Source organism: Trichomycterus rosablanca, chromosome 14 (assembly GCF_030014385.1).
Source record: "Trichomycterus rosablanca isolate fTriRos1 chromosome 14, fTriRos1.hap1, whole genome shotgun sequence".
Lineage (NCBI taxonomy): Eukaryota > Metazoa > Chordata > Actinopteri > Siluriformes > Trichomycteridae > Trichomycterus > Trichomycterus rosablanca.
In genome coordinates, this window is record NC_086001.1 from 21145103 (window position 1) to 21273373 (window position 128271).

At 39.8% G+C, this 128271-nt stretch overlaps 3 protein-coding genes, 10 non-coding genes and 1 pseudogene across 13 annotated transcripts; 2 read left to right on the plus strand and 12 right to left on the minus strand.

The window, feature by feature from the left end:
* Positions 1-12909: 12909 nt before the first annotated feature.
* LOC134326913 (zinc finger protein 850-like) lies at positions 12910-67452 on the minus strand (the record flags this gene model as incomplete). Its single annotated transcript, XM_063009021.1, has 2 exons — positions 12910-14027; positions 65946-67452. Coding segments are annotated over 2 exons (2553 nt in total), but the record flags the coding sequence as incomplete, so codon positions are not given.
* Positions 26126-31382, plus strand: LOC134327005 (zinc finger protein 271-like). The gene is made up of 2 exons (XM_063009095.1): positions 26126-26211; positions 29951-31382. Exons 1-2 carry the CDS (start codon positions 26126-26128, stop codon positions 31380-31382), a joined length of 1518 nt encoding a protein of 505 aa, XP_062865165.1.
* Positions 49332-49403, minus strand: trnat-ugu (transfer RNA threonine (anticodon UGU)). The gene has a single exon. It is a non-coding gene; the product is annotated as a tRNA-Thr (tRNA).
* On the minus strand, positions 50421-50492 carry trnaa-ugc (transfer RNA alanine (anticodon UGC)). The gene has a single exon. It is a non-coding gene; the product is annotated as a tRNA-Ala (tRNA).
* trnaa-ugc (transfer RNA alanine (anticodon UGC)) lies at positions 50588-50659 on the minus strand. The gene has a single exon. It is a non-coding gene; the product is annotated as a tRNA-Ala (tRNA).
* trnat-cgu (transfer RNA threonine (anticodon CGU)) lies at positions 52874-52945 on the minus strand. The gene has a single exon. It is a non-coding gene; the product is annotated as a tRNA-Thr (tRNA).
* Positions 53129-53200, minus strand: trnaa-ugc (transfer RNA alanine (anticodon UGC)). The gene has a single exon. It is a non-coding gene; the product is annotated as a tRNA-Ala (tRNA).
* trnaa-cgc (transfer RNA alanine (anticodon CGC)) lies at positions 53463-53534 on the minus strand. The gene has a single exon. It is a non-coding gene; the product is annotated as a tRNA-Ala (tRNA).
* trnat-cgu (transfer RNA threonine (anticodon CGU)) lies at positions 56091-56162 on the minus strand. Its single transcript has one exon. It is a non-coding gene; the product is annotated as a tRNA-Thr (tRNA).
* trnak-cuu (transfer RNA lysine (anticodon CUU)) lies at positions 60910-60982 on the minus strand. Its single transcript has one exon. It is a non-coding gene; the product is annotated as a tRNA-Lys (tRNA).
* LOC134327225 (5S ribosomal RNA) lies at positions 64179-64287 on the minus strand (annotated as a pseudogene).
* A 10584-nt stretch (positions 67453-78036) lies between the features above and the next one.
* Positions 78037-84178, plus strand: LOC134326193 (uncharacterized). Its single transcript, XM_063008385.1, has 3 exons — positions 78037-78321; positions 83138-83414; positions 83969-84178. Exons 1-3 carry the CDS (start codon positions 78053-78055, stop codon positions 84176-84178), a joined length of 756 nt encoding a protein of 251 aa, XP_062864455.1. The 5' UTR covers positions 78037-78052.
* A 24486-nt stretch (positions 84179-108664) lies between these two features.
* trnaq-cug (transfer RNA glutamine (anticodon CUG)) lies at positions 108665-108736 on the minus strand. Its single transcript has one exon. It is a non-coding gene; the product is annotated as a tRNA-Gln (tRNA).
* Positions 108737-109528: 792 nt separating this feature from the next.
* trnak-cuu (transfer RNA lysine (anticodon CUU)) lies at positions 109529-109601 on the minus strand. The gene has a single exon. It is a non-coding gene; the product is annotated as a tRNA-Lys (tRNA).
* Positions 109602-128271: the final 18670 nt, after the last annotated feature.

Here is a 128271-nt window from a genome sequence, read left to right on the forward strand (position 1 = left end):
AAAAAACTGAAAAATCGCCTTGATCCTAATGAATATTTGGAATGCCTCTTTTTACTGCAATTGCAAAACACTTCAAAACCTCCTGCAATTACCAAACACAGCAGTTTGCAATATGTAAGTGTTTCTCCTTTCATAATACATATTTTTACTGATGCTCAACTCCATCTATTGAGAGACCTGCAAAAATCAAAAGCATGCCTACTTTACTTGGATTCCACAGGAACAGTTGTGTCAAAGCCAAGTTACTGACCGAATAAAATTCTGTATTATGCCTTGTGTATATCAACACAATCTACAACACAAACCACTCTTCCAGTTGCAGAGATGCTTAGTTCTGATCAGAGCACTCCCACAATACAGAATTGGTTAGCTTGCCTGAGCAGAGATTTTTTCAACGGATTTAGGATTCAGCTGCAACCACAAAAGGTTGAAACTGATTTTAGCTGGGCCATGATACATGCAGTTACACAGGTTTTTAACAAGTGCAACATTCAGGATTACTTAACAAGATGCTTATTGGTTTTGCAAGAAAAAGAGCAGTGCAAATTCACAGTTATCCATGTATGCTCAGCTCATATCATGAAACTCCTGTCTGTGAAGACCTCAAAGATAAAGGCCAAGAAATCAACTAAGGACCTGTTTCTCTACTCCTTTGGTCTTCTGCTAAATACAGTATCACTAACCAAAGTTAAGATCCTTATCAGAAGAATTGCTTGTGTTTTTACAGCAAAAAAGCAGACAAATGCTTACAAGCAGTGTTTAAGTTCCCTGAAGAAAGCTATTGAAAACCAGTCAACAGATTTGCTGACACCTAATGAGGTGACTTGCACTGATGCAGAACCACAAGATGACTTGGGTTTCACAAAAGGCTCACCTTTCACAACAATATTGGCCCACATCTTTTAAGATGCACGTGAAGGAAGAAGTAAGTATGAGGAAGACGATGATGACGAAGGTGATGAGACATGCACAGAAAATCCAAACTTCTGCACTGTGTTAGTGGACGTGTTGAAACGTTACACAGGCACCATACCCCTTTGGTCAGGACTGATGTTAAAAAACAAAACTCGGGATACGAATGCTTCTGTAGAGAACTGGTTCAGAACAACAAAACGAGTTATTCTAAGAAACCAGCTACACCGCCGACCTGGGGACTTCCTACAGACAATGAATGAATTTGTAGCAGGTAGAGTACGGGGGGTGACACTGAAATTGCCCCTTTGAATCAATTTTCATGTGCACCATTGCTGAGTGTGCCATGTTGGCTATAGATTTTAGGTATAAAATGAACTTGGGCCAGTCTAAAATCAACTTTTTCTTACAGAGAGGGACCAGTTCTGTATAATGGATTTGTTATTTGTCTGGCCCGACTTGAATTATGCCACCAGTATGCTTCTGAAATTGCCCCTTTGAATCAATTTTCATGTACACCATTGCTGAGTGTGCCATGTTGGCAGTTAGATTTTAGGTATAAAATGAACTTGGGCCAGTCTAAAATCAACTTTTTCTTACAAAGAGGGACCAGTTCTGTATGATGGATTTGTTATTTGTCTGGCCCGACATGAATTATGCCACCAGTATGCTTCTGAATAAAAATAGGTTTTCCTTACAGTGGAAATGCAGCCTGAAAGAATGAATTGAAAAAATATTAGTAAAGTAAATGTAAACCTGGTGGGGTAAGAATGATTCTGTGAAAGGTGAGGTCAGTCCAGAATTACACGGGAGGAGCTTGTCAATGATCTCAAGGGAGCTGGGAGCACAGTCACCAAGAAAACCATTAGTAACACACTTCGCCATAATAGATTGAGATCCTGCAGTGCCCGCAAAGTCCCTTTGCTCAAGAAGGCTCATGTACAGGCCCGTCTGAAGTTTGCCAATGAACACCTGAATGATTCAGAGAAAGCTTGGGAGAATGTGATATGGTCAGATGAGACCAAAATTGAGCTCTTTGGCATCAACTCCACTCGCCGTGTTTGGAGGCAGAGAAATGCCCGGTGGGGATGGTGTTCTTGGGGTTATATCCAGCATTTCTCTGCTCCCAGCTCCCTTTAGATCATTGACAAGCTCCTCCCATGTAATTCTGGACTGACCTCACCTTTCTCAGAATCATTCTTACCCCACCAGGTGAGATCTTGCATGGAGCTCCAGAGTGAGGGTGATTGACTGTGATCTTGTATTTCTTCCATTTTCAAATTATCGCACCAACAGTGGTCTCTTTCTCACCAAGCTTCTTGCTGATGGTCTTGTAGCCCATTGTGCAGGTCTACAATCTTGTCCCTGACGTCCTTTGATAGCTCTTTGGTCTTGCCCATGGTGGTCGAGAGATTTGAACGGAAGAAACTGATTCTGTGACAGGTGTCTTTTATACAGGGACAGGACTAATTTGTGTGCCTCATGGGCACATAACCGGTCTGTGGGGGTCAGAATTCTTGCTGGTTGGTAGGGGATCAAATACTTATTTCTCTTAATTAAATACAAATTAATTTATAACTTTTATTTAATGTTTTTTTCTGGATTTTTTGTTGATATTCTGCCTCTCTCTGTTAAAATAAACCTTCCATAAAAATTATAGACTGTTCAAGTCTTTGTAAGGGGGTAAACTTACAAAATCAGCAGGGGATCAAATACTTATTTCCCCCACTGTATATATATATATATATATATATATATATACATATATATATACAGTGTATCACAAAAGTGAGTACACCCCTCACATTTCTGCAGATATTTAAGTATATCTTTTCATGGGACAACACTGACAAAATGACACTTTGACACAATGAAAAGTAGTCTGTGTGCAGCTTATATAACAGTGTAAATTTATTCTTCCCTCAAAATAACTCAATATACAGCCATTAATGTCTAAACCACCGGCAACAAAAGTGAGTACACCCCTTAGTAAAAGTTCCTGAAGTGTCAATATTTTGTGTGGCCACCATTATTTCCCAGAACTGCCTTAACTCTCCTGGGCATGGAGTTTACCAGAGCTTCACAGGTTGCCACTGGAATGCTTTTCCACTCCTCCATGACGACATCACGGAGCTGGCGGATATTCGAGACTTTGCGCTCCTCCACCTTCCGCTTGAGGATGCCCCAAAGATGTTCTATTGGGTTTAGGTCTGGAGACATGCTTGGCCAGTCCATCACCTTTACCCTCAGCCTCTTCAATAAAGCAGTGGTCGTCTTAGAGGTGTGTTTGGAGTCATTATCATGCTGGAACACTGCCCTGCGACCCAGTTTCCGGAGGGAGGGGATCATGCTCTGCTTCAGTGTTTCACAGTACATATTGGAGTTCATGTGTCCCTCAATGAAATGTAACTCCCCAACACCTGCTGCACTCATGCAGCCCCAGACCATGGCATTCCCACCACCATGCTTGACTGTAGGCATGACACACTTATCTTTGTACTCCTCACCTGATTGCCGCCACACATGCTTGAGACCATCTGAACCAAACAAATTAATCTTGGTCTCATCAGACCATAGGACATGGTTCCAGTAATCCATGTCCTTTGTTGACATGTCTTCAGCAAACTGTTTGCGGGCTTTCTTGTGTAGAGACTTCAGAAGAAGCTTCCTTCTGGGGTGACAGCCATGCAGACCAATTTGATGTAGTGTGCGGCGTATGGTCTGAGCACTGACAGGCTGACCCCCCACCTTTTCAATCTGTGCAGCAATGCTGACAGCACTCCTGCGCCTATCTTTCAAAGACAGCAGTTGGATGTGACGCTGAGCACGTGCACTCAGCTTCTTTGGACGACCAACGCGAGGTCTGTTCTGAGTGGACCCTGCTCTTTTAAAACGCTGTATAATCTTGGCCACTGTGCTGCAGCTCAGTTTCAGGGTGTTGGCAATCTTCTTGTAGCCTTGGCCATCTTCATGTAGCGCAACAATTCGTCTTTTAAGATCCTCAGAGAGTTCTTTGCCATGAGGTGCCATGTTGGAACTTTCAGTGACCAGTATCAGAGAGTGTGAGAGCTGTACTACTAAATTGAACACACCTGCTCCCTATGCACACCTGAGACCTAGTAACACTAACAAATCACATGACATTTTGGAGGGAAAATGACAAGCAGTGCTCAATTTGGACATTTAGGGGTGTAGTCTCTTAGGGGTGTACTCACTTTTGTTGCCGATGGTTTAGACATTAATGGCTGTATTTTGAGTTATTTTGAGGGAAGAATAAATTTACACTGTTATATAAGCTGCACACAGACTACTTTTCATTGTGTCAAAGTGTCATTTTGTCAGTGTTGTCCCATGAAAAGATATACTTAAATATCTGCAGAAATGTGAGGGGTGTACTCACTTTTGTGATACACTGTATATATATATATATATATATATATATATACAGTGTATCACAAAAGTGAGTACACCCCTCACATTTCTGCAGATATTTAAGTATATCTTTTCATGGGACAACACTGACAAAATGACACTTTGACACAATGAAAAGTAGTCTGTGTGCAGCTTATATAACAGTGTAAATTTATTCTTCCCTCAAAATAACTCAATATACAGCCATTAATGTCTAAACCACCGGCAACAAAAGTGAGTACACCCCTTAGTGAAAGTTCCTGAAGTGTCAATATTTTGTGTGGCCACCATTATTTCCCAGAACTGCCTTAACTCTGCTGGGCATGGAGTTTACCAGAGCTTCACAGGTTGCCACTGGAATGCTTTTCCACTCCTCCATGACGACATCACGGAGCCGGCGGATATTCGAGACTTTGCGTTCCTCTACCTTCCGCTTGAGGATGCCCCAAAGATGTTCTATTGGGTTTAGGTCTGGAAACATGCTTGGCCAGTCCATCACCTTTACCCTCAGCCTCTTCAATAAAGCAGTGGTCGTCTTAGAGGTGTGTTTGGGGTCATTATCATGCTGGAACACTGCCCTGCGACCCAGTTTCCGGAGGGAGGGGATCATGCTCTGCTTCAGTATTTCACAGTACATATTGGAGTTCATGTATCCCTCAATGAAATGTAACTCCCCAACACCTGCTGCACTCATGCAGCCCCAGATCATGGCATTCCCACCACCATGCTTGACTGTAGGCATGACACACTTATCTTTGTACTCCTCACCTGATTGCCGCCACACATGCTTGAGACCATCTGAACCAAACAAATTAATCTTGGTCTCATCAAACCATAGGACATGGTTCCAGTAATCCATGTCCTTTGTTTACATGTCTTCAGCAAACTGTTTGCGGGCTTTCTTGTGTAGAGACTTCAGAAGAGGCTTCCTTCTGGGGTGACAGCCATGCAGACCAATTTGATGTAGTGTGCGGCGTATGGTCTGAGCACTGACAGGCTGACCCCCCACCTTTTCAATCTCTGCAGCAATGCTGACAGCACTCCTGCACCTATCTTTCAAAGACAGCAGCTGGATGTGACGCTGAGCACGTGCACTCAGCTTCTTTGGACGACCAACGTGATGTCTGTTCTGAGTGGACCCTGCTCTTTTAAAACGCTGTATAATCTTGGCCACTGTGCTGCAGCTCAGTTTCAGGGTGTTGGCAATCTTCTTGTAGCCTTGGCCATCTTCATGTAGCGCAACAATTCGTCTTTTAAGATCCTCAGAGAGTTCTTTGCCATGAGGTGCCATGTTGGAACTTTCAGTGACCAGTATCAGAGAGTGTGAGAGCTGTACTACTAAATTGAACACACCTGCTCCCTATGCACACCTGAGACCTAGTAACACTAACAAATCACATGACATTTTGGAGGGAAAATGACAAGCAGTGCTCAATTTGGACATTTAGGGGTGTAGTCTCTTAGGGGTGTACTCACTTTTGTTGCCGATGGTTTAGACATTAATGGCTGTATTTTGAGTTATTTTGAGGGAAGAATAAATTTACACTGTTATATAAGCTGCACACAGACTACTTTTCATTGTGTCAAAGTGTCATTTTGTCAGTGTTGTCCCATGAAAAGATATACTTAAATATCTGCAGAAATGTGAGGGGTGTACTCACTTTTGTGATACACTGTATATATATATATATTTAATTATAAGATATTGTAAGTATGTGAAACTTACCTGAACATACTGGACTTGGCTGTTCCTGAACAGTTTGCTGGTGAATGACTGGAGATATTAAAACTGAAGTGACAGGCCTATTCATGTCTGGTGGAGTCACCTGTGGTGCCTCTGCAAAGTGAGGCCTGGCTCTTTTGGCAGGAGGTTTATATGCTTTCTTTTCACCTTCACTTTCACTGTCAGATTCGAGAAATCTTCTATTTATCCTACAAATTAAGGTTTATTATTTATTAAGTACATATTTTCAGTATTCACGTATAATTGAACTTACATAGTAGACAGAAACATTTGCATATATACATACATACACATTGCTTGGAAAAGCAAAATGTCATACAGTAACTCCAAATACAACCTGTACACTACAGCAAATACAGTGTGGCCATTGAACCATATATCTTGTAATGCATCTTTATATATTCCCCTGAAACGTTAATCATTAGAAGATTACCTTTTGATTCTTTTTTTTACAGCAGGTACATTATCTTCTTCTGCTGTCTGTAGATCTGACACAATTTCTGCTCTTGGCAGCTTGCTTCTAGCAGCTTGAAAAGACTCTAATAAAATAGAAAAATATATGTAAATTATGTGGAAAAAGATCCACTATATATACCTTATAAAGTAACATTTTATTGATTGATTTATAAAAATGCCAGATCATATGCTGCCATAGGCTGTCATGTCAGATTATGCTCATTAAGCCATAAGAACCCATACACAGTTTTGAATATTGTCCATTGTCACATGACTTTTTCTGTAAATATTTTAAAATCCAGATATATAACATATATGTCACAACAATGATTTCATAACTTGTGTTTAATCATTTAGTTCTAGAAATGGGGTCAGAACTGAATAATGTATACAGTAATAAATTGTTAAATGTGTTGGAACAGACCTTCAGAAACAAAAAAATACACTTTTAAACCGAGCAGGTTTTGTCTAAAGAACAGAGAATCCATTTTGTAAATGAAGTCTCATGACCACACATTCATTCACTGTCCTGTGATGCATCCAACATGTTCAGTGTGTTTAACTTAGGGACTTGAGTTAAAGTAAAGGACAATGTGCTGTAAAGAACTTTATTGTCAAATTTCCATTATTTTAAATGTAGACTGTTATTAAAAAGAATTCTCTAGTTTCCACAAAACAATTCCACTTCATAATGATAGTACACCATCTGTAGACGTCACTCAGTTAATATCAAGCATTTCTGATGTATCATTTTTAAATAAAGGCCTTTTATATTGTAATAATTCTATTAATTTCAATCTAGACTGTTAATAAAAGGAATGCTCGTTTCCACAAAACAATTCCAGTTCATAATGATAGTACACCATCTGTAGATGTCACTCAGTTAATATCAAGTAATTCTGATGTATCATTTCTAAATAAAGGCCTTTAGTTATTCAATGGATAGTTAACATTATCTCCCATTTATTATTAAATACATGTGTAAAAATGATCAAACCTACATTTAAATATATTTACCTTCACTAAATTTGAGCAGTCGAAAAAGTGCACAAAATCAGGAACTTTGCAAACATTTCAACACACCACAGGGTCAGTGTTCCCAGATAGTGATTAAGATTAATCCAGGATTACTTTTTTCCTTATGGAAAACTGTCAAAGGGTTCTCTGAGTGATGCCACAGAAGATCCACGTTTGTTACCATAAAATACAAAGTTTGCACACGGGACATGAGAGTGTGAAGAACCTTTAAATTTTCCAAATTAAGATTCTTTAAGACTTCTTCACACTCACACATCCCTTCTACAAACATAGTATTTTATGGAACCAAAAGTAGTTCTTCTGTGGCATGACTCAGAGAACCCTTTGACAAAACAATGATTTTTTCAAGGGTTCTTTAGTTAAGGAAGTAGTTCTACTTAGAACTATGACTTCTATATGGAACCATTTCATGCTTAAAAGGTTCTTTGCTCAGTGAAATGGTTCTTTAGATTGATGGAGATTGTGTTGTGCATGGTTCTATATAGCACCAAAAGAGTTCTTCTATTGTTACAAGCTTGACATTGTAACACTACAAGCACCCTCTTGGTGCTAAATAGAAACATGTACAATGAATTCTCCATCCTATATAGGTCCTTAATGCTCATGGTCATTCACTTTACTAAAGAACCCTTGAAGAACCATTTTTTTTTAAGTGTGTACATTTATCAAAGGAGTATGGATTATTTACCATATTAACCTTTTTTCATACAATTACTAACAGTTGTCTTCTTACACTCAGGTTCACTGGCAAGACAGGTGTGCAAAAGACAAAGGTATGTAATGAACAAGCAATAGATCATTTAATAACTTTAATAACATACATTGAATGTGACAACGATTCTGTTTTGTATCTTTTGTCTAACTGTACAGAATGTCTTGCAGAAAACCATCATATTGGACACTTAGGCGAAAAGCAAAAGCATGGGTTGATCGAGACTTAGAGTCAATTCAGGCGCAGGGGGGGGCAGAGCATTGATTCAGAAACAGAAAACAATGCTCTACTTGAAGACAAAGATGACGATGATGATGATTTGGAGTTGATGGATTGCCAATCTGCTGTGTGTAATAATGACCTCAGTTGCATTACTAATGATGTATTTTTTGACTGTGAGGACTTTGATTCTGGATCAGAGTCAGAACTGGAGTTTGATTCTTTGCGTGATGAACTAGCAAAATGGGCAATTCAACACCACATCACGCGCAGTGCAATAAATGCACTGCTAGATTTCCTTGGCAAGTATCACTCAATCTTGCCAAAAGATGCCAGGACACTCTTGAGTACAGCAAGATCAAATGATCTGGCAATTCATGATAAAGCCAGTGGTCAGTACTACTACTTTGGTGTGCTCCAATCAATTACACACATTCTGCAAAAAAACAAGGGTTTAGTGACCAATACAAAACACCTGAAACTTCAAGTCAATATTGATGGGCTACCACTTTACAAAAGCTCACCAACACAGCTGTGGCCCATCCTTGGCACTGTTATTAACTTGCCACATCATGAGCCATGTGTCACAGAACCCTGACCTAAACTTTACTTAAAAAAAAAAAACCTGGGATAAATTCGACTGTTGGACGCGAGGCATTTTTGTCACATCCGGACGTGCACAAATTCCCACATATACACTAAAGAATCTTAATAGTTGTAGCCAAGTGGAGCTTAATGATCCAGTGACACTGACACACTGATAAGCCCCGGTTCTGGCTGTGTTGCTTAGGCGGGCAGTGAGAAAATCCAGGGGGAGCAATGCCCACCCCAGTTGCTTTAGTTTCGCCCTAAGCTGAACTCAAATCTAGAGCAGAAAAATACGCGCTCTACCCACTGCGCTACTCAAACAGCGGAGTAATAAACAGGTTGTTATGCTGATAAACCTGCGCACACATGGCGTCACCAAGATTAAAAGTGAACACTACTTAAAATAAAAACTAAACACTTTCTAATTCCCACGGTAGCAGCAGTTTCCTTCTGTTTCATACACATCACCCTGTCTCAGTCTAATCTGCAGCATTTCTCTCCCACTGTTAAAAATACGGAACAAAACGCGTCCTGTAACCACTGATGGTCTGTAACGCGTTACTTAGTAACGCGTTACTCTAATCTGACCACATTTTTCAGTAAAGAGTAATCTAACGCGTTACTATTTCCAATCCAGTAATCAGATTAAAGTTACTTATCCAAGTTACTGTGCGTTACTATTTTTGTCATTTTCCTTAGTGAAAAGATATTTTTGCTTTCCTCTTGGCAGGGGCGGAGCCAGGGGGTGGCCAGTGGTTGCCATGGCCACCATAAAGTAATCTTCGGCCACCCCTCTGGCCCCCCCACCACCGCTTTGCCGGCAATTTTTTTGCGGAAGCATTTCTGCACACAGGAGCAGCGCACCTCAGATGAGTAGTTCTTCACCAAAACAGTGCAGTAATACACTCAACATAAATGTCAACCACCAACACCATTACAGAAGTAGTACTATTTAGTAGTATTCGTGGCGCGCTACGAGTAAAAGCGCCAGCTTTTCTGCGCATTCCAGTGTTGCCAGATTGGGCGATTATCCGCCAAATTGGGCGGATTTTGTTGGAAAACAATTTAATAGCAGGTAAATAACACTTCTATTTAAAAGAAAATCTTCCGTTTTAAGAAGCTCCAGCATTGTAGAAGGCTATTAAAAGTAAAGTCAATTTTCAATGCTGATTTAGCGTAATAGTGTTGGTCAGTCTGTATCATATTCTTGAAAGAAAATTAAAATTTGTTTTCCATGCATTCACACTAGAATGTTCTGGGATTCAATTGAGTCTCATCAGTACACACAAGTTGGCAGCCAAATGATAAAGTATTGCAAAGGAATATCTTTGAAATATTCCGCATTATATAACTAATAAAGTAACTTGTAATCTAACTTAGTTACTTTTAAAATCAAGTAATCCATAAAGTAACTAAGTTACTTTTTAAAGGAATAATCAGTAATCAGTAGTCAGATTACTTTTTCAAGGTAACTATGCCATCACTGCCTGTAACAGTTAAATTGCAACAGTACAAGTACAAGTAGGTTTGATGTAGATTTTTATTTATTTTTTTTTTTTTTTACTCAGTACCAAAAGTTATTTAAAATGTAGCGAATTACAAATCTTAATACAAAACATACTAAAGTAAAAGTAAAATTACAGGTTGTAAAATCTACTTTAAAATGTACAAGTACACAAAAAAACTACTCAAATACAGTAACATGATTAAATGTAATTTGTTACTTTCCACCTCTGTATAAGCCAAACTATAAAAATGTGTGAAAAACAAGTATAAGTAACATCTGTGCCAACATATAATAATAATAATAATAAAACATTTTATTCATGTCACGTGGGAAGAAAGGACGCAAATGCAGAAGTAAATAAAAATAATAATATTTTATTTAATTATAAAGGACAACAGAAAGATAAACAGCAAACGAAAAACAGAACACAAAAAACCCGATCGGAAACTCCGACGGAGCTGCTGACGCAACTAAATGAAAAATAAACAAAGTGAAACCAAAACAGAAGGAAGCGGGACGCGAACCCCGGTCAGCCGCGTGGCAGCCGGGAGCGTTACCACCGCACTGTAGTGGTGCTGGGAAACGGGAGCGCGAGAACCTCTAATACGCTTAGGAGCGAAGGGAGAGGAGGGGAACTCCGAGGAGCGCTAGACCCAACACCGCGACTAACTATCGCAGTGACCGGTCGGCGCGCTCTGGATCGCGGAGCTGACACACCAATCTGAAACCAGAAAGAAACAAATAAACAAAGTTAGGCAGGCCTAGACTGCGGATTCGAACCGGGGTCTTTGGCACGACAACCGCTTGCTCAGCGGAGTCGCCACCCAGCGGTTGGAGAATCCAATATTCAGAATAACTGAAGGCACTGGTGCCAGAATACCTTCAGCGCTTTAACACAGCGCTGAGTGAAACCGCTAACGCTAAATGCTAGCGCAAAATGAACTGCAGTTCGAGGACTGCACCGCGTCGCACCACACTATATCTACGAGACCAACAGAACATACCAGTTACCTCAAACCTTGCGGTTTTACTTGCCCGAATGGCATACGCCACCAGGGCTACCAGCTAAGGCTACGAACGTGTGGACGAGCTGCCACCACGGACCGGAAAACAAACAAAGGTGCGACACCCGCTGCTGTGTGGAGCTGGCTTAAGTAGTCAGCCCCACAGCTGCGGGTGATCAGCACTAATTAGGAGGCCTGGTATAAGAGGCCTTTGTTTTCTGAGCTCTGTAATGTCTGCTTCGCTGGGAACCCGGGGCACGTTCACCAGCTACCACAGACCTCGTTATAATTCACAAGCGCCTTTCAAAACACTCAAGGACACCTAACAATACAAAACATCAGTACATAATTAATGACACAGATTAAGGGTAGGCGAGTTTAAAGGAATAAGTTTTAATATGTTTTGAAACTAGGGATTGAATCAATGGTGCGAAAGTCAGGAGGGAGAGAGTTCCAGAGATGTGGGGCAGAGTAGCTAAAAGCTCTAGCTCCCATATGAGGTACACTAAAAAGTTACAATAATCAATTCGAGATGTGACCAGGGCATGAACAAGAACATCAGCACTTCTAGGAGAAAAGAATGGATGTAGACGATTTATGTTACGTAAATGGAAATAAGCAGATCGTGTGAAATTGTTAATATGTGCATGAAATGAAAGATTGTGAGTGGAAGGAGAGACGACTGAGTTCTTCATCATCACTGAGAATTTGTTTTTAGAGAGAGGAGATTTTCTACCTATAAGAAGAATTTCAGTTTTATCAGCATTTAATTTGAGAAAATTGTAAGAGAACCATGTTCTTAATTCTATTAGACAATCAGAGAGAGATGGAGGAGGAAGAGTAGCAGTGGGCACAGTGGACAGGTATAGCTCGGTGTCGTCCGCATAACAATAAAATTGAATGTTGTATTTCCTAAAGATACGTCCAATGGGAAGCAGGTAAATGATAAATAGTAGAGGCCCCAGGACAGAGCCCTTAGGGACATCACTAGTAACAGGAGTTACTGTGAACATACTGTACACGTCTAGAAATGTATGAAGAAAACCAATCAAGCACAGTAGCACTAAGACCAATATATGCTAGCCGATCCAATACCTTTTATTTTCAATTCACTTCCACTATTAACTGATAACATTCACTTACATCAGGCTCTAAACCTCCTGGTTCTACCCACCATTCACTCCACTATAGATAATCACATTATTTTCCAGTAATAGTTTAACCTAAAGATTTATTCTTTTATTATTACTGTTTACTTATTAATGTTTACTGTGTAATTAATGACCTATTAATTACACAGTATAATTAATTCATTGCTAACCATTTCTCCCCAACACTGTGAGCATCATTTCTGTAAAATGTGAATGCGCTGGTGTTTTTTGAGATTACTCTAAATATTAAAACTCTTTCCACACTGTGAGCAGTGATATGGTTTCTCTCCAGTGTGAATGCGCTGGTGTATTTTCAGATCACTCTGTCCATTAAAACTCTTTCCACACTGTGAGCACTGATATGGTTTCTCTCCAATGTGAATGCGCTGGTGTATTTTGAGATGACTCTGTCTATTAAAACTCTTTCCACACTGTGAGCACTGATACGGTTTCTCTCCAGTGTGAATGCGCTGGTGTATTTTGAGATTACTCTGTCCATTAAAACTCTTCCCACACTGTGAGCACTGATATGGTTTCTCTCCAGTGTGAATGCGCTGGTGTTTTTTGAGATTACTCTGTCCATTAAAACTCTTTCCACACTGTGAGCACTGATACGGTTTCTCTCCAGTGTGAATGCGCTGGTGTATTTTGAGAGCACTCTGTTGATTAAAACTCTTTCCACACTGTGAGCACTGATACGGTTTCTCTTCAGTGTGAATGCGCTGGTGTTTTTTAAGATTAGTCTGTACATTAAAACTCTTTCCACACTGTGAGCACTGATACGGTTTCTCCCCAGTGTGAATGCGCTGGTGTATTTTGAGATCACTCTGTCCATTAAAACTCTTTCCACACTGTGAGCACTGATACGGTTTCTCTCCAGTGTGAATGCGCTTGTGTGTTTTGAGAGCACTCTGTCTATTAAAACTCTTTCCACACTGTGAGCACTGATACGGTTTCTCTCCAGTGTGAATGTGCTGGTGTCTTTTCAGAGCACTCTGTCCATTAAAACTCTTTCCACACTGTGAGCACTGATATGGTTTCTCTCCAGTGTGAATGCGCTGGTGTATTTTGAGATGGCTCTGTCCATTAAAACTCTTTCCACACTGTGAGCACTGATACGGTTTCTCTCCAGTGTGAATGCGCTGGTGTTTTTTGAGATTACTCTGTGTAATAAAACTCTTCCCACACTGTGAGCACTGATATGGTTTCTCTCTAGTGTGAATGCGCTGGTGTATTTTGAGAGCACCCCGGGTACTGAAGCTCTTCCCACACTGTGAGCAGACGTGTCCTTCTTCCTGTGTGGGACTGAGAGAGGTGTTAATGCTGACAGTACCAGAGGACGTTTGCTGATTACTGGAGCTTCTGGTGGGCATCAGATCCTCATGTTCAGTCTTAATCTTCACCAGAGTCTCATATTTATCATGGTTGCAGCTCTTGATGTGATTGTGGAGCTGATTTTGGGTTGTAGAGAAACGTGGACACGAGGAGCAGCAGAAATCCTTGTTCAGTTCTGAAGCAGAAAATAATCAATACATTTATAACATCATAAATAATCATTTTACCAAGATAAAAAATATCTTACTGAGTTCATCTTCATCTTCAGGTTCTTCCTTCTTCACAGGCTTCATCTGGAAACCTCCACACTGTTGGTCCTCTGGGGTGAGGTGTTCCTCAGAGGTGACGTGTTCCACAGGGATTAAAGATCCTTCACCTGAAATTCATCAATATGTGAAGAAGAAACTCAACAACTGGAGGAAACTGAAGGTTGTGGGTTTAGTTACCACAAATAAATACTACTTAGATTTAATCCAGACTGGAAGTATCAGCACTTCTCCACAGGACAGTACGGTACAGTACAGGTTCTAATCCCACTATCCACATTTTCTTATTATTTCTACTATACTAACCAAACTGTACTGTACTAACATGGCAAATTGCTCCACATTTACTTACAGAAGTAACTTCCATCTTCTTCCTCCTCCTTCTTTATTAGTTTCTCTTGGAATCCTTCATTTTGTAGATCTATGGGGGTGACGTGTCCCTCTTCTGCTGACTGCATTATTAAAAGATCTGACAGGCAGACGGACAGATAGACAAATGTACTTTATTCCCTATTAAAGAGAAATCCAGGAAAATTCTTTTACACTGTTTTAACTGTTTATTTTTAATGCTGTGAGGCTGTAAACAGAGTAAAAATGTTGAAACTATTGTGGGACTGAGCAGCATCAGACAGAAAAGACTTCTAATAGAACTTTTTGGGTTGGTTTCACACACAGGGATTAAGCCTAGTCCTAGACTACACAGCATTTTGAATGGAGATTCTCTATTTAAAGCTAAATGTAGTCCTGGACTATAAGCCTTAATCCCTGTCTGGGAAACAACCCTTTGAGTTTGGTGGAAGTGGTTTTGTGGCCCAAAGTGAAATGATGAAGTCTGATGTTCTTTACATCTAGTTTCTCATCCACTCCCAATAACAGTGCTGTACTAATACTTTTAACTTTTACTACAAACCTGTAAAACAAGCTGTAAACAAAGCTACAAGAACTCGCTGTTTCTATCAAACATTAAAAACTGTAAACAAAGCTGAAAATGTGACGCGTTTATATCAAAATGTTAGATTTAATAATGAATAAACTCTGAATCCGTTACAATCGACTGATTCATCGGTTCAATGAATCGGTTCATCAGTACTGAATCATGTGTGATGCTAACAGTTAGCGGAGCAGCTAATAGTTTGTGTGTTTAAATAAAACTGGAGTTAAAGCTCCTCAAATCCTCACAGTGATGTTTTATTATGAACTCTAGTTTTATTATTAATTAGAATGTGGTTATAATTAAATATAAGGGTTATAATTAAATACATATTTTACTTACAGATGAGGCTCTACAGCACAAACACAGCAGCTTCTTGTTCTTCTTATGATGTTTAATGGCGGTTGGCAGAACAACTTAAGACGCACCAGCGCCACCAACTGGACTGGAGTTGAACAGCAGCTTAGCAGTAAAACATCTCCATTAGCCCTGTATCTCTCAGCTACAGTGTTGGGGGAACGAACCGATTCTATTGAACGATTCTTTGAAATGAACTAAAGGAACCGAGTCGCTCTTCTAGTATAAGGACAAATAATTAAGGAATAAACTCGTTTAATGATGTTAAATCTGATTGGTTCATGGCGTTTGTGTTTTAAAGCAGAAACAAACACAGGCACATCTCTGCACAAGAGAGGATTTTTCTGAAACTAAATAAATAAAGTAAATAAATGGAATTTGTTTGTAGATGTGATTCCAGTGTACAGTATTTGTTTGGGTTTAGAATGTAACGTGAAAGTAAAGTAATGAGGAACGAGATTATATTTTCAGGATGTAATGAGTAAAGTAATCCCATTACAATTTTAGTTAAGTAATGAGTAATGAGTAATAAGTAATGAGTAATAACCCAGCTAGCACAATCATCTGGCCCAGTTCCCACTTTTCTATCGGCACAGTCGGCCGAGTGTCAGAATCGGCCAGAATCAATGTAGCCAGATCCGGCCCAGTTGTTACAACAGCTGGGTTTGTCTGGTGCTCGTAGAAACGCGTGCTCGTAGAAACGCGTGCGCGCCGACGCTGGTTGTCCAGCTGTGGCCCAGCGTCCAGTCTCTGATTCAGCGCCGGCAGAACAGCATCACCATGGCAACAGTGCGACGCGAGCCGTTGAAAAAGAGGACTCGTTCGTTCGTGTGAGGTAAATAAACGTTTAATCTTAACAATTTTTTACTTAGCGAAAAGTAAGCAGAAAGTCTATTAATGAGTTTTGGATTAAGATAGAGAGCAATTTGGAAATGGAAACTGTTAGGTAATGTTGTCTAGTGAGTTTCAGGTTAACTGGTAGTCTGAACTGAAACATTTCAGGTAACGTTAGCTAAAAGGCTAACAGTTTCTAGCATTAGACAACAGCTGCTAAAATAATTGAAGCTCATTGAATACTGTGGATAACGTAAAAGCTACAATAAGCAACAAGAATAATAATAACAACAACAACAACAATAATAACAATAATAATAATAACAATAATAATCAAAACAACAACAACAATAATAATAATAATAATACAATATTAAGCAACAGACGAACTACCATCTCTGACTGTACATCCACAAGGTGGACCAACAAAGCAGGTGTGTACAATTATAGAGTGGACAGTAAGTGGACTCATTGTTTAAAAAGTCCAGCAGCACTGCTGTGTGTGATCCTTTTAAACCAGCACAACACACACTAACACACCACCACCACGTCCGTGTCACTGCAGTGCTGAGAATGATCCACCACCCATAATACTTGCTCTGAGGTGGTCCTGTGGAGGTCCTGACCATTGAAGAATAAGATAAAAGGGGGCTAACAAAGTATGCAGAGGAACTGATGGACGACAGTGGAACTGTAGAGCTACAAAGTGCTTCTATATGGTTAGTGGAGCTGATAGAATAAGAGTATACATACAAGGAGGTGGTTTTAATGTTGTGGCTGATTGGTGTATTATTTGGTATTGTATTTAGTTACATCCGTAAAAGACCGTGGCAGTCTTTTCAGTGACTTTTGCAACTGTTCTCTTTGTGTGACTGAATAACGAACAAAAAACTTCTTTTTATAGAAAGTTATTTTAAAAGTTAATTGTAGATGACAGTTAACTTAACTGAAGTCTGTCTGTACTTCTTTATATTATTTTTATTATGGGAAACTTCTTCTTTCTCACTACTAAAAATACTTGTTTTACTAAAATACTTGTTAGTATACTTGTTATACTTGAGTTTTCTCTCTGACATTGCAGTAAACATGGACAGCAAGTAGAACTTTGCTAATTCATTGGCCTGTAAAAGATCAGCACCATGCAACATGTTAATAAACTCAGACATGAATGTGAATTACACAGACACTGAGCTAAAATAAATGGTAGACTTCCATATGGTAGATGGGGTTATTAGATGTACAGAACAACATAAACAGAATGTCCTGTCTCTAAATAGCTAAATGTATAAACAAAAAATACAGAACCTAAATTGCACAGATTTTCTATTTCAGGTTATTTACTGCAATAAACTAGCAGATTTACTAAAACTTAATAACAGGCTTTCAGTCTGTTAATCCCTATCCGAACCCCTATACTTCTGCAGGTGCAGTGAGACAGAATTCATTCTGCAGCAAAGCAGTCAATGTATGTATAGGATAGTTTTAATATTTGCCATATATGTATATGTGATATATGTGTGTGATAAATATTTATGGTATGTATATAGGATGTATTAGTAGATGTAGTAGTAGTAGTATGTTTAGTAGTATTGTGTATGCGTAGTATAGTATTTATATTTACAATATTGTTCACTTTTATAATTATTATTCTTGTATGCAATTACACTGCCTGTCAAATAAAAGGTCACCACCTGGATTTAACTAAGCAAATAGGTAAGAGCCTCCCATTGGAAGCTGAAACTACTAAAATCGGGTTAAGAACTGTCCAACGCATTATTAAAAAGTGGAAGGACAGTGGGGAAACATCATCTTCGAGGAAAATCTTGAATCTTGTCATCAATACAAGATCTTGGGGAAAAATTAATGCAACTCTGGACAGAAATAAATGTTGTGACATTGCAGAAGCTTGTGGAAACGATGCCACAGCGAATGTGTGCCGTAATCAAAGCTACAGGCGGTCCAACCAAATATTAGAGTGTGTGACCTTTTTTTTGGCCGGGCAGTGTATATGTTATTTTCTATATATAATATTCATATAGTTGTCATTTTGGTTCACTTTTATAATATTCTGATTATTATTATTATTATACTACTTGCTGCAATTATCTTAATAAAATACTTTCTGCTGCACAATCTGTAGTATAAATCTACTATTTTATCTATAAGGATGTGAAAGGAGAAGAAAACGGGAAATAAATAGTATCGCAGTGGTTTGGGGGCTATTCTGGTCCAGTTATGGGAGAGTCGGCGGAGATCTGGCATCCGGATTTGGGCCAGCGTATTTGGCCCGATTCTGGGCAGTCATTCAAAAAGAGTCAGAGCCGACACGGGCTGCCCGCACTGAACCAGATGCGGCAGGCTCGGCTGGCAGGAGTTGCGCCGGAAGTGGGCCACAATTACAAGGCTAGCTGGGATATTACAAACTAATCAAGCTCGTCAAATTTCAGACATTGTTCACGTAAACAAAAATCTCAATGGGAAGCACAAGATTCATTTATTTATAGACGGTGCTGTTTATGGTTTTACATTTAAAAACATGAACAGTTAAAAAATAACAACAAACACAACAACAACAATTTAATAATAATGTCACAAATCTGTACCCAAGCAACAAGCTGTAATTTATCTAGCACCACTAGATGGGAACGATCTCTGTACAACATTTTGAACTTCACTTTAAAAGTCAGTTCAGTGTGTTTTACTGTAGTAAGAATAGCTCCACATGTTTTGTATGTAGTGTTTATGGTATTTAAGCTGGATGGATAGATGGAAGTTAACATGTAATCTAAGGTGACTCTTAAGTTTATTCGCTGCTGTTGGCTTATAAAGTTTTACTGAACAAACTGGCTCGTATTTTGGCACTGATATACCTTCCTGAATGGTGATCTGCTTGGTTGACACAACTAGCACAAGTAATCGTGGTCTACACCCCACAAGCGCTCTGTTGTACTGCACATGCGCTGAATGCTACCATCCTGAAACTGCTAATGTTTCTCAATCTTGGACCTCACACCGGGTCCCCAAATTAAAGCAATAAGCTTCCACCGAGATTTGAACTCCGATCGCTGGATTCAGAGTCCATAGTTCTTACCATTACACCATGGAACCACAAAACAAATGTTTTGTAATGAAGAATTGAGCACGAAGGTTAATAATTACACCATTAACTCCACATGTTTTTTATGTAGTGTTTATGGTACTTAAGCTGGATGGATAGATGGAACATGTCAGACATCCCAAGTTGCAAAAACTCATTTCAGGGAGCTAAAAAAAAAAAGCTAAAATCCTCTCGCACACAGCAAAGGATATGGGTGATAACAGAACTTTTAGGAGCTGCTTACTGAGCTACTAAACTAACTGTTCAAGTCACAAACACATTAATGTGTACTACATAGTGCACCAGCTAGTGTGCAAGATAATAGATTTATGTTCCCTACATAGTGAACTAGATTGTATATTAATAAAATAATTTATGTTTTTTACTTAGTGTACTAGATAATAGACTTATGTTTCTTACATAATGCTTTAGGTAGCGTATTAGTTAACGGATTTAGGTTCCCTACATAGTGCACTAAACTGAATATCAGATAACGAATTTATGTTCCTTACATAGTGCACTAGATAGCATCTTAGATATGAATTTATGTTCCCTACGTAGTGCACTAGATAGTGAATTAGACAATTTTTAAATTTTCCCTACACAGTGCACTAGAAAGTATAACTAGATGATGATTTGTGTTCCTTACATAGTGCACTAGATAGTGTATTACATAATTATGTACCCTACATAGTGCACTAGATTGTATATTTGATCATAGATTTATGTTTCCTACTTAGTGCACTAGACAGTATATTAGACAATTGATTTATGTTTCCTACACAGTGCGCTAGATTGTATATCAGATAATGGATTTAATACGCGATCGTATTAATAAAGTCTGTGTCGCCTTCGTGCGCGTGTGTGTGTGTGTGTGTGTGTGTGTGTGTCGTTCTTGGCCGCTCGTTCTAGATTTTGGGAGATTTTATCTGACTTGTGGGAATCAGGAAGCCGCTATGTATATGCGTGAGACTCTTTTTCTGTACTTTATTTTACAAAAAGCCAGAGTGTACAATGAGAGGGGGAATTATGTTTCTTATTATATAATTGTTTCTCAACAAAAACCCCAGACTTCATTAGTTTATTACATTAATAAAATTACTTTTTATTCGCCTACAAACTGTAGTGGGTTTTCACATTCACATGATGAACTAATAAATACAAAATCATTTATTAGTCAAAGCAAATTGATGATACATTCACCTCATACATCATGATACACTGCTCTTCCCTACATGAAAGTACAGGGGTTGGACAAAATTACTGAAACACCTGTCATTTTAGTGTGGGAGGTTTCATGGCTAAATTGGACCAGTCTGGTGGCCAATATTCATTAATTGCACATTGCACCAGTAAGAGCAGAGTGTGAAGGTTCAATTAGCAGGGTAAGAGCACAGTTTTGCTCAAAATATTGCAATGCACACAACATTATGGGTGACATACCAGAGTTCAAAAGATGACAAATTGTTGGTGCACGTCTTGCTGGCGCATCTGTGACCAAGACAGCAAGTCTTTGTGATGTATCAAGAGCCACGGTATCCAGGGTAATGTCAGCATACCACCAAGAAGGACAAACCACATCCAACAGGATTAACTGTGGACGCAAGAGGAAGCTGTCTGAAAGGGATGTTCGGGTGCTAACCCGGATTGTATCCAAAAAACATAAAACCACGGCTGCCCAAATCACGGCAGAATTAAATGTGCACCTCAACTCTCCTGTTTCCACCAGAACTGTCCGTCGGGAGCTCCACAGGGTCAATATACACGGCCGGGCTGCTATAGCCAAACCTTTGGTCACTCGTGCCAATGCCAAACGTCGGTTTCAATGGTGCAAGGAGCGCAAATCTTGGGCTGTGGACAATGTGAAACATGTATTGTTCTCTGATGAGTCCACCTTTACTGTTTTCCCCACATCCGGGAGAGTTACGGTGTGGAGAAGCCCCAAAGAAGCGTACCACCCAGACTGTTGCATGCCCAGAGTGAAGCATGGGGGTGGATCAGTGATGGTTTGGGCTGCCATATCATGGCATTCCCTTGGCCCAATACTTGTGCTAGATGGGCGCGTCACTGCCAAGGACTACCGAACCATTCTGGAGGACCATGTGCATCCAATGGCGGTGCCGTGTATCAGGATGACAATGCACCAATACACACAGCAAGACTGGTGAAAGATTGGTTTGATGAACATGAAAGTGAAGTTGAACATCTCCCATGGCCTGCACAGTCACCAGATCTAAATATTATTGAGCCACTTTGGGGTGTTTTGGAGAAGCGAGTCAGGAAACGTTTTCCTCCACCAGCATCACGTAGTGACCTGGCCACTATCCTGCAAGAAGAATGGCTTAAAATCCCTCTGACCACTGTGCAGGACTTGTATATGTCATTTCCAAGACGAATTGAAGCTGTATTGGCCGCAAAAGGAGGCCCTACACCATACTAATAAATTATTGTGGTCTAAAACCAGGTGTTTCAGTTATTTTGTCCAACCCCTGTAAGTACAAAGTATCGGTATCGGATCGATAACAAATTTTGCAGTATCGCACACCACTAATACAGATGTGCTAATGGAGATGTTTTACTGCTAAGCTGCTGTTCAACTCCAGTCCAGTTGGTGGCGCTGGTGCGTCTTAAGTTGTTCTGCCAACCGCCATTAAACATCATAAGAAGAACAAGAAGCTGCTGTGTTTGTGCTGTAGAGCCTCATCTGTAAGTAAAATATGTATTTAATTATAACCCTTATATTTAATTATAACCATATTCTAATTAATAATAAAACTAGAGTTCATAATAAAACATCACTGTGAGGATTTGAGGAGCTTTAACTCCAGTTTTATTTAAACACACAAACTATTAGCTGCTCCGCTAACTGTTAGCATCACACATGATTCAGTACTGATGAACCGATTCATTTGAACCGATCCAGCAAAATGAATCAATTGAGCGGAACTGATTGAGTTTCTTCATGATTAAATCTCACAGTTTTATATAAACACGTCATATTTTTGAACTTTTTTTATAGTTGAACTTTGTTTACAGGTGAACTTTGTTTACAGTTGAACTTTGTTTACAGTTGAACTTTGTTTACAGTTGAACTTTGTTTATAGTTGAACTTTGTTTACAGTTGAACTTTGTTTATAGTTTAACTTTGTTTATAGTTGAACTTTGTTTACAGTTGAACTTTGTTTATAGTTGAACTTTGTTTACAGGTGAACTTTGTTTACAGGTGAACTTTGTTTATAGTTGATCTTTAATTATAGTTAAACTTTGTTTATAGTTGAACTTTGTTTACAGTTGAACTTTGTTTATAGTTGAACTTTGTTTACAGTTGAACTTTGTTTATAGTTGAACTTTGTTTACAGTTGAACTTTGTTTATAGTTGAACTTTGTTTACAGTTGAACTTTGTTTATAGTTGAACTTTGTTTATAGTTGAACTTTGTTTACAGTTGAACTTTGTTCATAGTTGAACTTTGTTTACAGTTGAACTTTGTTTATAGTTGAACTTTGTTTATAGTTAAACTTTGTTTATAGTTGAACTTTGTTTACAGTTGAACTTTGTTTATAGTTGAACTTTGTTTACAGTTGAACTTTGTTTATAGTTGAACTTTGTTTACAGTTGAACTTTGTTTACAGTTGAACTTTGTTTACAGTTGAACTTTGTTTACAGTTGAACTTTGTTTATAGTTGAACTTTGTTTACAGGTGAACTTTGTTTACAGGTAAACTTTGTTTATAGTTGAACTTTGTTTATAGTTAAACTTTGTTTATAGTTGAACTTTGTTTACAGTTGAACTTTGTTTATAGTTGAACTTTGTTTACAGTTGAACTTTGTTTATAGTTGAACTTTGTTTACAGTTGAACTTTGTTTACAGTTGAACTTTGTTTACAGTTGAACTTTGTTTACAGGTGAACTTTGTTTACAGTTGAACTTTGTTTATAGTTGAACTTTGTTTATAGTTAAACTTTGTTTATAGTTGAACTTTGTTTACAGTTGAACTTTGTTTATAGTTGAACTTTGTTTATAGTTGAACTTTGTTTACAATTGAACTTTGTTTATAGTTGAACTTTGTTTACAGTTGAACTTTGTTTACAGTTGAACTTTGTTTATAGTTGAACCTTGTTTACAGTTGAACTTTGTTTACAGTTGAACGTTGTTTACAGTTACACTTTGTTTACAGTTGAACTTTGTTTATAGTTGAACTTTGTTTACAGGTGAACTTTGTTTACAGGTGAACTTTGTTTATAGTTGAACTTTGTTTACAGATGAACTTTGTTTATTGTTGATATTTGTTTACAGTTGAACTTTGCTTATTGTTGATATTTGTTTACAGTTGAACTTTGTTTATAGTTGAACTTTGTTTACAGGTGAACTTTGTTTATAGTTGAACTTTGTTTACAGGTGAACTTTGTTTACAGGTGAACTTTGTTTATAGTTGAACTTTGTTTACAGGTGAACTTTGTTTATTGTTGATATTTGTTTACAGTTGAACTTTGTTTATTGTTGATATTTGTTTACAGTTGAACTTTGTTTATAGTTGAACTTTGTTTACAGGTGAACTTTGTTTATTGTTGATATTTGTTTATAGTTTAACTTTGTTTTTAGTTGAATAGTCCAGGGCTCCAGAGTGCGACCAATTTGGTCGCACATGCAACCTAATTTCTCAATGGTGCGACTAAAAAAAATCTTAGGTCGCACCGGTGCGACCAGCTGTTCGAGGGGAAAAAAAGTCTCAGCGACTCTGAAAGTCTCCCTGTGGTTCAACAACAAACACACAATCAGAGATAGTGAAGGGCGGGACAATATTGTAGCGGCGGTATGTGACATTCAGCTCAGCCAATCAGAATGCAGCACCTGGTTTGTGTGTGTGCGTTCGGACGCTCTGCAGTTTGTTTAGTTTTGTATATGAGACTCGCCGTATAGCCCCAGGATTGAAGTTCGGGTGCTGGAACTAGGCGGTATAAAGTGTTGTAACGCTCTTTGAAGTCCTGACTAAACAGTTAAAGTGACTCGACCCTGTCGTGTGTTTTTATTCCCACACCTCCACCACCGCGCAGCAAAAGACCCGTCCCCACCGGACAGCGGCTAGGTGAGCCGACCCTCTACAGTAGCAAGTGGCTAATGCTAGCGGTAAAGTGCGGCAATAGTGAAAGTAAAAACACAACAATGTTTACGTTAAGTAAAATATAAAAATAACTAAAAGAAAATGAAATATCAGTATACATGTAATCACAGTACACAGTGAGTGCACCGCAAGCAATTTTGGGAATCTGTGTAAAGCCGATAATATAATGCACTGCAATTAAGATTACACTCTAGAGCCCCATACACACACACACACACAAACCTACACAAATATACACACATACATACACAAGTATACATACACAAAAAGACCATGGCCGGCAATAGTGCATTTGTGACTGATTGTAATACATTTCGAATTAAAAAGCTGAAAAAGCACAATGCATCTATAAAACACATTACATGCCAGGATAAATGCACTGCCCAAGTGTCCCCTCTCCTTGCTGCCTTTCAGCGGCAGGCAGCAGCAAATAGATCATCAGACGAGGCCATGTTGACCAAATTGTTACTTAATCATTTACAAGTCAATATTGCCTATATGGACAACGATTAAAAAAAAAGTGAACCTGTAAAACTGCGGTGTTAAATGCGATCCGGTCGAAAATTTGGGTGCACCTAACTTTTGTGCTGGTGCACCTAAGAAAAAAAGTTAGGCGCACCAGTGCAACCAGTGCAAAAAGTTAGTCTAGAGCCCTGATAGTCTGTCTGTCTGTCTGTTAGATCTTTAATAATGCAGTCAGCAGAAGAGGGAGACGTCACCCCTGTGGATCTACAACATGAAGAATTTCAGAAGAAAATAATACAAAAGGAGGAAGATGATGATGATTTCTTCTGTAAGTAAATATAGAGCATGATGCCACTTTCCCACCAGACAGTGTGGTACAGTACAGTGTCTGGATTTAAGTTTGAATCTAACTAGGATTTATTTATGATCAGAAAACCAAACCCACAACCTTCAGTTTCCTCCAGTTGTTGAGATTCTTCTTCTCATATTGATGAATTTCAGGTGAAGTCACTTTAATCCCTGCAGAACTTGTGGCTTCTGTGGAACTGCTCTTCTCAGAGGACCAACAGTGTGGAGGTTTCCAGATGAAGCCTGTGAAGAAAGAAGAACCTGAAGATAAAGATGAACTCAGTAAGACTTGAGCAAAATCATTTCTCCTAATTTGGTCGTGTCTGAATTTCTTGTAATATTTTTGTATATTTAGTGCAGAAGTGAGCAGGTGAGTGAAATGAGGAGACAGAAGATAAAGAAGATTAAACAGATCATGCTGACTGTACCGTGTATAGACTAGTATATAATTACAGAGTAATGCCAGGTGAATACAAGTGGCTGAATGATTGGGTAATGAATGAGAAGAAATAAAGTCGAGTATATAAGCTGATATATTCAATATATACGTGACTGTTTGTGCTGATGGTCCTGGAGAGATGAGTCTGCACCTTCCATCCAGATCTTAACTGTCCTCATTGTGGGTCTCAGATGTCTGATGACTGGGGTGTACTTGGGGAGCAGGAACAAAGACTGGTGATCAGACTGACCCAGGTGGGGGAGGGGTGGAGCTTTGTGTAAACAATAAAGACTCCATCTGGGTTCACAAAGGTCTTGTATAGCTGCGTTAGCATTAGCATCTTTAGGGATATAAACTGCTGCAGTAACAATGCAGGAAAACTCTGGTGGTTATAATACCTAGTTATAAAGGGTCTACACGTTATAACCAGGTATTCCAGGTCAGCAGAGCAGTAGGTATTAACAGTGCAGAGTCCATGCACCATGTGTTGTTTACATAAAGGCAAACACTACCACAGAAGCTCTTCATCACCTTCATCAGCTCTTCATCAGTTCCATCAGCGTTGAATTGTCCAATTTGCATCGTGCTTCCTCTCTGTCTATGCCGAACCCTGCCATGATCGAGGAGATCGAAGCTAACCCACATCCTGTCCCCCATAGAGAACGGTCCCAACTTATTCTGATTTGGGGTTGTATTGTTATTATTATTATTAAATCTGCTGAAACCCTGTTTGAACAAAGGTTTATAGGTCGTGTTTTTTGACAGATAGTATAGAAGTACGTGTCTGTTAGTTCTAACTTAAGTGCTTAATAAAGAAGTTGGTCGTTACTACCAACAATAACAAACTTTTTTTTTTTTTTTTTTTCACAAAACAAAGAGATTTCAGGTGAAGGAACCTCGATCCCTGTGGACCACTTCACCTCTGAGGAACACCTCACCCCAGAGGACCAACAGTGTGGAGGTTTCCAGATGAAGCCTGTGAAGAAGGAAGAACCTGAAGATAAAGATGAACTCAGTAAGATATTTTTTATCTTGAGTAAAATAAGATTTGGATTGAATAGAATCAGAGGAACCTGGGATGAAGCATCATACAGTGAAAGCTTGTATTGTGCTCATGCAGATCAGTGTGACCAGGAAATGATGAATGCAGGATGAATCACGTTACAGGACTTTAGCATCAGATCTCAGTTTAACAATTACTAACAGTATTTATTATTTATAATGTTATAAATGTATTTGATTATTTATAATGTTATAAATGTATTTATTATTTATATTGTTATAAATGTATTTGATTATTTATAATGTTATAAATGTATTTATTATTTATAATGTTATAAATGTATTTATTATTTATGTTATAAATGTATTTGATTATTTATAATGTTATAAATGTATTTGATTATTTATAATGTTATAAATGTATTTGATTATTTATAATGTTATAAATGTATTTATTATTTATAATGTTATAAATGTATTTGATTATTTATAATGTTATAAATGTATTTGATTATTTATAATGTTATAAATGTATTTGATTATTTATAATGTTATAAATGTATTTTATTTATAATGTTATGAATGTATTTGATTATTTATAATGTTATAAATGTATTTGATTATTTATAATGTTATAAATGTATATTATTATTTATAATGTTATAGATGTATTTGATTATTTATAATGTTATAAATGTATTTGATTATTTATAATGTTATAAATGTATTTGATTATTTATAATGTTATAAATGTATTTGATTATTTATAATGTTATAAATGTATTTGATTATTTATAATGTTATAAATGTATTTGATTATTTATAATGTTATAAATGTATATTATTATTTATAATGTTATAGATGTATTTGATTATTTATAATGTTATAAATGTATTTGATTATTTATAATGTTATAAATGTTTTTGATTATTTATAATGTTATAAATGTATTTATTATTTATAATGTTATAAATGTATTTGATTATTTATAATGTTATAAATGTATTTGATTATTTATAATGTTATAAATGTATTTGATTATTTATAATGTTATAAATGTATTTGATTATTTATAATGTTATAAATGTATTTATTATTTATAATGTTATAAATGTATTTGATTATTTATTATTTATAATGTTATAAGTGTATATTATTATTTATAATGTTATAAATGTACAGTGTATCACAAAAGTGAGTACACCCCTCACATTTCTGCAAATATTTCATTATATCTTTTCATGGGACAACACTATAGAAATAAAACTTGGATATAACTTAGAGTAGTCAGTGTACAGCTTGTATAGCAGTGTAGATTTACTGTCTTCTGAAAATAACTCAACACACAGCCATTAATGTCTAAATGGCTGGCAACATAAGTGAGTACACCCCACAGTGAACATGTTCAAATTGTGCCCAAAGTGTCAATATTTTGTGTGACCACCATTATTATCCAGCACTGCCTTAACCCTCCTGGGCATGGAATTCACCAGAGCTGCACAGGTTGCTACTGGAATCCTCTTCCACTCCTTCATGATGACATCACGGAGCTGGTGGATGTTAGACACCTTGAACTCCTCCACCTTCCACTTGAGGATGCGCCACAGGTGCTCAATTGGGTTTAGTCCATCACCTTTACCTTCAGCTTCCTCAGCAAGGCAGTTGTCATCTTGGAGGTTGTGTTTGGGGTCGTTATCCTGTTGGAAAACTGCCATGAGGCCCAGTTTTCGAAGGGAGGGGATCATGCTCTGTTTCAGAATGTCACAGTACATGTTGGAATTCATGTTTCCCTCAATGAACTGCAGCTCCCCAGTGCCAGCAACACTCATGCAGCCCAAGACCATGATGCTACCACCACCATGCTTGACTGTAGGCAAGATACAGTTGTCTTGGTACTTCTCACCAGGGCGCCGCCACACATGCTGGACATCATCTGAGCCAAACAAGTTTATCTTGGTCTCGTCAGACCACAGGGCATTCCAGTAATCCATGTTCTTGGACTGCTTGTCTTCAGCAAACTGTTTGCTGGCTTTCTTGTGCGTCAGCTTCCTTCTGGGATGACAACCATGCAGACCGAGTTGATGCAGTGTGCGGCGTATGGTCTGAGCACTGACAGGCTGACCTCCCACGTCTTCAACCTCTGCAGCAATGCTGGCAGCACTCATGTGTCTATTTTTTAAAGCCAACCTCTGGATATGACGCCGAACACGTGGACTCAACTTCTTTGGTCGACCCTGGCGAAGCCTGTTCCGAGTGGAACCTGTCCTGGAAAACCGCTGTATGACCTTGGCCACCATGCTGTAGCTCAGTTTCAGGGTGTTAGCAATCTTCGTATAGCCCAGGCCATCTTTGTGGAGAGCAACAATTCTATTTCTCACATCTTCAGAGAGTTCTTTGCCATGAGGTGCCATGTTGAATATCCAGTGGCCAGTATGAGAGAATTGTACCCAAAACACCAAATTTACCAGCCCTGCTCCCCATTTACACCTGGGACCTTGACACATGACACCAGGGAGGGACAACGACACATTTGTGCACAATTTGGACATGTTCACTGTGGGGTGTACTCACTTATGTTGCAGCTATTTAGACATTAATGGCTGTGTGTTGAGTTATTTTCAGAAGACAGTAAATCTACACTGCTATACAAGTTGTACACTGATTACTCTAAGTTATATCCAAGTTTCATGTCTATAGTGTTGTCCCATGAAAAGATATAATGAAATATTTGCAGAAATGTGAGGGGTGTACTCACTTTTGTGATACACTGTATTTGATTATTTTCTGCTTCAGAACTGAACAAGGATTTCTGCTGCTCCTCATGTCCACGTTCCTCTACAACCCAAAATCAGCTCCACAATCACATCAAGAGCTGCAACCATGATAAATATGAGACTCTGGTGAAGATTAAGACTGAACATGAGGATCTGACGCCCACCAGAAGCTCCAGTAATCAGCAAATGTCTTCTGGTACTGTCAGCATTAACACCTCTCTCAGTCCCACACAGGAAGAAGGAAACGTCTGCTCACAGTGTGGGAAGAGCTTCAGTACCCAGGGTGCTCTCACAAGACACCAGCGCATTCACACTGGAGAGAAACCGTATCAGTGCTCACAGTGTGGGAAGAGTTTTTATCAAGAGGGTCATCTCAAAATACACCAGCGCATTCACACTGGAGAGAAACCATATCAGTGCTCACAGTGTGGAAAGAGTTTTAATATACAGAGTAATCTCAAATTACACCAGCGCATTCACACTGGAGAGAAACCGTATCAGTGTTCACAGTGTGGAAAGAGTTTTAATAGACAGAGTGCTCTCAAAACACACCAGCGCATTCACACTGGAGAGAAACCATATCATTGCTCACAGTGTGGAAAGAGTTTTAATGGACAGAGTGCTCTCAAAACACACCAGCACATTCACACTGGAGAGAAACCGTATCAGTGCTCACAGTGTGGAAAGAGTTTTAATCAACAGAGTGATTTAAAAAGACACCAGCGCATTCACACTGGAGAGAAACCCTATCAGTGTTCACAGTGTGGAAAGAGTTTTAATCAACAGAGTGCTCTCAAAACACACAAGCGCATTCACACTGGAGAGAAACCATATCAGTGCTCACAGTGTGGAAAGAGTTTTAATATACAGAGTAATCTCAAAACACACAAGCGCATTCACACTGGAGAGAAACCATATCAGTGCTCACAGTGTGGAAAGAGTTTTAATGGACAGAGTAAGCTCAAAACACACCAGCGCATTCACACTGGAGAGAAACCATATCAGTGCTCACAGTGTGGAAAGAGTTTTAATCAACAGAGTGCTTTCAAAAGACACCAGCACATTCATACTGGAGAGAAACCGTATCAGTGCTCACAGTGTGGAAAGAGTTTTAATCAACAAAGTGCTTTCAAAAGACACCAGCACATTCACACTGGAGAGAAACCATATCAGTGCTTACAGTGTGGAAAGAGTTTTAATATAAAGAGTGAGCTTAAAATCCACCAGCGCATTCACACTGGAGAGAAACCGTATCAGTGCTCACAGTGTGGGAAGAGTTTTAATCAACAGAGTGCTTTCAAAAAACACCAGCGCATTCACACTGGAGAGAAACCGTATCAGTGCTCACAGTGTGGAAAGAGTTTTAATCAACAGAGTGTTCTCAAAATACACAAGCGCATTCACACTGGAGAGAAACCATATCAGTGCTCACAGTGTGGAAAGAGTTTTAATGGACAGATAGATCTGAAAAGACACCAGCGCATTCACACTGGAGAGAAACCGTATCAGTGCTCACAGTGTGAAAAGAGTTTTAATAGACAGAGTCATCTCAAAATACACCAGCGCATTCACACTGGAGAGAAACCGTATCAGTGCTCACAGTGTGGAAAGGGTTTTAATATACAGAGTAATCTCAAAAAACACCAGCGCATTCATATTTTACAGAAATGATGCTCACAGTGTTGGGGAGAAATGTTTAGCAATGAATGAATTATACTGTGTAATAATAGGTCATTAATTACACAGTTAACATTAATAAGTAAATAGTAATAATAAAAGTATAAATCTTTAGGTTAAACTATTACTGGGAAATAATGTGATTATCTATAGTGGAGTAAATGGTGGGTAGAACCAGGAGGTTTAGAGCCTGATGTAAGTGAATGCTATCAGTTAATAGTGGAAGTGAATTGAAAATAAAAGGTATTGGATCGGCTAGCATATATTGGTCTTAGTGATACTGTGCTTGATTGGTTTTCTTCATACATTTCTAGACGTGTACAGTATGTTCACAGTAACTCCTGTTACTAGTGGTGTCCCTCGGGGCTCTGTCCTGGGGCCTCTACTATTTATAATTTACTTGCTTCCCATTGGACGTACAGGGGTTGTATAATAACTGAAACACCTGGTTTTAGATCACAATAATTTATTAGTATGGTGTAGGGCCTCCTTTTGCGGCCAATACAGCGTCAATTCGTCTTGGAAATGACATATACACGTCCTGCACAGTGGTCAGAGGGATTTTAAGCCATTCTTCTTGCAGGATAGTGGCCAGGTCACTACGTGATGCTGGTGGAGGAAAACGTTTCCTGACTCGCTTCTCCAAAACACCCCAAAGTGGCTCAATAATATTTAGATCTGGTGACTGTGCAGGCCATGGGAGATGTTCAACTTCACTTTCATGTTCATCAAACCAATCTTTCACCAGTCTTGCTGTGTGTATTGGTGCATTGTCATCCTGATACACGGCACCGCCATTGGATGCACATGGTCCTCCAGAATGGTTCGGTAGTCCTTGGCAGTGACGCGCCCATCTAGCACAAGTATTGGGCCAAGGGAATGCCATGATATGGCAGCCCAAACCATCACTGATCCACCCCCATGCTTCACTCTGGGCATGCAACAGTCTGGGTGGTACGCTTCTTTGGGGCTTCTCCACACCGTAACTCTCCCGGATGTGGGGAAAACAGTAAAGGTGGACTCATCAGAGAACAATACATGTTTCACATTGTCCACAGCCCAAGATTTGCGCTCCTTGCACCATTGAAACCGACGTTTGGCATTGGCACGAGTGACCAAAGGTTTGGCTATAGCAGCCCGGCCGTGTATATTGACCCTGTGGAGCTCCTGACGGACAGTTCTGGTGGAAACAGGAGAGTTGAGGTGCACATTTAATTCTGCCGTGATTTGGGCAGCCGTGGTTTTATGTTTTTTGGATACAATCCTGGTTAGCACCCGAACATCCCTTTCAGACAGCTTCCTCTTGCGTCCGCAGTTAATCCTGTTGGATGTGGTTTGTCCTTCTTGGTGGTATGCTGACATTACCCTGGATACCGTGGCTCTTGATACATCACAAAGACTTGCTGTCTTGGTCACAGATGCGCCAGCAAGACGTGCACCAACAATTTGTCCTCTTTTGAACTCTGGTATGTCACCCATAATGTTGTGTTCAATGCAATATTTTGAGCAAAACTGTGCTCTTACCCTGCTAATTGAACCTTCACACTCTGCTCTTACTGGTGCAATGTGCAATTAATGAATATTGGCCACCAGACTGGTCCAATTTAGCCATGAAACCTCCCACACTAAAATGACAGGTGTTTCAGTTATTTTGTCCAACCCCTGTATCTTTAGGAAATACAACATTCAATTTTACTGTTATGTGGACGACACCAAACTATACCTGTCCACTGTGCTCACGGCTACTCTTCCTCCTCCATCTCACTCTGATTGTCTAATAGAATTAAGAACATGGTTCTCTTACAATTTTCTCAAATTAAATGCTGAAAAAATTGAAATTCTTCTTATAGGTACAAAATCTCCTCTCTCTAAAACTAACAAATTCTTAGTGATGATGGAGAACTCGTCGTCTCTCCTTCCACTCACAAGCTTTCATTTAATGCACATATTAACAATATCACACGATCTGCTTATTTCCATTTACGTAACATAAATCGTCTACGTCCATTCCTTTCTCCTAGAAGTGCTGATGTTCTTGTTCATGCCCTGGTCACATCTCGAATTGATTATTGTCACTCTCTCCTTTTTGGACTACCTCATATGGGAGCTAGAGCTTTTAGCTACTCTGCCCCACATCTCTGGAACTCTTTCCCTCCTGACATTCGCACCATTGATTCAATCCCTAGTTTCAAAACATGCCTTAAAACGTATTTCTTTAAACTTGCCTACCCTTAATCTGTGTCGTTAATTATGTACTGATGTTTCGTATTGTAAGGTGTCCTTGAGTGTTTTCAAAGGTGCCTATAAATAAAATGTATTATTATTTTTATATGTTGGCACAGATGTTACTTATATAACTTGTTTCACACATTTTCATTGTTTGGCTTATATAACTTGGTACAATCAGTTTTGTACAATCTGATGTTTTCATATACTTGAGCAATTGTTACAGTCTGGGCAAATGGCCACCTATCCAGTCTAGAATTAGTATTGTTATGGTCATTTATGTGTCATTTATGTATTTTGCTTGTTATAGCTTGTTTGCTAATAAAATATCTACATATTGAACCTTAATCCTCGGTCAGTTACAGTGCTTGTAACTTTTATAGTGTTAACTTGTAACTTGTTCTAGACTCTATCTTTGTAACTTTGATTATTAACATTGCTAGAATTGAAGTAGCATTTAACTATTGTTAAATAGTCTGTTGATGCATTAATCTGTGTTTTGCTGATTGGTTAAAGTGGCTTCAGGTGCCCTGTGTTAGAGGCCTAGGTGTGAATTGGGGGGCAGGGCTAAACTTAGTATAAAATTAAATCTCTAGGTTTTTTCTACTAATCTAAACTAACTTGGGTAAGTACTATCAGTGTCTGACTATCTGTTCAATCTATCAAACTTTTTTCTCAGCATGTGCTACTCAATTATTCCTGTGCTAATTTCTCACAGACCCTGCAGACATCAGAGGGCACATTATAGGAACAGTAACGCCAGCAACCTCATCTACCCCCAACTGTTGCAACAGTCTCAAACAGTGGTGGTAGGTGGGGTCTGGAACTGTCAATCAGCCGTCCAGAAAGCTGACTTTATCTCAGCTTTTGCACTTTCTCACAGCCTTGACTTCCTGGCACTGACTGAGACATGGATCACCCCCGAGAACTCAGCAACACCAGCAGCCTTATCCTCTGCCTACACATTCTCTCATACACCGAGAGGATCTGGCAGGGGTGGTGGTACAGGTTTGCTCCTGACCAGGAAATGGCAATTCACTACTGTGAATGTTTCTCACCTTAACATTTCATCTTTTGAATTTCATGCTATTACTGTTACTTTTCCGATTACTCTTCATATCATTGTCATCTACAGACCACCTGGCGCACTGGGAGACTTCATAGAAGAGCTGGATGTTCTTCTGAGTTTCTTCCCTTCAGATGGAACTCCTCTGACTCTTCTTGGTGACTTTAATCTCCCTACACTTCAGTCCTCCTGTCTTCTTCCTCTTCTTTCATCTTTCGACCTCCTCTTTAACCACAGCCCTCCGACACACAAAGGAGGCAATCTTCTGGACCTGGTCTTCAGCCGTCCAGCTTCTGTTCTGGACCTCACTGTCACCCCACTCCACCTCTCTGACCATCACTTTGTGTCCTTCTCTCTCTGTCTCCCAACTCTTCCTACCTCCAACCACACTTTCACCCTTACAACACGCCCCAATCTTCACTCTTTATCTTCCTCCCTGCTGATCTCTAACATCCTAACTTCACTACCTAACCCTGACATACTTGCTACCCTTCCACTCAACTCCGCAACTAATACGCTACTCTCTTCTCTTTCAACATCCCTCGATCAGCTCTGTCCTCCTACCCTCAAGCGAGGAAAACCTTCTCACCCTGCTCCTTGGCTTTCAGATGCACTGCGCAGCAACAGAAGAGAATTAAGGGCAGCTGAGAGAAAGTGGAGGAAATCTAAGCTCAGTGTTGATCTCCACTCCTACCACGATCTGCTGTCCAGGTTCTCATCTGATGTGACTGCTGCAAAAACATATTTTTACAAAGCCAAGCTTGAACAATCTGCTGCTGACCCACGTAAGCTTCATGCTATCTTTTCCTCTCTTCTAAACCCTCCTCCTCCTCCCCCTTCTGCCTCTCTCACTGCTACTGACTTTTCAACATTCTTTCAGGACAAGATCGACAAAATCAATCAATCCTTCTCTCCGACTGACCCACTTTCAACTGACCCTCAACCCACCAACACACTCACCAGCTTCACCCCACTCACCATGGATGAGGTTACACAGCTCCTCTCATCCAGCAATCCCACTACATGCGCTCTCGACCCTATACCATCCACCATCCTCAAAGACATCTCACAGGACCTGATCCCCTTCATCACACCCATCATCAACAACTCCCTGACATCAGGTGTTGTCCCTACTGCTTTTAAGAAGGCTCAGGTCATTCCCCTTCTTAAGAAACCTACACTAGACACTACAGACATCAACAACTACAGACCTGTCTCACTCCTCTCTTTTCTATCAAAAATTCTTGAACGTGCTGTCTATAACCAACTATCTGCCTTTCTCACTCAGAATGACCTCCACGATCCGTACCAGTCTGGCTTCAAGGCAGCGCATTCTACGGAAACAGCTCTTGTAGCGGTTACTGAGAAGCTTCATGCAGCCAAAGCAGCCAAACTGTCATCTGTCCTCATTCTTCTTGACCTCTCTGCAGCCTTCGACACAGTGAATCACAGCATTCTCTTGTCCACTCTCTCCAACCTTGGAGTAACAGGTTCAGCATGGCAATGGATGGCCTCCTACCTGGAAGGGCGCTCCTACCAAGTGTCATGGAGGGGATCCATATCTTTCCCATGCACTCTCTCAACCGGTGTTCCTCAGGGCTCTGTACTTGGCCCACTTCTTTTCTCTATCTACACCCGCTCTCTGGGCAAGGTCATAGCCTCCCATGGCTTCTCCTACCACTCCTATGCAGATGATACTCAGCTCGTTCTGTCATTTCCTCCTTCAGACACGCAAGTCTCAGCTCGCATCTCAGCATGTCTGCAACATATCTAACAATGGATGTCGGCTCATCATCTAAAACTTAATCCTAGCAAGACAGAGATGTTGCTCATTCCTGGAGATCCGTCTCCAACCCAGGACCTAGTAATTTCTCTGGATGACTCCCAGATCAGACCATCTGATAAGGTAAGAAGTCTTGGTGTTGTCCTTGATAACCAGCTGACATTCTCTCCTCATATAGCCAACATGACCAGAGCGTGTCGGTTCCTCCTGTACAACATCAGGAAGATTCGTCCATTTCTCTCCAGGGAAACTACCCAGATTCTGGTGCAATCACTTGTAATCTCGCGGTTGGACTACTGCAACTCCCTTCTTGCTGGAGCTCCCATGTCCACGATTAAACCCTTACAGCTCATTCAAAATGCAGCTGCACGTCTGGTTTTTAACCAACCCAAACACTGCCACATCACCCCACTGCTACGTTCTCTTCACTGGCTTCCTGTAGCTGCACGCATTCAGTTTAAAACACTGACGCTCGCCTACAAAGCCAAAAATGGACCAGCCCCAAGCTACCTTCGTGGCCTAATCAAACCACGCTCTGTACCACGCAACCTCCGAGCCTCTAGTCTTGCTCGACTTGAGCCCCCATCCAGGACTAAAGGAAGACAAGCATCAAGGCTGTTCTCTGTTCTAGCGCCGAAGTGGTGGAATGAACTTCCTCTGTCTGTCCGAACATCTGAGTCTCTTGCTGTCTTTAAAAAACAATTAAAAACCCACCTTTTTACTAAACACTTAGGCTGACTGTACTTATTTACTAACATTTTGTTCCATTCTTTTCCATTTCAAAAAAAAAAAAGGCTTTTTAACAGGTTTTAGCAGATTTGTGTTCTTTGACTGTTGTTTACCTAAACTTGAGAAATGAAATGTTCACTATAGAAGCACTTCTGTAAGTCGCTCTGGATAAGAGCGTCTGCTAAATGCCGAAAATGTAAATGTAAATGTCTCATTATTGATTCCTGAAAGCTTCTGTCCTGTTTTTAGATAAATAAAAACATGTCCCAGTCAGTGTACTGAAGAGCAGAGAAGGCTATTGCTAGCCAGGTCTTTACCTGTTTTAGTTCTGGCTTGTAGCAACTGGTGAGCGGTCTGTACGCTGGAATCAACATAACAGAGGTGTGGTCTGAGTAGCCACAAAGTCCACATAGGAGTGAGTAAACTGACATTGTTCAGCTCACGTATGGCACTGAGGTAAAAGATATTTGGTATAATAAGAACATCAACATTTTTCAAGGTTTTGTTTTCATTGGTTAAAAAAGTCTCCATATAGATATTATATCACTAATTACACTTAGCACTGATTGCTAAGTGCAGTTCTGTGTTCAGCTGTATTGAGGATATCGACATTTTCCTCAGGCATGTTGTTACATTTTAACAAAAAGCATCCATTTTTTGCTGAGATAACAATTACTACACTTTGCATTGTTATTGTACTGGAATTCTGGGGTCAGCTATCAGTGATATCATAATATATCAATTATTACACTTAGCATTGATCGATAAGTGGAATTCTGTGTTCAGCTCTATTGAGGATATCAAAAGTCTCCATACTGATAATATATCGCTAATTACACTTTGAACATTGATAGTTTGTTGATATTCTGTATTCAGATGTATTGGGAACATTAACATTTCACTCAGGTATGTTGGTACATTTAAACAAAAAGTCTCCATATTGCTAAAATACAGAGGTGGAAAGAGTAAAAGTAAAAGTACTGTTACTTTAATAAATTTTTACTTAAGTACAAGTAAAATTACTAGTCTAAAAATCTACTCAAGTAAAAAGTAAGAAGTAACTTATTTAAAATGTACTCAGAGTAAACGTTACTTATTACTTTTTTAACAGCGGGGGGGGGGGGGGGGTGTCTCCTGTGGAATGCAAACAGGACAAGTGGATATAAATCTCACAATAGTTGTTTTTAATTAAAATATAGAAAAAACATGTTGATAGAACATTTAAAACATTTAGAAATGTGTAATGTGTTATTTTAGTACAGACCATCCCATCAAACTTTTTCAAACTGTATAACCACTGAAGTTGGCATTAATTGTGGATTCTATAGACCAGCCTTCTTTTCATCACCAACAAACATCAAACAACATCATACTGTAAATCTTATAACTCAAAACAAGTCAAAGTAGTAGTTTAAAAGTGACAGTAAGTCTGTGTCTGTTTCTGTTGCTTATTCTGAATTGTGTTTGTTTGTAAACTGTGAATTAGTTCTTAATCTGGTCGTGATGTTAGTGAATTAAACCTACATCTCTCTGATGATCTGACCGATGAGCTGTCTGTTTTGACGTGCTGTTTAAGCCCGGCTAGCTCAGTTGGTAGAGCATGAGACTCTTAATCTCAGGGTCGTGGATTCGAGCCCCACGTTGGGCGAGTATCTTCATTTATCATCTACTGAAACCAAAAGAACGTTCTTCCACTTTGGACAGCCGTTCTCTGGTGACTTATCAGGTGGATGTTTGTGCTTGTAGGACTGTTGTTTACTGGATGTTTTTCAGTTACTTATTTCCACTATTCTGTGGGACTACAGGTTGTTGTTGTGTCTCATATCCGTTTAATCAACCGGCAGGTTGGGTGGGCTCGAACCACCAACCTTTTGGTTAACAGCCGAACGCGCTAACCGATTGCGCCACAGAGACACAGTCGTAGGTTCACATGGGTCACATGACTTGTTAAGGTTTACCTCAGGCTATACCACCCTGTTATTCTGCAATCTTTAATTCTGGCTTTATTTCACCTAATGAACGTGACATGACCTTTATAATTGGTTACAATCAATTTTGTTAATCGAAAAAAAAATAAAAAAAATAAAAAGAGAACTGCTGTGCAATTTAGTGAATTCTTGTACTGCACATGGCAGAGGACTAAAAGAAATTTAGACCGTGTAGAATAAAAGTATTCTACACGGTCATGTATTTTTTTTTTAAGAATAAATAACTGTTTGTTTATTTGTTTATTAGAATTTTACCGTCATGTTTTACACTTTTGGTTACATTCATGACAGGAACGGTAGTTTATCTTCACACAGAGTTCATTAGTTCACAAGGTTATATCAAACACAGTCTTGGACGATTTAGTGTCTCCAATTCACCTCACTTGCATGTCTTTGGACTGTGGGAGGAAACCGGAGCACCCGGAGTAAACCCACGCAGACACAGGGAGAACATGCAAACTCCACACAGAAAGGACCCGGACCACCCCACCAGGGGATCAAACCCAGGACCTTCTTGCTGTGAGGCGACAGTGCTACCCACTTAGCCACCGTGCCACCCAGAATAAATAACTGAAGGGCTGTCAGTGGAGAATCGGGTATGTGGGTATATGCCCTGCCCCATGGCTGGATTACTGACCGGGCCAGTGGGGCTAGCGCCCAGGGGCCCTCGAGGTGAGGGGGCCCCGGCCCAAAACATTCTGCGATGCCTATCAACATTTATGACACAAAATATTTTTATTTCCTAGGGCCCTCAATTTTAAGGAACCTCTGATTATCAGGGACTTTGACCCCAGGGCCTCTTGGGGTCCCTAGCCATGCTCTTGGGGCCCCTAGACTTGTACAGAAGTCGTTCACCATGGATCCTTGACTTTGTAGGGACCTACAAATCGGAAGCCGCACCCATCACTCACAACCGAGTGCTGGTTCACCAAGGGGAGGGGGGCGTGGTGCGAGGAGGGACGCAGAGCGTAAGTGCCTGTCAACATATTGTAGACTGGGGCAACTCAAGACTTTAAACACTTTTAAAGGGTGCAGTGACTGAACAAAGGTTGAGAAACACTGGTTTAATGTATTAATTTATCTATGTTTTTGGAGGGGGGGCTGGGCAACTCTTTGCCCAGGGGCCCAGACTATCCTTAATCCGTCCTTGCCCTGCCCTTGTACACAGGCCGGTTAGCTCAGTTGGTAAGAGAGTGGTGCTAATAACGCCAAGGTCGCGGGTTTGATCCCTGTACGGGCCACACCCACTTTTTCTTTTATTACAGGTTTAAAGTTGCATAAAACAAATGTTTGTACAAATAATATAAAACCAAGGTACACTGTAAAAAACGATTCAGCACATTAGTAAATTAAACGTAATATAATAAGTCAGTTCAACAAAAAAAATTAAGTTTGTTACATTTGTTCAAATGTTTGAGTTTGGGCAACTTAAAAAGACATTGTTTTAGACAAACTTAAAATTGTAAACTTTTTCAACGCATTAATTTTGCTTTAGTACAACATCATACCAATTTTGAGTTGAGCCAACTAAAATATCTGAGTTGTCTGAACGAAGCAAAGAAGAGCATAAGAAGCTCCGAGTACGTTCTGTCACCGCGCATGCGCACTTCTCCGAGGCCAACACTGAGGCCGTCACTGAGAAAGCGCTGAAGTTTTGCATTTTGCCCTGACCTGCCCTGAGGTAGGTATTCAGCTATTCAACATAATACAAGTTATGTTTAAAACTTAAGAAATGCATAAAGTATAAACTGACTGAATAACGAGGGGAACAGCATTTTAGTTTCACGTATTTTCTCAACCAAAGATTTCAAATATTGTATGGCAGACGAGTGCGAGTTCTTTTCAAATTGTTAATTTATATAAAGGTGTACGAGTGTAATCTATTTGCAAATTTGGGCTTGTCGGTGACAATTTAACCATTTTCGGTACACAGAGAGAGCTGTTAGCTGACATGCTAGCGGGTTTTGATGCCCATTTGTTTGAATGGCCTGGGGCTAACTGTGTTAGCTTAATAAGCTAAACTTGTCTGTGGTACAGCACATTACAAAACAGTCTGTTACACTTATGACGGTATGATTGTAAGTAAGCGGCTCATTTGATGTGATTTTCACGGCTGTGAATTAGGTAGGGCCTTATTCATGGTATTCATAGTTAGCTATAGTTGCAAACTTAAACATTAATATGGTTATTGTCAATTTATTGGAATTTTGCTAATTTCATACATACTTCAACTTTAGCTGATTTACTGTGCTTGTCTTAACTGATTATTAAACGAAAGCTAAATCATCATATTGTTTAAATTTAAATATATGATTTTAAAATTGTTTGTGTTTTTTATTGCAGATTAATATGCAATGCAATCCCAGTCCAGAAGTACTACTGAAACATTACAGATTGTGTCATTACCAAGGGCGCTCCTGGCCATTGCCGTGTTTGTATCCTGACTGTGCTTACCTGGAAAACCAGTTTGTTTATTGGTGCTAATTATACTTTTGCTGGAGTGGCACAGGTTTATGGCTTAAAATAAATGTCTGTTGTGAAAGTCAAATAAACATTTTAATAAAATTTTGTTAAATTGTCTTAAATTTCTTTCATAGCTACTTGTTAAGAGTGTAACATATTCATTTACATTTTTGTCATTTTGCAGATGCTTTTACTCAAAGAGACTTACAATTGTGGCTGAATACGATGCAAGCAATTGAGGTTTAAGGGCCTTGCTCAGGGCCCCAACAGTGGTAACTTAGTGGTGGTGGGGCTTGAACCAGCATCCCACTGAATACTAGACCAGTACCTTAACCACTGAACTACCAACTGTCAGTTCAGATATGTAAAAAAAACTTTTGCCTGTAAAAAACATTTAGTAATTGCTTTTTTTAGTTAAAAAAACACAGTTTAGTAAACTAAAAGTAAAATGTTTAGTCAACCTTAAAAATCTAAAGGTTAAGCTGACTAAGGCAAACGGCTGCCTCACCTTTTTGAGTTTTCTCAACTTCAGGAGCCCAAGCAGTTGTGCAACTTGCTTTGCTAAGTTAGGTTGTTAGTTCACTCAAATCACTATTTAAAGTTGGACAAAATTACAATTACTATTTGATTGTATTCCAAAAAAAAATTATTTTAAGTGAACTTATAGGGAAACTAAAGAAAATAAGTACGAATGCCTGAAGTTGAGAAAACTCAAAAAAAAAGTGAGGCAGCTGGTTGCCAAAGCAGATGCTTTAATTTGTTGTTGCATAACAAAACATGGACTTTCCAAAGGTGCCTTTCATTTTCTTTAACTGAACTGTCATATAATTAATAAAAAAGGTTACATATACAGTTTTAAGTAGAACAGAAATACAATTTAATGTTAGAACAACTTAAATTGTTAAGTAGGTCCAAATTAACTAAGCTTCATAATATTCAGCATAATAGATTCAGATTAATTAAGCCTGATGGTGTTGAAATATATATGGTGGTTATATATATATATATATATATATATATATATATAGTGTGTGTGTGCAAGCCCTTTTGCTGCTTGTTAATTGTTTGCACTTTTAATAAATGCAGATATTGTATTTGATGTCTGGAAATTGATTTATTTGAGTGGTAGTTAAGTGTGCTTGTATTTTAAGTAATACAAAAGCAAAAAAATTAAGGCAATAGTTTGCATGGATCTTTCTATGTTGGGAGTACTTAAAAAAATGAGTTGGTACAACTTGAATTTGTAGTCCTTCATTTTGACTTTATTTAGTTGTATTTACTACAAAACCTGAGTAGATTCAACTTAAAAATCATCTCAAAATATTTAAGTTGACTCAACTTAGTGATTTTAGTTATACTGTGATAATTTATTTAAGTATATTTTAAGTGACTTAGATAGGTTCCATTTACTTAATAGAACAGAAAGTTAATTCAACTTAAAAAGATCCATGCAAACACTTGCCTTAATTTTTTTAAGTAATTTCAACACCTCATTTTTTACAGTGCAGGGACGAGTGCCTTTTACTGCACAACCATGTCTGATGATCAAACGAATAAACTCAGTGTATATTATCTGGAAACAGATGCTCTTCATATAGAAATATGCTTTACATTTGCTTGATGGTAATAACTCTTAGTGAAGTCTTAATGAACAATTAATTAAATTCAGGTTGTTTTTAGTTCAACTGGGATTAACAGTAGCTAAACTTCCTAAAACCCAGAATCCTACATTCATTCCACAAGGTTCACAAACTACATGATTTAATGAGTGAAAACTTGATGTTTGGAGCCTCTCTGGCATGCAGGCTGGTACTGTGTATCAGCACTACTTACTGTGTGCAGGACCTGAGTCGTATCTGCTCCAGTCGCTGGTTGGTGGCATTAAGCTCAGTCAAGAACTTTAAGAAATATATAGTTTAGATAGTTCAAACATACAGTGGGGCCAAAAAGTATTTAGTCAGCCACTGATTGTGCAGGTTCTCCTACTTAGAAAGATGAGAGAGGTCTGTAATTTTCATCATAGTTACACTTCAACTATGAGAGACAAAATGAGAAAAAAAAATGCAGGAAATCACATTGTAGTATTTTTAAAGAATTTATTTGTAAATGATGGTGGAAAATAAGTATTTGGTCAATAACAAAAGTTCAACTCAATACTTTGTAACATAACCTTTGTTGGCAATGCCAGAGGTCAAACGTTTCCTGTAAGTGTTCACCAGGTTTGCACACACTGTAGCTAATATTTTGGCCCATTCCTCCATGCAGATCTCCTCTAGAGCAGTGATGTTTTGGGGCTGTCGCTGGGCAACACGGACTCCACAAATTTTCTATGGGGTTGAGGTCTGGAGACTGGCTAGGCCACTCCCGGACATAAATTGCTTTTTACGGAGCCACTCCTTCGTTGCCCGAGCGGTGTGTTTGGGATCATTGTCATGCTGGAAGACCCAGCCACGTTCCATCTTCAATGCTCTCACTGATGGAAGGAGGTTTTGGCTTAAAATCTCACGATACATGGCCCCGTTCATTCTTCCCTTAACACGGATCAGTCGTCCTGTCCCCTTTGCAGAAAAACAGCCCCAAAGCATGATGTTTCCACCCCCTTGCTTCACAGTAGGTATGGTGTTCTTGGGTTTTTCTTCTTCCTCCAAACACGACGAGTTGAGTTTTTACCAAAAAGTTCCATTTTGGTTTCATCTGACCACATGATATTCTCCCAATCCTCTTCTGGATCATCCATATGCTCTCTGGCAAACTTCAGATGGGCCTGGACATGTACTGGCTTAAGCAGGGGGACACGCCTGGCACTGCAGGATCTGAGTCCCTCTCAGCGTAGTGTGTTACTGATGGTAGCCTTTGTTACTTTGGTCCCAACTCTCTGCAGGTCATTCATCAGGTCCCTCCGTGTAGTTCTGGGATTTTTGCTCACCGTTCTCATGATCATTTTGACCCCACGGGATGAGATCTTGACCCCAAGGGAGATTATCAATGGTCTTGTATGTCTTCCATTTTCTTACAGTTGCTCCCACAGTTGATTTATTCACACCAACCTGCTTGCCTATTGTAGATTTACTCTTTCCAGCCTGGTGCAGGTCTACTATTTTCTTCCTGGTGTCCTTCGACAGCTCTTTGGTCTTGGCCATGGTTGAGTTTGGAGTCTGACTGTTTGAGGCTGTGGACAGGTGTCTTTTATACAGATAACGAGGTCAAACAGGTGCCATTAATACAGGTAACGAGTGGAGGACAGAAGAGCTTCTTAAAGAAGAAGTTACAGGTCTGTGAGAGCCAGAAATCTTGCTTGTTTGTTATTGACCAAATACTTATTTTCCACCATAATTTACAAATAAATTCTTTAAAAATCCTACAATGTGATTTCCTGTATTTTTTTTTCTCATTTTGTCTCTCATAGTTGAAGTGTACCTATGATGAAAATTACAGACCTCTCTCATCTTTCTAAGTAGGAGAACCTGCACAATCAGTGGCTGACTAAATACTTTTTGACCCCACTGTATAAGAACCCACAAAAGCTCTTAGATGTGTATTAAGAAAGTCAGTTTCAGCTGCTTGAATGGAGTTAGTGTTGAATTATGTACAAAGATTTAAAATGACTAGTTAAATGGCCGGTTAGCTCAGTTGGTTAGAGTGTGGTGCTAATAACGCCAAGGTCGTGGGTTTGATCCCCGTATGGGCCACACCCACTTTTGTACTTAAACTAACAAACAAGTGAACCTTCTCTAACTAGCAGGTTCTATTGACCTGGGCTTCAAACGTTGTCTCTGACAAGTGTGAGATCTTTTTACTGCCCCTCTCATTCAAATCAGAAACATGCCATTATTTCAATTTGCCAAACTTAATGACCCTTCTGTAAATGGTTTAATGTGCACACTGCTGCTACTGGCTTGTTTTTCTTTTCTACAGTTTAAGTTCATACCTTCAGGTTCATGTTATTTGAGATCTCTACATAGATTTCTTTCTCATGTGCAGTTCAGTTTGAGAAGCGCACAGCGGGAGAGCGAGTGAGTCTGCGCGTTCAATGAGCTGTTAGAAGCTGAAGGAATCGATTCTTTTTGATGAAGTCAACATTTTATATGTTGTAAAATGTGATTCTTTACCTTTACCAGAGCAGCCTGTTACACACTTGCAAATTGACTTTACACACATGCCATCTTGTGGACAGTTTAAGTATTTACTTGTCATTGTGGATAGATTTTCCAAATGGGTTGAAGCCTTTCCCACTGCTACAGAAAAGGCTGAGACTGTGGTGAAAATATTGACACAGGAAATCTTTCCTAGATATGGACTTCCTATATGTATTGACAGTGACCAGGGTACTCCATTTACTTCTAGGGTTACTCAGAAGTTATGTAAATACCTGCAGGTCAATTGGCATTTTCACATTCCTTATTATCCTCAATCATCTGGAATGGTAGAAAGAATGAACCGGACTATTAAAGAAAGATTAACTAAGGCCATGTTAGAGACAGGTAAGAATTGGGTTGATTTGTTACCTGCTGTGTTAGCTAGAAATCAGAATGACGCCAAGTTCAACCACTAAACTCTCTCCATTCGAGGTCATCTTTGGCAAACCATTTCCTTGTCTGTTGGTAAAGGGAACTAACAAACTTTTCTCTGCAGATGACTTGCATATGCTGACTATGCTGCAGCGTTAGTTGAAAAATTGTCTAATATACATACTAAAGTTTCTGTCTCTCTGCCTATTCCATCAGATAACCCAACACACCCATATCAACATGGTGATTTAGTTTTAGTGAAGTCTCTAAATCCTAGGAAGGTTGGAGAAGCTGCTTTTGGGCCTTTTTTGGGCCGCCTACTACCGTGCTTGCTGTGACGCGGACAGGGGTTTTGACAGGATTCACAGCCTCAGTGAATACTCACGTTAATACCTCATGCCTTGTTTGTCACGCTCTTTCCCAAGATTGGGAAGCTGTTCCTTTAAACTCTTTCTTTCTAAGACAATATCAGTCACAGTCCCACACTTGTTTGGTACCTCCAGAGGTCTTGTTTCTGCTAAACCTAAATAATGCTTTATTTAATACTGACTTTTTATTTTTAGTAATACTCTAAGTGATTTCACTAATCCATTCACCCCTGATACTTTTACTGGGCTTTTTCATGTAAGACCAGTTCAAGGATCAGTGTGCCTGTGTGCTCAACCTGGCATAGTTACTATAAATGGCACAAAATATAGATGTCGCCTTATAGGCCACACTTTATGTGCAGTGAATGTTACAATCTTAGGTCCTTAGGTGGGCCTGGGTAACTAATGCTTCAGGCAAGATAACTGGAGCTCCTATTGTAGAGGTTCCCCCAGCCTTTAGAATCTCCACTGCCATGTGGGTTTGTGGAACTAATGCCCACTTACGGCTCCCCACAAGGACTCACAAAGGTATTGTCTGGCATTTATGGCATGGATGGTGCACCCCTGCTGTGGTGATGCCAGGGGTCTCTGTATACCGTGCTATTAAAGTTATACCCCATATACCCCATAAAGTTAAACGTTCGACAGAAAGCATGCCTTCAGGTTTCAATGGTTACCGCCTCACTGATCCTTGAACAACTCCAGGTGAAAGGATAGTCCTATCAATCTTTCCAAATATAGGTATCACCTGAAAATTAATGCTGTGGCATGACAGGTCCTCACTCTTGCTAACCAGACAGAGCAGGCCCTTACCCTAATTAATGAAGAAATGAGCTCCCTTAGGCAAGCTATTCTACAAAATAGATTGGCCCTAGATTTACTCCTTGCAGAGAAAGGAGGTGTATGTAAAGTCCTGAATTCCTCATGTTGTTTTTAAGTGCCTGATTATCATCAAAATGTTTTCGATATTATTACACATATGAAGGACTCTATTTCTGTTCCAGTCCTTGCTGATGACTCTTGGTATAAATGGTTCACTAATCTATCTGGAGGCTCGGGTCCTTGGATTTTTTCCTCCTTCATACCCATTCTGCTAATCATACTGTGTATTCTCCTATTTGGACCATGCCTTCTACACTGTATCCAAAACTCTGTTTTGAATCTCATTCCCAGGCCCAGAAACAATTTTATTATTTAGATCAGGCCTTTTGGGCCTGAAAAAGGGGAACTGATAGATAGAATAAAAAAGTGTTCATAAACTTTTGACATTTGTCCTTCTCCTTTGACCTCTGTGTTGCAACAGAGTTACACATCCCAGCAATAGTTAACCATAACACCTATTTATATAGGTTTTTTGTGTGTTCTCTAATCCCAGCTCCCTAACCATTAACTTAGCTTCGGGCTATCTCACCATTAAAATTTAACTAAGTTTAGGCATAGGCTCACATTTCTCATGCAGACACAGACTATATAAGCCTGCTTCATATACCTAATAAATTGGAAGACTTATTATAAGTGTGTGTGTGTTTAAGTCTCTCCCAGTGTACACTTAAGAATTCAAAGGCTTGTTTTCTCATATTCAGTAAACGACACTGGAGTAGAAGATCTGAGCAGCAAGATTTTCTTCAAAAGAACTTGATGTTCTAACAGGGTCTGAAACAACTACCCAGATATTTAAACGGCTTAATCCAAGCTACAATCCCTGTGTAGCAGTAAAATGCTGCTGTGGAATTACAGCTTTGATGTATTTAGTTCTTTTGTGCTGTCCTATAGCCGTTGTTTTTTTTAGCCAGGTGAGGTTTACAAAAGAAAAAACTTGTGATTGGGTCTTTAACGGCCAAGTGTATGTTTCAAGGAGCATTTTGTCTGTGACTTTAAAAACAAAGCACGAATAAGACACACTCTGGGAATGAGCTGTGAGATTTGGTTTCCGAGAGCGACGCCTTAGCCCATGGCAGTGGTAGCAAAGCAAAGAAAGGTCACACACTGAAAAATGTCCCTGTGCAAAAGTAACAAATGGATGCAGGGGATTGAACCCTGGACCTCATACATGCAAAGCATGCTCTCTACCACTGAGTTACATTTCCTTTTGTGACATGGCAGGATTGCTGTGGCTCGATAGCGCTATTGTAGAGAATAAGACCGCCAGGCAAGACATGGTCCCTAATTAAAAGCTACTAAATGGAGATGCTGGGCTTGAACCCAGGACCTCACACATGCAAAGCACACGCTCTCCCACTGAGCTACATCCTTGACTTGTGTTTCCTAGGGTAAACCTCCAACAGGTATGAGAGTCTTTGCAAAAAGAGAAGCAGAACCAGGAGCAGGAATCTCTAGCCTCTGTCAAGTGAGGGATTGCAGATTTAACAGCACACATGCATAGTCTTCTGTGGTAGCGGTTAAGAACTGGCTCTCTGAACCGGTTGGCTCCAAAAGACATTAAACACTCGGTTAACAAGCTCCATCATGTCATGCAAGCCAATAGAAAGTCCAATCCAAAATTCATCTAACTCCTGTACCTTTGCTCAGTCAGCTGGGTGAAGTTTAAAATGGGCTTGTGATTGAGTCTGACTAAGTACCTGGATATTTCAAGGGATGTGACACTCTGGAGCTCATACAGGCACGACATGCAGTACCTCTAAGCTGCCATCCCTATGTAGAGGAAATGTGCTGGTGTGGAAGCACAGCATTAATGTGGTAAATAAGACCTGCAAGGGAAATTAGGAAAGGAGTTGTGTTTCTCAAATTAGCCTAGGGGGAATGTAAACTAGAGCATATTGGTCATGTTTTAAAACGAGAGCATGCATGTTAAAGGCACGAACGGGGATTGAACCCGTGATCTTCGGTTTACAAGACCGACGCCTTACCACTTGGCCATCGCGCCTCTCCAGGTAGTTGGCAGAAAGTTGAAAAAATGTTTTTGTGCAAAAGTAACAACTGGAAGCTGAGCACATTCTTAAAGTTCAAGAGCAACAAGCAGAATGCCAGCTTGATAGTGACCGTTCTTAAAGCCATCGGCTTCAGAAGCACACTTGAAGCTTTTTTCTAGCAGAGTGAAACAACAAGCTACTGGCGATGCAGGGGATTGAACCGTGGGCCTCATGCATGCGAAGCCAGCGCTCTACCACTGAGCTACATTCCCCCGAAACAGGCATCAATGCAGGTACAGGACTCTTTGCAAAAACTAAAAGAGACCCATGACCAGGTATGTTCAGCCTCTAGCAGGCAGGGGATTGAAAATTTAAAGGCACACTTGCAGAGTAATCTGTGGTAGCTGTTAAGAATTGGCTCTGCAAGCCAGTTGGCTCCAAAACACATTAAACACTCAGTTAACAAGCTGCACTGTGTCAATAAAGCAAATGGAAAGGCTGGCCAAAAATCACCAAACCCCTGGCCCTTTTGCCCAATTAGTTAGGTAAAGATTAAAACTGATTTGTGAATGGGTCTGGATCAACTACCCGGATATTTGAACGGTTTAATCTAAGCTACAATCCCTGTGTAGCAGTAAGATGCTGCTGTGGAATTACAGCTTTGATGTGTTAGGTAAGTTCTCTTGTGCTGTCCTATAGCCATTGATCTTTTTAGCCAGGTGAAGTTTACAAAAGAAAACACTTGTGATTGGGTCTTTAACGGCCAAGTGTTTGTTTCAAGGAGCGTTTTGTCTGTGACTTTAAAAACAAAGCACGAATAAGACACACTCTGGGAATGAGCCGTGAGCTTTGGTTTCCTAGAGCGACCCCTTAGCCCAAGGCCATGGCAGCACAGCAAAGAAAGGTCACACACTGAAAAATGTCCCTGTGCACGAGTAAACACTGGAATGTGTGCTTAAAAGTGCTAATTCTTAAAGCTATCGGGTGTGGAAGCAAACTTGAATTTGTTTCAAGTGAGTGAAACAACAAGCTGGAGATGCAGGGGATTGAACCCTGGACCTCATACATGCAAAGCATGCCCGCTACCACTGAGCTACATCCCCTTTTCTGACATGGCAGGATTGCTGTGGCTCTACAGCTCTATTGTAGAGAATAAGCCCGACAGGCAAGACATGGTCCCTAATTAAAAGCTTCTGAATAGAGATGCTGGGGATTGAACCCAGGACCTCATACATGCAAAGCATGCGCTCTACCACTGAGCTACATCCCCGACTTGTGCTTCCCAGGGTAAACCTCCAGTGGTGTATAAAGTACCTGAAGTCCATACTTGAGTAAAAGTACAAGTATCTTACCAGAAATTTACTTAGATAGAAGTAAAAGTCACCTTTTAAAATATTACTGGAGTAAAAGTCTAAAAGTATCTGATGTTTAATGTACTTAAGTATTAAAAGTAATTTGATATTAAATGTACTTAAGTATTAAAAGTAGAAGTAAAAGTAAATGCTGTTAGTATAAACTGAAGCGGTCATTTAGAAAAATATAAGATTGTTCTTTTAAGCCTGTAAACCACCTTAACAAGCTTTTTTCTTCCTTCCATCTGAACATGATCTGTGCCAATTTGTGATTATTATCAGCTGTTCACATCACCTATTTGAAATCACGTCATTATTTAGTTGTTTTTTAACCTTATTACGAGGACTAAATTGCCCTGTTCCAACTTTTTTTAGAATGTGTTGTAGCTTAAAATGCACGTATGTGTATGTTAAGAATGAAGTTGACCAGACAAAACATGAAATATTTTGGGTTCATATAAGATGGAATAAGAGTCGATGTAAATGTAAGAAACACTGCATCTATTTTATTTGCATTTTCTATACCGTTCCATTTTTTGATTTGGGTAGTACATTCAAGTTATAGATACTGTATATATCCCAATAACCTAAAACAACTGAATTTTGGCAGATTTAATTTAAAAGCAAAACTCAAGCAAGTTTAACTAAACGTGTGGCACTTTTAACCCTTTAATGATCTGCTCAACCATTAGTATAATCTAAATAGCTGGGTAAAATAAGTAAATAAGCTGTATTTAAATAATCTTTTTTGGGCTGTATCTGCTCCCTGATTGGCGTGTGTTAAACGTAAAAAACATTGGTATTCTTACTTTAAGAAAACACCATTTCTAACTTATGTGTCAACCTGAAGCAGCAGCTGAAAAATCATCCATAAAATTTTGAAAGTTGAGTTCTTGTTGAGAGCATTAAAGGGTTAAAGATGTGCTGCATGTTCCTCAGCACCATGAATGTTTCCTCTGTCAGTGTAATACAGAAGTTATTTGAGGAAATATTTGTCTGTAGGTGAGTTTTTAAAAATGATGGGACATCATGTCTGCACTGAATTAATTACAAACTAATGTAGTGAAACGTTTTATTTGTGGTTCGAATGTAATTGGTAGCTAGATATCTGAACAATGTTAATGCTAATAATAATAATAATAATAATAATAAAAACAATGGTGCTGTGGCTTTACTTTGTTAATCATTCCTAACTTACATCAGTGTGTTAGACGGGGAGATTCTGAAATGACGATTATTCCGTATCTTTGAGTGAACGATGTGCTTTTACGAAACGTTTGCATCTGCGCATTAATGTGTTTAACCGCTGATGCAATTTACAAGCGCAGATTCGCCAAACCTGCTGCAGTCTGTCACACATCTCACATTGTTTAGCTAAAAAATTCTTGTCGTTTTATTTTGTAGTAACGAGTAACGAATTCGCATACAGCAAATGTATCGGAGTAAAAGTACACAATTTCTTTAGGAAATGTAGTGGAGTAAAAGTGAAAGTTGCCGAATTTTTTTATACTCCAGTAAAGTACAGATACTCCAAAAAACTACTTAAGTACTGTTAACGAAGTATTATTACTTCGTTACTATACACCACTGTAAACCTCCAACGGGTACGAGAGTCTTTGCAAAAAGAGAAGCAGAACCAGGAGCAGGAATCTCTAGCCTCTGTCAAGTGAGGGATTGCAGATTTAACAGCACACTTGCATAGTCTTCTGTGGTAGCGGTTAAGAACTGGCTCTCTGAACCGGTTGGCTCCAAAAGACATTAAACACTCGGTTAACAAGCTCCATCATGTCATGCAAGCCAATAGAAAGTCCAATCCAAAATTCATCTAACTCCTGTACCTTTGCTCATTCAGCTGGGTAAAGTTTAAAACAAGCTTGTGATTGAGTGTGACTAAGTACCTGAATATTTCAAGGGATTGTGACACTCTGGAGCTCATACAGGCACGGCATGCAGTACCTCTAAGCTGCCATCCCTATGTAGAGGAAATGTGCTGGTGTGGAAGCACAGCATTAATGTGGTAAATAAGACCTGCAAGGGAAAATAGGAAAAGAGTTGTGATTCTTAAATTAGCCTAGAGGGAATGTGAACTAGAGCATATTGGTAATGTTTTAAAATGAGAACATGCATAGTAAAGGCACGAACGGGGATTGAACCTGTGATCTTCGGTTTACGAGACCGACACCTTACCACTTGGCCATCGCACCTCTCCAGGTAGCTGGCAAAAAGTTGAAAAAACGTTCTTGTGCAAAAGTAACAACTGGAAGCTGAGCACATTCTTAAAGTTCAAGAGTAACAAGCAGAAGGCCAGCTTGATAGTGACCGTTAAAGCCGTAGCCTTTAGAAGCACACTTGAAGCTTTTTTATAGCAGAGTGAAACAACAAGCTACTGGAGATGCAGGGGATTGAATCCTGGACCTCATACATGCAAAGCATGCGCTCTACCACTGAGCTACATCCCCTTTCATAACAAGGCAGGATTGCTGTGGCTCGATAGCGCTCTTGTAGAGAATAAGACAGACAGGCAAGACATAGTCCCTAATTAAAAACTTTTGAATGGAGATGCTGGGGCTTGAACGCAGGACCTCATACAGGCGAAGCACACGCTCGACCACTGAGCTACATCCCCTTTTCTGACACAACAGGATTGCTGTGGCTCTATAGCTCTAATGTGGAGAATAAGATCGCAAGGCAAGACATGGTCCCTAATTAAAAGCTTCTGAATAGAGATGCTGGGGATTGAACCCAGGACCTCATACATGCGAAGCATGCGCTCTACCACTGAGCTACATCCCCAACTTGTGCTGCCCAGGGTAAACCTCCAGTGGTGTATAAAGTACCTGAAGGCCATACTTGAGTAAAAGTACAAGTATCTTACCAGACATTTACTTAGATAGAAGTAAAAGTCAGCTTTTAAAATATTACTTGAGTAAAAGTCTAAAAGTATCTGATGTTTAATGTACTTAAGTATTAAAAGTAATTTGATATTAAATGTTCTTAAGTATTAAAAGTAGAAGTAAAAGTAAATGCTGTTAGTATAAACTGAAGCGGTCATTTAGAAAAATATAAGATTGTTCTTTTAAGCCTGTAAACCACCTTAACAAGCTTTTTTCTTCCTTCCATCTGAACATGATCTGTGCCAATTTGTGATTATTATCAGCTGTTCACATCACCTATTTGAAATCACCTCATTGTTTAGTTGTTTTTTAACCTTATTACGAGGACTAAATTGCCCCGTTCCAACTTTTTTTAGAATGTGTTGTAGCTTAAAATGCATGTATGTGTATATTAAGAATGAAGTTGACCAGACAAAACATGAAATATTTTGGGTTCATAAAAGATGGAATAAGAGTCGATGTAAATGTAAGAAACACTGCATCTATTTTATTTGCATTTTCTATATTGTTCCATTTTTTTAATTTGGGTAGTACATTCAAGTTATAGATACTGTATATATCCCAATAACCTAAAACAACTGAATTTTGGCAGAACTAATTTAAAAGCAAAACTCAAGCAAGTTTAACTAAACGTGTGGCACTTTTAACCCTTTAATGATCTGCTCAACCATTAGTATAATCTAAATAGCTGGGTAAAATAAGCTGTATTTAAATAATCTTTTTTGGGCTGTATCTACTCCCTGATTGGCCTGTGTTAAACGTAAAAAACATTGGTATTCTTACTTTAAGAAAACACAATTTCTAACTTATGTGTCAACCTGAAGCAGCAGCTGAAAAATCATCCATAAAATTTTGAAAGTTGAGTTCTTGTTGAGACCATTAAAGGGTTAAAGACGTGCATGTTCCTCAGCACCATGAATGTTTCCTCTGTCAGTGTGTAATGATGTAAGGTACCCTGACACATTACCAACATGGACTGTAGTGTAAACACTCACCTGTTGTATTCTGGCACTGCTCACACTCACCAGTGGGGTCCTAAAAGAGTACTATTGGAAAACTCCTTAGCTTTACTTACCTGGGTGAGTCCATCCTCTGTAGAAGGGGAGGGGTGAAGAACCTGTAAAAGAGAAGAAATGTTAGATAAGCATATGCTGTAAATATTGGAAATGTTGTTGCTGAATGGGTTTGAGTATTGTTTGTAACTCATAACATTTTGCCATATTTGATGCTCTGTGAACTAGATATTTATTTTGTTATATATTTTGTCTTTACCTGTATGAGGTATGGTATGATCCAGACGAGGAGCTACCTGTTTAAATACAGCTCTGGAAAAGGGGTAAGGGGTTCTTTTTTCTGGAGAAGGGCTAGAAGCTATGCTAGGCCTGTGACTTGTAAACATCAATGAATGTGACTTAAGTGGCTTTGCAGTCACAAGTCTGTTTCCTCTGGTGGTAGAGGTTGAGTTTTCTATTTTTTTTTTCATAGCGCGCTTGTAAATATTTTGATTGTTGTGGCCAAAAATAAAGGTGACGGGGAAAAAGAACAACTTCTGTGCTCCTGCTAATTCTTTTCAGTGCTTTCAAGCATTCGCCCTACATTACCCATAAAGAGTGCCCTTTTCTACTTGTTTTGTGGTAGTCTGGGAACACGCCTTTATCACACAGTGTAATACAGAAGTAATCTGAGGAAATATTTGTCTGTAGGTGAGTTTTTAAAAATGATGGGACACATCATGTCTGCACTGAATTAATTACAAGCTAATGTAGTGAAACGTTTTATTTGTGGTTCGGAAATGTAGTGGAGTAAAAGTGAAAGTTGCCGAATTTTTTTATACTCCAGTAAAGTACAGATACTCCAAAAAACTACTTAAGTACTGTAACGAAGTATTATTACTTCGTTACTATACACCACTGTAAACCTCCAACAGGTACGAGAGTCTTTGCAAAAAGAGAAGCAGAACCAGGAGCAAGAATCTCTAGCCTCTGTCAAGTGAGGGATTGCAGATTTAACAGCACACTTGCATAGTCTTCTGTGGTAGCTGTTAAGAACTGGCTCTCTCAACCGGTTGGCTCCAAAAGACATTAAACACTCGGTTAACAAGCTCCATCATGTCATGCAAGCCAATAGAAAGTCCAATCCAAAATTCATCTAACTCCTGTACCTTTGCTCAGTCAGCTGGGTAAAGTTTAAAACGGGCTTGTGATTGAGTCTGACTAAGTACCTGGATATTTCAAGGGATTGTGACACTCTGGAGCTCATACAGGCACGGCATGCAGTACCTCTAAGCTGCCATCCCTATGTAGAGGAAATGTGCTGGTGTGGAAGCACAGCATTAATGTGGTAAATAAGACCTGCAAGGGATAATAGGAAAAGAGTTGTGATTCTTAAATTAGCCTAGGAGGAATGTGAACTAGAGCATATTGGTCATGTTTTAAAATGAGCGCATGCATGTTAAAGGCACGAACGGGGATTGAACCCGTGATCTTCGGTTTACGAGACCGACGCCTTACCACTTGGCCATCGCACCTCTCTAGGTAACTGGCAGAAAGTTGAAAAAACATTCTTGTGCAAAAGTAACAACTGGAAGCTGAGCACCTTCTTAAAGTTCAAGAGTAACAAGCAGAACGCCAGCTTGATAGTGACCGTTCTTAAAGCCATCGGCTTTAGAAAAACACACTTGACCATAGTTTTTAACCTGCTTTCACCCTTGTCTGTTTTAATCTTTACCTAACTAATTGGGCAAAAGGGCCAGGGGTTTGGTCACTTTTGGCCAGCCTTCTCTGGCCTTCTCTAACTAGCAGGTACTCTTGACCTCACTTGTTTGTTAGTTTAAGTCCAAAAGTGGGTGTGGCCCATACGGTGATCGAACCCGCGACCTTGGTGTTATTAGCACCACGCTCTAACCAACTGAGCTAACCGGCCTGTGTACAAAGGGCAGGGCATATACCCACATACCCGATTCTACACTGACAGCCCTTCAGTTATGGAGCTGCCACACAGAAACGATGGAGAGCTTTACTGTTGTTGAGCAGAACAGATCTTCGTGTAAGATGACTGAGGTTCATGTATTTTTCTTTTAAGAATAAATAAAAGCTGATGCTTTTAACCTCATACTTTCCTCATACTTTTATTCTACATGGTCTTAATTTCTTTTAGTCCTCTGCCATGTGCAGTGCAAGAATTCACTAAATTACACAGCAGTTCTATTTTTTCTTGACAAAATTGACAAAATTTTATTGATAAAATTGATTGTAAGCATTTATAAAGGTCATGCCACGTTCATTAGGTGAAATGAAGCCAGAATTAAAGATGGCAGAAGAACAGGGTGATATTCTTACTTTCAGTGATTAAATTACTCAGGTTAGAAAGTCCTGATACACAGCACATGCTCACCTGACTCTCAGCCATGCTAGCTTTAATCATTAAAGTGGGTGTGAACCCTGATTCTGAATCATTCTCGTACCCGTCTGATTCCTGCCTCACAGTCGGCCTGGAACGTACAGCTCCTGTACACACACGGTGATAGATACAGATTATATAGGATGCAGACAGATAGACAGTTTGATTAGATAGATAAACAGATAGATAGACAGACATTCAGACAGACAGATGGATAGACAGATAGATAAATAGTCTGTCTATCTACCTGTCTGTCTGTCTATTGATCATCTGTCTGTCTGTCTGTCTCTGATGATTATAGATCTGGACTTACTTTGTGGGCGTGACCACACGGAAGCAGAAGCGTCGCCCGGCGTCCTCACAGCTCTGGACCGAACAGCGCTGCAGGTCTTCAGCCAGCACCGTGAAGTCATGCTGGGGGAATAGAACATAAAACCTTCTTATTAATACAGTCAATGATATAAACGCCGGTGAAATCGTCCCAGACTTAAACATGACGGGGCGGTGTGGGACACAGCCCGGCACAGAAGTCGACCTCTGCTGTGATGTGCCCAAAAGATGAGGGTGCATTATGGGTCCAGGAGAGAGCTGATTTAGATCATGTAAAGTCATGTGACCTACCTTAAACCTCTTCTTGTAGAGAAGCTGATTGTTGTGTATGATGAACCACCGCCCAGAGATCAAACGCATCGTTTATATATATATATAATATTGAGTGTATAAATATAATATTGAGTGTGTATATATATATATATATATAAATCCTAATATATACACTAAGCATCAGTGTACAGACCTGTTCCAGGTTTTAAACACACTCCTGGTCCTCTTAAACAGAAACCCCTCCATCAGGAGTGCTTCCTCATCCTCCGCGCCGCCCCCGTGACCTGGGTCGCCCCCGGAGGACGCCCGGGGAGGCGCCCCGCAACACAGCACACGCAGAAACCTCTGTCTCAGAGAAGCAGCCATCGTAAATGAGGAGAAAATCTAAATGCTGCTCCTGAAGAGCACAGGTCCACATTGTGATGTCACAGCGTTCCGAGGGAGCAGAGTGAATTTACCTTTACCATATATGGGCATGACTGGATTCATGTGACTGCACATATACTGACTTGATTTCCACTGTGGGACGGCTTCTGTAGGATCCTGGGTTCGATTCCCGGGTGGAGTTTGCATGTTCTCCCCATGTCCTGGGGATAATGGGGTACCCTAGGTATAAGTGTGTTTGTCTGGCAACCTGTCCAGAGTGGTTTGTTAATTCCACCCAGTGAATCACACCCCATACCATGACACACCCTGGTACTGACACACCCCAATGCCATGACACACCCTGGTATTGACACCTCATACATGTGTATGACGTGTGATTGTGTACTGATGTGTGTGTATTAGGTGTGTGTATTATGTGTGTGTATTACGTGTGTAAAAGATGTGTGTGTTTGTGTGTGTGTGTATTTAGAAACTGAATATTGTAAATGATATTTTACTAACAGTAATGGAGAGATGCTGCTACAACAACATAATGAAAAGCTCGGCCTACTCAGGTCCATGACAAATGCACTTGGAAAAAATGATACAAAACAAATTGAGGATTTCACTGCTCCACTTGCCAAATCTCAATTCAGACACTTTGACATGAACCTCTAGACTAGTAAGTGCTTTCTACGTTAAACTGTTTTTTATGTGTTATGTATGTACTTTGTTATAGTCCCAGTAAAAGATGCACTTTGACAATTTACCCAACTCTGGTGTGTTCTTAGGTGGCCTTCTACTATGTTTAAGAGCAGAAAAAAACCCTTAAAACTTTTTGACTTTTATTAGTGAGCACAACATTAGAAAATGTGTGTGTGTGTGTGTGGTGTACAGTACCTGAATAAATTTGGTTACAGTATGTATACTGACTGTGGTGCAGTAACAGATAGAGGTGCAGTATAAGGGTAACTGTGAGTGTCAGTATGTTGGGTGTGCAGTATAGTGCAGTGAATGTGCAGTATGAATTACATTTGGGTTCATTAGAGATGATCAGGATTATATTCAGAGATCTTAGAACCTCATCACATTCATGCACGTGTCTTTCTTTTACAGATTAAGTGTTTTGGTTTTTGTGGAGGTACGACTGGAAAGGAAACTGTAACAAACGACCTGGTAAATCATCATGGGTAAGTTTTTTTAAATTAATATTTAAACTGAATTCACTCATTAAGTCTCCTCTCCTACAGCCGAGACGAACTTGAGACCACACCCAACGGAAGGTGACGAAGACGGCGGAGTAAGAGACGACAAAAATGAAGATGCCGGTCCGGTATCTTAGCAAGGCTAAAGAGCCCCTTACAAACTACCGCTAACAAGTCTGTTTGTCACGAACCTCAGGTCGCTTTCAAACGATGGATGAACTGAGACTAAGTTTAACATCGCCAACTTCTATACAGAAAACGTGTATGATGATAATCACAAAATCTTAGCTTAATCCAGATGTGCCAGATGCAGCTATTGAATTAGTAGGCTGCTCAATCCACCAGAGAGACAGAAACAAAGACTCCGGTAAGAGTCACAGAGAGGGCGTGTGCTTCTATATAATACCTGGTGCTGTGTCTATTCCAACATCACTAGAGGATACAGAGCAGAGCAAAGATCTTCAAACAGCTAACAGCGTCTCGCTGGCAGAGGATCTAAATAATTTCTTTGCCCGCTTTGAGGCACAAGGGATGGATCCAGCTGCTGTAACCACACCAGCTACCAGTGAGCACTCTCTTACTGTACAGACGAACCCTTAGATCTGTGAATGTCAGAAAGGCTGCAGGGCCTGATGGGATCCCAGGAAGAAAACTCAGAGACTGTGCCCACCAGTAAAATCTTCAGCATGTCCATGAGAACCTCACTCCCTTAAACATCAAAGGAGAAGAAGTGGAAAGAGTCTCCAGCTTCAAGTTTCTGGGAAGCCACATCATAGAGGACCTCACTTGGACCACAAACACCACCTGAAAACACTCAGGAAAACCAACCTGAACATGGAGCTTTTGGTGGCATTCTACCACTGCTCTGTGGAGAGCATACTGACCTACTGCATTAATGCATGGTCTCAAATAGGACGGAGATCTCGGATCATTAAAATAACACGAAACTGCATTTCTGGTGCAATAACAACCAAATTCAGTTTAGGAGCCGCTCATTTCTGCAGATCTTCACTGAAAGTGTGCAGAATCTTTAATGGTTTTTGTGCTGCCATGCAGCTGCTTGCATGAAGTTAGTGTAGAATTATGTACAAAGATCTAAAGAGTGTAGATAAAGAGTGTAGATAAACTGGCTGGTTAGCTCGGTTGGTTAGAGCGTGGTGCTAATAACGCCAAGATTGTGGGTTTGATCCCCGTATGGGCCACACCCACTTTTGGACTTAAACTAACAAACAACAAACCTATTAACCTGGGCTTCAAACGTTGTCTCTGACAAGTGTGAGATCTTTTTACTGCCCCTCTCATTCAGGTCAGAAACATGCCATTATTTCAATTTACCAAACTTAATTGCCCTTCTGTAAAAGTTAGCAAGTCATGTGACTCATCTGTACTGTCCAATGAAACTTCTCTGCATGTGTCTCTGTGGCACAATCGGTTAGCGCGTTCGGCTGTTAACCGAAAGGTTGGTGGTTTGAGCCCACCCAGGGACGAGTGTCTTTTATTGCACAACCTGCCTGTTGATCATCGGATATGAGACACAACAACAATGTGTAGCTCCACAGAATAGTGGAAATAAGTAACTGAAAACATCCAGTAAACAACAGTCCTACAAGCACAAACATCCACCTGATAAGTCACTGGAGACCGGCTGTCCAAAGTGGAAGAACGTCCTTTTGGTTTCCGTAGATGTTAAATAAAGACACTCGCCCAACGTGGGGCTCGAACCCACGACCCTGAGATTAAGAGTCTCATGCTCTACCGACTGAGCTAGCCGGGCTTAAGCAGCATGTTAGAACAGACAGCTCATCGGTCAGACCATCAGAGAGATGTAGGTTTAATTCACTAACATCACGACCAGATTAAGAACTAATTCACGGTTTACAAACAAACACAATTCAGAATAAGTAACAGAAACAGACACAGACTTACTGTCACTTTTAAACTACTACCTTGACTTGTGTTGAGTTATGAGATTTGCAGTATGATGTTGTTTGGTGTTTGTTAGTGATGAATAGAAGGCTGGTCTATAGAATTTACAATTAATGCCAACTTCAGTGGTTATACAGTTTAAAAAAGTTTTATAAGATGGGCTGTCCTAAAATGACACATAACACATCCCTAAATGCGAGGGTTGGTGGATTTTGTTTCTTCTCTTGATGGAGTGCTGAAAGAGCACACTGAGAATGCCACTGTGTTTAAGGGAACTTCAAAAACTGTGCAGAATGAGCTACTGGACTGTATGTTGTCTGTTCTGAAGGAACATATAATCAAAGAAGCCCAGGGCAGCGATTTTCTTTCAATCCAGGCAGATGAGACAATGGATATTGCCACGCAGTGCCAGCTTGTTCTTGTACTACGCTATATTGATGCTAAAAACAATGTGCAGGAAAGATTTTTTGAGTTCATCCCTTTGCAGTCGGCCACTGCTGATTCCATTGCTACAGCCCTAAAAGAACGTCTTGCAACTATCCTTCCTGAGGATCAAAAGGGTAAGCTCATCTGCCAGGCATATGATGGAGCCAGCGTGATGAGGGGTGCCACTGCAGGTGTTCAGAAGAAGATACAAGACATGTACCCAAATGCACACTACATCCACTGCTATGCACATCAGCTCAATCTGATAATGCAGCAGGCTACTTCTCACATAACCAAAGTGAGAATTTTTTTTTCTAACCTTGGTGGATTTGCCAGCTTTTTTTCCAGATCACCCAAGCGCACAAGTATTCTTGATAACGTTGTGGCGCACAGACTACCAGCATCCAACAACATCAGATGGAACTTTCACAGCCGTACCATCAATACTGTGTTTGAACACAGAGAGGACCTCATTCGCTGGTTTGAAAGCATACGAGACTCTGGTGACTTTGACCCCATTACTGTCAGAGAGGCAGGTGCGTTTGCCATGCTACTGGAGGATCAGGATTTTAAGTTCTTTCTGCAGCTTTTCCACCATATCATGCCTCATGTGGACCTCCTCTATTCCAAACTCCAGAAGAAGGTCATAGATTCAGTTTATATCAAGGAGAGCATTCAGCAGTTCCAGCAGGACATTCAAAAGATCAGGTAATAGTTGTGCATTTTCCTCTTTTGTTTATTAGTATTATTGTTATTATTATTGTTATTGTAATTTTTTTCCTTTGCAGAAATTCTCTCCATTCCATGGTTGGACAAAGCAGTGAAGGTAGCGGTCAGCCAGTAAAGAAGCGTCTGACACTCAGTGTAGAAGACCATGAAAGGATTGCTGCAGAGGTGAGTTGTGGAAGTCACAGTCCAATTAGATTTGTTTAGAGCTGTTTCTATGCTATGCATGAATGATCAGTGTATGTTGGTGTAATGCTTGTCAGCAATATATGTTATTATTCTTGCTGTACTGCAATATATGGGTAATATGGAATAAAACTAATTCTCATAACATTTGGTTCCTGAATTTTCTATAAACCTGTCCCACAAAAATTCTGTTCCAAAAATGCTTTAACACATTTTGTCTTGAAAATGGCAGCAAACTCATTTCTATGACTTGATCTATGACTAAATTTCAACAGTGATAGAAAAATAACTATTTAGATGTGAAATAAATGTGTGAAATAAATAAATTATGATCACTTCATAATTTTCATGTTTATCCTTCTCTAGGTCTGTGATATCATACTGGGACACACCAGTGAGCGCTTTTCCTTCACAAACCACCTTATTAGTGCCACACTCTTGCAGGGGGACAGGTTTAAACAATACAAGACAGCATTTCCTGAAGATGCACTGAGCAACACCTTAAAAGCCTATCCAGTGCTCAATCAAGGTAAGCTGAAGACAGAGCTTAGTCTTATCTACAGCAAGGAAGAGTTCAAAGCCTGTTGTGGTGCTGTGGGCCTATTCCAGCTGTTTATGGAAAATAATCTTGAAGAAGTATTTTCAGAGACTGTCACTCTCCTGAAGATCCTCATCACCACACCCATGACCACAGCAGAAGCTGAAAGGTGCTTCTCAACCTTGAAAAGAATTAAAACTTTTCTGAGAAACTCTATGACCCAGGACAGGCTGAATGCATTGGCCATGTTGTCAATGGAGAAGAGACTAGTGACTGAGATTACTGACTTTAACCATAATGTCATTGAGAAATTTGCAAGACAGAAGCAAAGGAGGGCAAAATTCATGTTCAAATAGTGCTACTTTTAAAGGCTTTTTTTTATTGTTTTGTTTTTAATTTTTTTAGCACCAGCCGCCACTGCAAACAAGTGAGCCTTCTCTAACTAGCAGGTCCTATTGACCTGGGCTGTGTGAGATCTGTGTACTTTGGTCAGTGGATAGAGTTTTATAGCTTTATAAAAACATTTTACTTACGTGTTCAGCCCTGCTACACAAACTGTCATTTTTGTCCCTGTTAAAAACTTTAGCTTAGTTAAAGCAAATAAAGACACATTTAACATGTTCATCTTTTATTACAGGTTTAAAGTTGTATAAAACAAATGTTTGCACAAATAATATAAAACCAAAGTACAAAATAAACATTTCACTTATTTTAATTATCTCACAAATCACTTCTCAGTTTTAAAGGTCAAAGGCAGCAGCATCTTTTAGATCAGAACAGCTATTAACATTAAATATCACTAAAGAGGAAATCCTGAAGACAGCAATGTAAACCTTTCATTTAAATACAAGCTGCAGTAAAGTTACATAGTTGATCCATGATAAAAAAGAACCTCACAGCTCAGCACAATGGTTAAACTGCACAACTCAACAAGTTAAAATGACCCATCATGTGTTCTGTCTAATATTTACACAGTGCTGGGTTGCCAAATAACACTTTTTCACCTGCATTCTGCCTTTTCTTTCCTGCATACCAAAAACAGTCGCCATTGCAGGTTTACAAAAACACTTGGGACTCTTTATCTCATTGTGTAGCTTTGATGAAGAAAAAGCCGCTGGGTCAGTGTGTAACAGGAGGTTTGGAGTGAAGGTGGGTGTGTGTGGATAAAAGCTTCCAGCACCTGGTATTCCCAGTCGGTCTCCCATCCAAGTACTAACCAGATCCAACCCTGCTTAGCTTCCGAGATCAGGTGTTCTCAGGGTGGTGTGGCCATAAGTAAGAGACGCTGTAAACAAGCTGCTTCTTATAGACGTCCGTCGTTCAGCCTTTCTCTGTTCTACACGCAGCTTTTCAAATAAAAGATCCTGAAACAGAGACAAAACACACAGAGAACCACACACACCGCTCACCTGCTGCTGCTGATCCTCTTTCACCTGCATTTAGTACAAAAACACCAACAACAAATCATCTGGATTCAACCTTTTCTTCACCAGCAGCACATTAACAGAGTGATTAACAGAGTGACGGTGGGATCTAGTAGCGGTATTGGTCGCTCTTATTACATTTAATAGTAACACTTTAAATACTAAAAGCTCTGAATTTCACTTCTACTCTTTTCTGTTTTTTCCTCTCCTGTTTTCTTCTCCTCTCCAATCTTCTTTATTTATGATTTATTCTTTTTATTCTCTTATGATTTATAAATAGAATTTCAGGTTAGATGAAGAACTATTTTGAATTATTACCCACCCAGTCCTTTACATCCACTTTCTATTGTCACTCCAGCTCAAGCCTACATACAAATACATGGACCGTGAGTTTAGTCCCATTTAACAACCGTGGACACATTTGCTGACATCGGTTTCAAAACCAAACTCTCATCACATAGAGGACTCGGATTGAATTTAAAGTTTAACAAATACATTTATAATTGGTCTTGGTCAATTGGTCACCTCCATGATAAGAAAGCACCTGAACTACCACAATAGTATTTATTTATTTTTAAATGTAAGTTTAAAACATGTCAGTGCAGTCTGTATTAGGATTTATATGAACTGGGTTTTATGCACTAGAAGATGGTGGGATAATTAAATGTAAATATGAGTATTTCTTTTAACAAAGGAGTTTAGCTACCACTAATTTGGTCTATAGATAAACACAAAGAACAAAGACTCATGATGATAGAACAATGCAACACTGTTCAGTCCACAGCCCTCCATTCACACCTTCTCATGTACATTCTGGTGGAGGACGGTTCATTATTTGCTAAGTGGAAATCATCTAAAGACTAGAATTTTGGAGTGTAGACCTAGAAGTGTTAAAGTAAGAGGCTATTCATTTATGAAAACTTAGCATTCATAATATGAAGAATTTATGCAAACACCATAAAGACCAGGGTAAAATTCTTCCACTTGAAAGTAAAAGTTGTTCTGTGTTTATTAAAGTAGATTAAACCTGAATAATGAACAAAAACAGATTCGGATCTGAGGTTGGTACATTACACCACATTACATTTAATGATTAATAATCATATTCACACCATCTTGTACATTTGATAATTGAAGTAGAACAGTTCTAGTGGATATTTGAAAATGAAACACGAAAAACATAACTTCTGTGTGACCGTACTGGTGTCTATTAAAAATGCTGCTTCAAGTAAAACTTCATCTGCACTATAAGCAGCAGCATGGGTCATCCTCTTATGTGAATGCGCTGGTGTGGTATACTTAAAAGATATTCCTTTCACTAAAGTTATTTTCAGTGAACTGTGATACGACCTCTCTCCTGTGTGAATGCGCTGGTGTTGTTGTAGAACATAATGTGCAATAAAATACTTCCCACACTCTTAACAGTGATACAGTTTCTCTCCTGTGTGAATACGCTGGTGTACTTTAAGGACACTACTTTGAGTAAAACTCTTTCCACACTCTGCAGTTATACGGTTTCTCTCCTGTGTGAATACGCTGGTGTACTTTAAGGTCACTATTTTGAGTAAAACTCTTTCCACACTCTGTGCAGTTATATGGCTTCTCTCCTGTGTGAATACGCTGGTGTACTTTAAGGACACTACTTTGAGTAAAACTCTTTCCACACACAGTGCAGTTATACGGTTTCTCTCCTGTGTGAATACGCTGGTGTACTTTAAGGTCACTACTTTGAGTAAAACTCTTTACACACTCAGTGCAGTTATACGGTTTCTCTCCTGTGTGAATACGCTGGTGTACTTTAAGGTCACTACTTTGAGTAAAACTCTTTCCACACTCTGTGCAGTTATATGGCTTCTCTCCTGTGTGAATACGCTGGTGTACTTTAAGGACACTACTTTGAGTAAAACTCTTTCCACACACAGTGCAGTTATACGGTTTCTCTCCTGTGTGAATACGCTGGTGTACTTTAAGGTCACTATTTTGAGTAAAACTCTTTCCACACTCACTGCAGTTATACGGTTTCTCTCCTGTGTGAATACGCTGGTGTACTTTAAGGTCACTACTTTGAGTAAAACTCTTTCCACACTCAGTGCAGTTATACGGTTTCTCTCCTGTGTGAATACGCTGGTGTACTTTAAGGTCACTACTTTGAGTAAAACTCTTTCCACACTCTGTGCAGTTATATGGCTTCTCTCCTGTGTGAATACGCTGGTGTACTTTAAGGACACTACTTTGAGTAAAACTCTTTCCACACACAGTGCAGTTATACGGTTTCTCTCCTGTGTGAATACGCTGGTGTTTTTGAAGGGTACTATGTTCAACAAAACTGTTTCCACACTCTGAGCAGTGATACGGTTTCACTCCTGTGTGAATACGCTGGTGTTTTTGAAGGTAACCCTGTTGAGCAAAACTCTTTTCACACTCTGAGCAGTGATACGGTTTCTCTCCTGTGTGAACACGCTGGTGTTTTTGGAGGTTCACCTGTTGAGCAAAACTCTTTCCACATTCTGAGCAGTGATACGGCTTTTCTCCAGTGTGAACATGCTGGTGTACCTTAAGGTCACTACTTTGAATAAAACTCTTTCCACACTCTGTGCAGTTATACGGTTTCTCTCCTGTGTGAACACGCTGGTGTTTTTGAAGGGTACTATGTCCAGCAAAACTCTTTCCACACTCCAAGCAGTGATACGGTTTCTCTCCTGTGTGAATACGCTGGTGTTTTTGGAGGTTAACCTGTTGAGCAAAACTCTTTCCACACTCTAAGCAGTAATATGGTTTCTGTCCTGTGTGAACACGCAGGTGTACTTTAAGAGCACTACTTTGAGCAAAACTGTTCCCACACTCTGAGCAGTGATATGGTTTCTCTCCTGTGTGAATACGCTGGTGTTGTTGGAGATTACTCTGTGTAGTAAAACTCTTCCCACACTCTGAGCAGTGATATGGCTTCTCTCCTGTGTGAATACGCTGATGTTGTTTGAGATTACTCTGCGTAGTAAAACTCTTCCCACACTCTGAGCAGTGATGAAGGTTCTTCATGTTTATGCTTTGATAAGACTGTAGAAACTGTTTCTTTGGAAAGCAACAGAAACAAAGAAACAAGTCGATTCATTAGCATTACTATTAGCATTAGCCATTAGCATTATTACTACATTAATACCACAATAAGTAATAAAAACATGAAATTCACTTCACGTCTAAGTGAGAATCTGAATTCAAAGAACATCAGGATAAAATACTTATAAATACTGCAGATATTAATAAGTAAATAACTATAAATAACTTGATATAAATAAAGATATAAGAGATCTGACTTTCTCAACATCAGTCCTGCACCAAGCAAATCTAATCCAGTTCATGACAGGACTAATAATTAGCTCACAAGTGTAAATCTTTGGTGTGCTGGGAGTAAAAAAGGCTTCATAAATCACCACAATTATGAGCATAAAGCTATTTTAAACAGTCTGAATATATTAATCTAATAATATTAAATACCATAATAAAATAAAAAGAACAACAAATGCAACATAAATGTAAAAGAAACAAACAAGAAAACCCTTTACCTTCCTGTTAGAATCCTGGCAGCCACTTTAACAAAGCTGGTGTCTCCAGCAGGTCGTTTCTAATGAAGAACGTGCAGAAGATCCTTCTTACCAAGTGACTCAGCTACAAGTCTAGAGTTTAGTCCTTAAATAGAGCTGAGGACAAAGACCCAAGACCAGTTCAAAACTCTGCATTGGTCAATCATCAGACAACTATTCACACCTTCTTGTGTGAAGTACTAGCTCATTATCTATGGAACGTGTGCAAATGAAGTAGATGGAGCCACAAAGCATGATGGGTGAAGTCAAACTACACCTATTTATCTCAGCAGAGAAGTTATTTACATTTAATCCTAAACACAAACAAGGAATTGAAAGGCTATTCTGTAAAGTGAAATGACATGAACTTAGATAAAGCTTTTATGATAAGAATCTAAGTCATGTAAAATGCTGTATGTATATTTGTGTGAATTAGTTTCTACTGTATATGAGGAACAATAAGAAAACTAGAAGAGGAAACACCCACCTATAGATTTATCTGTATTTATGGTGTAGAAATATTTACTGTGCACTTGTGTGTCTGTGAACTGTTTGATTTACTACTGCGGTCAAGCCTCCACTTCAAAATGCTCAGTCAAATCAGCTCCCACGTTGTTTGTGAAGATGTACGTATACTAAACATTACGGTAAAAGCATCTGGTGGAACTATTTAGGATAGAATTTCAGGCTTAAAAATAAAAGGTTTGGTAATAACTGGACATTATGATTTTACTTTCAATTTAAAGTCAACTAAAACATAATCTAAGCTCATTTCCGTTTTAATTTAGATTGTTATTAAATGGAATAATCTTGATTAGATGAATTGTTATTGTTATTAAAAGGAATTCTCTTGTTTCCACAGAACAATTCAACTTCATAATGATAGTACACAACATGTAGGTTACACTCAGTTAATATCAAGACATTCAGATGTATCATTTCTAAATACATTTTAGAAATGTGACAATATAAAAGGCCTTTATTATAAAGTTTAAGGGTACCAAAAAAATAGGGTTTCAATTACATTTTCCAAGGGGCCACATAAGAAACTGGGACTGTTGTGGAGGGCCGGACCAATAAGGTGAACTTAATTCTGCTCAATATTAATTTTATCTCTTTATTTATATTTTCAGCATTTAGCAGATATCTTTATCCAAAGCGATTTACAATACAGTTACAGTATACAGTCTGAGCAATTGAGGGTTAAGGGCCTTGCTCAAGGGTCCAACAGCAGCAACCTGGCTGTGGTGGGGCTTGAACCAGCGACCTTCTAATTACTAGTCCAGTACCTTAACCACTAGGCTACGACTGCTCACTCTTTATGAAAAGCAGTAGATTGTACAGTTCTAATAAGCTGTTAATGTTTAGATGTTACAATCAGAAAATTAGAAGTAGGCAGAGTAAAAATGTTCTTATATTTCTGTTTAGTATCGTAACAGCGATTTAGAGCCTCAATTCTGATCCCTAACCAGCGTTACACCTGACTTCAGTTAATAAATACTTCAGAAGTTCATGTCTTGTTAAAAACTCCTTCTGTTCACATTACGGTGAAGCTGGAAACACTCGCACACACGTAAATCCAAACTTACGGTAATTTAAAGATATAGCGCTCCCGTCAAAATCAATCCTGTTGTAATGCATGATGTACATTTATTTACATCTAATTTTTAATTGCCACGAACCTCATGCGGGCCGGTTGGGGATGTCTCGCGGGCCGGATGTAAACAAAATACATCACAAAAAAGTATCAATCGGAATGTAAAATGAAACTATATTATTATTAATAATAAAAGATTCACTAATAGTACACTGATCGATCATTTGCCATTTCACCAATATCTGTGACACCCTGGATTCTGGGCTAGTTTCAGCTTCAGGGTTGATTTTAGACCAGACATTAGGCTGAACCTGGCAACTCTCGCGATTTTCCCGCCAATTTGGGCTACTTTCAAAATGTGTCACGGCTGTCTAAAAGCTTTCATTGCAAACTGTACAAAATGTTTTTAATGAGGATTTGCGCTCACATACCTATGAACAAGGTCTGCTAGTTTTAGCATGTGAAGGGCGGGTTTAGACAGACTTTAAGCTGGATAAATTGTGCTGGACTTGGCAACCCTGGGTAGAGTTAAATTGTTTGGCGTTGGTTCCAGTTGCTGCTGGAGGTAAACAGACCGAGTACAAGTACAGTCTGTGTTCCTGTAGTTATGAACTGCTCTCATTCTCAGCAGTTTGAACAGGATTTGAACGGAAGGTAAAGCTTTTATTTTCAGGTTTTGTTTCCTTCACTTTATTAATCTTTATGTTTCCTCAGTGAGCTCGTATCACTGCTCAGAATGTAGAAAGTGCTTCAGTAAATCCAACAGTTCACATATTTCTACACCATAAATACAGATAAATCTATAGGTGGGTGTTTCCTCTTCTAGTTTTCTTATTGTTCCTCATATACAGTAGAAACTAATTCACACAAATATACATACAGCATTTTACATGACTTAGATTCTTATCATAAAAGCTTTATCTAAGTTCATGTCATTTCACTTTACAGAATAGCCTTTTAATTCCTTGTTTGTGTTTAGGATTAAATGTAAATAACTTCTCTGCTGAGATAAATAGGTGTAGTTTGACTTCACCCATCATGCTTTGTGGCTCCATCTACTTCATTTGCACACGTTCCATAGATAATGAGCCAGTACTTCACACAAGAAGGTGTGAATGGTTGGCTGATGATTGACCAATGCAGAGTTTTGAACTGGTCTTGGGTCTTTGTCCTCAGCTCTATTTAAGGACTAAACTCTAGACCTGTAGCTGAGTCACTTGGTAAGAAGAATCTTCTGCACGTTCTTCATTAGAAACGACCTGCTGGAGACACCAGCTTTGTTAAAGTGGCTGCCAGGATTCTAACAGGAAGGTAAAGGGTTTTCTTGTTTGTTTCTTTTACATTTATGTTGCATTTGTTGTTCTTTTTATTTTATTATGTTATTTAATATTATCAGGTTAATATATTCAGACTGTTTAAAATAGCTTTATGCTCATAATTGTGGTGATTTATGAAGCCTTTTTTACTCCCAGCACACCAAAGATTTACACTTGTGAGCTAATTATTAGTCCTGTCATGAACTGGATTAGATTTGCTTGGTGCAGGACTGATGTTGAGAAAGTCAGATCTCTTATATCTTTATTTATATCAAGTTATTTATAGTTATTTAATTATTAATATCTGCAGTATTTATAAGTATTTTATCCTGATGTTCTTTGAATTCAGATTCTCACTTAGACGTGAAGTGAATTTAATGTTTTTATTACTAGGTGATGAGTTTAATATTATTGTGGTATTAATGTAGTAAAAGTAATTCTAATTAATCGACTTGTTTCTTTGTTTCTGTTGCTTTCCAAGGAAACAGTTTCTACAGTCTTATCAAAGCATAAACATGAAGAACTTTCATCACTGCTCAGAGTGTGGGAAGAGTTTTACTACGCAGAGTAATCTCCAACGACACCAGCGCATTCACACAGGAGAGAAGCCATATCACTGCTTAGAGTGTGGAAGCAGTTTTTCTCAACAGAATACGCTCCAAAAACACCAGCGCATTCACACAGGAGAGAAGCCATATCGCTGCTCAGAATGTGGAAGCAGTTTTTCTCAACAGAATACGCTCCAAAAACACCAGCGCATTCACACAGGAGAGAAGCCATTTCAGTGTTCAGAGTGTAAAAAAAGAGTTTTACTCAAAGTAGTGACCTTAAAGTACACCAGCGTGTTCACACAGGAGAGAAACCTTATCACTGCTCAGAGTGTGGGAAGAGTTTTGCTAACAGTAATGCTCTTAAAGTACACCAGCATGTTCACACAGGAGAGAAACCATATTACTGCTCAGAGTGTGGAAAAAGTTTTATTCAAAGTAGTGACCTTAAAGTACACCAGCGTGTTCACACTGGAGAAAAGCCGTATTACTGCTCAGAGTGTGGAAAGAGTTTTGCTCAACAGGTTAACCTTAAAAAACACCAGCGTATTCACACAGGAGAGAAGCCGTATCACTGCTTAGAGCGTGAAAAGAGTTTTGCTTACAGTGATGCTCTTAAAGTACATCAGCGTATTCACACAGGAGAGAAACCGTATCACTGCTCAGAGTGTGGAAAGATTTTTGCTCATGAAAATAATCTCAAACGGCGTCATCATATTCACATAGAAAAACTACATCACTGTTAAGAGTGTGGGAAGTATTTTATTGCACATTGTGTTCTCCAACAACACCAGCGCATTCACACAGGAGAGAGGTCGTATCACAGTTTACTGTCTAAAAAGAACTTTAGTGAAAAGAATATTCTTTAAGTACACCACACCAGCGCATTCACATAAAAGGGATGACCCATATTGCTGCTTATAGTGTGGATGAAGTTTTACTGGAAGCAGCATTTTTAATAGACACCAGTACGGTCACACAGAAGTTACATTTTTGTGACTGAAGTCTTGTTTCATTTTCTACTAATATCCACTAGAACTGTTCTACTTCAATTATCAAATGTACATGATGGTATGAATATTATCATTAATCATCAAATGTAATGTGGTGTAATGTACCAACCTCAGATCTGAATCTGTTTTTGTTCTTTATTCAAGTTTAATCTACTTTAATAAACACAGAACAACTTTTACATTTAAGTGGAAGAATTTTACCCTGGTCTTTATGGTGTTTGCAAAGTTTTCATAAATGAATAGCCTCTTACTTTAACACTTCTAGGTCTACACTCCAAAATTCTAGTCTTTAGATGATTTCCACTTAGCAAATAATGAACCGTCCTCAACCAGAATGTTCATGAGAAGGTGAGAATGGAGGGCTGTGGACTGAACAGTGTTGCATTGTTCTATCATCATGAGTCTTTGTTCTTTGTGTTTATCTATAGACCAAATTAGTGGTAGCTAAACTCCTTTGTTAAAAGAAATACTCATATTTAATTATCCTACCATCTTCTAGTGCATAAAACCCAGTTCATATACAAACCGGATTCCAAAAAAGTTGGGACACTAAATATGGAGCTCAAACGCTGCCATAAGTATTTGAATCTGAATTTTATAAATTTGAAATATTTCAATCTGAATTTTATAAATTTGAAATATTTAATGGCGTAATTTATAAATTTGAATTTTAACAATGCTTTTTTTGTGATTTGAACTTGTGAGGTGGTGAAATTTGCTGTTGAAAAAATTTCATTTCAAAATTACAACTTGCAATTTTCAGATTTTAAAAATTCAGATAAAAAAAATTCAGATCTCTCAGATTCAAATCTCAGAAATACGAATTCAAGTTTAAGGTGAAACATCCGGGTATCCCAGGAAAAGTAAACTTTCCAGAGCGATTGAACGCAGCATTTAACCAATTACAGCGCTGCCTCACCTGCGTTCATGTCTGTGGAGGAGAAATGAATCCCAATGAGGAAAGTGCATCCAAAGTTCTTCAGATCCACAGTCAGCTAATTATTTATAGTTCTGGTAAATACTCAACGCTCTTTACGGCAAGTTTTATATTTTGCGTTATGTAATGCTGGTGGCGTGATAACGCGCGGGGTAAGGTTAGTTAGCGTTAGCTAGCTTGTTGGTAGTGGTTAGCTAAGAGTTTTGCTTGGCATGAGCTGGTCTGAGTTTAGGAAGGCATGGATATACTGTTGCTTGCACGTATTAAAACGCGGAGTTCAGAAATGTTGTGAAACTTCTTTCCTGGTGTGCCGTATAGCACTTCAGAGTTCAGTCTTTACCTCATTTACCTAACACACCTGGTTCGACTCATCTGGTCAGTTGAGGTTGACACTCATCTCTACAGAGCTGTGGTCTGCTAGGAACGATTTAAATGTAAGATTTGACTTTCATTCGAGAGTCGACTGTTAGGAATTACTGTGTTTAAATGACATGGTAATTAAAACTTGTTTGTTCTTGTTTTCTGTTTAGCAACTAACATTACTTTTGGATCATATTTGGGGGAGGCTTTGCTCGCGTCTGGAGCGTGACCTTGACAGGATGCCTTTGGATTTAGACTATATGGAATTTGTCTGTGCTCAAGAACTAGTTTTCCTCACTGCCATCTGCCCTCAGATCAACATACCCCATAACATATTGGAAGCTTTAACGGAGCTAAATACTGCAATTAACATGGCAAAGCAACAGAATGAGATGCACATGGTGGTTGCACAGCTGGAACAAGGGTGTCTTGGACGACCAAAAGTAGTCATCAGTCAAGAATACCTGACCAGTTTACTTGACATGAATTTGCCTATCTCATGCGTTGCTGGTCTGTTAGGAGTGTCAGAAAGGACTGTTCATAGGCGTATGACAGAGTACAATCTCTCAGTTAGGGCACACTACAGTACTCTCTCGGATGAAGAATTGGTGTGACACCACACTGGTGTCTGATATTACATCCAGAATGCCACACTCTGGCTATAGGATGGTGAAGGGCATCTTGGCGGCTGAAGGGCACAGAGTACAGTGTGACCGTGTTAGAGCATCGCTTCATCGCGTTGACACACTCGGTGTCTTGTCCAGGATGACAGAGATGGGTTGCGTTGTCCGAAGAAGATATTCAGTTCCAGGCCCCAAGTCAATGATGCACATTGATACTAATCATAAACTAATTAGGTATGTCATTCTATGTTCCTATTAAAATTATTTATGTTACCTATTAAACAGTTTTTGTCTCATATTAGGTTCAACATTGTCGTGTTTGGTGGAGTGGATGGCTTCTCAAGAAAGGTGATTTTATGAATAATTGTTTCTTGAATTGCAGTACCTTTTAAATCTTGCAGTTTTTATTTCTTTCTCTTTTTGGTTGGTGAAAAGTAGCATCAACGCCTTGTCATAATGTGATACCTATGTATTTTGTATAATGTTTTAAATTATTTTATTGCAATTGTTTTGTTTGCTATATCATACTGTTAAGAAACCTGGACTTCTTTTTTATATTATATAGATAATGTACCTGGGAGCTGCCACGAACAACCTCTCCTCAACTGCACTGACCTTCTTCCAGGAGTCAGTGGACAGATTTGGCTTCCCTCTTAGGTATGTTACAATACTCTATAAAATGTGCACATAATGACTTGGGTTAATTACATTGTGATAAGCTTTTTCATTTTGTTCCAATAACTGTTGAGCATATTGTAATAATATTTTACATATTTTTTTAAAACACACTTTTAATTATAAATCAGCTTAAAGTATTAAACATACATAAATTTTTTTCATCATTTCAGCCAAACTCATGATTTTGCCATTGCTAGTGCTTTGCTTAGTAGCTACAGGAATATGTAGTATTTGTTAGGCTCTGTGGCGTCAGGGGAATGTGCCATCTCTCCCTGACGCCACAGGCCTTACAGAGCAGAGACGAGCTGTGCATTTAATTACCTGGCCAGCTCGTTAGGGCGAACGGGCTGCACCTGTGCTTTCCCTTATTTAAGGGATAGGTGCAGAGCTGTAGCCGTCGCACCTTCTGCTCCTGTTGGCTGTTTCTTTTTTTGTTCTTTCAGTTTTTTTGGCACTGCGGTGTCCTTTTATGTTTGTTTATTTTTTATCTCTAGGTTGTGCCGCCGCACTGTGCCGCCGCCGCCGCCGGGCCACCGCTATTGGGGCGCCACCAGGCCGCCGCTGCCGCCAAGCTGCCGCCATTGTGCCGCCGCTGTCGAGCCGCCGCCGCCGCCTGGTCGCCGCCTTCAGGTCGCCGTCAGGCCGCTGCCGCCGAGCCGTCGAGCCGCCGTGCCGCCGCCACCGTGAGATCCTGTTATCGCGCCCAGAGGAACGCGACCCCCTCCCAGCGTAAACCGCTGGTGACAGCGTCACGTTCCGCCCTCTGGAGCGCTTGCGCAAATGGCCACTTCCCAGCCACCCTGGCTGGTGACAGCGCCTTTGCCTTTAACTTTTGAAGTCCGTAAATAAATCACACCCGGTAGCTGGCATGGCTCTAGCCAGCATAAGCTGCTGGAAAGCGCCGTGCCATCCAGCTATTGTCGGTGTTACCCCCCCTTCTTCGGCCAACAGCGCGAGGTGTTCCATCTCGCGAACCCACTCTTTGCCTCAATAGCGCCGGGAGCGAGTCTGCCACTAGCGCCGCTGTGGCAGGCTGTTAAAGCTCCCGGTCGGGAGGCAAGAGCCTTGGGTTCGCGCCTCGTGCTTCCCCTTTTCTTTTGTATGCCTTTTTGTTCCTTTTCAGCCCCTGACGTCCGGCTGCACGCGGGATTCCCCGAAGTGTTTTTTGTTGTTGTTATTCTTTTATTTTTATGTATATTATGTTTATGATTTGGTAAATAAAACCCTTTTTAGTTAAACCTCCGCATCCTTGGGTCCTTCCTCCCCACCTCATAACAGTAAGGTGCGACCAATACTGGACCCAGCGGAGGACCCCGTTCTCTCCCAAAAATTTTTTTGGGGGGGCACTCCCCCAGTGGCTTTTAGCCACTGGTGGGGACGGGACCGCCGGCTGGAGACCTCAGGAGAGGTCTCCTTAAGTAGGGGGTACTGTTAGGCTCTGTGGCGTCAGGGGAATGTGCCATCTCTCCCTGACGCCACAGGCCTTACAGAGCAGAGACGAGCTGTGCATTTAATTACCTGGCCAGCTCGTTAGGGCGAACGGGCTGCACCTGTGCTTTCCCTTATTTAAGGGATAGGTGCAGAGCTGTAGCCGTCGCACCTTCTGCTCCTGTTGGCTGTTTCTTTTTTTGTTCTTTCAGTTTGTTTGGCACTGCGGTGTCCTTTTATGTTTGTTTATTTTTTATCTCTAGGTTGTGCCGCCGCACTGTGCTGCCGCCGCCGCCGGGCCACCGCTATTGGGGCGCCACCAGGCCGCCGCTGCCGCCAAGCTGCCGCCATTGTGCCGCCGCTGTCGAGCCGCCGCCGCCGCCTGGTCGCCGCCTTCAGGTCGCCGTCAGGCCGCTGCCGCCGAGCCGTCGAGCCGCCGTGCCGCCGCCACCGTGAGATCCTGTTATCGCGCCCAGAGGAACGCGACCCCCTCCCAGCGTAAACCGCTGGTGACAGCGTCACGTTCCGCCCTCTGGAGCGCTTGCGCAAATGGCCACTTCCCAGCCACCCTGGCTGGTGACAGCGCCTTTGCCTTTAACTTTTGAAGTCCGTAAATAAATCACACCCGGTAGCTGGCATGGCTCTAGCCAGCATAAGCTGCTGGAAAGCGCCGTGCCATCCAGCTATTGTCGGTGTTACCCCCCCTTCTTCGGCCAACAGCGCGAGGTGTTCCATCTCGCGAACCCACTCTTTGCCTCAATAGTGCCGGGAGCGAGTTTGCCACTAGCGCCGCTGTGGCAGGCTGTTAAAGCTCCCGGTCGGGAGGCAAGAGCCTTGGGTTCGTGCCTCGTGCTTCCCCTTTTCTTTTGTATGCCTTTTTGTTCCTTTTCAGCCCCTGACGTCCGGCTGCCAGCGGGATTCCCCGAAGTGTTTTTTGTTGTTGTTATTCTTTTATTTTTATGTATATTATGTTTATGATTTGGTAAATAAAACCCTTTTTAGTTAAACCTCCGCATCCTTGGGTCCTTCCTCCCCACCTCATAACAGTAAGGTGCGACCAATACTGGACCCAGCGGAGGACCCCGTTCTCTCCCAAAAATTTTTTGGGGGGGGCACTCGAGGTCTCCTTAAGGAGGGGGTACTGTTAGGCTCTGTGGCGTCAGGGGAATGTGCCATCTCTCCCTGACGCCACAGGCCTTACAGAGCAGAGACGAGCTGTGCATTTAATTACCTGGCCAGCTCGTTAGGGCGAACGGGCTGCACCTGTGCTTTCCCTTATTTAAGGGATAGGTGCAGAGCTGTAGCCGTCGCACCTTCTGCTCCTGTTGGCTGTTTCTTTTTTTGTTCTTTCAGTTTGTTTGGCACTGCGGTGTCCTTTTATGTTTGTTTATTTTTTATCTCTAGGTTGTGCCGCCGCCGCCGTGCCGCCGCCGCCGGGCCACCGCTATTGGGGCGCCACCAGGCCGCCGCCGCCGCCAAGCTGCTGCCATTGTACATTGTACATTGACTTCCGGTTTGGGAACGACGCGCGCCGGTTGTTATGGTTGCCGCTCCACTCCGGTCTATTTTTCTTTTCCAACGATATTATTGCTGTTTTGCTACTTTCATCCTTACTTTTGAAATGCGGAGGATTGCTTTTGATCATACTGTCTCTGGATTCTCTGCGTCGCTGTCATCTGCTGCTTTGTTTTTCTTACCGGCATCGGCTGGTTACGCTAGCTGTTTCAGTTACCGACCCACCGCTATTGGTGCTTTTGGCTGTCTGCGAGCCCGCTCCAACTGGTTTGCACCCATTACAGCTCTGCTGTGGTAAGTGAGTTACCTCTCCTTTGCTCAGTATCTGCTGTTCTGCCTTTCACCCGGCTTATTTATCGTTTGCCGCTTGACTGTCTGTGGGCTGCTTGCTTTTGGTTGGCTAACGTAGCATAGCTTAGCATAGCATAGCTCTTAGCTTGCTGCTAACTGCTCCTTGATGGTGTGTGTGGTTGTGTTCCTTTAGCTAGCTTTCAATTATGAACTTTTCCAGCTTTCTTCTCCTGTGTACTGTAATTTTTGGTCTAATTGGGACTATGGATGCTATTTGTGGCCCCTCGCGTGGCGTGGATAATGCCAAATCCCCTTGTCTACACTATACTTCTGCTGATCTGCGTGACCTAAGAACTTTTTATCATCTTGACTCGGTGACTTACAACCTCTGTCGTAATGCTGGCATCTCTCGTCGTCCACGGTATGTTCATCGTGGTCGCAGGAGTCAGCGTTATGCCCATCATCCTTCTCATCCTATTCTCATCTATCAAGCATCAGCCTTAGCAATCCCTGTCATCTGGTCTACTGATCGTCGTCCCAGGAAACGTTCTACCTGGCATCCTCGCGGCGCTGATCCTGGCGTACTACGTGCGATTCCTCGTACCAACAGCCCACCTGCTCTGACTCGGTCTTCTCATAATCGCTTGCTCACCATGGCATTATTTAACTGTCGCTCACTCACTGACAAGGCTGCTCTACTCAGTGATCACATTATTCATAATAACATTGACCTTCTTTTTCTGACTGAAACCTGGCAACAGCCTAATGATTATATCCATCTGAACACCGCTGCTCCGGCGGGATTTAAGCATCTTTCGTCCCCTAGGTCCTCTGGGAGAGGTGGCGGCTTGGCTGTGCTCTTCTCCCAGGCTATCAATCTCTGTATCTGTAACTCCCCTAAGGTTTCTTCTTTTGAATACATGGTGGTTAAGATCTTGTGCCCTAGTCCTACTCTCTTTTTACTCCTCTACCGGCCACCTAAAAATCCCATTGCTGATTTTCTGTCTGATTTGTCTGAAGTTTTGACGTCTGTGTGTGGTCAAACTTCGTCTGTAGTTTTGCTGGGTGACTTCAATATTCACCTAGACTCCAAAACCTCAAACTCTACTGAATTTCTGTCATTAATTAACTGCTTTGATTTTCAACAATATGTAACTTTTCCTACTCATAAACATGGTCACATCCTGGACCTTATCTGTTCCACTACTAATAATATCAGTAATCTTCAAGGACACAACATTGGTGTTTCGGATCATTTGTTTATAACTTCGAGTCTCTCTCTGCCTGCCCTCGCTCGTTCATCTAAGACTGTAATCACCTATCGGGACCTCTCCTCTGTTAACCCATTGTCCTTCTCTGCTACCCTACTATCCTCGAACTTTGTCTCTGTCACGTCTCAGCACTCTGTTAATCAGGCTGTGAATATATATAATCAGGCTCTCACAAATACTTTTGAGGTCCTTGCTCCTGTTAAAACTAGGGTTGTCCCCTCCTCTCACTCCTCTCCCTGGTATACTCCTGAGCTTCGAACCTTAAAAACCCAGGGCCGACGGCTTGAACGTCTGTTTAAGAAAACGTCGCTGCAGGTTCATGCCTTGGCGCTCGCGGACCACTTGGCCAATTATAAAGCAGCTTTAAATGCTGCTCGATCTAGCTACCTTACTTCTGAGTTCAAAAAAGCTGGCAATAACTCGTCTAGACTTTTTTCTATTGTTAAAAAGATTCTGTGTCCCCCATCTAACTCTGTCACTGCGTCGTCGGATCTCTGTAACTCTTTTCTCACTTTCTTTCAAGATAAAGTGTCGGGCATATATAGTGAACTTTCCACTTCGGAATCTATCTCCACTATATCTGGTTCTTACATTTCTCTATCCTCTTGCTCATTTCCGTGCTTCTCCACTGTTGACGCTGGTACCATTGAGAGAATTATATCTACATCGAAATCTGCCACCTCTTTCCTTGACCCTGCTCCTACTGCCCTTCTCAAACTCTGCTGTGCTACTTTATCTGTTCCCATCTCCCACATTGTCAATCTTTCACTTAGCTCTGGATTGGTTCCTGATGGCTTGAAACTTGCTGCTGTCACCCCTGTCATTAAGAAACCCGGTTTAGACCAGTCCATTCTCAGCAATTTTAGACCCATTTCCAACCTTCCATTCCTCGCTAAAATTCTAGAAAGAGTTGTAGCCTCCCAGCTGCTCGACTACCTTGATGCTAATAATTTATCTGAAATCTTTCAGTCAGGTTTCCGTTCTAAACATAGTACTGAAACTGCCCTAATTCGTGTTATAAATGATCTTCTTCTTGCCTCTGACAACGGTCTTGTCTCTATCCTCCTCCTACTTGATCTCTCATCAGCATTCGACACAATTAATCATAACATTCTCTTGGCACGCCTGTCTGAGATTGGTCTCATGGACACGGCTCTCTCCTGGTTTAAGTCATATCTCACCGGCAGGTGTCAATTTGTTCGTATTGGTCACCACTCATCTGCTACCGTTCCGGTTCCACAAGGTGTTCCTCAAGGATCGGTCCTTGGACCCCTCCTCTTCACCATCTACATGCTCCCTCTTGGCCCCCTTGTACGCCAGTTTGGTCTGAGCTTTCATTGCTATGCTGACGATACTCAACTATATATTAGCTTCAAACCCTCTGACCCTGTGCCTCCCCCCTCGCTTACCAGTTGCATACAAAAGTTACATTCCTGGCTTCATAATAATTACTTAATGCTTAATGCTCTGAAAACTGAGTTTCTTTTTATTGGTCCGAAATCTGCTGTCTCTACTCTCTCTGATGTGACTTTTAATATTGGTTCCACTGCCATCTGTCCCTCAAATTGTGCTCGTAATCTTGGTGTCCTTTTCGATTCTCACCTTTCCTTTGACTCCCACTTAGCATCGGTCTCCAAATCTGCCTATTTTCACTTGCGCAATATCTCTCGCCTTCGTCCTTTGCTTTCACAAGACTCTGCTGAGACTCTGGTCCATGCTCTAGTCACCTCCCGGCTTGACTACTGCAATTCAATTTTATATGGGCTTCCTGCCAAAACCCTCCGCCCTCTCCAACGTATCCAAAATACTGCTGCTCGGATCCTTACATTTTCCCAAAAATATGACCATATTACACCTGTACTGGCTAAGCTGCACTGGTTACCTATCTCTTTGAGAATTAAATATAAATTACTTATACTTACATTTAAAGCGCTACATGGCCTGGCCCCGGTATATTTAGCTGCCTTACTAACGTATCACTCTCCCTGTCGCAGTCTTAGGTCCTCTGACTCTGACTTATTGGCTGTACCCAGGTTCAAGCGGGCTTATATGGGTGGCCGTTCATTCACCTGTGCTGCCCCTCGCCTCTGGAATTCCCTTCCTCCGGCTCTCCGCTCTGCGTCTTCCCTCACTATTTTCAAATCTTTGCTTAAAACACTTCTCTTTACTGAGCATTTTTCATAGTTTTTGTATTGTATTGTAAAAGTATTGTATTGTATTGTATTGTATTGTAAAATGTTGTAAAGCGTCCTTGAGCATTGAGAAAGGCGCTATATAAGTTTAACTTATTATTATTATTATTATTATTATTATTGTGCCGCCGCTGTCGAGCCGCCGCCGCCGCCTGGTCGCCGCCTTCAGGTCGCCGTCAGGCCGCTGCCGCCGAGCCGTCAAACCGCCGTGCCGCCGCCACCGTGAGATCCTGTTATCGCGCCCAGAGGAACGCGACCCCCTCCCAGCGTAAACCGCTGGTGACAGCGTCACGTTCCGCCCTCTGGAGCGCTTGCGCAAATGGCCACTTACCAGCCACCCTGGCTGGTGACAGCGCCTTTGCCTTTAACTTTTGAAGTCCGTAAATAAATCACACCCGGTAGCTGGCATGGCTCTAGCCAGCATAAGCTGCTGGAAAGCGCCGTGCCATCCAGCTATTGTTCTTCGGCCAACAGCGCGAGGTGTTCCATCTCGCGAACCCACTCTTTGCCTCAATAGCGCCGGGAGCGAGTCTGCCACTAGCGCCGCTGTGGCAGGCTGTTAAAGCTCCCGGTCGGGAGGCAGGAGCCTTGGGTTCGCGCCTCGCGCTTCCCCTTTTCTTTTGTATGCCTTTTTGTTCCTTTTCAGCCCCTGACGTCCGGCTGCCTTCGGGATTCCCCGAAGTGTTTTTTGTTGTTGTTATTCTTTTATTTTTATGTATATTATGTTTATGATTTGGTAAATAAAACCCTTTTTAGTTAAACCTCCGCATCCTTGGGTCCTTCCTCCCCACCTCATAACAGTATTAAGTTAATAATTGTGCCATTCACTAATTGTAATATATTCTGCAACATTCTAGAGTAAGGGCGGATCAGGGAGTTGAGAATGTCCAGATAGCACGCCTCATGTTCACAGTCCGTGGAACTGGGAGGAGCAGTTTCATTTCTGGAAAAAGTGTCCACAACCAGCGTTGCGTTTAAACAAAATAAATTGGTATCAGACATTCTCATATTCTTTTTAATCCTGGGAAGACCTCTGTGATTAAGGATACACAAACTGTAGTCTTGCCTTCAAGTAACCCAGTTGTCACTATGGCCCCAGGGGCTGATGTCCAACATACTTTGATGATTGTCCTGCTCTTAATGCAACAATTAACTATTTTAGTTGATTAACAAATGACATGCTTTTACCTGTGTTTTGGCCCTAACCCAACTCTTTATGTTTATTCAGGAATTATAACATGCTTTCTATAAATAATTATTATAAAACAAGACCATTTCATATAGTAAATAGAATCTGCTACAGCAGTCCTTACTGTCATGTGATAAAGTCTGATGTGTAGTACTTTTACTTTTAAGTATCGAGAGATTATGGCGAGATGTATGGACTGCAGTGACCAGCGTGTACTATGATGTCCTCCACTATCTTGAGGAAGGCAACTATCTTGACATTGCAGACCAAACACATCTTTTCTGTTGCCATTACACCTTTGTACCAAGACTTCAAGATGACCTGGACATTTTTCGAGATGGCTGGGACAACCACCCCTTAAGAACAGAAGGCAACATGACTCCGAACCAGCTGTGGGCAATAGGACATGTTTATAAGCCAGTTCAGGAGCCCCAAAATGAGGAGGTACCAACTGTTTCAACTTAAAATGGTTGTATTATTTTGTCTGTGTATGTAACAGCCTGCAAACAAATTAGTAAGGTATTTTTAGACAGTTTAATAGCTGTTTATTCAAATTTTAGCTAATGATTTATAAATGAGCAACTCTATTTTAATTTATGTTAATTAAAGATTTAAGATAATGAGTTTGTCATCCAGAGCCTTTGACCTAGGTATGTTACCCATCACATATCCTTATTTACTCTAATCCACTTGGAAGTTTTGGTCACAGTGTTTCAACACTGACTCTGGATTACCCGGCCCTGTATTTTTTTTTTTTTTTTTTTTTTTTTTCCTCTAATGCACGTCTTTCACCTAAGGGAGGGTTTGTTAATGAACTTATTTGGTGGTTTGGGTGTACTGGGAGCAGGGAAAACACTAACATGCAGGGCATGGGGTACTCCAGGACCAGGGTTTGGAACCCCTGGTTTAAGCCACAAGTACCATAAGAAATGTCAAACTGTTGGTTGGTACGATGCATTTCCTTGATAAGTGAACTTTTGCGCTTTTTTTTAATCTAGGTGTTGGACATCCCAGAGATTGATTGGGAGAGCAGTGGGTTACCTCACATTAGAAATGCTGGAATTCATGTTCCTGCAACAGGCTGTCCACTTACAGCAGAGCAGTTTACAGCACTCAGAGACTTCATTGACCCCAGAGCAACATCACAGTCACGTGGTGCTGATATCTATATGGCTGCCGTGCAGTTCTGCCAGGCTCTTTTGGAGTAAAGTTTCTGAATGCATTTTGGAGGATGATGGGGTGATAGCAAGAAAACTGCCACAGTGGATTGTTTTCCAATGGAAAACAGTGGAAATGTTAAGACACTATTTAAACATTTAGGTTTGTTTTATCAATGTCTGCTAAAACTAGTACAGTTTGCTTATAGGGAGTACAAATATGTCCCCATAAAAAAAGGCATTCATAATTCTGTAGACATAAAATTTTATTTCTAACTCACAATTTTAAGTAGAACACTTACAAATAAAATATTTTACATCCTTCCAAAATTGTCAGTCATGTCCAATATTTTGTTAAATGAAAGTAAGTGTGTATGATTACAAAAAGGGTTTATGCATGACAGTATTGATAACCATCTTAAAAGAAAAATACTTCTCTGCAGTATAAGAATGCAAACAAACTTTTAAAGACATGCATAGTTGTAACGATGTTTGCACACCCACTACGTTCATACCGAATTAGCTGTGTAAAAATGTGTATAACCATGGTGAAAGAACATTTTTGTCCACTTAGAAAATCAATGAACACATCCACTACAGACACCCAGCCTCTGTACGTTTTAATGCAACTGTATATTTACTGAATTTAACATACGGGGGGGAAGGGTACAGAAAGGCCACTGCACATTTAAGGTTTTTTTTCTCCCCATTATTCAGTAAATAAACTGTACTTAAATGTGCAGAAAAACATGCAATATTATTGTTTCCTGTTGTCACGCTGCAAGCCTCTGTGTGCTCATATGTGCCACGCCCGCCTCTCCGTGAGCACACTCTGTCTCCAGCCTTTTCTATTGGTTCTCCTGGACTACTTATCTCCAGCTGCTCCTTATTTAAGGAGGCAGCTTTTGTACAGACTCTGGTAGTACCTTGCAGTACCTTAGTGACCCTCAGCCCACTGAAAAAAGTGCTGTTTATGATGTCTCGGCTGAGTGGTGCAGCTCGCAAATGGGCTAGGAAGCTCTGGACTGAGAAGGGAGCTGAGCTTAACTCAGTGCAAGGGTTTGAGGGCCTCATGCGAGATCAATTTTCAGACACTCAGGTTCGGGTGAGTCCTTTGCCAGGTCCGTCTGTTTCCTTGACTCGTAGTCAGTCTAAAGCTGCGTCCGGAATCTCATACTTCCATACTCAATAGTACGCGAAATGAGTACACGAGAGCGGTTAGTATGTCCGAATACATAGTATACATAAAGAGGTATGCGAGAAGTACCCGGATGACCTACTTACTGGGCAACCATGTTTGAGTATGCAAGCGATGCACACTTGTGGTCCGCTAATGTATCCCATAATGCAACTGGAGCTGCGTAGGCGTTCGAAGCAGAAGAAGAAACAAGAAAGATAGCGGAAAACGGAGTCCTCTGTTTACAAGTGTAAGTAAGATAAATAAAATAAAACATTTTAAAGACGAATAAATAACAAAAAGACGATAAATATCCAAAAGTTTGGCGAGTGGGGTTTGTAATGAGTCTGTAACCATGGTGATATTACGTCATCACGTCCCACGTCATCACTTGACGTTGGTAAGATGGCGGATGTAGTATATAGCGGTGTTGTGTGCATACTGCATACTTCTGTACTGAAAGTATGTACTTCTTTACCGGCCGAGTAGTGCATACTTCCTCCAATCTAGTACGTACTCTGTAAGTATGTATAAACTGAGTGAGTTGACCTGATCAATTAGCTAGAAAAGATTCATCGGATACAACACAAGCATCAAATATTAACAATTTCCAAAAAATATTACCAATTAAATTGAATCTTACCAGAGTCCGTGTAAGCAATTATATTTAATCTCCTGAGACCCGAGTTTTGATTTTTTCAATGCATTTTCCCTATTCCTTTTGTTTTTAACCTTATTAGTTGGGTGACACGGTGGCTCAGTGGGTAGTACCGTCGCACACTGTCACAGCAAGAAGGTCCCCCCTCCGCAGAGTCCGCATGTTGTCGTGTGGGTTTTCCCCGGGTGCTCCGGTTTCCTCCCACAGCCCAAAGACATGCCAGCGAGGCGAACCAGAGACACTGAACTGTCCATGTCTGTGCCCGATATAACCTGAATCCCGTGCAATGAGCAACCACCGTTTCCGTCATAAATGCAACCAAAGTGCAAAACATAACGTCAAAATCTCAATAAAGAAGCAGGGACAGACTTTATTAGTGTTCTAGTACTTTTGCTACCACTAGCTGGCAGACAAAAGTGTCCACCAATGGGGACAATCGATCGAGGTTTAGCAGGTCAAGGAATAAGGCATAACAAAACCAAAATGTAATGTCCTCATATGTGAGGTAAGGCTGAAGATTTCCTTCACCAGGCATCCCTGAATCTGCATGCATATACGTACCTGAATCTGCATGCATATCCGTAGGTCTGCCAGTCCAGCTGCCCCAGCACAATGTATCACAGGATTTAATACATATTAAACATAAATTCTTATTCCTGCCATAATACTCCCCCCTTTTTCAAATTTTACAATCAAATCTTGAAAATAAAATATTAAATAAACCTTCTAAATGTGTTTATCCTGTTGGAAAGCACAGAATTTTAAAGTTAGTTCAATCAAAGTCTGGTGTTAGCTGGACCTGTTAAACAAATAATGTCGTTAGTGAGTAGTGGAAGGTGTGTAACCGCTTTGTCGGCAGTGTCACCTCTGGCAGTGTCCTGTAAAATTGGAACAAAACTTTAGAATATGCACAATTTACAAAATGACTCTCTGTTTGGGCGGCAGAATTGCACCCACAAGTTGTGCAACAAGGTATGGTGGGCGATTTCCAAATTTAAATTAGTCAAAACAAGACACTCTTCCACCAAATACAACCAATTGTTCGATTCCATATGTGAAAACATGTAAGCAGTTTTGCTTGCAGCCAGTCTAGAGGCTGTTATTAGAGCATGTAGTTCAACAGTTTAAGCCAATAAATTGAATAGGAGGGACAATGACACAAAGTATCATTTGCTAAAATTTTAACTAAGCCCACTTGTTTCCTGTCTGTTGCAGCATCTCTGGATGCAAATCCTTTCACAAACATTTCCAATTCAGGATTCCTATCAGGCCCAGAAAAAATAGATAGAGTAATACAGTCATGATGTTCACCATCTCCTGCAATTAGTAAAAAGTGGTAGGATTAAGTACATTACAGCATTTGATAATAATGTTCAATTTTAGAAGTACACTGTAGTATTTATACAATCATTAACTTGATACGTGAGATGTTTTCCTTTGTTATAGAACATAATTTGGCACTAACCGAGTTAGATAAGTATAACCCTCAAGATCACTTAGCATAACTACGGATATTTCTGTAGCAGACAAAGACAAAGAAAATTCTGCACAAATCCAGAAGGGATCAGAGTCCCTGTCTTTTACAGAAATAGTGGTACCTTCAGGCATTATTTCCAATTTAATTCAAGAGGCAAACAAATGATCACACCTCATAAGATTTATAGGGCTATGAAATCTCACTCTTTACAACTACACAATATTTTAGAAACAGTAACATATTGGCTTTTACCTTTTAACTTGTATTCAGCATTTGTACACAGAGAAAAACACGACCTCACTCTCAAATAAACATAAGCTTTGACAATATATAATCTAATATATCAACACATGTCTTAATCAGAGGTGGAAAGAGTACCAAAAAGTGTATTCAAGTAAAAGTACTATTACCTTAATTAATCTTTACTTAATTACAAGTAAAGTTACTACTCTGAAAATCCACTCAAGCAAAAAGTAGAAAGTAAATCATTTAAAATGTACTCACCGAGTAAACAGCAGGGGGTCTCCTCTGTGTCGTAAAATGATCCGAATCCATGAATCGGCTCTTCTAACCGAAACAAAGGAACCGACTCTTTCGGAAGTCGCCATGTAAATACGCGGCTCTTCAAAAGGAACCGAGACAAAAGACTCGACTCCCAGTCGCAACTCACTGAATTCGTGATTTCTTTAGCGTTTTTTATTTTTATTTTGCTCGGTAACAGATGCTATTCAAAATGTAACAATTACTAATACAAAACATACTTAAGCAAAAGCAAAATTACAGTCTGTGAAATGTGCTTTAAAAACTACTGTGTTACAGTAACCAGTGTGATCAGAGCGGTAACACTAAGCACTGGATTCGTGTATGTATGTGTATTGATCGAATTTGTTTAAAATCATATCCCCGCTATTGAAACATTCCCCACTTGCGACATATTGATGTCGAATTATTGCCCAGCATTACCCCACACATTAAAACAAAAAACAATATAACAATCTCTCAACAATACATGCACCAATACACCCAGCAAATCTCCTATCACGACTAACAAGCGCTGTGTTACTCACATAATTTTAATCTTATTCACTATAACAACTCTGATTAAGGAGATTTTCCTTAATTATGTGTGGAAAATGTCCTATGTCACACATGGATGAATTCCACTCTAAGTACCCCCTTTCCTGGTTTAAGAACCTTAAAGTTCAAGAACGCTATCTACCTTAAAACACACTTAGTAAGGTACCATAACAAATACTTGTCTTAACTCAGTTATCTTAAGATTATAAAAATAAATTTGATTATAAAATTAACTGCAGCACTTACCCGATCCAGGCGTACAAAGACAAAGATATCGCTGCGCTGCGCATAAAGAGCCGAAATGGCGGATAGACGGGGAAGCCACGCTGCGTTCCCAAGAGCCAAAATGGCGGACTGACAGAAAACAAAATGGCGGATAGACAGAAAGCCACGCTGCGTTCTCAAGAAACAAAATGGCGGACTGACAGAAAACAAAATGGCGGATAGACAGAAAGCCACGCTGCGTTCTCAAGAAACAAAATGGCGGACTGACAGAAAACAAAATGGCGGATAGACAGAAAGCCACGCTGCGTTCTCAAGAAACAAAATGGCACCGACAACAAAAGAAACCACGTTGCACATCCAGCACACGGTTTCACAGACAAACATACACAGAGACTTACTGACAAACAAAACTCCTGATGTACTGTTATCGAACCGAATTTAGAATTTAGAATTATCAAATTACTCGAGCCCCGTTGCCAAAACAGACGAGCTCGAATTTAGCATAATCTTATAGATCGAATCCCGTTCCCAGAACCAAAAGATTCTTTCAAGATTAAACGGCGCTCCGTTGCCCAAACAGACAAGCCCGTCTTTATTACAATCTTATTATTCAAGCCCCGCTATCAAAACCGACAGGCTCTCCTTTTAAGATTTGTAACAATCAAATTAACCGAATCCCGTTGCCCAAACAGACAGATTCGTTAAAATTTAGAACACTCTTCTTAATCAAATCCCGTTACCCAAACAGTCAGATTCTTTTAAGATGTGTAACTCTCAAATTAGGCGAACCCCGTTGCCCGAACAGACGGATTCTCCTTGCATTCCAATGGTGTTCCCAGGCCTAGCCCAGTCCAACACAATGGCGCCCTGTACAGTTTATTTTAACCGGTTTGGTTCAAACTCAGATATCAGGAAACACATTTTTAGCTCCAACATATATTCACAGTTTTAAACTATCTAATGATACTTTAGTAATTTAATCAGACACTTACGGATTCTGAGATTCACTTTCACACTCAGTACGCTAAATAATAAATGCAACTAATATATACAGAGAACGTCTGTTTACCTTAAGCAGGCGCGCGCCTTATACTGAGCACAAAAGATTTTTTCAGAATTCCTGGTCTTACCTCAGTCAGCTGAATTAATTCTGATGCAATTGTCAGACCTCCTGAACCATCCTCTGGCTACCATTTGTTAGGATGAATCTTTTGGTTCAACAGGTTCTGAAGAAAGCAGTCGAGAAGTCCAGAAAGTACTCTTTAAAACACTTTATTAAGTGTAAAAATAATCTGTGAATATATATCAGAGCTAAGCCGGCCGGCGCTCCTTCTCTCCTGCAGTCTAGACACACAACCACGTAAGAAAGAGGCCGTTTCACACCGCGCCTCTCTTTTTTAAACTAGTCTGGGCTCCTCCTCTGCCACTGCTGTTGGAGCCAATGAAATGTGCTAAAAAGCTCAGGGCTCCGCCCCCCCCCCCCCTCTCTGTAGGAGATAGGGAGGGAGCATGCGCAGCGCCATAAAACTTCCCATATTAAATGTACGTTTTTATGTTCTGAAAAACCTAACAGCCGGTAGTTCTCAAAGACAGTGTACACCCTCAGATGTACAATAATTTTATGTTGCTTTCTGTGGCTGTACATATTTTAGCATGTCCAACACTGAGTGTTCAAATGGTTGATTTTGCTAACAATTTATTGAATTTGTTTGTTGAACATTTCAGTGAGCTTTATGGGGCTGATAAGTTAGTATACAACGTACACAGTCTAGTTCACTTAAGCAATGATGTGAAAGTGCATGGCCATTTAGATATCTTTTCAGGATTTCCCTTTGAAAATTATTTGAGTAAACTAAAAAGACTCATCAGAAATCCCAAAAATGCTGTATCTCAGATTGTAAGACGGGTGTCTGAAATGGACAGTAATTTGACTGAAGACACTGTTGATACTCATGTTGGAATGTGCAAAAAGAAACACCAAAACGGTCCAGTTCCAACAGATCTTACATCAGTGACCGAGCAGTACAAACAAATATGTCTAAACAAGATATACATCAGATGTGTAGCACCGGAGAACTGTGTGAGAATTAATGGTGACATTTCATTAGTTTTAAATATTGTTGTCAGTGAGGGAACCACTTTTCTTGTTTATCAAAATTTCATGTGCAGAGAACCTTTTTTTCATTATCCAATGAAATCTTATGATGTTGGAATCTATACAGTCTCTTGTTTGGTTCCTGAACTCAAATATTCCGTTGTCAGTGACAGCTTACAGAAATATGTACTTCTTCCTCTTCATCAAAAATATGTAGCAATTCCTTTGCTTCATGTTACCTAGAATGTTTGAATACAAATTGTACAGCATCAAACACCTAAACTTTTTTTTTTAAACATCCATTAAATAAATGCATACTTGAATTATACAGAATCACTTGTTAAGGTCCACAACTTAAATATTCACTACTCACTTTTCATATGCTACTTTGTGAACTAGTACAGGTAAATAATAGAATGTATAAATCTTTGTTGTAGTTCTCATAAATATGTAAATACATTTATATTGCCATTACTGCTGATTGTTTATTGTTAATGATTTTTTTTATGTTTATTGCATATGATATAAATATTTTTGTGTACATGATCAATGCTGGAATACGTATGTATGTATATCTATTGTGTAAAAATATAATAATATGTATCTAATAAATTCATATTTTATGCTGTTTTCCTGTCTGTTATACAGATATGTATCACATTGTTGAATTTAATACAACAAAGGAAGTAGAGGTTGTACCAGACAACTGGGTAAATAATGATATATGCAGATGGCCAAAATTTAAAAATAGGGGAAGAATGAGGGCAGCTGTAATTTCCAAAGAAGTACCAACTGTAGACTGGGATGCATTTGCTGTCCGTGTTCTATATACAAGTGGTAAGTGAGTGTAATAGGCCAACAAGTTAATATTTCATTTTATAAATACTTATTTAGTACCAGTTTAATTTTGGTCGGTTTCTGACCACAGAGCCTCTCTTGACTGTGTAATATTTGGGTGGTGGACCCTTCTCAGCCTGCCGCTGAAAATTTGAGGTGTGTCACAAAATGTACATGTGACTATGAACAGCATAGTGTAACACTAGTAAGTGTAACACTACTTAAACAAAAAGGAAGACAATACACCCCCAAACCCAAATAACACAGTTTTTGACCAATTTAAGCAAGATAACAACAAACAAATTACTGTCTTACTCACCATATGTTGTGTCTACTTTTGATATTTAAGTCTGTTCCTCGCTGCCTCCAAAAGTTTACTAATTGACCCAAGTAGAGGTGTATGCAGAACAGAGCGGGCGGGCGAAATTCAACCACCCAATCACAGACTAGCATTTAGAGGGCGGACCTTCTGCGATTGGCCAGTGGTGGGTGAGCCACGATAGGTAGCACTATACGCAGTCAAATGAGACTGTTAAACCAATGTAATACAAAGCATTTGTTTTGACATGTAGCCAATGACAGATAATTTTGATCAAAAATGTAACCAGTTCACTCCAAAAGGAGGATTAATAAGTGTCCGTCCTAGCGTTGCGTGGGCGGAAGACTGGTAGCTGAAAAACCGGACTGTCCGACCTAAAGCCCTAGTCATGACCAGTAATGGCAGCTTGACATTGTTATATTAACCCATAATTCCCTGTGCTACCGTATGTGTCACAGAGGCTTTAAAAGATATATAAAATTCTTTACAGCACTTTGTCCTTTACTTTAACTCAAGTCCCTAAATGGATTCTCTGTTCTTTAGACAAAACCTGCTTGGTTTAAAAGTGTATTTTTTTTTTGTTTCTAAAGGTCTGTTCCAACACATTTAATAATTTGCTACTGTATACGTTATACATAATACATTACATATAACCAGTTCTGACCCCATTTCTACAACTAAATAATCACTAGTTATGAAATCATTGTTGTGACATATATGCTATATATCTGGATTTAAAAATATTTACAAAAAAAGTATATATATATATATATATATATATATATATATATATATATATATAGTGAATCTTTGTCCACATAATTTACATATATTTTTCTATTTTATTAGAGTCTTTCCAAGCTGCTAGAAGCAAGCTGCCAAGAGCAGAAATTGTGTCAGATCTACAGACAGCAGAAGAAGATAATGTACCGGCTGTAAAAAAAAAAGAATCAGAAGGTACTCTTATAATGATTAATGTTTCAGGGGCACATATAAAAATGCATTACAAGATATATGGTTCAATGGCCACACTGTAATTGCTGTAGTGTACAGGTTGTATTTGGAGTTACTGTATAACATTTTGTTTTTGCAAGCAATGTGTATGTAGTAGTATGTCTACTATGTAAGTTCAATTATACGTGAATACTGAAAATATGTACTTAATAAATAATAAACCTTAATTTGTAGGATAAATAGAAGATTTCTCGAATCTGACAGTGAAAGTGAAGGTGAAAAGAAAGCTTATAAACCTCCTGCCAAAAGAGCCAGGCCTCACTTTGCAGAGGCACCACAGTGTAACGGTTTGTGGGCTAGACGGACAGGAGGGGCGGACACAAACGCGGAGATGTGTGAAAGAAAACTATATTTATTAATAATAAAGACAGGACAGAACACAGAACAAGATAAATGAAAACAAAACCAAACACACAACCTATGCTAAGCTAAACAAGAACTAGACAGGACTAAACAGACTGAACAGAACTAAACAGACTGGACAGGACGAAACAGACTGAACAAGACGAAACAGACTGAACAGGACGAAACAGACTGAACAGGACTAAACAGACTGAACAGGACTAAACAGACTGAACAGGACTAAACAGACTGAACAGGACTAAACAGACTGAACAGGACTAAACAAAGGCTAAACGGAGGCTAGTACACACAGGCTAACAAACGAGGACTAGGCTAACAGACAGGGGCTAAACAGGGACGAAACTAAACAGGCTAACAAAGCTACACAGGCAAACATGACTAAACAGGCTAGACAAGGACTAAACAGATGAAACATGGAATGAACAGAACTAAACAAGAACTAAACAGACTAAACAAGGCATGAACAGACTAAACAGGCTAACATAACAGGAACAGGCTAAACTGACCGACAGGAGCTAGGAGGAAGGTAAAACAGAGTTACCAGGGGCAAACAGACAGAATTACCAGGGGCAAACAGACAGAATTACCAGGGGCAAACAGACAGAGTTACTCTGAAATAGTCTCCAACCAGCCTTTCCCTGAGCCTCTCCTAAATAGTAGCAGCTGGGGCTAATTAGCCCCAGCTAACCAATCAGGAGAGGGAGGCTGGCTGGAGACTGGGGAGAGAAGGGCATGGCACACTGGAGCACAGGATCACCCTGAGGCTCCAAGCGTGACACACAGGTGACTCCACCAGACATGAATAGGCCTGTCACTTCAGTTTTAATACCTCCAGTCATTCACCAGCAAACCGTTCAGGAACAACCAAGCCCAGTATGTGCAGGTAAGTGTCACATACTCACAATATCCAATAAATTATATATATATATATATATATATATATGTATATATATGTATATATATGTATATATATGTGTATATATATATATTAGGGCTGTCAAACGATTAAAATTTTTAATCGCGATTAATCTCAGAATTTCATATAGTTAATCGCGATTAATCGCATTAAAAAAATTCTGTGTAAATGTTATAGAAAACAAGGATTTTTAAGTGAAATGTTACAATTACAATGCTGAACACATTTTATGCTAAATGTACTGATGTTAAAAACTGCTGGGACAAGAGAAAACTGTAAGGGAGTTTTATTCACTCACATACTAGGCAGTAATACTATCCAGTGGTTTAATGGACGTTTCTACACGAACTGAGTGTGTTTAGACTAGGGTGGCCAGATTCATAGTAACAAAAAGGAGGACATTACACCCCAAAAAGCCGGACATCATATTAGGAACAGGGGGACATGCTACTGCAACACACAGAATGAATCCAGAACCCATATAACAGAGTTTTTGACCAATTTAAGCAAGAATTATATAACAAATGACTGTTTTACTCACTAAATGTTGTGTCTTTTCATATTTAGGTCCGTTCATCGCTGCCTCAAAAGTTTACTTTTTGGCATTTTCACCGCGTTCCTGATCATGCTTACAAAACAGAGAGGGCGGGCGAAATTCAACCACCCAATCACAGACTAGCATTTAGAGGGCGGACCTTCTCCGATTGGCCAGTGGTAGCGCTGTAAGCAGTGAAATGAGGCTGTTAAACCAATGAAATACAAAGCATTTGTTCTGACATGTACCTGAGCCAATGGTAAATAATATTGATCAAAAATGAAACCAGTTCACTCCAAAAGGAGGATTTTTAAGTGTCCATCCTAGCGTTACGTGAATGGAGGACTGGCAGCTTCTTTATTATGCAAGTGCATTACTACGACACTACGACGCTCGGTTACATTATGTGGCAAGTCCGACATTAAAACGTTTGTTCTACCAGTCAAGTCTCAACATGAACTAGAATTTGCGTTAACGGCACTATTTTTTATAATCGCGTTAAATTGAGAATGCGTTAATGCGTTATTATCGCGTTAACTTCGACAGCCCTAATATATATATATATATATATATATATATATATATATATATATATATATATATATATATATATATATATATATATATATATATATATATATATATATATATATATATATATATATATATATATATATATATATATATATATATATATATAGAGAGAGAGAGAGAGAGAGAGAGAGAGAGAGAGAGAGAGAGAGCAGTGGTAGCCTAGTGGTTAAGGTACTGGATTAGTAATCTGAAGATTGCCGGGGAGTGGGCTAAGTGCTAAAAATGTAATGTAAATGTGTGTGTGTGTATATATACAGGGGTTGGACAAAATAACTGAAACACCTGGTTTTAGACCACAATAATTTATTAGTATGGTGTAGGGCCTCCTTTTGCGGCCAATACAGCGTCAATTCGTCTTGGACATGACATATACAAGTCCTGCACAGTGGTCAAAGGGATTTTAAGCCATTCTTCTTGCAGGATAGTGGCCAGGTCACTACGTGATGCTGGTGGAGGAAAACGTTTCCTGACTTGCTTCTCCAAAACACCCCAAAGTGGCTCAATAATATTTAGATCTGGTGACTGTGCAGGCCATGGGAGATGTTCAACTTCACTTTCATGTTCATCAAACCAATCTTTCACCAGTCTTGCTGTGTGTATTGGTGCATTGTCATCCTGATACACGGCACCGCCATTGGATGCACATGGTCCTCCAGAATGGTTCGGTAGTCCTTGGCAGTGACGCGCCCATCTAGCACAAGTATTGGGCCAAGGGAATGCCATGATATGGCAGCCCAAACCATCACTGATCCACCCCCATGCTTCACTCTGGGCATGCAACAGTCTGGGTGGTACGCTTCTTTGGGGCTTCTCCACACCGTAACTTTCCCGGATGTGGGGAAAACAGTAAAGGTGGACTCATCAGAGAACAATACATGTTTCACATTGTCCACAGCCCAAGATTTGCGCTCCTTGCACCATTGAAACCGACATTTGGCATCGGCACGAGTGACCAAAGTTTTGGCTATAGCAGCCCGGCCGTGTATATCGACCCTGTGGAGCTCCCGACGGACAGTTCTGGTGGAAACAGGAGAGTTGAGGTGCACATTTAATTCTGCCGTGATTTGGGCAGCCGTGGTTTTATGTTTTTTGGATACAATCCGGGTTAGCACCCGAACATCCCTTTCAGACAGCTTCCTCTTGCGTCCACAGTTAATCCTGTTGGATGTGGTTTGTCCTTCTTGGTGGTATGCTGACATTACCCTGGATACAGTGGCTCTTGATACATCACAAAGACTTGCTGTCTTGGTCACAGATGCGCCAGCAAGACGTGCACCAACAATTTGTCCTCTTTTGAACTCTGGTATGTCACCCATAATGTTGTGTGCATTGCAATATTTTGAGCAAAACTGTGCTCTTACCCTGCTAATTAAACCTTCACACTCTGCTCTTACTGGTGCAATGTGCAATTAATGAAGATTGGCCACCAGACTGGTCCAATTTAGCCATGAAACCTCCCACACTAAAATGACAGGTGTTTCAGTTATTTTGTCCAACCCCTGTATATATATATATATATATATATATATATATATATATATATATAATATATAATATATATACTGTGTATATACAGTAGATATACACTGATCGGCCATGACATTAAAACCACCTCCTTGTTTCTACACTCACTGTCCATTTTATCAGCTCCACTTACCATATAGAAGCACTTTGTAGTTTTACAATTTGTGTGTGTGTGTGTGTGTGTGTGTGTGTGTGTGTATTTAGAAATTGAAATTATTAACTGTAAGTTATTTTTTACTAACAGTAATCGGGAGGGAAATTTTAACTGTATTAGAGATTCTGCGACAACAACAAAATGAAATGCTAGGCCTACTTAGGTCCATCACAATTGCATTAGGAAAAAATCATCCAAAACAAATTGAGGAATTTACTGCTCCACTTGCAAACGAATCCCAGTTCAGACAATTTGACATTAACCTCAAGGCAGACTCTGATCTTCAGAAGAGACTAGTAAGTGCTTTCTATGTTAAATTTTACCTGTTATGTATGTACTTTGTTATAGTACCTTTAAAAGATACAATTTGACAATTTACTTAACCATGGTGTGTTCTTAAGTGACCCTCTACTATGTTTACGAGCAGATAACTTTTTTTTTACTTAAAACTTCTTGACTTTTATTAGTGAGCACAACATTAGAAAATGTAAAACATTGCATTTGTTTATATTTCTATAAAAGCTGTAAAATGTTTTGCATTATAAGAAATAATTATAATATGCAGCTAATAATGTTAAAATGGTTGCTAAAGTGCCATTAGACTGTTGCTTTTGTGTCCTGGGTGTTTGTCAAAGTGTGTGTGTGTGTGTAGTGTGTGGTGTAAAGTGTCCAAATACATTTGGTTACAGTATGTATACTGACTGTGGTGCAGTAACAGACAATCACCCATTTCTGTGTGCAGTTTAGCTCAGTGAATGTGCAGTATGGATTACATTTGGGTTAATTAGGGATAATTTGGATTATATTTGGCGATCTTAGAAACTTGTCAAATTTACGCATTCTTAATTTCAGTTTATTGAAATAAAAAAATAATGTTTTTTTTTTCTTTTACAGATTGAGTGTTTTGGTTTTTCTGGAGGTATGACTGTGAAGGAAACTGTTTGGAGAATTATGCAAAAAACAGTAACAAATGACCTGGCAAAAAAAATAAACTGGACAGGAGCAAATGAAAAAAATCCATTTAAATCGACCAAACTGAAAGATATAATCTTGGGTAGTTTTTTTTTTATTATTAATATTCATAATTTAAAAGTTTTAAAAGACTTTGTTTTGGCAGGGTAAAAGACAGAATATTTTACATATTTATACATACTGGAACATATACAGTACAAAATGAGCACTAAAAGAATATTTATATACACTGAGGTGTCATTTTATCATATACCCCTACCATAGATGTTATAAACGTTACAGCAGAATGTGAGGGGCTGATAAATTGTGCAGGAACAAATGAGCTTTAGACTATAATTGTTTATCACTCCTGAGTCTAGTTCACTTATCCACCTTCTGTGTACCTGACAAAATGGTCAATGATGGTGTTGTTTTAATACAATGTAGCCACAGTGTAGATATACCTGATACACTGTGTTCTTTTTGTATACTATGTATGTTTTCCAATATGTTTTAGCTGCTGTCAGGAGAAACAGTTTCACTGCAAACGCAACGGATGGGGAAATAGAAAAACACATAAAAAGGTGGCTTCAGCTTTCTGGGGACAGGGAAGGAGGAAGAAAGGACAGAGAAAAGAGACATGAAAGGAATAGTCAAGTTACTGAATGAAGTTTCACTACAAAAAGACAAGGGTTTAACAAGAAATTAATTGGGTTTATCTAGCTTAAATAAAAAAATGTCAATGAAAAAATATGAAAACTATTTAAATTGCATTAACTCATTAAGTATCCATATATTATTTTTTTAAATTGTATTATATATTTTTTTGTTTGAAGTGAAAGGTTTTAATTAATTTAACGTGTAGTTTATGGAATACAATTATATGACAGTGTGTTTTTTTAATACAATGATATATAATAGCGATTACTTTCAATGTGTTAGATTAGTAAATACAATATTACAGTAATATCAGTACAGTGTATCTTTTGCTCTTGTTTATTTGGTTCAGAATATTTTACACATTTACTTTAAAGGCCTTAGTTGACTATAATAAATTTTAACTGTTTATTGCTTAGTAATTGTTCATTTACTGCTGAGAATTGTTTTTAATTAAATGCATTCAATGTATTAAATATCTGTTTTTTTCTACAGTAAACATAAATAATTATGACTCATATACAATTACAACTGCAATATCCTATCTATTATCTTTTTTGCCTGTCATCAAAATTTTCACTTTCCTGAAGTGACTTCATCATCAATTAAATGATCAAATATAGTACAGATGTCAAACATGAGGTAGATTGCCTGATACCACTGTGTATCTTTTTAAACAGTAATTTGCAATTATATCATTTGATAATACACCTATTTTACCTTCTGTACTTATACCTGTCCTTCTTTCATCAGCAGCTTCAACTTCCTGTTTAATCATCTGAACTGATCTTCTCAAACCAATGTAAGTAAATGAAATATCTTAAACACTGCATGTCAAGGGACTGAAAAATAGGGGTGCATGATATGGACATAAAATACAATAGGGCCACTTTAAAGAAAATGTTCGATTTTGAGAATAAAGTTGATATTATTTCAAGAATAAAGTTGATATTATTTTGAGATTAAAGTCAAAATATTATGGCCATAGCAACTTTCTTGTGTTAAAATGAGAGATGTTCATGATCTCCTGGCACATCAGCACCAATTTGTTTGAATAAAAGTAAGGGGCGTAGCACCAAATTCTGGGCCCTATGCACAAGCAGTGCCCATGGGCCCCCTCCACCTCAGTCCAGACTCTTTCTAGACTCCTCAAGGGCCCTCCCCCGACTTGGGACCCTGGTAACTCAGTCCCACTTTTCACCCCACTACGACGCCCCTGGTAAAAGGACAATGAAACAGCTTTGCAATAAACTGTATTTATTTAGAAGAACGTGCGCCACCAGTGTGCTTGGTGTCTGCGTCATCACCAGTATTTTAATTCGAGCCTTATGGACTCGTACGATAAACTAAAGCCGATCAGCATCGCTATAAATGGTTGCATTGACGGGTTTAGTCATAATGTCATGTGGGTGGAAGTGTACAATACAAACAACCACTCTTTGGCCATAATATTTCAACTTCATTCTCATAATAGTTTGTGCTTATGTTATTCAACCTACTGAAGACACTGTTTTGCTAAAGTACTGTTCTGGACAATGCTTGTGGCATTATTTTCTTCAACATTCAACGTTTTTCATTTCTGTTTTTGGTTTCATTTCAGAATTGAAGACCAGTGTGAGGCAGGAAATTATGGCTATTATATTATTATTTTTTATTATTAACTTATAATAAATAAAAATACATGATAAAAATGTTGGTGTACATTAGTTTTTTTTCTGTTACTGGTTTAACTGTACTATATAGTACTATTTAAGAAATTTTTTTAAGACATACATACATATATGTTAAACATGTGTACATTTTTGTTACTATTATTCTTATTCTTCACCTTTGTCTTCTTATTAATACATTATTTGCAATAGTTGTACTTATTAATAAAGAGCAAGAACATTTGAAGTAGTCCCAGTGACCATTAAAGGTTACATATGGCTGGGGAAAGCCTTTTTAAAAATCTACTGCAGGCCAGAACTGGGCCATTATTGGCCCGATAATGGTTGTTCTGGCTAGCAGGTGGTTAAGTGCTGGCATATTGCTGGCAGTCATGGCTGGGATCCGGGCAGCCGTATACGGGCCACAATCTAACCGTCATTCATTTTGACACTGGGCCAGATCTGGCTGCCGGATGTGGGCCGACACAAAAAGTTCCGGCATGCCGAATATGGCCCAGAACTGGGCCATACATTTTTTGCTAGCTGGGTAGTAGTAAAACATCTCCATTAGCACATCTGTATTAGTGGTGTGCGATACTGCAACATTTGGTATCGATCCGATACCAAGTAAATACAGGGTCAGTATCGCCGATATCGATCAGATACCAATATTTTGTACTTACTTTCATGTAGGGAAGAGCAGTGTATCATGATTTATGAGGTGAATGTATCATCAATTTGCTTTGACTAATAAATGATTTTGTGTTAATTAGTTCATCATGTGCAGTGAAAACCCACTACAGTTTATAGGTGAATAAAAAGTAATTTTATTAATGTAATAAACTAATGAAGTCTGGGGTTTTTGTTGAGAAACAATTATATAATAAGAAACATAATTCCCCCTCTCATTGTACACTCTGGCTTTTTGTAAAATAAAGTACAGAAAAAGTTCCGGGAGTCTCCAGCATATACATAGCGGCTCCCTGATTCCCACAAGTCAGATAAAATCTCCCGGAATCTAGAACGAGCGGCCAAGAGCGACACACACACACACACACACAGGCGACACAGATTTTATTAATACAATCGCGTATTAAATCCGTTATCTGATATACAATCTAGCGCACTGTGTAGGGAACATAAATCTATGATCAAATATACAATCTAGTGCACTATGTAGGGAACATAATTAATTATGTAATACACTATCTAGTGCACTATGTAGGGTACATAATTATGTAATACACTATCTAGTGCACTATGTAAGGAACACAAATCATCATCTAGTTATACTTTCTAGTGCACTGTGTAGGGAAAATTAACCAATTGTCTAATTCACTATCTAGTTCACTACGAAGGGAACATAAATTCATATCTAAAATACTATCTAGTGCACTATGTAGGGAACATAAATCCATTATCTGATATACAATTTAGAGCACTATGTAGGGAACCTAAATCTGTTTACTAATACGCTACCTAAAGCATTATGTAAGAAACATAGGTCTATTATCTAGTACACTAGCTAGTGCACTAAGTAAAAAACAAATTATTTTTTAATATACAATCTAGTGCACTATGTAGGGAACATGAATCTATTATCTTGCACACTATCTAGTGCACTATGTAGTACACAGTAATGTGTTTGTGATGCCAACAGTTAGTTTAGTAGCTCAGTAAGCAGCTCCTAAAAGTTCTGTTATCACCCATAATCCCTTGCTGTGTGCGAGAGGGTTTTAGCTTTTTTTTAGCTCCGTGAAATGAGTTTTTGCAACTTGGGATGTCTGACATGTTAACTTCCATCTATCCATCCAGCTTAAATACCATAAACACTACATAAAAACATGTGGAGTTAATAGTGTAATTATTAACCTTTGTGCTCATTTCTTCTTTTATGGTGTAATGGTGTAATGGTTAGCACTCTGGACTCTGAATCCAATGATCTGAGTTCAAATCTCGGTGGAACTTGGCTTTATTTAGGTAAAAACACTGTTATCAATGATGAGTAGAGAATAGTGTTTCACATGTGACTGCTCTATGCTAAATTAGAACACAAAGCGTCAAGTCATTGTTTACAGCGAAATCTACTGGCCAACTGCATCCTGAACTTAGTGCAATTTTCCAAAACTGGAATGTTTTGTTAAGATTTTGATCCTTGGGTGGCAATGTTTAACAAAAATTACTTTTATTTAGTGTTTAAAACTTTTAAAGTACCTCAGTTTTTTCAATTGATTTCAGTCAATTATATCAATCACAAAAGTTTAAATATAAATAATCTGAGATGTAAAAGTAAAGTCTAAAGTTGTGTGTATTTTTCTTTTTGAATGTGGTGTTCCGTGGTGTAATGGTTAGCACTCTGGACTCTAAATCCAGCAATCCGAGTTCAAATCTCGGTGGGATCTTACTGCTTTAATTTGGGGCCCCGGTGTGAGGTCCAAGATTGAGAAACATTAGCAGTTTCAGGATGGTAGCATTCAGCGCATGTGCAGTACAACAGAGCATCACAATTGCTTGTGCTAGTTAAGAGTCACCTTAAATGACATGTTAATTTCCATCCATTCATCCAGCTTGAATATCATAATACCGCTAGTAGTGTTATAAGGCTTGTTCGACTTAACCCGGCGCTGCGCAGACCGATCGCCACCTGGCTTGCGTCGGCGCCACCGGCGCGTCTCGGTGACAGACTCGTTATAATCTCGCGATAGCGGGGCGGCTGCAGGTGGCGGAACCGGTCCCTGCAGTTGCTCTCCACGGGCTGCGCTGCCTGAGAGACGGCTTGATGACGGCAGAGCTTAATCCTCATTGGCTAGAAGCTCCGCTGAATCCTCTGGCGGTTGTTTCGTTTCATTCTAAAATGTGAATCTCAGTTTATTTGTCTTAAAGACCCGATATGTGCGAAATACTATCATGCTTTCTAGTAGCATGACAGTTTATTTTCGTACAAATTGCAACATTTCATAATTATCATTCCATATCATGAAAAGACTCAAGTAAGCTACCTGATATTCTTTAATGTAACAGATCTTTTAATCTTGATGTTTTTCTAGAACTTCTGCAATCTAAATAGCTTTAATATTTTATATCTTAACTGTTTTAATACCACTATCACTATTACACTTTGATTATTTTTCATTGTTCTCTGTAAACTTTGTAAACATTTTAAAATATGCTACATTAATAAAAATGTGTGGATGTGCATGGTGGATGTTTACAAGAACCAAGGCCAGAAGATAAGCTGTTCTGGAAGAACAAAACAATCTTGTTCAGAAGATGATTGTGTTAAGAGATTCATCTTCAATAAACCACAGCCACTATTCATCATCAATGCCTAAATAACTGATGTGTCAGTGCTCGAAGAAGCACAATTGTACAATGTACTTATTAACCACATTATTCATTAGTGATTCATACCGGGCACATCGGTGAGCATACTGAAGTTTACTGTTTAACAATGCATCTATAAAATACAGTGGCATGCCAACATTTGGGCACCCCGGTCACAATTACTGTTACTGTGAACAGTTAAGCAAGTTGAAGATAAAATTATCTCCAAAAGGCATAAAGTTAAAGATGACACAAAAACATTTTTTTTATTATGTCTCTATAATGAATTGCATCTTGGTTGTGAGGTTGTAGTGAATGCTGTTCATCCTCCTCTTCATCCTGCACATCATCACCATGGTCTCCTGGCTCCAAGCAAACACTGTGTAGAATGCAACAAGCTGACACTGCTGAGCTGATGGACTGGACATTCCTCATGTGCAGGCATCGGAGTCTCCTAAACTTTGCCGAAGGCATGCTCAATGACCACACGGCCAGTGTTTAGTTTTCTATTAAAGCGCTTCTGCCTAGCTGTCAAGTGCCCATTGTCTCTGTAAGGCCTCATCAGTTGGGGCAATAGAGGGTAGGCTGAATCCCCAATTATATACATCCCTTGTGGGACCATGGACAGGGGATCTTCTTCCAAAAGAAGAGCAACCTCTGTGAGGCGAAAGGCTCTGGCATCATGCCAACTACCAGGATGACCCACACTGATGTGGGTGAACTGCCGGTGACTGTCACAAAATCCAGTGAGAATGATAGAATAGAACTGTTTCCTGTTAAAATATGCCAGGGGGTTGTCACAGTGTGGCTTCTGAATATGAATGTGGCATCCATCTACTGCACAGATAGTGTTTGGAAATCCAGCTGCTTGAAAGCCTAACAAAGAATTGTGCAGGGTTTGTCCTAAAGGCCAGGAAATGTGGTGTGCCATGTGAGTACAAAACTCATGGAGATGTTTGGCAAGAGTGGATTTTGTGATATTGAATCTGTCTGAAATACCCCTATATATATGACTCCTGGTTCAACAGTGTCCATAGACAGGCTAGGACACTCTTTGTCAGTGGCAATTTTGTCTGCTGTGGATTCATATAGACAGGGCCAATGGTGCTTATAAGATCCTACATAGTAAGTGAGAGAAAAGAAGGTTATCATATCGTACCTGCACTTGTCCTTTGGAGAGTCTGAAATGACCTCTAAATTCTGAGAGACTATAGAGAGGGACAACATCCTCTACAAAATGTTGTATTTTTGGAACAAGCCTAAAGAAGGGTAAATGTGATTAAGTCCTTACGTAGACAATATAATTAGACAGTTTGGACTTTAAGCCACTTTGACACAATATTATTGCAGTCTATTTACCATATACACAACCATAATGATTAAGGTCTGATTGAGTGCACTTTATAATTTCCATCTAATTATTTCTAGAACACTTTTACGTACATTGTTTATCATATTCACTGATTCTACCTTGAACAAACCGTATATTTGGAATTATGTATTCACACGTTTTCATGTGAAATGTCTTGAAAAATAGGCTACTTAGTTTAGGTCTATTCATTTAAACTGTTGTAGACAAATATTTAAATCTATTCAATAACATAAATATGTTTTTGATAACATGTTTGTTAGAACTTTTCTTTTTCACCAATCTACAAGATAAATGAATGATGAGTAAAACTATATTTATTTACAGATTACAGAAACTTAGTTTGACACTTTAAACCCAGCGTTTGTTTTCCAAATCCATAGTGGTGAATATAGCTGACCATCATCTATATTCACCACTATGGATTTGGAAAACAAACGCTGGGTTTAACCTGCTCAATGATCAAGAATGTCAACCGGCAGCTCTCACTGACCACCAAGGCGAGGCGCAGTTCATCTCGAACAAGCCTATTGACTGATCAATCAGCTGCAGTTCATCAGCTTGGTTCATGTTAAACAGTTAGTTGCAGATTGGAGCAGCATTTCTTCCATAATGAAAGATAATTCAGTCTTGTCTTTACAAAGAAACGCTTTCACAAAGCGTCCACTGGAACAAAAAAAAAGGATAAAGAAGCTTGGACCGGATCGTCCCAATTTACAAATTCAGCAACAGGCAAGTGATCGAGGACGAGACTACACCCGAGCCTTTTCCAGCTCTTGTTATGACAAACGGAATTGGCTAGCTGGATGCGACCTAAGTAATGCCTTTTACTGCTTTCCCTGTTTGCTATTTCAAAGTCCTTGCACGGAGGCGTTGTGGATAACGACCGGGGTACGAGATTTAAAACATCTTTCAGAAAAATAGCTAAGAAAAGAAAACTTAGCATTGCTCAACAGCTAGATGAAGGTTACAGGATTGCTGTTAGAAGGCACAATGAAGAGGTGACGAAAAATCGGCGCATCCTGTCTAGAATAATAGACTGTGTGAAATTTTGTGGAGCCTTTGAGCTGGCCTTGCGTGGCCATGATGAAAGTAAGAGCTCAGATAATCCCGGAATTTTTCGAGGGTTGGTGGATTTTGTTGCTTCTCTTGATGGAGTGTATGTTGTCTGTTCTGAAGGAACATATAATCAAAGAAGCCCAGGGCAGCGATTTTCTTTCAATCCAGGCAGATGAGACAATGGATATTGCCATGCAGTGCCAGCTTGTTCTTGTACTACGCTATATTGATGCTAAAAACAATGTGCAGGAAAGATTTTTTTAGTTCATCCCTTTGTAGTCGGCCACTGCTGATTCCATTGCTACAGCCCTAAAAGAACGTCTTGCAACTATCCTTCCTGAGGATCAAAAGGGTAAGCTCATCTGCCAGGCATATGATGGAGCCAGCGTGATGAGGGGTGCCACTGCAGGTGTTCAGAAGAAGATACAAGACATGTACCCAAATGCACACTACATCCACTGCTACGCACATCAGCTCAATCTGATAATGCAGCAGGCTACTTCTCACATAACCAAAGTGAGAATTTCTTTTTCTAACCTTGGTGGATTTGCCAGCTTTTTTTCCAGATCACCCAAGCGCACAAGTATTCTTGATAAAGTTGTGGCGCACAGACTACCAGCATCCAGCAATATCAGATGGAACTTTCACAGCCGTACCATCAATACTGTGTTTGAACACAGAGAGGACCTCATTCACTGTTTTGAAAGCATACGAGACTCTGGTGACTTTGACCCCATTACTGTCAGAGAGGCAGGTGCGTTTGCCATGCTACTGGAGGATCAGGATTTTAAGTTCTTTCTGCAGCTTTTCCACCATATCATGCCTCATGTGGACCTCCTCTATTCCAAACTCCAGAAGAAGGTCATAGATTCAGTTTATATCAAGGAGAGCATTCAGCAGTTCCAGCAGGACATTCAAAAGATCAGGTAATCGTTGTACATTTTCCTCTTTTGTTTATTAGTATTATTGTTATTATTATTGTTATTGTAATTTTTTTCCTTTGCAGAAATTCTCTCCATTCCATGGTTGGACAAAGCAGTGAAGGTAGCGGTCAGCCAGTAAAGAAGCGTCGGACACTCAGTGTAGAAGACCATGAAAGGATTGCTGCAGAGGTGAGTTGTGGAAGTCACAGTCCAATTAGATTTGTTTAGAGCTGTTTCTATGCTATGCATGAATGATCAGTGTATGTTGGTGTAATGCTTGACAGCAATATATTTTATTATTCTTGCTGTACTGCAATATATGGGTAATATGGAATAAAACAAATTCTCATAACATTTGGTTCCTGAATTTTCTATAAACCTGTCCCACAAAAATTCTGTTCCAAAAATGCTTTAACACATTTTGTCTTGAAAATGGCAGCAAACTCATTTCTATGACTTGATCTATGACTAAATTTCAACAGTGATAGAAAAATAACTATTTAGATGTGAAATAAATAAATTATGATCACTTCATAATTTTCATGTTTATCCTTCTCTAGGTCTGTGATATCATACTGGGACACACCAGTGAGCGCTTTTCCTTCACAAACCACCTTGTTAGTGCCACACTCTTGCAGGGGGACAGGTTTAAACAATACAAGACAGCATTTCCTGAAGATGCACTGAGCAACACCTTAAAAGCCTATCCAGTGCTCAATCAAGGTAAGCTGAAGACAGAGCTTAGTCTTATCTACAGCAAGGAAGAGTTCAAAGCCTGTTGTGGTGCTGTGGGCCTATTCCAGCTGTTTATGGAAAATAATCTTGAAGAAGTATTTTCAGAGACTGTCACTCTCCTGAAGATCCTCATCACCACACCCATGACCACAGCAGAAGCTGAAAGGTGCCTCTCACCCTTGAAAATAATTAAAACTTTTCTGAGAAACTCTATGACCCAGGACAGGCTGAATGCATCGGCCATGTTGTCAATAGAGAAGAGACTAGTGACTGAGATTACTGACTTTAACCATAATGTCATTGAGAAATTTGCAAGACAGAAGGAAAGGAGGGCAAACTTCATGTTCAAATAGTGCTACTTTTAAAGGCTTGTTTTTTTATTGTTTTGTTTTTAATTTGTTGTTTTGTTTGTGCCCCCTCAAATTTACAATTCGGCATAGAGCAGTCATATGTGGAACACTATTCTCTACTCAGCATTGATAACAGTGTTTTTACCTAAATAAAACCAGGTTCCACCGAGATTTGAACTCTGATCACTGGATTTAAAGTCCAGAGTGCTAACCATTACACCATGGAACCACACAGTGAGGTTTTACTTAAGCCCAAAATTTAATAATTAGTAATTTAAGAGCAAGTTGACTGTTAGATGGCGCTGTAAACAATGATTTGCGATTATATTTTGGGATGGAGCAGTCACATGTGGAACACTATAACACTACTAGTGCTATTATGATATTCAAGCTGGATGAATGGATGGAAATTAACATGTCATTTAAGGTGACTCTAAACTAGCACAAGCAATTGTGATGCTCTGTTCTACTGCACATGCGCTGAATGCTACCATCCTGAAACTGCTAATGTTTCTCAATCTTGGACCTCACACCGGGCCCCAAATAAAAGCAGTAAGGTCCCACCGAGATTTGAACTCAGATCGCTGGATTCAGAGTCCAGAGTGCTAACCATTACACCATGGAACCCTGACACCACAAGGACTAAACATAATTATTTTATAAGTAAATAAAGCAAAAATACACAACTTCAGACTTTACTTTTACATCTCAAGTGATTTAAACTTACATGATTGATATAATTGATTGAAATCAATTGAACAAACTGAGGTAATTTAGAAGTTTTAAACACAAAATAAAAGTAATTTTAGTTAAACATTGCCACCCAAGTATCAAAATCACAACAAAACGTTCCACTGTTGGAAAATTGCACCAAGTTCAGGATGCAATTGGCCGGTAGATGGCGCTGTAAACCCACTTTAGGACTTAAACTAACAAACAAGTGATCCTTCTCTAACTAGCAGGTACTATTAACTTGAGCTTCAAACGTTTTCTCTGACAAGTGTGAGGTCGTTTTAATGCCCCTCTCATTCAGGTCAGACGTTTTAATTTGCCAAACTTAATTGCCCTGCTGTAAAAGTTAGCAAGTCATGTGACCCGTGTGTACCGTCCAGTGAAACATATATGCGTGTATCTCTGTGGTGCAATCGGTTAGCACGTTCGGCTGTTAACCGGAAGGTTGGTGGTTCGAGCCCACCCAGGGACGAGTGTCTTTTTTTGCACAACCTGCCTGTTGATCAAACGGCTATGAGACACAACAACAATGTGTAGCTCCACAGAATAGTGGAAATAAGTAACTGAAAACATCCAGTAAACAACAGTCCTACAAGCACAAATATCCACCTGATAAGTCACTGGAGACCGGCTGTCCAAAGTGGAAGAACGTCCTTTTGGTTTCAGTAGATGTTAAATAAAGATACTCGCCCAACGTGGGGCTCGAACCCACGACCCTGAGATTAAGAGTCTCATGCTCTACCGACTGAGCTAGCCGGGCTTAAGCAGCAGGTCAGAACAGACAGCTCATCGATCAGACCATCAGAGAGATGTAGGTTTAATTCACTAACATCACGACCAGATTAAGAACTAATTCACAGTTTACAAACAAACAAAATTCAAAATATAACAGTAAGAACTAAATGTAAAAGTGTAAGTTAGTCGTGTCTTTCTATGAGAGGCCGTTTGAGAGATAATTCATTCTTGCTCACACTTACACCACTATACTCTTACACAAACTCTACTATAGGTTACCTTCATACAAGCACTAGCATACTCTCATACATGAATTACTATACTCTTTCACATATACTACTATACCCTCTTACAACTATAATCACACTCTCTTTTATTTACTATCATACTCTCATACACACAGCACTATTCTCTCTTGCACAGATAACTATAGCTACTTAAACATGCATTATGTGCTTTCATGATAATCTGTGTAACAGAGAATAGTAGTATATATATATGTAAGTTTGGTAGCACTGATGGTCTGTAACGCGTTACTTAGTAACGCGTTACTCTAATCTGACCACATTTTTCAGTAACGAGTAATCTAACGCGTTACTATTTCCAATCCAGTAATCAGATTAAAGTTACTTATCCAAGTTACTGTGCGTTACTATTTTTGTCATTTTCCTTAGTGAAAAGATATTTTTGCTTTCTTCTTGGCAGGGGCGGAGCCAGGGGGTGGCCCGTGGTTGCCATGGCCACCATAAAGTAATCTTCGGCCACCCCTCTGGCCCCCCCACCACCGCTTTGCCGGCAATTTTTTTGCGGAAGCATTTCTGCACGCAGGAGCAGCGCACCTCAGATGAGTAGTTCTTCACCAAAACAGTGCAGTAATACACTCAACATAAATGTCAACCACCAACACCATTACAGAAGTACAGTAGTACTATTTAGTAGTATTCGTGGCGCAATCTGATAATCACCAGATTGGGTGATTATCCGCCAAATTGGGCGGATTTTGTTGGAAGACAATTTAATAGCAGGTAAATAACACTTCTATTTAAAAGAAAATCTTCCGTTTTAAGAAGCTCCAGCATTGTAGAAGGCTATTAAAAGTAAAGTCAATTTTCAATGCTGATTTAGCGTAATAGTGTTGGTCAGTCTGTATCATATTCTTGAAAGAAAATTAAAATTTGTTTTCCATGCATTCACACTAGCATGTTCTGGGGTTCAATTGAGTCTCATCAGTACACACAAGTTGGCAGCCAAATGATAAAGTATTGCAAAGGAATATCTTTGAAATATTCCGCATTATATAACTAATAAAGTAACTTGTAATCTAACTTAGTTACTTTTAAAATCAAGTAATCCATAAAGTAACTAAGTTACTTTTTAAAGGAGTAATCAGTAATCAGATTACTTTTTCAAGGTAACTATGCCATCACTGTTTGGTAGTCTGTGTGCGGGACGTTAATACTGTATGAAAAACAAAAATCTACTATATGTTTAAGAGAATATTATTATATGCAAAAGAAAAATAGCATTGGTAAGCGTATTGAATAGTGTATGTGAATGCAAATAATCATGTTTAAGGAACAGAATGACAGTGAATGCAAGACAGAATGATGGTGCATGTGAATAAGAATAGTTGTATGTGTGAGAGAGTTTGATTGAAACGGAAATGAGTTTGATTGAAACGGAAGTAATATTAAATTCTCAGGACCTGATTGGTAGAAGACGCAGGATTTCACAGACGTCCCGCCTTCCTCATATATACTGTATATATACATGATATACTGGTGCTGGTCATAAAATTAGAATATCATGAAAAAGTTGATTTATTTCAGTAATTCCATTCAAAAAGTGAAACTTGTTTATTATATTCATTCATTACACACAGACTGATATATTTCAAATGTTTATTTCTTTTAATGTTGATGATTATAACTGACAACTAATGAAAACCCCAAATTTAGTATCTCAGAAAATTAGAATATTACTTAAGACCAATACAAAAAAAGGATTTTTAGAAATGTTGGCCAACTGAAAAGTATGAAGATGAAAAGTATGAGCATGTACAGCACTCAATACTTAGTTGGGGCTCCTTTTGCCTGGATTACTGCAGCAATGCGGCGTGGCATGGAGTCCATCAGTCTGTGGCACTGCTCAGGTGTTATGAGAGCCCAGGTTGCTCTGATAGTGGCCTTCAGCTCTTCTGAATTGTTGGGTCTGGCGTATAGCATCTTCCTCTTCACAATACACCATAGATTTTCTATGGGGTTAAGGTCAGGCGAGTTTGCTTGCCGATTAAGAACAGGGATACCATGGTCCTTAAACCAGGTACTGGTAGCTTTGGCACTGTGTGCAGGTGCCAAGTCCTGTTGGAAAATGAAATCTGCATCTCTATAAAGTTGGTCAGCAGCAGGAAGCATGAAGTGCTCTAAAACTTCCTGGTAGAAGGCGCCGTTGACCTTGGACCTCAGATATGGCGTCAGATTAGTGCCAAAAGTCGAGAGCACATTTTATTTGTGAGGATTTTCTCTGCTCTCGCACGAATTCACCCCGCTCGTTCACGGATAAGTTGTGCTCGCGCACGAAATTGCATGCGCGCGCTTGAAACGCTGCTCTCGCGCTCAGATCGTATGCGCGCAGTGTTGCCAACTTTGTCGCTATATTTAGCGACTTTTCAGACCCCTCTAGCGACTTTTTTTCAAAAAAGCGACTAGCGACAAATCTAGCGACTTTTTCTGGTGTCACTGGAGACTTGGAGACTCGAACGTGAAAACACATATTGTTCTGCAGTTACTGTCCTCACCGAGCAGCGGGTGCTGCTGTGAGCCCCTCACTAGCTGCTTTCCTTACTGAGGAGTTGGCAACACTGTATGCGTGCACTCAAAGCAAACTGCGCTCGCCTGGCATACTGTAAGGTATGTAACTGTATCAAAGTTTTATTTTATTTCAAGAGTTGAGGTTAAATTACTTAATGTGTCATGCTTAATATTCTAGTCTTGGTGGGGAAAGTGAATATAATATGTTCACTATTGTGTTAGATTTATCTTATCATTTAGGTGGCTAGCTTCCAGATTTACCCACTTTAATTTACTGAAGTAGTCCATTTTTTATACTAGGACGTAAAACACGTGAACACTGACTTTACTGTATAAAGTCTTTACTTCATTGATTAACACGTAAAATCTGCAATATACTGTTTTATCAAGTTATGGGTACCGCTTTTGCTAGCTATCCAAATTTGAATTGCATCGAGTTTTTATTCACCTAATAACACAAAGTTAACTTTACATTCTCTTCCACACTTTATAATTTTTTACTTAATAAAGTCTACTTTAATAATAAAAAAAAATTATAATAATAATTACCTGAGGTCGTTGATTGTCCATTTTTCCTCACAGCGGTACACTCCCTCTGACCAGTGAAAATGCCGGGAAATTGGAGCTATTCCATTGGTCGAAGCCAAAAACATTCTGATTGGTCGAGGACTTTTGGCACTGTTTTAACGTGCAAACTCCGAGCGCGAGGGCAAGTGCAGTTCTGAGAGCGAGCAGGAAATATCTGAGCGCGAGCGCAGTTTGCTTTGAGTGCGCGCATACGATCTGAGCGCGAGAGCAGCGTTTCGAGCATGCAATTTCGTGCGCGAGCACAACTTATCCGTGAACGAGCAGGGTGAATTCGTGCGAGAGCAGAGAAAATCCTGCTTGTAGCCAGTGTTGCCAACTTAGCGACTTTGTCGCTATATTTAGCGAGTTTTCAGACCCCTCTAGCGACTTTTTTCAAAAAAGCGACTAGCGACAAATCTAGCGACTTTTTCTGGTGTTATTGGAGACTTTTGGAGACTCGAACGTGAAAACACATATTGTTCTGCAGTTACTGTCCTCAACGAGCAGCGGGTCCTGCCGTGAGTCCCTCCACCGTCCCAAAGCACTCACGGGCGGTCAGTATCACAGTCAGTGTTGCCAGATTGGGAGGTTTTCCACCAAAAGGGGCGGATTTTGTTGGAAATTGGCAGGGGAAAACACACTTTGGCAGGTGGACAAAATTTGGGCTGGTTTGTATCATTTTGGCGGCTTAAAATGTTTCTAAAAGCTTTCTACAGCAGGTGGAATATAAACAGGTCTACCTTCTCCCACCACATCCAACCCGTTGTCAAAAGTTTGATTGACAGGTTATTCTTTCCAGTCCAAGACACTGTTGCCACGCCCATCAATACACTGATTCATATGTAAGACAAGTGATTTGAGTTGAATATGAAGGAAAGCAAGTCTCGTACATACAACCTCTCATATGTACGAGAGGTTAAACTTTCAATGCTTGCAAGTTTGTTTGTCCTATCATAAATAATGCATTTTACAAACTTGGTAGGCTACTTCAAAGACACGCAAGCAAAAATAATTTGTCCTTTATAATGTATAATTACTGATCTGTGCATTTTAAGATATTAATTTGTAGGTCATGATGGTTTAACTGGTTTATTATTTGTGAAATGCTAAACATCATCTGCTTATCCTGTGTTTTGGGCGGTTTTTCATGCATTTTGGCTGAAAATTACTGTCGCAATCTGGCAACCCTCCCCAGCGTAGCTCAGGGTTGTCTTAACAAAAGAAAAACAAACCACGAATCAACAGAAGAACGTTCATTTGTAGTTCTAAACATATTTAGGGTGTTTCTTTTTTACCCACTTTATTCCTCTCTTCTACAGCGTCGATTACACGCAAATGGACCTTATGCAAATTAGGCGATGACGTCATTTAGCGACTTCTAGCGACTTTTAGGACAGCCAATAGCTACTTTCCTTACTGAGGAGTTGGCAACACTGCTTGTAGCTCCCTCCAGTAATAAACACGAGGCACGAGATCATGGTTAAAAACGGGGTTTTATTTCCTGCACACCAACCCGTGAGAACTGGGTTGAAAGAAAGAAAAATAAATAAATAAATAAAAGATTGCAATAAAAAGGGTGTGTATGTCCTGCATATACAATTCATGCTCCTATAACTGTACAACCGGTAGCATGTAGCACATAACATAGGAAAATACACGTGACTGTATAACTTAATAAACTGTATAAATTTCACTTATAATTTTACTTGTTTACTTACAAAGCATAACTTACTAACACATACTTACATAACATAAGTTAAGCGCTTAAAATATCTTATAATATAACCTTAACAAATATCATATAATTATTACGTTATATAGAATAAAACAATGTAAACAAAACATACCTCGTAGGCTGCTTAATACTTAAGAGGGGCTAAATGTTGAATATTGTTCTCTTTAACTTCTTTCTTGAAAAATATATAAATATACTTAATAATAAAACTTAGTTCAGAGCTCTTCTTTCAGCTTGCTTCTTTGGCGCTTTATGAATATGGTGCGTAGTTAATTGAAATACGTGTGGAACATTAGAGCAACAGCAATTAGTTCCGCCCCTTAGACTAAATTGCAAAAACATATAAAACACAAACAGCAGGGGGAGCAATGGGAAAATAAACTGACAATGTGGGGCAGTTACACTCTCACCAAATCACATAACCAAGTGATTTCCTTAACCTTGGAAGACAAACATACTACATTTTAATCAATAATGTAAGAATACTAACAACCTAAGTATGAATTAACTGATTAGACTTTTTGAACTGCCTTTTAACTGATACACGGTCAGAGTTTGTATAAGATACTGGAGTCTTCAGTCTGCTTCCAACAGTGTAACTGTCTTATGAATGGGCCTTTCCAGGTAGACAGGTTTGGAAATGCGCTTTCCCTTTCCATCCAGGGTACAGTCACTGATAAGCAATTTGAGTTTTCTCACTTTTCCATCTTTCCCTGGGTACACTTCAGTGACCTTTGCTAACTTCCACCTGTTTCGTGGTGTAATGTCATCTTGCAGAAGCACAATATCGTTGACCTTTGCATTTCTGCGATCTTTAGTCCACTTCTGTCTGTATTGGAGATTAAGGAGGTACTCCTTCTCCCATCGTGTCCAGAAGTTGTTGGCTAAAAGTTGAACTCGACGCCATCTCTTGCGGAGGTAAAGATCTTCCTTGAAAAATTTTCCAGGAGGTGGAGAGATAATTGTGGACTTCATGGTCAGGATGTGGTTCGGCGTCAGCGGCTCTGAACTGGATGCATCATTGAGATAGTCAGTGGTCAGAGGTCTACTATTTACGACTGCCATGACTTTATACAGGAATGTTCGTAGAGATGAGCAGTCAAGTTGTCTGGCTAACTGTTCAAGAATGGATGTCAAGATACTTCTGATGGTGCGAATTTGTCTTTCCCAAACGCCACCCATATGACTCGAGGTTGGGGTATTCATGACAAGCTCACATCCCAGTTCCTTTAATCCTTCTTGATCCATCTCTTTCAATGCTTCAACAAACTCACGTCTGGAAGGTCTGCCATCCTTTGCTGTTCTGTGCATCTTCTGAACTTCCTGCACTTTGTACACTTGTAAATGTGAGACGATACCACCTTGCTACATCCTAAGATCCAAATACCATTGGATCTGAGCTCATTCATGGTCATTCCTCGCCCTTGATGGTGCACTTTCTCATGATAGTGTTTGACGAGTACTGCTGACACGTGACTGTCTCTTGGAAGGATGGCTGGATGTTTCACATGTGGATGTAAGGCAGCACGAGTTAAGCGGCCTCCCACTCTAAGAATACCTTGATCATCCAGGAATGGGCATAGTCTTTGCAACATGTTGGTCTTGTCTTTGATGTGTGTCTCCTTATGATTCTGAAGCCGCTGCATTTCCTTAGAGAGAGATGCTTCTTGAACCATCCTGATTATGGTCAGCTCTGCTTCTCTCCTTTCCTCTAAACTGGTAGCGTCGCAGGTCCTTGCCTTGAGGCCCTTAATTTCTAGGCCCTAACCCTTAATTTCTTTTGCAAGGTGCTTGAGTCTGGCAATAGCTTTCACCATCCTTGACCAGTCTGAGAACTTGTGTAGACGATCTAATAGTGACCTCACTTCCTTTGCCTGGGTGTCATGAACCTGGGCCTTCTTATGCTCTGGGTCATTACTTGAATTACATTTCTCCCACCTTAACTACACCACTTGGTAGCTCTCTCTGCCAAAGAAAGTTTGGGCCTGTATACCAGTTAGACGCTACAAGCTGCTCAGCTGTGAAACCTCTTGAGGCATGATCTGCCGGATTTTCTTCAGAAGCCACGTATCTCCACTGCACAGACTCTGTGCTTTGCTTGATGCGTTCTACTCGGTTTGCTACAAATACATGAAATCTTCTGGCTTCATTATTGATGTATCCGAGTACAACATTTGAATCACTCCAAAAGAACTCTTGTAGGCAGTCTACCTCTAGTTCTTTCTTCAACATGTCACTGATGCGGACAGCAACCACTGCAGCCGACAGCTCAAGTCTTGGTATAGTTGTGACCTTAGTAGGGGCAACTCTAGACCTTCCCATGACTAAGGAACAGTGGACTTCACTTGATGTACTGACTGCCCTAAGGTATGAGCATGCTCCATAGCCTGATACACTGGCATCCGAGAAGTGATGGAGCTCATAGTGCTGGACCTTGAAGCTTGAAGGAACATAGCATCTCTGGATCTTCACACTAGTCAGATTTTGCAGGTCTCGGAGCCAGAATTCCCACAAGGGTCGGAGGTCTTCAGGTAAGGCGTCATCCCAATTGAGCTTGTCCCGACACATCTGCTGAAGAATCTGCTTCCCTATCAGGACAAAGGGTGCCATAAATCCAAGTAGATCATACACTGAAGCAACGGTGGACAAGACTCCTCTTCGGGTGAGTGGATTTTCCTTGACGACAACTCTGAAACGGAACTCATCAGAAGTCACGCACCACTGCACGCCGAGTGCTCTTTCTATGTAAGGTTCAGTCAGTGCCATGTCCAGAACTTTGGCAGACTCAACACATTCTTCTTTGGGAATTGTGGCTAGAACCTTCTTGCTGTTAGAAATGAACTTGTGCAGCCGAAGTTTGCCTGTGCTGCAGAGCTCTCTCGCTTCTTTCACTAGCTGGATGGCTTGGTCTTCGGACGCTATACTTGTTAAGCCATCATCTACGTAGAAGTTCCTTTGAATGAATCTGATGGTGTCTTCACTGAAATGTCCCCGGCCTTTAGCGGCAATGTGTTTGAGTCCGTAGTTAGCACAGCCAGGTGATGAAGCTGCACCAAACAAGTGGACTTTCATTCTATAAATGGAGGGTTGGGCTTCAAGGTTTCCATTATCCCACCACAAGAATCTTAAATAATCTTGGTCTTCTGCCTTCACATAAAATTGGTGAAACGTGCGTTCTATGTCACACATAATTGCCACCGGTCCCTTTCGGAAATGACACAGGACTCCCACCAAGGTGTTTGTCAGCTCTGGACCCGTCAGGAGATGGTCATTCAAGGATGTCTCCTCAAACCTCGCGGAGCAGTCAAAGACAACACGTATCTTCCCAGGCTTTTGTGGGTGATACACCCCATGGTGTGGGATGTACCATGCTGGAGCTTTGCTGATGTCTTCCTTTGGGATTCTTTCTGCATCTCCACGGGTTATGATCTCATCCATAAATGTCTTATAGTCCTTGTAGTACTGCTCGTTTCTTTGCAACTTCCTCTTCAGGCATCTGAGACGGTGGATGGCACATGCCTTGTTATCAGGAAGGTTGGGTCTCTCTTTCTTGAAGGGAAGTGGCATTTCATAGTGACCATAATCATTGAGCTTAATGCCTCTTTCCAACTTTGATAGGAATTGGAGATCCTCTTGAGAAATTTGGCCCTCCTCTGAAGTTCTTTCAACAAAGTCAGATTCCAGTACCTTGATGATGTCTGCAGGTGAGACTATTTCCTTGATCTGTGTTCTACACACATAGTGCACATTGCTCGTGAGACTTGAAAAGGACTGAAGACCTGGCATCACTTGTTTCACAATGACTCGGTGGCTTACTCCAATTGCATCTCCAAAGTTGAGACACGGGTTGCCATAGCCAACTACGCTCCACCCCAAATCTGTTCTTTGTGCAAAGGACTGATTTTCTTCACCAGACACCACTTGTCTTGGAATCAGAGCTTGGGAACAATTGTAGCCAATTAGCAGGCCAACATCACAGCTTTGCAGAGGAGCAATCTGATCAGCAATGTTTTCAAGATGAGGCCATGCCCTTGCTGTCCCTGGTGTGGGAATATGATCTCTGTTTGCAGGTATGAATGCTCTTGAGTAGACTACTGGCAAAAGGATTGTCCCATCAGAGTAGAAACCTCTTACTTGTAGACCAGTTACCTTCCTACAGGACACAACTGTGTTTCTCGAAGACATTGTGGAGAGCTTTAGCTGAACTGATTCGTTCTTTGCATTCAGAACCTTTGCTGTTTCTTCAAGGATGAAGGTTGTGTCACTTTGTGTATCAAGGAGTGCATACACAAGAACTTCACGATCTGGCTCACTTGTAGTTGACACCCACACTGGAATAATGGAGGAAGTATGAGTATCTTTGACATTCTGAATGACTCCATTGGATGTTGCGTCTCGTGATGCTCTTTCCACTTTATCTTGTGGGCGATTCATCTTATCTTCTCTTGACTTGTCTCTGTTCCTTGTTCCATCAAGTGAGGTTGACGCCCTTCCTTCCATATCGCGATTATCGTGAAGGCAAGTTGGATGTCTTTTCTCACACTTATTACAGACCTTTCTGTTTTCACAGTCCTTGGACTTCAGGCAGCCAAAGCATAACTTCTTCTCTCGAACAAACTTGACTCGCTCAGAGATAGCCTCTTCCATGAATTTATAACACTTGTGTAGACTGTGATTTGACTTCTCACAAAAGACACAGCCCGTGACAGCAGCCTTCTCATCTGAATTAGTTGTCAGTACCTTTGCTCCAGGACCTCTGGTCTTTAAATCCTTTATCTTCTCACATTCACTTGGCTTTAGAGCATGGAGAGATGTTATTGGGTTACATGCGATTTTGGCTTCACGTGTAAGGAACTCAACAAACTGGCTGAAGCTTGGGAACGTGCGGCTTTGTTCTTCCACTTCTATGACCTTTCTATTCCATCTTGAGGTTAGCCAGTCTGGAAGTTTAGCAAGCATTTTCTGGTTCTCACTGCAGTCATTGAGTACTGCAAGACCCCTGATCTGAGACATGGCTGCTTCACAACTGCGAAGGAAGTCAGCAAATTCTTGAAGTTCCACACTGCCTTTGGAGCTTATCTTGGGCCATGCATCAAGCTTGTCTCTGAAGGCCTTGGCGATGAGGAATGGGTTGCCATATCTTTCTTCTAAGATACTCCATGCTGCATTATAGGCTAACTCTGAACCTAGCAGAAAGTAGCTTTCTATGGCCTTCTTGGCGGGTCCACTCACATACTTCCGTAGATAATAGATCTTTTCTTTGGCTGGTATGGTTTTCCTGTCAATAAGTGTCTGAAAGGAAATCTTCCAGTCATTGAATTTGAGTGGGTCACCAGTGAACATAGTTGGTTCTGGGATAGGAAGACGACTTGCACTGATGGACTCTGCAAGAACTCTAACAAGAGCTGTTGTGCTATCCTCTTGCTTTTGATGTATCATGGCTTGTGGTAAAGAGCGGCACTGCAATGGGCTACCTTCGTATTTGGCTTCCTCTTCCTCCTTCACAGAGACACGCTTGTGGAGTAACTCGTTTATTTCTTCATCTGAGCATTCACTTTGTTCATATACTTGCTGTCGTGCCTTGGTGGCCTTTAGCTTCTTAATCGTCTCCAGACGCTCTAGTTGTCTGCGCTTGGCTTCTAACACCCTTTGTCTCTCGGCATTTTCAGCCTTTTGTTTGGCTAGTAAGTATTCTGCTTCAGCTTCAAGTCTCTGAAGTTCTTCAATATGACATTCTTGCTGTAGCAATACTTCTAAAGTGGCTTCATTGGCAGCAACTTCAGCAGCAGCCTCTTGCATTTTACAGGAAGACTGACTCGAACGTTTAGATGTAATTCTTGAGCTTCTTCGAGAATGAGTGGAAGGCTTGGCGTGGTAAAAATTTATGCCTATCTTGTCTGAGACTACAGACATGACCACAGACTCTGTTTCTTTCCCACTGTGTTCTTCATCCTTTTGAACTTCACCTTTACTTGTGCTCAGACAACCACTTGCAGTCGCAATAATTGTCCTTGTTACTGCTTCACAGGTGTCCAATTTGCGACGCGTGTCATGATCAGGAATGCTGATGCGCCTTAAATCTTCATAAACAACATTCAGATTTTTTGAGGCATTGCTGACCTTTTTGATGTGTTCATGCAGTAGGTCATTTGAGCATTGTCCACTCAGAGCTCTTTTGGCCTCTTTAATGATAGCTTTCCACTTCTCGTAGCTCAGAGCGAAGCGCCGTGCAAGTTTTCTCATCTGATCATCATGCAGTTCTTGGCCCTTTTCTGTTAACTTGCGAACCCTTTGGACTCCTTGTGAGGAAGTGTGGTCATCAGCTCCTGTGTCTCCTCCTTCCTCCTTTTTACCCTCTAGGGAAAACTCAAACTCTGACATTTTACTTGATATAGTTATAGTTTGATTTAAATCTAATACTGTATTGAACCAAGTTATGTTTTAATTACTCTTAGGTTTAATGCAGCCTGAGCTTAGTTATCTTAGTTATTAGTAGTTATCTTATCTGCTACAACTACTATAACTTGCAGCTATAAAAAATATTTTACATGTTAGGGTTTAGCCTAGTTTAACTGTAAATCATTTTAAGTAAAAAATTAAACGAAAAATATTCACTCTTAAATAAACTTCTATTGAACTCTTGTTAAGTAAATATTAAGAGAATGTCTTTCAGTAAATACAATATCAGCACAATTTCAACACAGTATCAGTGTTAACTGAGCTTCAATAAACGTCAATTTGAAAAGGTATGTCACAACATTAATCTTCTATATGGTAATGTCAACGTTTCAGTCTCTTGGGTAGAATACTAAAGCCTCTTAGTTGCAGTTAATTAATTTCAGCTAAAGCATCTAGACATCCTCATGTGCTGCTGCTTCTCGCATTGTGGTGTAAATGGCGGTACCAGATACAGGCGCTGCGACGTGGGGATCGTTCACCTCGTCCGTGGATCGCTGCTCTCTTGTTCCGTCCTTTTCGGCTACTCGTGCGGAGCAGACGAGTTCTCACTGTAGCTCCCTCCAGTAATAAACACGAGGCACGAGATCATGGTTAAAAACGGGGTTTTATTTCCTGCACACCAACCCGTGAGAACTGGGTTGAAAGAAAGAAAAATAAATAAATAAATAAAATATTGCAATAAAAAGGGTGTGTATGTCCTGCATATACAATTCATGCTCCTATAACTGTACAACCGGTAGCATGTAGCACATAACATAGGAAAATACACGTGACTGTATAACTTTATAAACTGTATAAATTTCACTTATAATTTTACTTGTTTACTTACAAAGCATAACTTACTAACACATACTTACATAACATAAGTTAAGCGCTTAAAATATCTTATAATATAACCTTAACAAATATCATATAATTATTACGTTATATAGAATAAAACAATGTAAACAAAACATACCTCGTAGGCTGCTTAATACTTAAGAGGGGCTAAATGTTGAATATTGTTGTTCTCTTTAACTTCTTTCTTGAAAAATATATAAATATACTTAATAATAAAACTTAGTTCAGAGCTCTTCTTTCAACTTGCTTCTTTGGCGCTTTATGAATATGGTGCGTAGTTAATTGAAATACGTGTTACGCAATTAGTTCCGCCCCTTAGACTAAATTGCAAAAACATATAAAACACAAACAGCAGGGGGAGCAATGGGAAAATAAACTGACAATGTGGGGCAGTTACACTGCTCGCGCACAAATAAAATGTGCTCTCGACTTTTGGCACTAATCTGACGCCATACTCTTTCACCTGCATTTAGTACAAAAACACCACAACAAATCATCTGGATTCAACCTTTTCTTCACTAGGATTTATATGAACTGGGTTTTATGCACTAGGAGATGGTGGGATAATTAAACGTAAATATGAGTATTTCTTTTAACAAAGGAGATTAGCTACCACTAATTTGGTCTATAGATAAACACAAAGAACAAAGACTCATGATGATAGAACAATGCAACACTGTTCAGTCCACAGCCCTCCATTCACACCTTCTCATGTACATTCTGGTGGAGGACGGTTCATTATTTGCTAAGTGGAAATCATCTAAACACTAGAATTTTGGAGTGTAGACCTAGAAGTGTTAAAGTAAGAGGCTATTCATTTATGAAAACTTTGCAAACACCATAAAGACCAGGGTAAAATTCTTCCACTTGAAAGTAAAAGTTGTTCTGTGTTTATTAAAGTAGATTAAACTTGATTAAAGAACAAAAACAGATTCAGATCTGAGGTTGGTACATTACACCACATTACATTTGATGATTAATGATAATATTCATACCATCATGTACATTTGATAATTGAAGTAAAACAGTTCTAGTGGATATTAGTAGAAAATGAAACACGACTTCAGTCACAATAACGTAACTTCTGTGTGACCGTACTGGTGTCTGTTAAAAATGCTGCTTCCAGTAAAACTTCATCTGCACTATAAGCAGCAATATGGGTCATCCTCTTATGTCAATGCGCTGGTGTGGTGTACTTAAAGAATATTCCTTTCACTAAAGTTATTTTCAGACAGTAAATGGTGATACGACCTCTCTTCTGTGTGAATTTGCTGGTGTTGTTGGAGAACATGTGCAATAAAAAACTTCCCACACTCTTAACAGTGATGTAGTTTCTCTATGTGAATACGCTGATGCCGTTTGAGACTATTTTCATGAGCAAAAATCTTTCCACACACTGAGCAGTAATACGGTTTCTCTCCTGTGTGAATACGCTGGTGTTTTAGAAGGGTACCATGTTCAGCAAAACTCTTTCCACACTCTAAGCAGTGATACGGTTTCTCTCCTGTGTGAATACGCTGGTGGTTTTGGAGGTTACTCTGTTGAGCAAAACTTTTTCCACATTCTGAGCAGTGATACGACTTTTCTCCAGTGTGAACACGCTGGTGTACCTTAAGAGCATTACTGTAAGCAAAACTCTTTCCACACTCTAAGCAGTGATACTGTTTCTCTCCTGTGTGAATACGCTGGTGTACTTTAAGAGCATTACTGTAAGCAAAACTCTTTCCACACTCTGAGCAGTGATGCGGTTTCTCTCCTGTGTGAATACGCTGGTGTACTTTAAGAGCATTACTGTAAGCAAAACTCTTTCCACACTCTAAGCAGTGATACTGTTTCTCTCCTGTGTGAATACGCTGGTGTAATTTAAGGTTACTGCTTTGAGTAAAACTCTTTCCACACTCTGAGCAGTGATATGGTTTCTCTCCTGTGTGAATGTGCTGGTGTCTTTGGAGCGTACTCTGACGAGAAAAACTGCTTACACACTCTGAGCAGTGATACGGCTTCTCTCCTGTATGAATACGCTGGTGTCGTTGGAGATTACTCTGCGTAGTAAAACTCTTCCCACACTCTGAGCAGTGATGAAAGTTCTTCATGTTTATGCTTTGATAAGACTGTAGAAACTGTTTCCTTGGAAAGCAAAAGAAACAAAGAAACAAGTCAATTAATTAGAATTACTTTTACTATATTAATACCACAATAATATTAAACTCATCACCTAGTAATAAAAACATTAAATTCACTTCACGTCTAAGTGAGAATCTAAATTCAAAGAACATCAGGATAAAATACTTATAAATACTGCAGATATTAATAATTAAATAACTATAAATAACTTGATATAAATAAAGATATAAGAGATCTGACTTTCTCAACATCAATCCTGCACCAAGCAAATCTAATCCAGTTCATGACAGGACTAATAATTAGCTCACAAGTGTAAATCTTTGGTGTGCTGGGAGTAAAAAAGGCTTCATAAAACACCACAATTATGAGCATAAAGCTATTTTAAACTGTCTGAATATATTAACCTGATAATATTAAATAACATAATAAAATAAAAAGAACAACAAATGCAACATAAATGTAAAAGAAACAAACAAGAAAACCCTTTACCTTCCTGTTAGAATCCTGGCAGCCAGTTTAACAAAGCTGGTGTCTCCAGCAGGTCGTTTCTAATGAAGAACGTGCAGAAGATCCTTCTTACAGTTAAAAACTCTGCATTGGTCAATCATCAGCCAACTATTCACACCTTCTTGTGTGAAGTACTAGCTCATTATCTATGGAACGTGTGCAAATGAAGTAGATGCAGCCACAAAGCATGATGGGTGAAGTGAAACTACACCTATTTATCTCAGCAGATAAGTTATTTACATTTAATCCTAAACACAAACAAGGAATTGAAAGGCTATTCTGTAAAGTGAAATGACATGAACTTAGATAAAGCTTTTATGATAAGAATCTAAGTCATGTAAAATGCTGTTTATAAAACAGATAGTTCCGGTCCTAAAATCTGATTGGCTGAGCCGCGTTTGAAGCCGTTGTAAAATCCCTGATAAACTCACACCTATGACCACCTCACCATCAATTGGGTTTAGTCCATCACCTTTACCTTCAGCTTCCTCAGCAAGGCAGTTGTCATCTTGGAGGTTGTGTTTGGGGTCGTTATCCTGTTGGAAAACTGCCATGAGGCCCAGTTTTCGAAGGGAGGGGATCATGCTCTGTTTCAGAATGTCACAGTACATGTTGGAATTCATGTTTCCCTCAATGAACTGCAGCTCTCCAGTGCCAGCAACACTCATGCAGCCCAAGACCATGATGCTACCACCACCATGCTTGACTGTAGGCAAGATACAGTTGTCTTGGTACTTCTCACCAGGGCGCCGCCACACATGCTGGACACCATCTGAGCCAAACAAGTTTATCTTGGTCTCGTCAGACCACAGGGCATTCCAGTAACCCATGTTCTTGGACTGCTTGTCTTCAGCAAACTGTTTGCGGGCTTTCTTGTGCGTCAGCTTCCTTCTGGGATGACGACCATGCAGACCGAGTTGATGCAGTGTGCGGCGTATGGTCTGAGCACTGACAGGCTGACCTCCCACGTCTTCAACCTCTGCAGCAATGCTGGCAGCACTCATGTGTCTATTTTTTAAAGCCAACCTCTGGATATGACGCCGAACACGTGGACTCAACTTCTTTGGTCGACCCTGGCGAAGCCTGTTCCGAGTGGAACCTGTCCTGGAAAACCGCTGTATGACCTTGGCCACCATGCTGTAGCTCAGTTTCAGGGTGTTAGCAATCTTCTTATAGCCCAGGCCATCTTTGTGGAGAGCAACAATTCTATTTCTCACATCCTCGGAGAGTTCTTTGCCATGAGGTGCCATGTTGAATATCCAGTGGCCAGTATGAGAGAATTGTACCCAAAACACCAAATTTAACAGCCCTGCTCCCCATTTACACCTGGGACCTTGACACATGACACCAGGGAGGGACAACGACACATTTGGGCACAATTTGGACATGTTCACTGTGGGGTGTACTCACTTATGTTGCCAGCTATTTAGACATTAATGGCTGTGTGTTGAGTTATTTTCAGAAGACAGTAAATCTACACTGCTATACAAGCTGTACACTGACTACTCTTAAGTTATATCCAAGTTTCATGTCTATAGTGTTGTCCCATGAAAAGATATAATGAAATATTTGCAGAAATGTGAGGGGTGTACTCACTTTTGTGATACACTGTAAGTATGTGATTCTGGACGCAGCTCTCATCAGTGCTCACAGTGTGGGAGGAGTTTTAATCAACAGAGTGTGTGCTGTTAATACAGTTCATGTGGTAAATGTTTACTGTTTGTTTAAGAGTCCTTTGGTAACTGATGATGATTCATAGTAGCGGTTCGCTAAGTGAAGCGATTCGTGCACGAGAATGTAGTGGAGCCTCGTGAAGTTCATTTCATGCCTTTGGATGCATTGTGGGTATGTTTATTTGTTAATAGACGTTTTAATTGATGTTTATTAAGAGTATTAGTTGATTTTGTATTACATGCTTGAGTCAGGTTAGCTCATGATGCATTAAGTTAAATGAATTCGCACATGTTGGATCATTAGTATTGAAATGCATAACTTAGAATAATATGCATTTAGGGTGTGTTCGAAAAAGCTAGTGTGCTGTCTACATAGGCAGCATTTTACGTCATCCTGTGCGCGCTCCCGAGAAGGAAGCTGTTCGAAATCCTAGATGCCTTAAAATCCTCACTTCTGAGGCATCTTATTATTTCAATATTATTTTGGCTCAAGAACGAGTGAGCTCCGACGCTGCCTTAGTGATCAAGACAATCCCAGCATTCGTGGCTGACGGGGCGGAGAAACGAATGGAGTTATTTTCAAACGTAAATAAAATATTACTGATTTTTAACTTGTATAAACTTGTACCGAGTGTTTTTATTTGCAAGTTCGGGCTTGTCAGGAAATTTAACCGTTATCGGTACATGAAGGGAGATGTTATTGACGTTAGCGTGCTGTGCTACCTCAGTTTATTGGTTTTAATGGCGAGATGCTAAATGCTAAACGCGAAATGCTAAACCCGATGTTATCGCTATCTAAGTAGCGCGTTTGAATAACCTGCCTTATAAGTCATTGACTTATTAGAATCCTCTCTACTAAGTCAGCTGCCTATGTAGACAGTAAGACAGCAAGGCAGCTCCCTAGGTTTTCGAACACACCCATGGACTTTAAACTTAAATATTATTTGAAAGTCATGTCTTGATGTGCTGAAGTTTATAAACGTGTTGTTTTTACTGCTTGTAGTTTTACACTACTTCCAGTTTACCATTAAACAGAGTTGAACTAAACATCTTCTACAGCGTGGTGATTGGTGGAGGAGTTATCTATCTGCCAGTTTATGCAGGGCGTATAAAGGTGGCAAGATAGAGTTAATACACCAGCACATTCACACTGGAGAGAAACCGTATCAGTGCCCTGTGTGAGAAAAGCTTTAATATACAAAGTGACCGTAAAATACACCAGCGCATTCACACTGGAGAGAAACCGTATCAGTGATCTTAGTGTGGATCTTAGAGTTTTAATCAACATTGTCATCTCAAATTACACCAGCGCATTCACACTGGAGAGAAATTGTATCTGGACTCTGTAAACACTGTAATACACAGGAATCAAACTCAGATTATCAGATGATCAGATTGTAAAAGGTAGAAGAAAGAAAGAACAGAGTTAGAGAAGCATGTTGGAGAACTAAACATGACATTATTTCAATATACTTAATTGCCCTTCTGTAAATGGTTTAATGTGCACCCTGCTGCTACTGGCTTGTTTTTCTTTTCTACAATGTAAGTTCACACCTTCAGGTTCATGTTATTTGAGATCTGTGTTTTGTTCATTCATATGAATGTTTTCCATTCTTGCAGGAGTGTGGGTTTACCTTCCACTTCAATAGTGAGGCGTGTCCAGCCCTGCTACACAAACTGTCATTCTGTCCCTGTTAAAAACTTTAGCTTAGTTAAAGCAAATAAAGACACATTTAAAATCTTCATCTTTTATTACAGGTTTAAAGTTGTATAAAACAAGTGTTTGTACAAATAATATAGAACCAAAGTACAAAATAAACATTTCACTTATTTTAATTTATTTTTATTTCTAGCAGCACTAGATGGCGACGATGTCTGTACAACATTTTAATCTTCACATTTTACTGTAGTAAGAATGAAAGTATGAGCTGATCTTTGTCTCATTGTGTAGCTTTGATGAAGAAAAAGCCGCTGGGTCAG

What these genes read in the sequence shown, in the direction of transcription:
- LOC134327005 (XM_063009095.1), top strand. Translation starts at nt 26,126, where the DNA reads ATGTCTGATGACTGGGGTGTACTTGGGGAGCAGGAACAAAGACTGGTG. An exon ending in GGGGAGGGGTGGAGCTTTGT is followed by an intron (nt 26,212 to 29,950) that starts GTAAACAATAAA and finishes CACACAGGAAGA; the next exon opens with AGGAAACGTCTGCTCACAGT.
- LOC134326193 (XM_063008385.1), top strand. Translation starts at nt 78,053, where the DNA reads ATGGTTGCCGCTCCACTCCGGTCTATTTTTCTTTTCCAACGATATTAT. An exon ending in CCCATTACAGCTCTGCTGTG is followed by an intron (nt 78,322 to 83,137) that starts GTAAGTGAGTTA and finishes TTTACTTTTAAG; the next exon opens with TATCGAGAGATTATGGCGAG. An exon ending in AGGAGCCCCAAAATGAGGAG is followed by an intron (nt 83,415 to 83,968) that starts GTACCAACTGTT and finishes TTTTTAATCTAG; the next exon opens with GTGTTGGACATCCCAGAGAT.